The following is a 108,853-nucleotide window of genomic DNA, read 5'->3' as shown; positions in this document are numbered from 1 at the left end:
TAATGCAACCTCAAAAGGGATTTTTCAGCACACAACTTTTCTCAGAACTATAATTATTGGTGTCTCCACTATTGCTCATTCCTGGTTTATCCACTGTACATTTGGGCAGATAGTAACATGAAAAAACAAGCTCAGTTCAAAACTAAAGTAGGGTTTGGATCTTCCCCTTGTGTATTTTAAAACCACAGTATTTTTTTAATGCTTAATTAAGGCATAGCCATTTAGCATAGAATTAACAGCCTCAAAAGTCTATACCATTAAAATTCAGCAGGCAAGGAAATTCTGTCTTGAGAAATTGGAATGCTGTTAGTTCATTTATTTCTGCCACTGCTGTGCCCGTGTAATTGAAGAACTTGGTTATTTTTTAATACTGCATTTTTTTAAAAAAAAAATGGCATTAAGGGTGAGGCAGTTAATGAGAAATAGAATTAAGTAGTGGCTTTAACTAGTATAGCTGATTTTAAACTGTAGCACTTGGAGGGTCATGGTACCTATTCCTTAGGAGAAAAATACTGTAGTTCTAATAGGCTATTATGTTATGCTATGTTTTATACATCATATTCTTTACATCTAGGTCCTAGGATAATCAAACTTAATTTTGTTTTGGAAGGCCCAATGCTTTCCCACCAAAATATCCATTAAATCTGTCCACCACTTTTCCCCTGCATAAAAGGCTACATCAGGCTACTTCCCTCTCTTATTTTTCAAGCAACCTGCCCTCCTACCTCTGGTCTTCTTGCTGCGTACTTGGCCATCTGCAACACCACCCCCCAACCATATTTTTCAATCTGTTAGTTCATGAAGATACTGGAGCTGGATACTTTTAAAAACACAATGATAACTTTTATAAACAAACTGCATTGTTACACAACAATTATCCATATTTGGGGATCTCTGCTATGTTTCTGAAAAGGTAAATCAGTTGAATTGTACATATAGTCCCAAAAACCTAAGTCTTTCACCTGCATAAAACATGTGCACACAAAAAAATTGGGGGGGGGAGCAGCACATGTGGGTATTGTAAAAGCATGTTAGTGAGAAAAATGGGAGTGTCTGGAGTTAAATACATTTGCCTGTATTATAAACACACACTATCCAGGCTTATCTGCAATATTTTAACTTCTAAAAATGGAAGGGGTGGGTTGATAAGTTAAAAAAATAGGCACGCCACATTTTGGCTACCAAAGTTTGGCAATTAAATGCAGAAAATACATAAAGTGACTCAAAAGAAAAACATGAATCTTATCTTTCAAAAATATATGAAATTTGAGATATTTACAGCTGAATGAAGCAGCAAGTATTTAACTGGGAAATTGACTTTATCAAGGTTTTTCTCCCTAACATAGGCTCATGTTACTTTTCTACATTTTAACTTCTACTCTCTGTAGTTTCAGGAAGTAGCTTGTTCTTTTTAAATATGTTTTTGCTAAACTTGCCCTCATTTTTATCTTCTGTAAGTTAAGGCCATGTATCGATATAGTTGTGATTTTACACAGCAAGTTCAGTGGATATAAAAAGTCTACCCATTGTTATTAAAATGCCATGTTTTGAGATGTAAAAAAAAATCAGACCAAGATAAATCACATTTCCCCCACTTTTAATATAACATAATGTACAATTAAATTGAACAACAAATATTTTAGGGGGAAAAATAATAAAAAGTTTAATTTGGTTGCATGAAGATGCACACCCTTAAACTAATAACTTTATTGCAACACCTTTTGATTTTATTGACAGCATTTAGTCTTTTGGGTAAGAGCCAGTGGTGGGTTACCCCCGGTTCGCACTGGTTCTATAGAACCGGTAGTAAAACCAATGGGAGTCTCCGTCCACCGACCCCAATGTCACCAAAATAAGCTTGCGCGCGGCCCCACTACGAACCGTCAGTAAAGGTAAGTAGAACCCACCCCTGGTAAGAACCTATCAACATGGCACATCTTGCCTTGGGAATCTTCGACCATTCTTCCTTGCAAAAGCGCTCCCAATCTATCAGATTACGAGAGCATTTCCTGTGCACAAGCCTTCTTCATGTCAGATTTTCAATTGGATTCAGGTCTGGGCTCTGACTGAGCCATTCCAAAATTTCGATCTTCTGGTAAAGTTATTCTTTTGATTTGGAGGCATGCATTTGGTCGTTTGTCGTCTTGAAGTGTATAATTCATCTTCATCTTCTGCAGAGGCCTGAAGATGTGTGTCTTCAGGCCTTTGACAATTTTGTGTCAAAACTGATTGATATTTGGAACTATTCATAATTCCCTCCACCTTGACCAAGGCCCCGTTTCCAGCTGAAGAAAAGCAGCCCAAGGCATAATACTGCCATCACTATGCTTCACTGTGGGGATGGTATACTTTTGATGATGTGCAAGTGTTGTTTTTACACCAAATATAGGTTTTGGAATCATGGCCAGAAAATCCAACTGCATCAGACTAGAGCACATTTTCTCACATGATTTTTGTCATCCTTGATGCAGGTTTTTGCAAAACATAGCCAAGCTCGGATTTTTTTTTTTTCTTTGCAAGAAAAGGCTTCCATCTTGCCACCATACCCCAAGCCTAGACATATGAAGAGTACTGAGAATGTTGTCACATGTAGTAGACAACCAGTACTTGCCAGAAATTCCTGCAGTTCTAATATTGCTATAGGTCTCTTGGCAGCCTCAAGGACTTCTTGTATTCTTCTTGTATTTTTAAATCAGTTTTGGAGGGACATCCAGTTCTTGGTAATGTCACTGCTGTGCCATAGTCTCCCGCCTTGTTGATAACTCTCTTCGCTGTGTTCCGTGGTATATTCAAAGCCTTGGAGATTTTTTTGTTCCTTTTTCCTAACTGATACCTTCCAATGAGATCCCTTTGATGGGCTTGATCAGTCATTTTAATTGATGGCAGGTGCGTACTACTATTTTTAACATCAGTTTGGAATGTGATTGGTTAATTCTGAACACAGGTACATCTCTGCTTATAAGGGGGTGCCCACACTTATGCAATGCTTTATTTCCCTCCCTAAAAGATTTGAGTTTCAATTGAGTTATACAGTTTACTTTAAAAGGTGGAGAAACATCTGAAGTGATTTATCTTGGTCTGATTTTTTTTCCCCATTTCAAAAACCTGGCATTTTTAGAGGAATTTGTATACATTATAGCCACTCTAGGCACCTGTTTACATACCATACTCTGCCATTTATGTCTGTGCCCACAAAAAGTTGCCGACAAGAATAGAAGCAGCATTAAGCCAAACTATACATGTTGAGTGTGCAATTGTATGCAGATTCCCAAACAATGGTTTGAAACGCACAGCTCCAGCAGACCATAAAATACTGGCAGGAAACAGAGAGGAAAGTATTACAATGGCTTTCGCAGCTCCCAGACTTGAATTTTATTGAAAACCTGTGGGCAGATCTCAAGCATTCAGTCAATGGAAGGAAACCCAAAAATATTTCTGAGCTAGAAGAGTGGAGGAAAATTAGAGAGGCTTTTAGCTGGCTACAGGAAATGCTGGAAAATTTATTTCTGTCAAAAAGAGGTGAAGTGGGATCAAGGTGGTGCCTTGATCCTGAATATGGCTAATAGACCAAGTTGGCAGAAAAGTAGATTTACCACTGCAACATCCAGGGATTGGATTAGCTTCTGTTCACTTAGAGATTTATTGAAAAAAAAAATGATCCCAGGTACCTAAACATTTGCATACAATTGTAAAACGTATTGCATGGAAAGGATTTCAGACTAACTTTTACATGGCAGCTGTATTATACAGGGGTCTCAAAACGTTTTCAAGCTGGGGAACCTGCCCATGGAAATGTACAACCATTATTGCCCACCAACAGACAATTATCTAAAAATATTCCATGAAGTATCCTGATCAGGTTTCTGTTCTTTCTCACAGAGCTGTGCATTTAAGAGTGGAATTCATCATTTTTGTCATATATTTGTCAGGTGGCTTTCCTGCTGCTGTGGCTGACTGAGTTTAGGCTGAACTTGGTAGTGAAACCCGAGTTTCTAGTTGGAAATCAACATTATCGTTTATGGTTCCCCATCTGGTGAGGAAGAAAGCAAAGATTTTGCTGCCATTCAATGAGAAGACTGGGAATTTTGCAGTTGTCACATGAATGATACAACTCTGGCCTTTGCAGAAAGTGTCACAGTCGAACTATTATCTTACTACAGAATAAACCTGGAAACATGAACATTGTGCTGACAAACGTTTCATTTTACGATTTCCAAGAAAATGTTTAAACACAACTATACCTGCAAGCAATGTTCCAACAGTTTCCAATCTTTCCTTGAAGTGTCAGTTTGTCTACAGTGTGGTTATAGTGGATTGTCCCATGGCTAAATTGTCACAACCCAAACTCTTGTTAAACCAAACCCACAAGATGAGCAGGAACGGATCACACTTGGACTGCCATCCCTCCGGCGATGGCATCTGGCAAAATAGTTTAGCTCACCTTTGCCCGAAAACTGAGCATACCAGGGGACAGACTGGCAACTTGCCAAACATTCCCAGAGAGCAAGTAAAGAATCCACACGCAGCAATTTGTTCCAAAGTCTGACTGTTATTACAACCATGTAAAACACAGCTCTTCAACATCCTGTACAATCCTTTCGGATTTTTTTAAAAATATTTTTGCTTTATCTTCCCCCAAGCACAGACATAAAAGAGAATGACAGGAAGACTACATCACACAGAATTACCAAGGAAGCTCTCTGAGGTGTCAAGAGTAGCTGTTAACGTGGGACATTTTAGGGCGACGGTGGCAGCAGACTCTCAAAGAGCCCAAATGGGGCCATCTACTGAACCACAGGGTGTTCCAACTTTCAGCAGTGGGAAAGTATCCAGAATCCAGAGCTGAATCCCTGCCTCGTGCCTGCGCTATTCTGATCCAAAAGTTGGAGCTGGTCCGTCAAGATAACATTAGATTTTAAAATGAAATACATCTTAGCTCTACTTAGGGAATCGGGGATTCCCTGATGTTTTCCTGAGTTTCTGAAGGAATACTGTTTCTCCTACTAAGGAACATTTAGTTCTAGAACTGGTCAAAGCTTGCTTCCATGCAGGAGCTCAGCTGGCTTTGCTCCAAGAGCTTGCTACACCTCCTCAAAGTGGAGATGATGCCTTCCCCATCTTAATAGTGTAATAGCCTGGGGGATAACAGCATCAAATCCAAACCTCAACAGGATTATTCTGATCCAAACCAAACCAGGCATTACTGAAGTCTAGACAGAAATCCATGAAACTCCTTTAATATAGTAACCTAGTTTGTGGAAGGATATTACGGAAGTAAAAGGCTTCCACATCTTTTATGCTGCCAGAATACCTTTTCTATCCCAACTAGCCTCTAGCAATGAAAATCCCTAAAGTAGGACCTGCATATTAAACCTTGTGATCTCACTGGAGTGCCTGGGTTGGTTCTTAACATCCTAATCAGAGTGTTTAATCCTCAGTCTTAGGCACTCCAGCTGAATTCCTTAGCACAAGAGCACACTTGAGATTTACTGAACATTTCCCTGGGATGTTTGACTGTGTTGTGGTGAAACACTTTCAAGATTTGCTCTATCCTGTAACCCACAAGTTAAAAGATGGTTCGAAAACTACGAAGTTCGACTGCTCCCCTCATATCACTTGGAATATCACCCCAGCTTTGGATACGGTTCCAATGTTGTTCTCGTGGGACATGCTTGTTGGTTTAAAGTGACATAAACATGGCATTAGGTCCAGTAATGCTTTTTTTCCCCTTTTGCAAAGACTGCTTTCAAATTATCTTTGAAACAAATGGAGAAATGAGAAGGAGGAAGAAGAGGAGATGAAAGAGCAATAAATGGAATGGGCATTCTGAGGATTTAGAAAATAACTAGGCATTACTCTTGATTTCCAAAACACTTCAGATTTCCATTTCATTCATAGAAAGGAAATTTTTGGCCCAGAAATTATACTGGGAAGCCTTAAGCACTAGCTTCCAGTTCTACTTTGGTGGCTGCACTACTAAAAAAGCTACATCTTAAAGCACATCTAAAACTATAGTTTATTCAGATTTTAAACTGTAATCATATGAATATCTCAACTGTAATCATATGAATATCTTTTCATAATACAGTATGCAGCGTGATACATGCCTACATGTAAAGCTATATTTGAATTGCTAACATAAATAAGACAGGTACAATTTTAAATAATATGCACATGGATGAGTAACCTGTCTCATCCTCTAGGCAGTAACTACTTTCATTTAGGAAACAAATTTTCTTCTGTAACTTTACACAAGATTAATACTATTACACAAGATTAACCTCTGCATGGCCAAATAGGTTTGTGTGTATGTGTGTTGTTCTCTGGATTCAAAGTATTGTCTTCCCTAATATTAAAGAGGATACATTAATGCCTTGAGAATAAGGATGTTCCTTTCTTGGACTTTATTCCACTTAAAAGACATGCTGATGAAATTAAATTTTGTGGGTAAATTGTTTTGGCATCTGGATTGGCTTCAAAGAGACTACTCAATCAAAAAATGCTTTATCTTTTGGAGGTACATAAGCAGATTATTTGTCTTCCGGTCATAGTCCATGCTTTCAAAGAATAGGAGCTTCTGGATCTCTTTCAGCTACAGTTCAACATTTTAGTAGGGTGCTTCACCCTGGAGTTTCAAGTCTTTGGTCTCTTTTGCAAACAAAAACAAACAAACAAAAAAAAAACCCTCAAAAACAAAAGACATCCAGCCAGAAATATGTGGAAGCTTTTGTTTTTGTGTTCTGAAGGACATCAATATTTTCCTATGAAGTAGCATTTGGAGAAGAGCTGATTTTTCTGACCATTAAATACTCCTTTTTGTACTTGGGAAAATATAGCTCTAATTAGCCAATGAGTCAGCCAGTACTAAGGCAACTATGCAGAATGGGAAGTGTGTTAACATTGCAGCTATATGTTGAATAAGGCCTGTGATATGGATGGTGATGGGCAGTTTTGTTTTTTAAACAGCACAATTTCCTATCAGATGCCTCTCTACTGGAGACGCAAGCTTTGCCCCTGGCCCCACAATTCAGCAACAGTCTTGCTCAAGTACAGTGGGGAGTGGCGCCAATGTCCTTCTCCTATGTCTGTGGGAAGAAAATTAGGAGACTATAGCAACTGAAGGGCCATAAGAAGGCCCTTAAAAGTGAATCTCCACCAGTCTGGGGCTGAAAAAGGTAATCAGTTTCTATTTGGGAGCAAGTGAAAAAGGTCCAGAATGCAAAGCTACCTTCCTGTGTTTCTCTGGTATAAAATTTGCTTATGGACAAAAGTGAGAGGCCACCAAGGCAGCTGGCAAGCAAAGGGTGACAGAAGTGAATTGCTCGATTGCCAGATATGAAGTACTGAGGTGCATCTCCTCTCCTTCTGCAACAGACAGACAGACACAGAACAGCATAAGGGAAAAGGCCCAACCAAATGGGCGTTGCTGCTTTAAAAGAAGACACTTGGGTGTCTTCTACACAGAGGAATGCAACTTGCCCTTTCTGCAATTCTAAACCTCATCCTGTTCCAGAAATTGGGCATCAGGTTACGAGTGTGACATTTGAGCCCGTTGGGAAATCTAGACCAACATTTCTTTAACTTGGACATCAGCTAAGCTAAAAAAAAAAAGCAACAACTAAAAAACCAAAAAGAAAAAATAACCTCAGCAAAGAACATTTTCTAGTCTGGTGCTGCCTGGGTAGGGCAGAACACAAGATAGGGCAGGATAGGGCAGAACACAAGATAAAATATATGCATAAATTAAAAATATTCAATTGTCCAAGCTCAAATGGAGGAAGGTCTGCTCCTTCCCCTAGATAACATTGTACTCTTTACATGTTCTTGAAGTACATTTCCCATCATCCGAAACCTAAGGACATGCAAATTGGAGCCCAGAATCTGGATGGGCATGGAATTGCCACCTCTCTTTACAATAAACACTAGGCTCCCTTTCTTGGCATCTTAAAGTAACACTACACCTTGCTTATTAGAATTCCTTGAATTGTCCATTAGTTATTCTTGCAGTGGGAAACGTGCGTCACAGATTTAAGGCATGAAGGTATTTAATGTGCATCTGATGCTGCAAAACGTAACTGATGTAAAAAAAAAAAAAAAAGCATGCACTGCAGAATTACAATAGTCTGAATGTGTTATCACACCTTATTAAAAACAAAAGGAAGCATAATTATAGGAAAACTGAAAACCCGGAGTACAAAATATTTCTCATCAAAGGGAAATAAACAAAAACAAAGAGAATCCCATCTTTTGCTTCTGTTAAATTTAACGGCTACCAATGCAGCCATGAATTTTGCATGCTCTGAGGAAAATCTCAACTGGATTAGGTCAAATAAAAGCTTTGAATCTTTACCCTTGTGAAAATAATGCATCTCTGTTTCTCCAGGATGTAGTTCCATTTGGAACTGCATCCCAGAGAAACGGAGATGTATTACTTTCACAACTGTGTAGCAGCTAGGAAAGTTATAAACTTGATCAAAGACCACTTTGAGGAACTGTCTTAGCTACCAATATTTTTCTTCTTCTAATATCAGGGCAAGAACTGTTTATTAATCAACACAATACTCACCTAAAGTAAAAGAGTATTTCCAAAGGGATGGCAATGGCATGAGGGCAAGTAAAATGTCACAACTTCCTTAGGATGTGAAAGTTGCATTGTAGTGCAATCAGAACACTTCTTGCATTCCAAACTAATACTTCCTGTTATGGATCCTTAGAGCAGGGGTCTCCTACCTTGGCAACTTGTGGACTTCAACTCCCAGAATTCCTCAGCCAGCAAAGCTGAATTCTGGGATTGAAGTCCATAAGTCTTAAAGTTGCCAAGGTTGGAGACCCCTACCTTAGAGGATCCATGCTCATAAACAAGTTGAGAATTGAGCAAACTTAAAACACTGGATAGCATATTGCAAACCATCTACCTCACTATCTGGATTCTCTCTGAAGCTACACATGTGTCTGTAACATATTGAAAAGTTCAACTGAACGGAGTGCTGGAGATCTCCTTCCTCTTTAATAAATGTCATCACTGTACACAAGGAGGTATGGTGGAACGAGAGGAAACAAAGCTTTAAAAAGGCATGTCAAATTGTCTGATTTCAGTGAAAGGACACACATATGATGTGTGCTTGATATGCATAGATGCTATGAAAATTAACTTCCCTGGCATATACAGTATGCACAGGCTCATATGTAATAGTATATTAGCTACAGTACTAAATTGAAACAAAAACAACATTACTATTGCTACTGGGGGGGGGGAGTATTACTGGCCCAAATTTGGAACTGACTGGTTTCTTCTTCCTAAAGTAACTCCATTTGGACTCGCTGCTCTTCTGAATTATCTTTCATTTGTCAGCTACAAGGGTTTGGAAACACTGATGTTTTTAGAAAGTTAAATCTGTTAAAAAAGTTTACCTAGCGAGGAAATAATGAGACATATAATTCAAATACTTTGGAAAACACCCCAAATCTTGTCAGAAGCTCTCTGCAGCCTTTAGCTGCCAGCCTAGCCTGGCCTGTGAACTTTAACCTGAATTCCTGAATACATTTTGATGAACGAAGTGATCACCTTCCTAATTTTGCTTCAGGCTGCCTTCCTTTCCAAACTCTTATGGAAAACATTATGTGACCCAAATTTCTGCTTTCTCGGTAATTCTAGAATGTGACTGATTTAGACATCTGCCCCATGGGGGAACAGCTTGAAGAGAACGTATTCTCTGAATGTGCTTTGAAAATCTTGGGTGGTACTTTTGGTTTCTGAAATGCAGGTGAACCACCTAGAACATTTTTCAACTTCTGAACACAATCACCGGCTACCTCAGCTTCCCCAGGGACAAAGTTGTATTTTTTGCCATCTGCTGTATGACAGTGGCTGGTTTCTGGCAAAGGGAGAGCCACTTGCTTTTTGCTCAAGCAGTCTTGCTCCGTGGCGTAAGCCAAATGAAGAGGGGTGGTGGTTTTAATAATTCTGAAGGGGCTGTGCTGATCCTGCAACACAGGAGACGAAGTAGGCCGGGCTTGGAGGCTTCCAGGCAGCAAGAGGGCATCACAGCCAGGCTCAGAAAGGACCGGCACGCTGCCTCCCCCAGACAATTGTTTGGAATGTGGCAGCATGGGGAATGAGGTGAGCTGGCCATCAATTTTTGGCAGTTCTGCCAAATCTGTCACTTCTTCGGTTTGCCTTTGGAGATTGTCTATCTCCCCAAGTGAGGCAGACTTGGGTATAGAAGACTTTAATACTGGTGTGCAGAGTTCAGTTTGTGGTATTGAATCTGCCAATTTCTTAGAAGCGGGCACCTGTTTTTCTTCCTCTTCATTTTCAGACAGGTTATCGTACTGAGATACGTTAGAAGGCCGTCGCTGGCCATCTTGGAAGGGAGGAGAGAGAGCAGCAGCTGTCCTCTCTCTACATGGTACTACTAGATTTCCTGGCACGCCGTGCGGTATAAAGAGGCCATGTCCTGCTGCAGAAGATGCCTCTATACATGGGGGATGCTGTAAATCATCTTTAAGCAAGGCAGCATCTTCAGATGCTAAATCTTCAGAGGAGCAGGTTGTGCTCTCTTGCTCAAGAGCAGCTGCATTTTGCACAGAGGGTGCTGAGTCCAAGTGATGCAGTGACTCCGATCTTGTTAACCAAGTTGTACTGTCGTGGCTGATAGACAGGTCAGCTTCCAAGGGTTGACCCTGCAAGTCAGACTCCCAGGCAGAATTGTTTGTTGTCTGAGCTTGTAGCACAGGGGGAATAATGTGGTCCCTGTCATCTAAAGGAATGTGTTTGTTTTCCTGTAAGCTGCACTTCTCAGAGTTACTGCTTTTTAATGAATTATCTTTCCCACTGTCTGAAGCCACATGTTGATCTCCCACCACTGTCTGAATGTTATCAAGTATTATAGGATTCTCCACTGAAGATATTTTATCAGCACTTTCTTCCCTTTGGTACTCCTCAGTTTCAAAGATTTCATTTGGTGGAAGTCTTTGGAAAGGATTGTTATGCATATCCGCCAGTTTGTTCTGCAAGGCTGTTCCATTGTGCTCTGGAGAAGCTCTTTCCTGCATTGCCATATTTGAGTTATCAATTCCTTCATTCAGGCAATGAGGATTTTTATCTGGAGAAGATTGTATTATGACATCTTTATCATTGTTGAAGTCACTGACAACCGTTTTCTGACCATTATTGGCTATGCTGGATTTCATTGAGAGTAGATTTAGAGAAAGTTCCATCCCCAGGGGTGTTTTTGGGAATTCTTCAGATTTTGCTGCAACAAAAAGGTACAAAGGTACAGACATGCATTAGTCTAAATCCAAGGACAAACATGAAATGTAGTGACCTGGATTTTATTTTGTTCAAGTAATGAAAAGCAAATTAAGCAGCATTAGCAATTTTCTAGGGACAACAACCACTGGGATTAGGAAGAGGAATATGAAAATTGTCTCAAGTTTTCTTGAACACTTAAAAAGGTATCATACATAGGACTCCTGGAGAAGAAATGGCAGAGCTGATGAGTGTGACTAAGAACAAGAAACTGATAAGTAGATTGGCTCCTTCAACCCTCTTTGGAGAGGATGCAAGATTTTTTTAATTTTTTAAAATCTCGCTTTTATTATTATTTTTATATAAATAACTCGAGGTGACCAACATATTCATTACTCCTTCCTCCTCCTATTTTTCCCCACAACACAGATTACATTAGGTTGGGCTAAGAAGGAGTGACTGGCTCAAATTTACTGAATGCCTAAGACATTGTTCATGTTCTCCCTACAGTTGCTCCTCACAAGGAATTTGCAAGATAGAAGAGCTGGGAGATGGGGGAATTTGCCATTCTTGCTCCAGCCACAGTGGAGCCTTCAAAGGACTCTAAATTTGCACTTTTTTTTTTTGTTAACCACCTTTTGAAATTGCCTATTAAGTCCTTTAAAGAAATTAGACATCTTCAAAATCATAACGCTGGAAACACTGGGTGAGTGCTTAATCCTTAATATAAGAGAATGAAATCATATTTTTATAAGTTTTAAGAATTCAAAATAAACAGCAAAAAACACAATAAGGTTTTGGCTGTAGAAAATTTTAAATGAATTAAGGGTTCAGAACAAGTGGGAATATGATTTTGAATATTAAGACTTTGAAATTAATTTTAAAAAATAAATGTATTTTTGTAGGATAAACAAAATATTTTCAATTTTGGAGACGTAACAATCTAAGCAACTTATAACGGCATTCAGAGATATTGTTGAGGTATGGCAATGGGATTTTGAATAAATACTGTCAGCTATGTTGTTTTTATGAATACCCTGTTCCCAGAAAAAAAAAAGAACATGCTATTAAAACTTATCTGACATGATTATGGAGAACAACATGAACAAATATTTATCACTGGATATAAAAAAAAATTGAATGAGGGTATGAAAATTAAGAAGAAAATAAAAATGTCAAATCAAGAGGGTAATTGGAATAGTTTCTTCCTGCACACAGACCAGCTGCAGCTGCATATGTAAATCACAAGACAGTGTGTGAAGGTCAATCAATCAATCTCAACAAGGAAACCTCACCAAGAAAGCATATATGCTAATGTCCCGTCAGTGCTCACGCTCTTTTCCATTTCTGACAGGTAGATTTTCAGTGCAATTGTCTTCAGCATTAACTTTTAATTTTCTCTTTATTGATTACTGCTGTTTTATGGTGTTTGGCCTGGACAGTTTTAATTGTAATGGAAAAGAAACCACTCACAAACTAAGCCACATAGTTTAGTATAATCTATATCCTAACTGGCAGAAGAAGCACAAGAATTTAGACTAAAGTTTCCATCTGCTCTGAACCTGGGATCTTCAAAATGGAACACAGGTATTTCACTCTTGAGTATGATCCCACCTGTAAGAAATCCAGCTCTCGTTTTCCTCCAACAGGGGGATTGTGAAAATGTAGCTTTTGAAAAGGTGCTGTATTTAGCAAAGAATTTTTGAGTGCAAATTCATAATGTTGCAAAAGATATTGTGGATTAATATTTTGATGAAACTGGAATTTTTGTTGGGTTTTATGGACAAGGAACTAGAAAATAAATATGGGAAACATATTGTATGTGCGACAAGATTATTGCAGACACAAAGATGGAAAAATAATGGAATATCCACAGAAGATTGGATTGTAAAAATTGATGGAGCTTGTGGAAATGATGAAGCTGACCAGTTTAGTCAAGGAAAAAACTATACAGACTTTTCAGAAAGACTGGAAGCCTTAACTGGATTTTTTGGTGAAAGAAGAAAAGACTGAATTTTTGATTTATGGATGTAGAAATTAAAAAGAATGAAAGAAGGGAAAAGAACAAGGTGGCAACACCTCAACAGAAAGAAGGGTGGAAGCATAATTCTATGTTTTCTTTTTTTCATTTTCTTATTTTCTATATATTTATTTTTCCTTGCTCTTTTAGGGCTTTTAATTTTATTCACTTTTATTGTTCTGAAAAACTATAATAAAAAAGAAGGAAAGAATGCTGTACTTGTGATCATAGTTCCCTACTCAGCTAAACTAATTTTGTGAATGCTGCTCTGTTAGACATGGCATTCAAGCAAGTTAAGCTGCTCTCTATTTATCTTAACAGGAATTAACCTGTTAATTATCTCGAGGATTATCTTGACCCCTACCAGTCAGGAATCAGGCCTGGATTTGGGACAGAAACGGCATTGGTTGTACTTTTGGATAATCTCTGGCAGGAGTGGGATGGGGGTAGTGCATTCATCCTTGCTCTATTTGACCTCTCGGCGGCTTTCGATACCATTGACCATGGTATTCTCCTGGAGCGGCTTCGGGAGATGGGAGTGGGAGGCCTTGTGCTATCCTGGCTCACTTCCTTCCTCTGCGGCCACTCTCAGTCAGTGCTGATAGGAGAGATCCAGCTCTTGCCCACTGCTATGTGTGGTGCCACAGGGCTCAGTACTCTCTCCACTCCTGTTCAACATTTATATGAAGCCACTGGGTGAGATCATCCGTCACCATGGACTGAGGTATCATCAATATGCTAATGATACTCAGCTGTATATCTCAGCCCGTGGTGAGTTAAGTGATGCTGTGTCCTCCCTCTCGCAGTGCCTGGAGGCTGTTAGGGGTTGGATGGGGAGCAATGGGTTGAAACTAAACCCTGGCAAGACTGAGTGGCTCTGGGTTGGGGTTCGTTGGCTCAGGGAGACTTGCCATCTTTGGTCTTGGATGGGGTGGCACCACCCCAAACAGGCCCTGTATGTAATCTGGGGGTTCTCCGGGACCCCTGCTCAAAGAGCAGATGACGGTTGCGGCCAGGAAGACCTTCATGCAACTGCAAGTTGTGTGCCAGTTACGCCCTTTCTTGGACAGGCAATCCCTACTCACAGTCACTCATGCCTTAGTCACTTCCTATCTTGACTATTGCAATGCACTCTATATGGAGCTGCCCTTGAAGAGCATCCGGAAGCTCCAGTTGGTGCAAAATGCAGCAGTCTGAACGTTTTTGTGCAGTCCCCGGTGTGCCCATATATCACTTCTCCTGCGGGAGCTGCACTGGCTGCCAATTTGCTTCCGGGTGCAATTCAAGGTGCTGGTTGCCACCTTTAAAGCCCTTCATGGCTTAGGACCAAGTTATCTGAGGGACCGTCTCTTGCCGGTCACATCTACTTGACCCATTAGAGCGGGGAGGCAGGGAATGCTGCGGGTCCCATCCCCGAGGGAGATCACACCTGGTGAAACTCAGAAGAAGGGCCTTCTCTGTGGTGGCTCCCAGTCCCTGGAACATCATTCCCCCAGAGATTAGAACAGCCCCCACCCTAATTCTCTTCCGGAAGGTGCTGAAGACCTGGTTCTGCCAGCGGCCCTGGGGAACCCAGAATGGGATGGAGCCCATTAAATGGCTCGTGTGATCGGCTGTCGCTGGGGCGGGAGGTGGGGATCAGGGGTGATTTTATTACATTAATTTATTTGATTTTTTATGAGTTTTACTTTTTTTTAAATGTGGTTTTTTATATTCTGTAAGCCGCCTTGAATCGCCATGGACGAATAAGCGGCAATATAAAATTAATAAACAAACAAACATACAAACAAACCTTCTATTCATAACAATGCTTTTTTTTAAAAAAAAAAAAGCACAATTGTTCAACTTTGACTTACCTGGAGGTGGAAGATCAAATTTCATTTTACGCAGTTCTGCCATGGATGCTTGTAAATGCTCAATTACAATATCATCTTCAAACTGCAGAGAAGCAGCAATTTTTTCTTGCAGAAATTCCCGCAGATCTTCGAGGCTCATTTTCAACAAGCGTTCTAAGCAGGTAACAGAAACATCAGCTCGATAAAGACGCTACCATTATCCTGATACAATTTCTACTGAATGACTTACTCAGTGCAACAGGTGAAAGATGTTGTTTAAATGAAGTAAATTTATGATTATCTGTTTATATACTCATTTTCTGCCTTTGTGATCAAATGAATGTCTTCACATCCATCCTGGCAAGAATGTACAGATGTGTAACTTCAAGACTGTGAACTTTATATCAATTAAATCCTTTTACATGAATTACCAGCATTTCCAATTAAATACAGGATGATTCTAATGTTCTACCACAAGGGGGAGTAAAGCTACATTCTGCAACTTGATGCAATCTTCAGTGAAGTTCAACTACAGATAGTCCTCGACTTACAGTTGTTAAGTGAATTTTGCCCCATTTTACGGCCTTTCTTGCCACAGTTGTTAAGTGAATTACTGCAGTTGTTAAGTTAGTAACACGGTTGTTAAATGAATCTGGCTTCTCCATGGACTTTGCTTGTCAGAAGGGTGCAAAAGAGGATCATGTGACTCTGGGATACTGCAACCGTCATAAATGTGAGTCAGTTGTCAAGCATCTTAATTCTGATCACGTGGCCATGGGGATGCTGTAACAATTGTAAGTGTGAAAAACAGTCATAAATCACTTTTTTCAGTGCTGCTATAACTTCGAATAGTTATTAGACGAACTGTTGTAAATTGAGGACTACCTGTACTTGCAAGGCAATTTGGCCAAGCACATCTTCATGATTTAAAGAAGACTATTTTGCATTCAAAAATGTGTGAGTTAAACAAATCTTGATTTTAGATTTCATCTCTCAGGAATATTCTGTATGCAGTGATCTGTTACGTTTTACAAAATAGAGATTTGGGATTATACGTTTGTTATACACAGTTATAGGAAGGCTACATATAAACACTGATTACTAGTATATGTTTTATTTCACAAGGTCCAAGTATCCTTGGGCTAATGGCCTATTTTCACTTCTGAAATTTTCTAATCTATCTTTACAAGAACATAGGCTGGATTCTGGTCTGTTATATGCAACTTTCTGGGGGGCAGGCGGGTGGAAGTCATACATTTGTTTTAAAAAAAGGCAACTGAGGCTACAGTGAATAGGTGGGTTGCACAAGTAGGCAGGATTTGTATTTCTGGTTTAGGAGTTCTATGTTTTATTTAGAGGGTATGACCACACTTATGTTGTTTTTTTTTACAAAATACAGTACAGGCATAAATTATGTCTGTCTCAAGAAGTTTTGATCTGCAATAAAAGATTTTGAGAGGGAGAGGTGATCACATTTGCAATGCCAAGAGAGGTTTGCCTGCCCTTTAGATATAGAAAGCTGCCAATCTGAAGTTCAAAAAGTAAACTGCAAATGTTTCAGATGCTATGAGACTCATTCTTCTGTTTTGTAATATCAGATTAAGATGGTTTCTCTCGCTGGAATTTGTCAGAAAGGCCTATCTAGCATTTGTCCCTTTTCTAGCTTCTTCAACCCCCACAAAGCCCACCAATAAACAAAAAAGAGGCACAAGCTGAACCTGTCTTTTATAACTCCCCTCAGGAAGATTTAGTTTTCCATACAAAGTTGCCTCTTGACCTATGGGAATAATAAGTGTGTGAATCTTAAAGCAGACTTTTTTTTTGTTATACGTATATTGTGTACTGTATTCATTTGTGGAGACCATTTGATAATTTTTACTGATTATCTAGACCCGTGATGGTGAACCTATGGCACAGGTGGCACGCCTAGCCGTATCAATGGGCACGTCAGCTCAGCTCTGGCGTGCATGTGCGCACCTGCCAGCTGATTTTCGGGCTTTCTGGGCCCACCAGAAGTAGGGAAACAGGCTGTTTCCTGCCTCCGGAGGGCCTGTGGGGTGGGGAATGCCCAAGAGAAGCAAGAGTACACTGTCTCCAGAACAATTCCAGTTTTGCTAAAATTCTATTGTAATAGCAAGGACCCACGTGAGTAGATTTCAGTTGTCATGCAGGCAAACAAAATAAAATCCGAACTCTGCCATCCTGTATATGGGACAATGAAAGCAGAGTTTTCTGAACACTTCTGCAGCAGCCTTGTCTTTAAAAGATGCTTCTCCTTTATAAATGTTGTATCAAGTGGTGTTTTTTTTTAAAAAAACAACAACATTGAATAATCAAACCAACTTCTTACTTTTATGCAGTTTGAGAATGGTATATGCCATAGCTGTAAGAACCCGCTCTCCTTCCAGAATGTAAATATCCCACAGCCGCAGAGTTAGCGTAAACGGAGTCTGAGTAGTGTTAAAAAATAAAAAGTGTGACATACTGGCAATATGCAAACCACAATGTATCTATAGAGCAGCAGGTCTCATCAAAATAACGTTTTCAAGCTAAACTCAAGACTAAAACTCAAGTTCATTTTGTGACATATTTTTATAAAAATTCAATAAGGGAAGGTAAATAACAGTAGTCTCCATCTGGGGATATAATCTTAAAAATCAAATCAGACCAATCAGAAATCCCATATAATATGGAATTGTTTATCAGTCAGAAATTAGACTAGATTTTAATACTAAAATAACAGATTGCATTAATTTTACATTAATATTATATAGAAATTTTCTTTTTTCCTTGGTTTCTTTACCCCTTAGTTTATTTTAATCACTGTAATGCATGTAGTTTGTTTTTTTACTGTTTCTTATACCTTACTAATAAAATTATCATTCTATATCAAATGAAAATAATTACAAGCAGAAAGACACAATGTAAATTAGTATTGTAATGACATTGGAGGAAGCATCTGAAATGTTTGCTCCCCCAATCCCGTACCCGGTCAATGAAGCACTGTAAGAACCACTTAGTTGTATAAATTCCTGTCAACATCTGCTCCTTATCCTAAAATGGAAGGAGGGAGGGAGGGAGAGACAGAGAGAGAAAGAGAGAGAGAGAGAGAGACCATATTTTTTAAAAAATCTCATTTTATAAGACAAGCAAATTAGAGATCTGTGAACTGTAATTCACATGCTTTCCGGCTCTCAAGATCATCTCCTCATAGATACTGGTGGTTTTCTTTCCTAAATTAAACTAACTACCATGCAATAAGCAGCATTTTATTTCACTGGTTACTCATTCGAATTCTCTTCCATATCTATTTTCTCAGTGGATAACTATTATAGTTCCCTTTCGCTCTTTTTTTCAGTACAATTGTGAGCATATTAAGGAGGTTCATTCAAGATGTCTTTGTAATTGTGGCAGAGTGTATATTTTATCCTTTGTCATGGAGTGTTTTGCATGTATTACCTAAAGAACATTGAGGTTGTTAATTATTATTTAAAAAACCCACTTATCTTGATCTCCTTTCTCAAAGGGATGGGGGGGGGGAGTGGGGGAGACTGCTATCCCTGGAGATACAACTCAGATACAAGGATCAGGAGGTAGTGCCACGGAATGTATTTCTCCAGACTATTTGCCACAAGGCAAAGGGGGTTAAGAGATCCTTGTCTGTCTCATGCACAGGATTAATGAGCACACAGTTGATGGCAAGTGAGCAAGAAGCTCCTGGGAGAAGTGGTATGATTTTCAGGCTACAAATTTATCCCTGCTGCTACAAATATATTTCTAATAATATACCGTATTTTTCGGAGTATAAGATGCACCTTTTTATCCCAAAAAAGAGGGTGAAAATCTGGGTCCGTCTTATAGTCCGAATGTAGCCCCGCCCACCTGCTGGCCCCCACCCTTTGGACATTTTTGGCCTCCGTGCATCGCATTTTCGGGCGTTTCCAGGGATCTGGGTCAGGCCCAGCCTGAGGAACAAGCCTCTTCGGGGTGGTCTGGGAGGGAGAAATCTGCTTGGCGGCTTCGGCAAACAAGCCAGGCCCCACGGTTCATGGCTGGTCCTCCCTCTGGCTGCCCAGCTGGCAGCTCAGGGCAGACAATGGCCACAATGACTTCACTCCCCAGCAATGTGAGGAGCTGCTGCTGCTGCCACCACCTAAGCCCTCTCTGCATCTGGGAGCCCCTAAAGCAAAACGTTCTAGCATAGCAAGGAATGGGGGTGGGAGGTTGATCGGTCGTTTGAAGGGGAGGGGGAAGATGCACCCAGATAAATTCTCCACCGTCAAGCGGGTCTCGGAGGATGTGGCTGACTACTTCTACAAGAGATATGGGGGAGGACCCAGTCTGACAGGTGTGGGCGGGCGCTTTCCTGGATGAGGCCAGCTTTGGCCCTGGCTTCCTCCTTGGTGTGATCCCCTCTGTTTTGGAGGTGGGGGGGAGGACCAAGGAAGGAAAGGCGAAGGAATACCAGGCAGTTGGAACTGCTTACAGTATGCTCTTGCAGAGAAGGGAGGGAGCCTTCCAGCTCTGCAGAAGGTGTGATCTCTCACACTGTCGCAAAATTGGTGTTGCACCTCACTGGTGTGTTGCCACATTTGTCAGTTTCCTCCCCACCCCCCACCCCGTTGCACTTCCCCAGCACTGTTTTCGGAGCTGCCTCTGGAGAGGCGAGGTGCGACCCCAGGAATCCACACTGGCAAAAGTGGCGCCCGCCCCTAAAAGCTCAGGGAGATTGCCTTTTGCCTTCCTTCCCAGGGTGGGAGCTCTTTGCTGGGCCTCCTCCACAGGGTTAGGGCAGTGGGATGGCAGAAGCTCCCCTCTTGCCGAACAGCCAAAGAGGGGGCCCTGCCACTGCCTTTCAGCCTCCCGGTGTCCTTCCCTTTCCTCAGTGAAAGCTCTCTGCAAGGACTGCATGGTGGAGAGGTGCCGGGTGCTGCAGCTGAAGAGCCGGCTTAGCGAATACTACAAAGCCGTCTGCAACCTCCTCAAAACAGCTTGATGGTGGAGATCTTATCCGGGGCAGCCTGAGGGGAGGGGCAGAGGACCAGACCATCAGCACACCCAGCTCTTCCGCCTCTCCTCCTCCAACACCGACCATAGCATGTGCAAAGTTAAAACTGTGCATCTTCCCACCCCCCTTCAAACGACCGATCAACCCCACCACCCCCATTCCCTGCTATGCTATGCAAAGCGCTTTCCTCCCCGAATCCAAAAGCACGGTGTGCCACCTAAAAATGCTTTCCTCCCTGGTTCCCCGAAGCACATTAGAGGGCAACCAGCTGCCACCTGAAACATGGCTCTGCAAATTGCATTGGGCCAACAGGTAGCGGTGGCTTGAAAGGAGGGATGTTTTGCTTTAGGGGCTCCCAGGCGCGGAGAGGGCTTAGGCAGTGGCGGCAGCTCCTCACATTGCTGGGGAGTGAAGTCATTGTGGCCATTGTCTGCCCTGAGCTGCCACGAACCATGGGGCCCGCCTTGTTCACCGAAGCCACCCAGCAGATTCCTCCCCAGACCACCCTGAAGAGGCTCGTTCCTGTGCCCCAACCCTCCCCTGCAGAGCATGCAAGGGTCTCTTCGGGGAAAGTGAGTAGTCCCTGTGGATTGCAGGAGCACCCCGATAAGTTTTCCGGAAAAGAACTTCTCAGTAATCGGCGCCCTCTTTCCCAGCCGAGTCTCTAAGGCACCTCTCGCTTGCAGGAGGAGGAGGAGGGCAGCGTAAAGCAGCACCACCTTAAATGCTTGTAGGCAGAGGTAGAATTCTTTTTTTCTCATTTTCCTCCCCCAAAATTAAAGTGTGACTTATACTCCAGTGCATTTTATACTCCAAAAAATACGATATTTAGAGATGACACCTTTTCTGGTATTTGATGCAATGAAAACTCTAAAAAAAAAGTAATGCATGGCAAACAAAAAAAATATTTCAAAAATGTATGGGCAGAAACCAACACATCCTGATATTACTGCTGTTCCCTTGACAAAAGAAAGCATTACCAAGTGTTTCTTCAACTTTGGGAAAAGCTTGTTTAGGATTGCTTCGTGGTGAGCTTGGAATCTCTGCAACTTTGGAAACCCAGGAATGAAAAATCCTTTAGCAAAAAGGAAACAAAAGTACTAACAATGTATTAAAGAAATACAGCAGAGCGTCTTACATCATTGCATAAGTAGTACTTGAATTTCCTAAGACTTCCAAGGAACTCTAGCCTGTTTGTGAAAATGCATTTTTATATTTATATTTATATTATATCTTCATTTGTGAGTTTTGCATTTGGACAAGATCAGGAATTTATGTGTACATAGATCTGTGTATACAGTTGTCCTCTGTATTATACACAGTCAAAGCAACCTTGCCTAACTTATTGATGATAGTATGGAAACCTGGGAGGGATTTACCTAATGCATAAAAAACAACTTTTCATTCCATCAGGCAAACTCAGGAATCGTTCTTGAAGTTTGCCTGATGCGTGGAGAAAAAGGTGTTTTGTGTACATCAGAATCCCTATCCCCTTCTGGTATTCATATTTAAAATACAGCCTCTGACTGGCACTACAGCACTATGAAATTGCAAAACAGCATTGAAGTTCAAAGGTTAATTGACTCCAAGAAGAGCTTATTTGTACATCATGCTTAAACTCAACAGTAATAAATGCAGACATGAAGAAGACTACAAGAAGCACATAAAAAGGAAGGATCTAGACTTTCAACCAGACTGAACCCAAATATGAGATCATTTAAAACACAATAAAAAAACAAGCGAATAAATGAAGGTGTTTGCCACTGAAACCTTACCATGCATTGCATGCCGCTGGTTGGTAAGCAGTTGTGCCAGGGCCCAAAAGGCATCCTCTTCATTCAAATACATCAACAAGATAGCTGCAATCTGACTCATGCCCTGGCAGTAACTCACTTCCTGGATGATTACACAAGATGAGCAATTTACAGGGTACAGTGTATTGCACATACAAGCACAAAATGAAAGTTCCCTAAGTTCACAACATAACACTAGCATTTTACTTCATTTTTTTCAGACAAAAGCATGATTTGTTGACTCACAGAAAATTTCATTTTAATGGCAAAGTTCACTTATAGACAATGGGTGTGGCCTGGAAGAGGATATAGGAAAGATGCCTTTAAGAAATAGGGCTGGGTGACTTGGTTTAACTCAATCAGTGGTTATGATGATGCACTTACAAATTCTTGTAAGATTTTTATGCATCTGAACCAAAGCTGCTAGGAAGAGTCCATTTCAGCCATTCAGTGCAATTTCTCCACTTCCACTTTTGGGTTGGAGCTCTTCAACCCAGAAGTGTTTCCTGCCTCACTCTCTGTCCAGCAACTTGTCAATGTTCAAGCACTCCTCTTTGCCTTTCTCTTTAATAATACTTATTGCTACTTTAAGAGGTTCCCCCAAATTCTCTGGAAGGCTCAAAGAATCCTGAATAATTTTATCACATTATTTTCAATCCAAAGCACCTTTTAGAAGTATAGGTAGAACCAAATATATACCGAAAAAGAGAGGGCAAAGAAAACACTGTCCCTTTAGTCACATCCCGGGGACTTCATAGTGTCAGAAGGAAGAGGCCAGATGTTGTCTTTCCTAAAATCTGAATCTACAGATGATATATGGAAAGAACCATTCGGGTTAAAGAGTAGCTGGTTCTTGTCTTCCCTCACCTTCAGTACGGCAAAGTAACAATTGGATGAATCCTAGGAGGCCCTAGGATTTAAAACACTCCTTTTGGGAAAACATTTTCAAAGGTCTGAAGAGTTTTTGTAACCCCTGGAAATGGGCTCCTCCTCCCTTTTTCATTGGGTGAAAGGTAGGAAAACTTTGGAGAGAGATTTCTTCAAAATGCTAGGGAAAGATCTGAGGAAAGCACCTGGATGTGTTTGTTTTCCAGCAAGGGACAGAATTAGCTGGGACTCAAGGCTAAATGTGAAATTATTCATCCTTGATGCAGAAATTCAGTCTGAAATATTTTGTAAACATTTCGACATCTACATGAGGGAAACAATGCTATATTTAGATCCTAGGGGAGTCTGTAATATAAAATTAGCCTTAAAACATAAAAAGAACTATTGTCACTTCTTACATTTTCATGAACTGAATGAAATTATGTAACATGACATTGCATTGCAACATAAAATAAGGAAAAAGCTCAAAAAAGCCAGTCTAATTTTTTTGTATAGGAAGAAACACCATCTCGGTAAAAACATTAAAAAATGTGTTTCCTGTTCCTTGGATCACCTAGATTAATATAATTAATTAATTCCATTAATTAAATTAAGTAATTCCTGTTGGCACATCGAGCCAGTGAATTCTATATGTAATTTAAAGACACTATCATTTCTGTGCCCTTTGACTAGAAATAAGACAAGGGACTATAACAAATTGGAGTCCTGGACCATGAGGTTATCACTGAACAAAGTAAAAAAGACCATGCAGAGAATTTAACCAACATACTCATCTGACTAAAGTCACAACTATTTAGAAAGAATTATACCATTCCTTTGCATAAATAAACAGAGGTTATATAAATGATTGCAATTTTAAGAGATCTCATCTTCATTAATTAGTCTGTACCAGAAGTGATTCCTTTTCTTATTTTTAGACCAAGCATCATAATAATAATAATAATAATAATAATAATTTTATTTCTATACCGCCCTTCTCCCGAAGGACTCAGGGCGGTGTACAGCCAGTTTAAAACACAAGACACAACAATAATTAAAAATTAAAATAATTAAATAGATTTGGCTGCTTTAAAAACTCTAAAATTTAAAATACCCCAATTTAAAATTATTATATTGACAGCCCTGCCTGGCGGAACAACAAGGTCTTCAAAGCGCAGCGGAACACCCGGAGGTCAGAGATCTTGCGTATTTCCGGGGGCAGTTCATTCCACAGGGCTGGGGCTCCCACAGAGAAGGCCCTCCCCCTGGGTGTCGCCAGCCGACATAACTTGGCTGATGGCACCCTGAGGAGACCCTCTCTGTGGGAACGGACTGGTCGGTGGGAGGCTATTGGTGGCAGAAGACGGTCTTGAAGGTACCCGGGTCCTGTGCCATGGAGCGCTTTAAAGGTGGTAACCAACACCTTGAATCGCACCCGGAAGACCACCGGAAGCCAGTGCAGCTCGCGCAGGAGGGGTGTCACGCGGGCACAGCGGGTTGCGCCCATAACCACCCGCGCGGCCGCATTCTGGACCAGTTGGAGCCTCCGAGTGCTCTTCAAGGGGAGCCCCATGTAGAGAGCATTACAATAGTCCAGCCGGGAGGTGACAAGGGCATGAGTGACCGTGCGCAAGGCATCCCGGTCCAGAAAGGGCTGCAACTGGCGGATCAGGCGAACCTGATAAAAGGCCCCCCTGGCCACGGCCGTCATATGCTCTTCTAAAGACAGCCGTGCGTCCAGGAGGACACCCAGATTGCGAGCCCTCTCTGTGGGGGGCAGGGATTCACCCCCAATAGTCAGCGATGGCACCTGCTGACTATATCGGGACGCCGGCAACCACAGCCACTCGGTCTTGGATGGGTTGAGTCTGAGCCTGTTCCTCCCCATCCAGGCCCGTACGGCCTCCAGGCAGCGAGACATCACATCAAGGGCATCGTTGGGGTGGTCTGGGGTGGAGATGTACAGCTGAGTATCATCAGCGTACAGGTGACACTTCACCCCAAAACCACGGATGATCTCACCCAGCGGCTTCACATAAATGTTGAACAGAAGAGGCGAGAGGACCGACCCTTGTGGCACTCCCCATGCGAGATGCCTCGAGGTCGACCTCTGCCCCCCTGCCAACACAAACTGCGAGCGGCCGGAGAGGAAGGAAGAGAACCACCGCAAAACGGTGCCCCCTACTCCTAACCCTCTCAACCGCTGCAGCATGATACCATGGTCGATGGTATCAAAAGCCGCTGAGAGATCTAATAGGACTAGGACAGAGGAGCAACCCCTGTCCCGAGCCCTCCAGAGATCATCCACCAACGCGACCAATGCCGTTTCTGTGCTGTGCCCCTGCCTGAAGCCCGACTGGTACGGGTCTAGATAGATAGCTTCATCCAGGTGCCTGGGCAGCTGTCGTGCCACCACACTCTCAACAACCTTCGCCACAAAACGAAGGTTGGAGACCGGACGGTAGTTGGCTAATTCAGCCGGGTCCAGGGAAGGCTTCTTGAGGAGGGGCCTCACCACCGCCTCTTTCAAGGCGGCGGGAAAGGCACCCTCACTCAGAGAAGCAGTTATAATCCCCTGGAGCCAGCCTCGTGTAACCTCCCGGGAGGCCAGTACCAACCAGGAGGGACACGGGTCCAATAAACATGTGGCGGCACTAATCCTACCCAGAACCCTGTCCACATCCTCGGGAGCCACAGGATCAAACTCCTCCCAGATAATATTCTCAAGACCTACCCTCGTCTCCTCCCCCGGACTCGCCCAGTCGGAGTCCAAGCCTTCCCGAATCCGAGCGACTTTATCGTGCAGGAATTGCACAAAATCCTCAGCTCGACCCTGCAAGGGATCCTCCCGCACTCCCCCCCGAAGAAGGGATTGGGTCACCCTAAACAGGGCGGCTGGGCGGTTCTCTGCAGATGCGATAAGAGTGGAAAAATGGTTAGATTTCGCCGCTTTTATCGCCACTAGGTAGGTCTTGATATAAGACCTCACCTGTGTCCGGTCGGAATCGGATTGACTAGTCCTCCAAATGCTCTCTAGGCGTCTTTTCCGACGCTTCATCTCTCTCAGCTCCTCAGAGAACCAAGGAGCCAATTGAGATCGGCATCGGGTCAGAGGCCGCAAAGGCACGACACGATCCAAAGCTCCGGCGGCTGCACTCTCCCAGGCGGCCACCAGCTCTTCAGTCGAGTCGTGTGTCAGGGTCTCAGGGAATGGCCCAAGCTCCGTCAGGAACCTTTCTGGATCCATCAGGCGCCTGGGACGGAACCATTTAGTCGGTTCCGTCTCCCCGCGGCGGGGGCAAGCGGTAGGAAAGTCCAAGTGAAGGAGCGAATGATCTGTCCATGACAAGGGTTTAATGTCTAAGTCCCCTCTACCAAGATCATTCAGCCACTGACCAGAGATAAAAATCAAGTCCAGAGTGTGTCCTCCTATGAGGAGATAATCATGGATTATCTACACAGTAGTTGGAACAAAGGTGGGAATGATTTTGTGCGTCTGTGTCTTTCATAAAAGTGTACATTGGTTTTAGATAAGATTCTTTTTTATATATATTTAATCTGCTTAATATCATTGTGAAAGTCTGCTTTGCCCTCTTAATCTAATCTTAACCTTTATTGTCAAATAAAAAAACATGTCAGATTCTTGTAATGTTCAATTTCTTACCGTGTTGTAAACAGAATAAGCTGACAGGACATGGAACAAAGCTTGCTGTCTATATTAAAAAAAACACAAGAATATCAAGAGGGTGTCTTAACATTAGTTTTTTGGCACCTTTATAAACCAGCTAATCTGTTCTCTACTAAAAGCACTTCAGAAATATCTTAGGATTTTAGAATAAAATAAGAACCAATATTTCCTCCTCAATTGATAGATTTATCAAATATAGGTCTGGTGCTCTTAAGAATCCTTCAGCAAAGAAAAGGACTCTGTGTTATCACCCGTTAACGCCAAACACTATAAAGAGGATGATGTGATCTGCCAGTTTCTGCCTTCCATCCTCTGATGAAATTAGGAAATCAATATCCTAAACTGACCAAGAAAATTCTCTGTTCCACAGATAGAAGTTTCACCAGCCACAAAAGATTAAATGGAGATAAACCAACATTTATTTTCTACAAATACAAAACAAACAAACAGAAACAATCAGAGATAAATAAATGAGATCCCTATATGAGAAGCTTACTTTACTCCATAGCGGTCCCGAAACATGATGTGGTTTCGAAAAGTGCGATTGACATCCAGATCTATTTGTTTGATTTCTGATGAGAAGCTTCTGGCTTGTTCTTTCATTTTCTGGGCAAATCAGGATGAATTATAGTATTAGAACTTTAAAATCAGAAGTGAAAAACTTTTCCGGCCCTTGGGCTAGATTGCTTCTGGAGCAACTTTTCAAAACCTTTCTATTTGCTTGCATGGAGGACCTTCATTCTCCAAAACCACAGATATATGACTCTACAAGGTTCAGCTTCCCATAGTAAGAGAGTGTGGTCAGTACTTTTTTTTTTTTTTTTTGTAATTAGAGAGAGAGACACAGAGAGACCTGGCCTTGGAAAAAGACTTCTGTCTCCAGTGCTCTGAACTAGAGAGAATTCAGGAATTGGTCACTAAACCTAGCACTTCATGTCTTTATGTTTTCATGTGTTTTTCTACATTATTATTATTATTCATTAGGCTGTTTTTATAAGGATTATTAATGATTATGTATGTCACATTACATTGTAAGCAAGTATATGGCTATATAAAAAGGAAAGGAAAGGAAAGGAAAGGAAAGGAAAGGAAAGGAAGGAAGGAAGGAAGGAAGGAAGGAAGGAAGGAAGGAAGGAAGGAAGGAAGTTCTTTATTATTCAATTGTAAAAAGCTATAGATAAAATAGGTTTTAGTTGCAATAAAATAAATTTTACAATCCAGCAAGAAAATTTGCTGACATAGTCTTTTTTGTTTGTAAGCTGGTTAACAAAATTCTGATTTATAAATAGATAATTGGATAGAGTGTTCTCTTGCCCTATGTGGCAGGCATGATTTAAATACATTTATACACATGCAAAACGCACAGATGATTAATATATCCAAAGTAATATGCACATAAGGCTAGAGACCTGTGGCCTTACTAAATTACTTCTATACTCAAAAGTAAATGGAGATGTTTTCAGCATATGCTACTAATTAAATAACTAACTGAAGTAAATTGGTTGAGAAAGCCTCATCTCAAAAAGCAATTTAAGTAGAGGTGGTAGATTTCTGGGCATAAAGCGACTTTAAACCAGTCAACAAACAAGAGAGAAAGGGAAAAGATAATCATCTTCCTCCCCATTACAACATGCTTCTGGGGAATTCTGGGATATATATAAATATATTTGCCATAAAACATACAAGACACTTTTCCTTTTAATACTTCAGATCACACGAACACCAAACATTTTGTATTACTGAACACCAAAATTGTGTTACAATAACAGTATTTTAATGGCTAATTAATTCCTGATTATCTACACTCAAGAAAAAGGTGAATTATATAGAAGTCAATATTTCTGGAGGCCAGACATGATCCTGATTCCCAACATACCTGCTTTTTTTCCTCTTAGCTGACCACAGATTTTAAAAAAAGATATTTCACTGCTGGAAATACCAAGCAGATACTCTGACTGGAAAAACTGTACAGGTAGTCCTCAACTTACAATCATTCATTTAGCGATCTTTCAAAGTTACAATAGCACTGAAAAAAGTAAGTTATGACCAGTTTTCACAGGACCATTACAGCTGCATTGTCCTGGGCTCATGCGATCACCATTTCTAACCTTCCCAGCTAGCTTCTGACAAGCCAAGTCAATGGGGAAAGCCAGATTTGCTTAACAACTGCGCAATTCACTTAACAAGTGCATTGAGTCACTTCACAGGTGTGGCAAAAGTGGTAAAATGGGGTGCAACTCACTTAACAATGGAAATTTTGAGCTCACTTGTGGTCGTAAATTGAAGACTACCTGTAATCAAGGAATACTCGAGTTCCCAAAAGGGTTGCCAAGAGAAAAGAAATGAACAATAAAATGTAGAAAGGCCCACTGATTTCAAAGAAAGCCTATGTTCTATGTTCCCCTAAACAAAAAGCTTTTCTCTAACTCCAACTTTGTTCCATATAAATATCAAGTGACAAAAAGGATAGGAAGGATTATGAATAGCCGATTCTCAGGATTTATGTTCATCTACAGTCTATTATACTATAAGTCCTTTAGTTATTGCAGATTCCCCAGGAGCTTAGTTCAACAGCTTGTGACTTCTATTTATTCTGCTCGCTTGCTATGAGACATGGCCAAATAGTAACATCCTGTAAGGAGGTTGCAATGGCCAAGATAAATAGAGAGAAACAGGTTCTTAATCTGTGTCACTATCTGGTTTAATCTATCCCACTTCCTTTAACTTGTCACACCATGCTGAATTGGCTACGTTTTACAAAGAATCAAGCCATTTACTTAATTTTAAAATGTCAGTGTATCATCCTTCCAAACCTGGTTAGCGTGAATGTTAAGGGCATGAGAATTACCTTTATTTTCAATAGCAGTATAACTATTAAAAATAATATAGGGTTGCAAAATATGATTAAATTGGCACTCCACTGAAGGATCATTTCTTTTTATCCCTTCATTGGCATGGCAGCTCTGACCCAATCCAGGGGAATGCACTGTCCAAACTGGACTAATAAAATGCCAGTTACATGGGGCTGTCTTTGATTAAGAATCTTAATCCCCAGTTCATTAGCCAGGCAAATCCTATTACACCACTTGTGTTAAAAATGCATCAATTGTGTTTCTGAATCCAATTCAAATAGCTGATTTTGACTTTTAAAGTCAAATCTTAAAAGACTTTTAAAGATGTAAATGTTTGCCTATACCCTTATACTCTAGACCCGTGATGGCAAACCTATGGCACACGTGGCAGAGGTGGCACACAGAGCCGTCTCTGTGGGCACGCGCACTGTTGCCAGCTGTTCTTCCAGGTTCTGGCGCGCACATACTGAAGTGCCGAAACTGGAGCATGTGTGCCGGAACCCCAAAGAGAGCAGCTGGCTGGTGCGCATGCATGCTGGACCAGTTATCCGGCATGCATGCACACGACGGAACCCAGAAGAGCAGCTGGCTGCCACATACGTGCGCACCAGCCAGCTGCTCTTTTCCAAATCCTGGCGTGCACGCACGCATACACGCATGAGCTACAGTTTCAGCACGATGCTGAAAAGGTTAGCCATCACTGCTCTGGACCATGTCAAAATTACTGATTTTTTTTTTTTAAAGGACTAATTTACTTGGCTTTTAGCGGAAAATATTTATTATATATACCGTACTGCCTTTGCTGATAATCCATTCCTTCATTGTTTAAAGTTAACTATTTATATTGATGCGGAACTGTATGCTTTATAATTGAAAGGTATTTTGGAAAGATGGCAACCTTGAAAACTAGTCATGTATATTTATTAAAGAAACCAATCAATAAATAATGCAATCTCATTAAGTGTAGCTTTTAAAGTCAATTCCTGTTATCTGTGCTGGTGTATCTACTCAAGCAGATTTGTAAGTGGTTCCTGAAGGCTTGCGGTAAACACAAACTCTTAAACTTCAGATTCTATTCCAGATTACCACCGCCATGCCTAAATCAATATTGATTACAGGTCTATTTTAATTTATTTTATGAGTTGACTCTGTTTGTGTTCCTAAAGAAATGGTTCGTTTTTTTCAAGTACAGACCTGCAAATGGTGACTTTAGTTTTGAAGGAAGAACTCTTGTTACTTTTAGTTAACAAAGAAAGCAAGAGTGCTCAAATATATCCCAACAGACAGGAAATTTGAATGATCCTCTTGCATCCCTGTCTGTCTTACACAGTGGCAAAAAGAATCAGAACACAAAATACAAGCTGAGTTGACACAGCCTTGTAGATGACCCTCACTCTGTCAAGGACCTTGGAGTACTGGTATCTAATGATCTAAGTGCCAAAGCCCACTGTAACATCGCCAAAAAGGAATTAAGAGTTGTAAACCTAATCTTGCATGCTTCTTCTACTAACCAGAGCATGCAAAACATTTGCTAGACCAATTCTCGAATACAGCTCATCTGTCTGGAACCTGCACTGCATATCAGACATTAATACAATTGAGCGTGTCCAGAAGAGTCCTCCACTCCTCTGCTCACAACAAAATACCTTATGCCACCAGACTTGAAATTCTAGGCTTAGAAAACTTAGAACTAAACCGCCTTCGGTATGACCTAAGCGTAGCTCATAAAATTATCTGCTACAATGTCCTACCTATCAATGACTACTTCAGCTTCAATACACAAGCACACAATAGATACAAACTTAAAGTGAACCACTCCAAACTTGATGGCAGTTTCATCCCAAAACCCCCAAAATTTTAACCTAAAACTGTCTACTGTTGACCTCACCCCATTCCTAAGAGGTCTGTAAGGGGTGTGTATAAGAGCATCAGCGTGCCTACCATCCCTGTCCTAATGTTCCCTTTATTTGTATTCATTTTATGTATTCAATTCATGCTTATACTTATATATATTATCTAATACGTACTTGACAAATAAATAAATAAATCCCTGATCTGCCTGCTTTCATAACAAAATCTTTTAGTGGTGGTGTGGGTATTTCTATCATAGCTGGATTTTGACAGTTCCGCAGGATTTGCAAAAGGACTGCTCATCAAAGTATTTGATATTCCAAGCAGAAACCTAGAGTAGCAATGGATACTGATTAGGAAGCAGAGCAAAAGCTTCTTCGGGGAGACAGGTGTTCAGTGATAGGTGATAGGCAATCAAAGTTCTCCACAGAGAAATCCTGAAAGGGCAGATATCAATCTAATGCTTCTAAAAGCTACACACTGCAAAAAATGTTACTATTTGTCTGACATGTGAAATTGAAATGGACACGGTTTTTTTTTTCTCCCTCAATATAAATGCTTATAAATACTGAAAAGCAGAGTTAAGAGGAATATGTCTCTAGGCTTCCAGACAAAGGAGAATATTTTTTATGGTGAGGTTATCTATTGGTCATCAATAGTTCACCACTGTAACAAATAAATTGTTAATTGACTTCATCCTTAGATAAAGCTTGACTTTCTCATTAGATTGTGGCATGGGGGCTCCTGCAGTAAGGTTAACAAGACTATTTGTAAACCACTAGGTTATCAAGTTGTAATTCTACACCCCATTTCAGCCACAGAATTACATTTGTGAAGAGTGGCAGAACTGAGATATTAACATGTAATTGACTAAAGTTACTGCTGTCAATTACCTTTAATGGCCAAAGGTTTTCCCACATGCTCTAATGGGAATCAGAACTATTCCTAGCAGGAAGCATGGCTTCTGTCCCTTTGAAATTGTGTTAAACTGGCCAATGTAAGGCATAAATTGCCTAATCAACTAAAAAAGAGAGACATCACTAGTCTGATAAGTGACTTCAATCTATTTCTACAGAAGTGAAAGTGTCATTCTAGCCTTCTACATTGTAGATGCCATACTCTGAAGCTTACTGAACACGCCCCTATCTGCGAATACCAGAGAAAGGATTACCTGCCACCTCACTGAATGAGAATATACCAAATATTGCTGACAAACAACAACACTGTGAAGTGCAAGCATCAGACTGCTGGGACAAACTTATTGCACTACTGGAGAAGTTCTCTCCCAGAGGATTTGCTGCCTGGCCTCACTTGACCCAGCAAGAATCTGATTAATTTGTCCTTGGACTATTTGAAGTATGGCTACGGCACTCTGTTCCAGCATGGTATTGTTCTGCATTGCAAAACTTTTAAACATGTTAAATTACTTACCCAAACTTATCTGTATGTGTGTTTTGGGGGACGTGGGGGAGATACTTCGGTTAAGAGATTAATAGAAGAACTCATTTATCAACTAGAATGTAACTGCAACATTTCCCTTTTCTCCCCATCCTTTGATCTAAAATCCTCTTGGACTACAGTAGTTTTAACAGATATAATCTCCAGCATCAGCAGTCTATGGATTACTGAAATGAATACATAAAAGTCCCTGGCTGCTTCTTTCTTTGTAGAAATAAAACACACTAAATCTTACTTCGGGGTGGAAGGTGACTTGTAGAGTTAGATGGTTATAGTCAGTGGTGAGTTGCCCCCGGTTCGGACCGGTTCGCAAGAACCGGTAGTAAAACCGGCAAGAGGCTCTGTCCACGGACCCGGACGTCATCAGGAAGCTTCTGCGCATGCGGCCTCATTGCGAACAGGTAGTAAAGGTAAGTAGAACCCATCCCTGGTTATAGTCCAATGTCTTCCTAGTCCAGGAACTCATCTCAGAGCAAATTCTTAATTTGGATAGTTTTGCCTATTGGGCACAGAGAGCCACTTCCATCCTTTACAACATTTCCAAACTAGAAACTTGAAATTCTGGATTCTACTTGAAACTTGAAATTCAATCTTCCCCAGGTTGGGCATTTGAGAAATCTAACAGCCTTTTCATAATTTTATAATTTTAATTTTTGCTAATTGTGAACTTGTTTGTAAGGCCACCACTGATTCCACAGAAAGCCTTTGGGGTGAAGTCTCTCCTTTATCTCATTTTAGAAAGCCCTAGGTTTGTTCATGGCTGCCAAGGGCGGTGACTGAGCTACTCTTCAAGAACAATGTTGCTGTTATGTGAACAGAAATTCCTGTCCTGTTCACATTGGCGGTACCGTTTCTTTAAGGCACTTCTGGTTTGAAAGGATTAGCTACTGACATCACTTCTGCCCAGGAGACACGGGGGAGGGGGGGAGTGTATGTCCATGTCAAGGAGCTGGAATAAATGATGGGAGCTCACCTCGCCACACAGCAGCACTTGCACTCGGGTCTTGAATGCAGGCTTGCTAACCTCCAACCCAGTGTCCTAACTACATGAGCCACCACATTCCCATGTGAACAAGAATGGGAATGTAGAACACAATGCTTAAACGTTGAAGGACGTTTACGTTTTTCCATGAGGCAATAACATAATTACAAATAGTTTGCGGGGAGGTTTATGGCTAAAAACACTTTCCCCTAATCTTGGGGAAAGGGAAAAAATAAATACTGGTTTATCATATGTGCAGGTAACCTGAGGCTGGATATTTATTTGGTGTACTTTATATTGCTATAATGGATTATAAAATACTTTACCTCATACTTCCCTTCATTCTCCATCTTAATCTTTTCAATATCCAGTAAGAGTGACCAGACTTGACCTCGTACTTGGAGGGGAATCCCTTTATAAACTCTGCGGAACATCTATAAATATATATATATATAAAAAAGTGTGATCATGGTCCAATCATCAAGAGCTAACCAAAAACTACTTTCTTCTGAATTTCCTTTGGCAGATGCAACCCGGCATGATTAACATATTATGCATAGAAAAAAAATCTGTGTCTTAACATTTGAAGCACAGATTAACAGACATTTTCACTTCAAATATTCTGAGTAGTTTATCAGATGACTCAAAGTTTGGGTGGAAATCCTGTCCAAAAGATGAGAGTTTCAGGCAATACGTATGTTTATTTACATTTAATTAATGTAATTTGGGTATAGTTTGTCACAAAGTACATCTTGATGAGTCATTGGCAACAGAAGCTAGTGTTGATACAATATGAAAGCACCTGCTGATGCATCAGAGACTCCCCCAATCCCAAAACCGAACATAAAGATTTATTTCATTCACTTTCAAAGAGAAATTTGTCATTTAAACCAATGGCTAAGATCCTAACTTCACCTCTTAGAATTAACATATAGAATTCAAGGTTGTTTTATCATTCATTGATCCTAGGCAGTATTTTATACTTGGAATAATTAAATAATTTTCTCTTTATGAATTGAAATATAATCCACATTGATCTACATCTTCCCATCTGCAGATTAAACTGCATCCTTAAAATAAGCTTTTAAATCTGATAATTTTTAAATTTTATTTTGTGAGGGAGCAAATGCAAACACACACAGCCTGGAAATGGATTGATTTACCCCTGCACAGTTATTGAAAAGGATATTTTACTTTATATTAGTCAATACTGATAGGTTGCCATGCATTAATTTTTGAACTGGTCTTTATCAATAGAGTGGAATATGCACTGAGAATCAATATGATTTTCTATGGGCAAGGTTCCATTGTTGTTTTAAATACTGAGTCATTAATGAGATCTTTTTTATTGTTTTCTTACCTACACACACACACACACACACATACATATACATACATATACATACACACATACATATACTGGTACATACATACATACACATAAACACACACACACACACACACACACATATCTCATATAATATATTACCATTGTGTTTGTTTTCATTGCTTTATTTTTTTTTCTTTTTCAAAATATATATGTATTTTATATTTTTCTTGTTTTATAATCTACCGTAATATAATTTTAAAGATCATTTTATTTTCTGATTCAGGCATCAAGATATCTAAAACTTATCTTGCAGACTTTGTACCTTGTCTGCAACGTCTCTGTCACTTGAAGAAAATGCAGTAAAACAAAGGGGAGTCCAACTTCCATTAGCAAAATTAAAAAATAATATACAAAGTGTTGTTCTAAATTGGAATAGCTGGATTAGCTTTTGAGTTATTCACTAATAATTCAGTGCTTTTGGGGGGGGGGAGAGAACTGCACATAATGTAGAATTTAAAGCTAAAATGCCTTATCTTGTTTGTCCACATAGAAACAATGAGGAATCAAATTTTCAACAGATGTGGTTATCTGACTTTGATATATTGAATGTTGAATGTAGAAGAATGAAGTTGGACTGAGCAAGGAATGGAACAGGCAAAATATAGCCAAAGAGCAGTGAATAAGCTCATAAACTCATTGATCAAATTGTCAACTTTCCAAGGAGTTTAATAAATTGGAACAAGTTCAGAAAAAAATTAACTCAATCACTTCATTCTGCACACTAGGACATTTTCTCGGATGGACATTTACAACAAATGATTGAAATTTAATTACGGCACAAAATTAATTGGTGGAATACAGAGGGGGGAGGGAGGGAGGGAGAGGGAGGAAGGGACGAGAACAAAGAAGAAGAAGGAGGAGGAGGAGGAGGAGGAGGAGGAGGAGGAGAAGAAAGGGAGCGAGGGAGGGAGGGACAAACATAGAGAGTAATAATATACAATGCATACATCTCTGTTTTTATGTGGATTCTTTTAATCAGATTTCCACTTCAGGCTTGAGAAGGTCAGGTAGGAGACCAAACACACTGTGCATATATATATTTTCACTATAAAGTACACAATTATTATAAAATGTTCAGACTATTACAGTTTAACTATGAAGTAACAGTAAATGTAGAAATTATAGAATACAATATAAGAAACTGTGACCACAAAAAGAAAAGGAAGAAAAAACTGAAGCATCCTAGACTTCCTTGAGAAACAAGTACAAAATCTAGACTGCAACTCAAATACAGTAAGTGAAGTATAATGAACTTTTCTAATGTTCTCCTAGTCGAGAAAGCTGGCACTTCTCTATTATACAGAAAGTAACCTCTCTGATATTTACTTTCGTTCAGAAGAACAATTGCTTCTCTTGTAATGATTGTCTTTCCCACTTCTTCATCTGTACCATCATATTTGAATGTTCAGATGATTCCAGAAAAACAGAACAATATACCTACAACTTGGAAATAATTCTCAATATGTAATTATGTTAAATTGCATATATTTCTTCTCCATCATTACAATAGGCTTGGCTTAGTCTTATTTTATTCTAATTCATTTCAGTGTCCTAAATTTCTTGAAAGAAACATCTTAAATACAGTTCACATTTTAACTAAAACCTCCTGTTCTGATCCTTCCATGTGGATTTCTTTTAGCTGAGATTTCTATTGTGTACCTGCTTATCTCACTCATAAGATTTTGGTATAAATAAGTCTATTTTTAATTCTGTTTTCCCATATATTTCTTCAAGATCTTTTCACGGAGAGTAAATGAAAGAGCTGCACCAGCCTTTTCATTAGTAGTTCTAGGAGTTGTTCAACAAGAACTTTCAATATTCCTTGAAATAAAGGAACAAGAAAAAAAAAAAGTAATATTATTAAAATGTGTCACTGTTTTTACCTTTTCACTGTTTCTGTATTTTCCCCACTTTCTTAACATCTTCAGCCATTTGTCCACTCTTTCAATCTCCTGAGCTTTTTGCTATAAAAGTGTTTTTAAAATGAAGGAGAATTTAGGAAGAAAAGAAAGATGGAAATATAATATCCAGGTTAATAAGACTATGAACTCATATGGTGTTTACAAGATAAACAAACAGTAGTTTTATACTGAACATCTAAGGAATTATTTAATTTCATTTATGTGACGAAATGGGGTTGAGGGGTACCCCGGACTGTGAACCAGCTCATGAGTAAACACACTGAGACTGAAATGATTCTGACAAAGGCGTCTTGTGTAAAAATATAATTTACTTTAAAACATTTAAAAAGCACTATATCTTTAAGAAAACACATTAAAAACAAAGTCTTATCTGGGTATGTGAAGCAAGGCTATCTCCCTAGATCCCTCTCCACAATACCGAAACAGTTCACAAAAGAATAAAGCTAGCATGAAGGTAAGCAGCTTCGGCGTCGATACATCATCAAGGCCATCATAATGGGAGCAGCACGAGCTTCACAGCTGAAAGTCACCTGAAGTAAAAACAGTTCAAACAGCAAACATTTCTTGAAGCTTGTGGGAGGAAGAAGGTCCAGCAACAGCAGTCCCGATGATAGCTTGCGTGCTACAAAACAGCAAAAGGCAAGCATCTGTGGGAGTCTCTCTGTAACGACGTCTGGAGTCCTTATCTGCATTCTTCTCCCATCTGCAGCATTGCACCAAGCTTCCTGCAGGAGCCGTGCATTTAGGCCTAGAAGACTAGGCCCGAGTAGCAAGCAAAAGGTCCTTGCTTATATAGGGAGTTAACCTGCAATTAACTAGGGCGGGGAAGGCTTGCAGGTAATTGGCAACAGTAGATGGCTTGATTAAAACCATACTGTTTGTAAGTAGGCAGATAGCCACAGCAATCCTGGAAACACTCGTGACAATTTATTCTCTGTTCTTAAAAAAAAGTAGTAATTTAGTTTATAGTCTTTACTGGTTCATTATCTTGAGCCTTTTCCTAAATGACAACTGTACACTGTTGATCAACTAGGAAGCACCATATTATTGGGGTCTGAAACCAGAGCTCTGAGGAGCAAAAATGTTACCCTAACAGCTAAATGAGATGCGACAGTAATGCATGAGGCATATAGACCAGTCGTTTCCATCAATTATTTTACAGAATATAAAGCTTGTAAAACTTGCCTTTTCTTCCAGAGCACTATGAATTGGTAGCTCATGCTCACTGAAAAAGTAAAAGAAAGAGTCAGATTGAATTAATGTGTGATATAAGAATGCATAAGGAAAGGCAGAGATCTTAAATTATGCCCAAAAGAGATGGTCAATGATTAACTAATATATTAGCTGATATTTTTTCATTAACTTGGGTCTTTAATTAAAATTCGGAACAAACACCTAACTGAGTTACATATGAAAGAAGCAATATATAATATATTATAATAATACAACATAAGACATTAGAGATCTAGTCTGATGTAGGGGTTAAGGTGCCTGCCTAGAAACCAGGAATCTCTTGAGTTCTAGCCTTGCCTTAGACATGAAAGCCACCTAGCTGACTTTGGGCCAATCACTCTTTCTCTCAGCCCAACTCAAGCCAGAGGGTTGCTGTGGGAATGGAAGGCAGGAATATTATATACTCTGTTTCCCTCAAAATAAGACATCCCTGATAATAAGCCCAATTGGACTTCTGAGCACATGGCAATAATGCCAAGCGCTTATATTAGGGTTCAATAAAATATAAGACAGAGTCTTATTTTCGGGAAAACACGGTATTTAAAAAAGGAAGGTTAAAACAACATGTCTTCTGTTTCCAATGGTAAAAATATTGAAGTCTGCTCAAGCAGCAAACATTTACTTCCTCTCCAAAATCTTCAAAGTATGTGCTCTAGTGGCTCAATCAGGGGATACATGAAGTTTGTGGAGCAAGGGGAAAGAGATAATACACATGCTGTTTTGCTGACACAAGCAGTTCTGCCAGAAAGAGAGCTAAACTGGATTATACTCTATAACAGTATAATTTCTACAACAGGGATCACCAAATGAAAAGATTGGGATATTTCCAAATGCAAAAACCCACATCTTTGGATTGCCAGAGAAATCTGGAACTTTTCTGAATGCCCTTAAAGGGTTTTTCATGGTTTCAGGAATTCTGATTATGCCAGCAGTTTTTGACATTTCTGCATGCTTAATTCTGAAAGATCAAGCTTTGTCAGAACTTTTTTAGGATATGATGGCTGAAACTCTTATATACAAGATTACAACTGACTTGCTCATGTAGTAGTAAGTACATTCATGACAATGATAAGTGAAGACCGATCTAAGGCATGGAGGAGCCTCAAAACAACCATGTCAATAAAACATACTTCGTTTTAGCAAAGTATTAAGGGGATCACAAAAAACTTACTGCAAAAACCCAAATCTGTCTGTAACTTTGTAAAGAGCAAAGTCAGCATCTTCCCATGGATCAATCTGAGTTCCATCTTGCCTTCCCTGTAAAAAAAGGAAAGTGGCACAATGAAGCTCCCTGTAAAAGAGCCTAACAATATGAAGTTTTGTCATAGTGGTATTATTTTAAAAAGCTATATATGGTAATATGAATATTATGAATATGAATAGTATGAATGTATGTGTGTATATTTATGTGTTCACACACACGTGTGTGTGTATGTTTATGTACTAATATGTATATACGTTTATACTGTATATATAAAAATAAAACCAGTTCTGATGGATTTTAACTCATGTAAAATTGATAGACAGATAGATAGATAGATAGATAGATAGATAGATAGATAGATAGATAGAGTTAGATAGATAGATTTGTACATGATCAGATGATATCTGATATCACTTATTTTTGCATAGTGGCATTACTGTATCATGGATGAGTGCACTACATAAAATGCCTTCTGGTCACGTGCCTGCAGATTTGCAACATGCAATCCTTCACCAGTACCTTTCACTATAAAGCTGGGAATGATCTTTTAAATTTAAATCTTTTAAAGTTACACTTTCATGCTTCCATATATAGACAGCCCCCAAATAAATCATATTTTGCAAACTGGCTTTTTCAACAGACTGCCACTAATAAAACATTGCCTCAATGGAGAGAAACAGCTGTCATAAAAGCAGTTTCAAGGAATGATCCATATTGTCATTGCATTGTCAATTACATTCTTATGAACAGCTGGAGGGGTAGCTAAATACTGAGAATCCTGCTTGGGACATATGGTCAAGCTCCCTGAAATTCTTTATTAGCAAATTAATGGACAAAATAAATTCTATACCTTCTCATACTTAGCAATGATTTCTGCCCTTTCTTCTGCTATTAAAGCATCTATATCTTTCTTCATGTCAAAAGCTGCAAGAAAAACAAATATTGAGCAAAATGTAGACAATATATATAGCAAACAATTGGGTTTGTTTGGGAGGTGGTAGGTTGTTGGGTTATTTTGTAAAAATAATCATATAAAAACCATAGTATAAATCAGTGTTTTTGAATCTTTGTTGGAATGCACAATTAACATTGGAAATACCAATTCAATTGAAACAATTTTATCTTAATTATTTCAATTTTTTTAAAACTATAGGAATATGCTAATTTTGCTACACAGTGTATCATTCCAGATTAGTTCTGGGCCGCAATTCACAGTGGATGTTAGAATTTTGTTAACCTAAGCCTCTATTTATGCTCAGGGGGGCTTGCTTTCAAGTAAAAAGTTAGCAGAAAATTAAAAATAGCCTCAATGTAAAATGTCTAACAGGTATCTTGTTTCAAGGCTTTTCAGAAAAGCCTGGGGTAAGTTTGTTAAAATCCTTCCTGTGGAGATCTAGGCTTAAAGAACCTCTTCTAAATGCCAACTTTCTTAGACTACATAAAATCTTTCTAATTTGATAGGCTTCTAGAGAATTATTCCTATTTCCAATTTTATACTGCATGTTACTGATGCATTTTAAATGGATATATTCTATACTGAATTTAATTGTTTCTAAACTGTTTCAAGAACCTGAAAAAGGCCATGAGAATACAAGCCATCTTGACCTCATGTGCAAACAATCATAGAGGAAGGGGGTTCCCACAGAAAATAGAAAATTTCCCACAGTTTTGCTCTATGTTGGGCTCAGAAGATAAGCAGAGTGATCCTTCATCAGTACTTGAATAGGAGACCTCCAGAGAATATCAAGGCAATAAGCTAAACTAGAAAATTGAAAAATCATTCTGCAAGAAAGTAATAGCAAACAATTTCCATATTACAGCCAAAAGACCCTAAGCGGACATAGTTACTCAAATTCAGTTTGAAGACTTAATCTTACCACAGGCCAGGAGGATCACAGTCTAGCTTAATAATTATCCCCTACTTGTCAGTCGCATTTATTTTGTTCTGTCCAAGCATAATTTTACATCAAATACAGAAAATAAAATAAATGAACTTTGCACACCAAAAGATGATAGCTCTTACCTAAGATGGCTGGTATGTCTTACACTGCACCTGTTGAGGCTCTGGATGGCCTCTCCCTCTTGATGCTACCAACAGGAAACATTCCAAATGCACAACATGTGCCTGCAAAACTGCTCCTCCGTTTGCTGCTGATGGTTTCAAGCAGTCTTTAGTTTGGTCATTCTCACTCTTTATCATACATTCCACAGTCTTGAAATCTTATCTTCATTTGGTTTCTCTACAACAGGGTAAGACATTGGTCATTTGAAAGAAATACTTCTGGGGAGTCCTCCAAAAATGACATGCTGAGCGGCAAGGCATCTTTTTTCTCCTGACAACGAACAGATGAATTTGCTGCCAAAGCCAACTTTTTGGTGGAGCACTCCCCAGATTCAAACAGGAGCAATTAAGAATTACCTAAGACGACTCTCTGATGATCATGGACTTGTATGGGAACAGGACCTTGATGGATGCAATTCCTGGTAGGAGTGGCCAGAGAATTGGGTCCCCATCTTTTCCTTTTGGCTGCTTGCTATTCTTAAACATGCCTCAGTTTTAGCTACATGTTTTCAAAGCTTTAACTATACTTTTTCTTTTATCTTGATTCTTAATTTTAAATATTGATTGACCAGTCAAATGCTGAACTATTTTAACCCTTTGTTGAATTTTAACATGATTTTTTTTATCATTTTACTACTTTATTTTGTTATTGCAGAGCAATTTCACTTTCTTCATATGGACGTTGATGGCAATTTCCTGGGTAGTAAAAGTGATCTAATTTGATTTACATTTTCATCCAACTTTTACCACACATATTCTACCTTTTATTAATTTGTACAAGCCCCGGTCATTTTTTAAATTTTTTTTGGATGGAATCTTCCCTTTTTTCCCATCCATTTTTATTGTGGGAAACATCATCTTAACATTTAAAAGTAAAAATTCCTAGTAGCTCCTGTTTGAGTCTGGGAAGCGTGCTGCCAAAGAGCCAGCCTTGGAGGCAATATCAACTGTTTGTCGGCAGAGAAGAAAAACCACTGTGCTGCTCAGCATGCCATCCTTAGAGGACTCAAATTAATTTGTTTATTAAATTAAATATATTTATTTTGCTGATTTTCTGCAACTCTGGAAACAATCAGTTAGAATTCAGAAAGTACTGGTAGTTATCTTTCCACAATATGGAATGACAAATCATTATTTAGCACCAATTCTTTTTGCCCACAATAGAATCACAAATATAGAAATCGGAGGATACTATACGATGGAATTGCATGCTATGATAGTCAGACAAATCAGGAAGTAGAAATGTAATTCAGAAAAAGAAGAGTATAGGACAAAAAAGTTGACCATAACTATATCCTTTGTTAGACAATTTTCTCTCTAGCTTATATTTCAGTAGTAAAACTGAAGTCAGCTAAAAGAAGGACAATTGGATGAGCAGCTCTAAATTCAAGTCACTTTTTTTTTTCATTTTTACTTGCACCAACTCACCCACCAGTGAACTTTTAGTTGGCAATGCAATGCTTAACTGGTTGTGAAAAAATGTAATAGGAGTTGGATCTAATTAGTTCTCAAATGGGAAACCCACAGAAAATCCCAAGGCTACAGAATGAATGGAGGAGTTGAAGAAATAGCTAGTAAGAATGTGGCAGCAAATAAGTTCAATGTTGTTGCCGAGAAAACGACATGGTCACACCTGTGAAGTAACCAGAACTCAAAGGCAACACAAAGGAGCTTTTATGGATACACACAAGATTAAGTTTTAATAACTCACAATATTCTGATTACAATTTATATAATCTCTTTCCAATTTAGCACCTTCCATTTGTATCAGACTAGATGTTCCACAAGACCTATGTAGCCTAGCTAGCAATGATAGAAGCATTAAGCGGACAAATGACTGGACAAAGCTGATTTATATTATAGGTCTATAAAAAAGTTTTGCTCCCTTATAGATTTTCTGAAATTCTGCCTATCTGAATATTATCAGAGCTGCATAGAGACCCTATTTTGGTGTTACTTGTTTGCTACTAATATCAGTAGGATATATTCAGAAAATCCAAATGGGAAACATACATTTTCAAAAAACAGGGGGGGGGGGGAAGCATCACCCAATTCTTTTCTGCTGGAGATTGCTCAGAGCAATTTTCTAATCATGAGCCTGGCATCAAGAGAAAGCCAATGTTCAACTCTTAAAATGGAAAGTTTGGGTGAAAAGTTATTAACTATTCACCTTAATATACTTTGAATAGTATATTCACCATCTGTACCGAATTGTTCATCCCAAGGATTTATTAGGCTTGAAAATCCTGAACCAGCATCCCCTCACGTACTGCTTGTAAAAGAATAAAACCATTCTACGGCTTAAAGAAAGAAGCAATTGCACGTTATTGTTGGAACGATGGAATGCCTACAGTGTTCTCTTGTCAAATATTAAAGTGGCATCTAAATTTAATAAAATAAAAAAAAACATGGAAGGGACCATGAAGGTCTTCTAGTCCAACTCCCTGCTCAGGCAGGAAACCCCATACCATTTCAGACAAATGGCTGTCTAAAGTCCTCCACAACTTCTGTTAGCGCTATTAATGAATAGCATTAACAGCTGCAACAGCTAAAACTACTATCATCAGCCTAGACTGCACTGAAGACAGATAGCTCTCCTCCAGACATTCTTACAACCTGAGTTGGAAGCTTTAGGATCAATATGATATTTAGCATAAGCTTTAACATACACACACAAATACACACACTGCCCCCAAAAGCTATGAAAGCACTCATCTCTCTCTCCCTCCCTCCCTCCCTCCCTCCCTCTCTCTCTCACTCTCTTTTTGCAGTTTTACAATCAGCTGTAATTAGCACTGCATCTGAGACCTACAGTACTGTACGTAAGAAAATAACCTGAAGATATTTTGAATTTAAAGAACATTGGAAGAGTTAGGTGAGGTATTTAGTTCAGTCCTAAAACAGGCAGTAGGGATGACCTCTGGAATTGCTACCACAAGGAGAACACCAAGGAGTTTATTTTTTCAGTTGTTTGTTTAGGAAGTAACAAGGGCAAGGGTGCTCTGTCTTTTTCCAGGGTATTATGATAAGAAGATATTCAAACCTCATGAAATTTAAATTTATTAGGTTATCCATTGGACCATTTAATAATAGTCATGAGGCAGTTCTGAGATATATCTCCTAAGGAAGATTCCTGCATCTGTTTGTTCCACTACTTGTAAATTGGATCCCTGTCAGAAGCTTATTTTATACTATCACTGGATCTGGCTGATTTTAACAACTGCTGGGCATTGTTGACGTGCCTGAGGGAGCTACGTTGACAGCTCTGCTCCTCCATCCTGGGTGCTACCAGAAGATGCTACTGTACTTGAGAGACTTTTATTTGATTATTAGGAATTATATTGTGGGGGTCCTGCAAGGTGTCAAACTTGATTTCATTGAGGGCAGCATCAGGGTTGTGTCTGAACTCGGGGGGCTGGGGTGGGCGTGGCCAGAGTGGCCATGGCCAGCTTGACATCACTCATGTCAGGGGCACCTCCTGAATTCAGGAGGGCCCTCCTGAGCTCCATTTTCACTGGGAGAGGGTTGTAGGAGGCCGTGGCAACCGAAAACAGAGCTTAGGAGCCCATTTTCGCTAGCATAAGCACCGTCAGCTGGTCCTTCGCTGTTTCCAGGACGGCCCTGCGCCCAGTTCTAAGTACCCCGCAGGCTGGATCCAGCCCCCAGGCCTTGAGTTTGACACCCCTGTTCTAAAGCATATATTATATTACTAAGGAAAATTTATCATTTGCCTATGTACAACTATAGATATGGATATGCTGATGATATTCAGGTATACTTCTCTTTCAGAGGAATTCAAGATTGGATATCTCTATAATGTCTGCTCTGAGAAACGGTTTGTCAGAGAATAAAATGAAACTTAACATGGATAAGATGGAAAATGTTTTACTACAGGAAGTATACTGGTTCAAAAAATCCTAGTCTCTTATTGTAACTCCCTCTTCCATGAGCAAAAGATTCCAAAATATTTTTGGAAATGTTGTTATCAGCCATAAGTTGACAGATAAACTGGAGGATATTTTAGTAGTGAGCTGTCCAAGGATATGAAGAGTGGATATTCCCTTTGCTGTTTGTTGACTACAGTAGCTTCCATAAAAACTGTATGCAGTTTAAAATAGAGATATGAGAAGTTGAAAAGCTACTAGAGAGATAAGCTACCTTAAAAAGCAACTACACTTCTCAGTGTTGACTTAATTTTCTTCTACAACATCTGCTATTTTTAGACTTTACAGGGCATAATTAAGACAAACAACATTTGTTTTGTTTTAACTTGGAATTCATCTGCCAGATAATGGAAGCACAAGTCATTTTTTTTCTTTCCTCGACTTAGATAAAAACAACTCAAAAATATTTTTATTTAATTTGCACTAATCTACACAAACCACACTGCAAAAAGCAGAAAAGTAAAGGAATATTTTTGAATCCCACAACTATTTTTTTAAACTTTTCTCTTAAAATTTTAAGTCAATTAAATATAAGGTCAATATGAGATTCCCCAATTAATATTATCGGTAATACATTTTAATTACACTTTGCTAATATGCAGTAATACAATTTGTTGTTGGTTTTGTTTGGTTCTACTTAAATGGCCTGAATGCCCTAAGTGTAAGATATTTTGTTCCTTGCTGATTATCTAATATTGTGTCATTTCTAAACGGCTGTTATATGTTATTAGTTACATTTTTTTTCTTCCATTCAATAACATCCGATACTCAGAGGCTGCCTGGACAAGTCCTGCAGTTTTCTTGGCAAGCTTTTTCAGAAGTAGTTTACCATTGCTCCCTACAATATGTAATAGCACGTTATGACTACAAGGAGAAAATTCCTTCCTCAGTTAGACTAAGTATATATTTGCCTAAACCAGAATACAACCCTCTTTTCAACAAGCCCAATCATGTATATAATATAAAAGCATAATTGATTTAGCTTCCAAAATTAAATAAAGAACATAGCCAGCTTCAATTCAAACTCCAAGACAAATGCATCTGAAATCCCTGCAGATGCTATCCAATGTATTATAGAGGGATTAAAGTGTTTGATTTGGATCAAGGAAACCAAATTCAAGTCCCTGAGAATTCTAGTGCTCACTGGAGGTCTTTAGCCTATTCACTTTCTTTCAACACAAGATTGTTGAAGTGGGGTGGATCCCATAGATGAGGTCTTAAGTCTGAGCAAATTAAACAACTTTGCAATCTTTTGATATCTGAAAGTCCACATCTCTGTGAGATTAAGGGCCAATTTCTAAAATTCTGTTTTCACTTTGTCATTATAGTGTACTGAATATAGATTAATGAAAGAAAAAATGAATTTCATCAACTACAGATGCAGGCTGCAGCATAACAAAATTGACAAAAGTGAAGCGGGTCTGAATACTTTCTGAATGCACTGTGTGTGTGTACGTGTGTGTGTGTGTACACATACATACATACAGATACACATACATATATACACATATATATTAACCACAGTCCATTTTGCATACATAGCAGAAAAAAAGAGTCTTGAGAGTTAACAAGGTTGATACTATATCAAGGATCATAGGAAAAGTCGCTGAGTAAGATGCTGTTTTATTCAGCTCATGCCAATTGGCCAGGGAAGAAGGTAAGTTGAATAAATAAAATGTTAATATATTTTAAAGTAGTTCCTTCTGTTTTGAAACAGTGGATGACTACCTCTCTTTCTCTTCATATTATTATCAGACTACAAGCCAGGTTCTATTGTCTTCATCTCATTTTGAAAGAAACACTGATAAGGACAGAATGCCAGATGGAAGAACAGAACAATAGAGGTGGATACAATATACCACTCAGACAGGCAACAATCCAGGTCACACATAGCCAGCAGATGAGACAGATCAATCAAAATAGAGACAGCACCATGCCCAACAATCGATTAATTGATACTTCCCAGGAAGCATTCATATTCGTCCATTCACCAATCAGTATTCTTGAATTCAAATTTTATACAGACTACAAATAGTTGCAAGGCAATTCCCATTTCTGAACCAATGCAATCAGGAAGCCTCGCTGGGTTATAGAAAAAAACATCTTCAGAAAATCTGAAACCTAGAATATAAGTAAAGACAAAACTGTATAACCAACTTGGGCTATTCTACAGTGTTCCAAGAAATCCATAGTGCTTACTTTTTTCACTTAAACAATCTTACCAGAAATATGGATGGAAAGCACTATATGCAATGTCAAAGCTGATGCAGTAAGGTTGTAAATCAAGTAGGACTTATTGTTTATGTTAAACATTTTATGGCAAATCTCAATTTTCTCAGTGGGTCAATGTAATACATACTGTAATACTTGGAGAAAACTGCTCAAATTAAAAGGGTCAGAAGGGTTCCAGCTTCTTGACCACTGTTGTTATACAAAGCAGGGGGAATAATAGTTTGGCCAAAGAGGAATTTAATCAACTGTCCTCCCACCTTTTCCTTTATAATTAAGCACACAGAAAAATACAATCTTCATAAAAAGAAATTCCGATTTTGAAACATGGGGAAAACATGCATCTTACAGTCTGGAAACCAAGCAACATTCTTCCTGATCACAATTTAAGTTAAATTTCACTCCCACCCTCCTCTGTTTTACTAATCAAATAAAATTAGCCCCTTTCAACCTAGAAGGCAATTGTTTGTAATGTACTAAAACTATCTGAATGCCCATCCCAGCTGCACCCAAGACATTATTCTTAAATTAAACATGAAAATACATTTTTTAGTTGAAGAGAGTAACTAAAAGTGCTGTCCATTTCAGAAGAAGGAAAAGGAAAGTAAATTGCTTTTCTCTTTGCTTTTCTCCTGAACTACTTTAGAAAGATTATTTATTGAAGAATTTCCAGGGGCAGAATAATCACCTGGCTTAAAGCTGTAACAATGACATTAATTAGTATTTCTAACTTGGATAATTCTAAGTGCTGCCAACCTTCAAGAACTTCTGTTTCTAAATAAATTGTAGCAATGAGGCTTACTGATTTTGCCATGTATCTCAAGACAGATCTAGAACCATCTGCCTCTACTCTGGGAGCCACCTAACTCACGTATCCACAGAGAGATATCTTATGGGCCTTGTTTAAGGTGACATGGCCCTCCTGGGAAAGGAGGACTTGGAGGTTTATTTTCAAGGCCATAAAGAAGAATTTGCAGGGCATCTGATGGACAAAACTGCTCAGATTCATTTCAAACTTGATTCTAGCTTTAATACAGGTCCTGTAGAAGTGGCCTGGGTATAGTCTTGCTTTATTATCTGGGAAAAGTTTGATCCAATTGGACCTGAGGAAGTGGACAAAGTCCTAGGGTCTGTAAACTCAGATTCCCTGAAGTTTTTGAGAAAAACAATTTTATTTTATTTTATTTTATTTGCATTTCTTCTTAAGGAGAAACTGACCAAACAGTTCATCAGCTTAGTTTTTCAAATCCCAATGCAAGATCCACAATATGGCCATGACACACATTTAGGGAAGAATCATTAATACAGTTCCATAAATGCTTTTTTAAAGTCAATGTAGAGTTACGTTTAAGAGAGGTTTCAGAACACTACGAAAGTCTCTACAATGTAACTGTTTCTAATCTGTCTTTATCATAACTTCTGTAGACATTAGGATGCTAAGAGCATACAGGCCACCATACAAGGAACATTATCAGTCAGTTGGTGTAACCACCACCAACTGGCTAACAGTGCAAAAACTAATTAAATCAGTGTCTCACTCTCCAGGGTCATCATGAGTATCAGAGCAAAAAAATCCACTTAGCCTCACTTTTACCAAAGTAAAATAAAGTGAACTATGTATTTGATGGAAACACTGAGATTTGGAGCTTGTTGTGAAAGGGTCCAAAAAGCCTCTGTGAAACTACTATCAGAAGATGTTTTTTAAAAAATGTCTTTACATCTGTAGCACACAAGTGAAGCCAGAGCTATAATCTGGTACAGTTGCTGCCCCAGCTGTTCTATTTGGCTATTCTGTTTCTGTCTATTGGGACTAAATGAGGAGCCTATAATTGCAGGGTGTTTTCCCTTTTTTAGGAGATGGTATTTGATGCTGCAGGAATCCAGAGAGCTCTGCCTTCACTCCTTCCCCTTCTCTGTTTCTTTCTGTTCCATCTGCAGCTTCAGTTTCGTAGTCACATGGATACGTAAGGAATTTCAATCCTTAATATGAGCACCAGGAAGCAGCAGAGTAGCGTGACACACCTTAGCAGACAATTACTCTATTGCCATTTAACATCAATTAAATCAATTTCCACATCAATCTTGTGGAAGTATGTTAGGCTGCAAATAGCGTCTGGCCCAAGTTCACCCAATGAAGCTCACATTGGAGCAGAGCTCTGAAACCACAGGTTTCACCCTCTGACCTTCTTACCACTATCAACCTTAGACTCTCCCGTTCACTACCTTCTGAACTTCTTTTCCGTCTAATTTTGGTGCTCACAATCCTATGTATATTTACACACTATGTGGTCCTTCAAGCATCTGATGCAGTGGGATTCTTCTCCCAAAACATTTATACATGTTTCCTTTAAGATATTGCAAGAATATTTGCTTATTTGAGATATTTATCTGTTGTAACATGTTCATCACATGAAAAATAAAAACGCTAAGAACTTTGTTAATTCAGAACTGAAAACAGCTTTTTTAAAAATTAAGTCGCCATGTATGTACTGTAGTTCAAATATATGAACCACAACTGCAGAACCAAGGTACTCAAAACACTATTTGTGAACCTATTTCTAAATTTACTTTCACTACAGAGATCTGGGCTGCTGTAGCTTCCCCTCATTTGTCCTCTATCCAACAATCAACCCCCACCCTTAGACTGCCATGATGTATGTCACAGCGTACTTTTCCCATTTCACATACAACTATTTCCTGTAACCCACAAATATAAGAATAGGACTCACTTATTAGAAACAAAGTATTATTAGAAATTTTTGAGTTAAAAATACACACTGTGAAGTTCATATTAAGCTCTAAAAATTATTTGGGCTCCTGGAAAAGGCTTGAGCATGCAAACAAAGTTTGTAACTTTCCTTCCCACTGAATGGCAAAATTGTAAGTTGCCAACATTCAAACTCTTTTATTTCAGAAACCATCTGACCCTAAAGAGTCCAAAAACAGCAATACTTCTTCAAGCTATTTTCAGTCACAATATTGCAAGCCCCAGGAGACTGACCTGCAGTTTCTTCTGCCATAAGTTGCACAATGGTGCAGGCTGTAAGAAGCTGTTCAGTCTGAAGGTCTTTAGTGCAAGTAGTACAGTAATTCTTAAGACTCCATGGGCTTGCAAAATTAAATAGTTCTTGGAATCCTAATTATTGATCGTAAATTTGTAACACAAAAATAAGCCACCTCTTAAGCAAACCATATCTGCCTGGTGGCACAGTGGACTAAACTACTGTTAAAGTAGTATTTAGCTGCCAGCAATTACTGCGAGTTCAATTCTCACCAGGCTCAAGGTTGACTCAGCCTTCCATCCTTCCGAGGTAGGTAAAATGAGGACCCGGTTTGTGGGGGCAGTAAGCTGACTTTGTATAAAATAGAACACCGCTTGGGGGGGGGGGCAAAAAAAGCCCTACTAAGCAGGTGTATACAAAAGTATGAAGGCTATTGCTTAAAAGCATTGTAAGCCGCCCTGTATGTCCGGAGAAGGGCAGCACTCTTCTGTAGCTACTATTCAATCGTGAGATGAAGTTTAAAGGTTTTTGGAAATAATACCTAAATAGAAAATAATTGTGTTTTCTTTTTGAGATATTGCTTTGCTCAATAAAATGTTTTTCTGAAGCAACGTAAAAATAAAATTCTGAACATAGTATCAAAACAATTCTAAGGGGAAAACCTTTTTACGATTTTAAGTTATTGATACTAAATTATTTCTGTCTTGCTTACAAATTTTTGCCAAGAGTGTAGATTTTTAACTGAAGATGGGATAGATGTGGAAAGTAATCATTTTAAAGCAGATTTAATGGAAGTAGTTTTAAGCTACTATAAAAACCTCTATTTCTCTTTTAGCTTATCATTCATATTAACCAGCATAAAAATTCTTATAATGATGGTGAATGGAACAACCACTGGAGTAGAGAAGCCATTCTTGCAGCCAAGTGAATCATGCTGCAGTAATGTGGGTGGAAAAAATCCCAGGCTTAACATCTAAAGACATGCAGCCTTTTATGGTATTTTTAGAGTAAAAGCTGATCAAGTAAGTTTAGCCCTCAGCTGATTACTGTACCAATGTAAACACAGAATTATAAAAATGGGTACACTGGAAGGGTTTTTTTTTTTTTTTGGTCTCTAAAAGTTAGAAATAATTTGGGAAGATTTCCAACAACTAGAGGGAGGCTTTCTTCCCTATAGATCTACATAATATTTTTTCTTCATTTACATAGACCTAGAATTTGGGCACAAGTTTGATTAGTAGGTTAGATTTATATCCAACCTTTTTCTCCTTCCTCCAATCTCTTTTTTCTATGAAGTAAGTCACAGCTAAAGGCTCACAATGAAGAATGATCTTGGCTATTGCTGGAGAGACATAGCTTCAATATTTTACCTATCAGAGCCCCCAATGTGGTATCTCTGCCATACACTGAAACATAAGCAGAAGTAGAATGTATGTAAATGATCAGCCATCTCCAATGTTTTGAGCGGGAAAAAATGTTTGTCAACTCCCAGAGATATATCATGAAAAATCATGATTTTAGGATTTTAGGATATCCCAGAGTACCTAAATCCTGCTGAGAACATTTTCCTGCTGGTGGAGGCTTATCATTAACTTCAAAGTAGGATATTTGGATCATTGCTAGTTCTGTTGTAAACATTTCATGGAACCACAGCTCATAACCAAGTTCAAGAACAGAGAGTAAATGCAGTTGCCTTCAACACAGGAGAATATTGGTGCACATTCTATTAGAGGAAGATTGTTTTGTTTTTCCCAAACTTCAAATTTTTCTTTTCTTTTAAAAATAACTTTTATAAAGATTTTTACAGAAGTAAAAGATAAACCCAAAACAATATAAGGTAACATTAAAGAAAAGAAACAGAAAGTGTGAAAACAAAAGAAATTTAAAAAAATAACTTATGACTTTTATAGCAGTTACAAACAAACTTATTCTCTGTTCTCCCTCTTTAAAGTTATATCATAATTCCCATATTCAACCCTTTTTTTTAAAGAAAATACGGAACTACTTGTTCATTTTTTCCATTTTCTGCAAAAAGTCCATAAGAGGTTTCCAGTTGTAAAACTACTTGTTATCTCATCCCAGACCATGCATGTCAATTTTGCCATTTCTGCAAATTCTATCCTCTTCACAATCCTCTATTGTGGGTATTTCAGTATTTTTCCATCTTTGTTCTTATAATTTGTTGCAGTTGCCATTTACAAATCCACAGTTCTTTTCTAATTGATTATGCATGAATCCCAGTTTAAAAAAAAGTTCTGGTTTCATCTTAATATTGATCTTTTAAAAATTTTGAATCATAATAGGTATTTGTGTCCAATATTATTTTGCTTTTTTGCAAGACCATCATTGTATGTATGATCCTTCGTATTTTCCACATTTCCAACATTGATTAGAAGTACCTTTATGCATATTCAGTGCCCTCTGGGCAGAAAAATAGGATACAAATCACATACATGAGTATACAGCTGTTTTAAACAAAAAAACTGAAATCAATTATTACAGGTCAGTGGGGGCATTGAATCTGGATGGTGGCAAGGGAAATACAGCCAGGCATTTTTGCACGTATGGACATCATTTGGCGGACCAACAGTATGTTATCGAAATACAGTACAATTCCAAACTACTAAACAAATGTGCTCTATAAAAAAAATCTAAAATAGTGACAACAGAATAATAATGCATTACAGATACTCTCAGCATTTATCTAGTAGCCTGCTGCTCAAGGCTATCGAAATATGTTGCTTTGGACAATAGACTGGAACCTTTCCATCTAGAGACAGACTGTTGATATCCAGAGGCAATGTCTTTCTATAATTATGGGATGGTGGAAGAGTCACTGACAATCAATACAGAGGCAGTATATAGATACTGAATAAAGGTAACTGACTTGAATTGTGAATTCATTACTGGAATTTCAGAGGAGAAATTTGTTCTACTTTTTACCAAATACGATGTAGTTTAATTTGAACTTTTTTGCAGCCAGTTCTTCACTATTACCTTTATTTTGTAATGTCAAATGTTCCCAATGACAACCATGGAACTTTTCTTTATCTATTAAAAGCACAAACAAAACAGAGCATGAATTAACTAGCCAATTATGGCTATAAATATTTGTAAGTGTAAATATCAAACCTGACTTGAATATAGAACAGCAATAACCAGTGACAATTAGTTTAATGTATTGAGTTTCAGTCCAAAATAAGAATATAAAAATTATATAGATAGTCCTCGACTTACAACCATTCATTTAGTGACCTTTCGAAATTACAGTGGCACTGAAAAAAGTGACTTATGCCAGTTTTCACACTGGCAACCAGGGTGGATTTGATTTAAATCAAACTGATTTAAATCAAGATTTAAATCACTAGTCAGTAAGGCTTGATTTAAATCATAGTTTTCTACATAAAGACTAATTCTTGCTGGTATAACTTTAATATGCAAGTAGATGAAGATTTTTAGAATAACAACTTTTCATATTAGTTTTTTTAATCCCCAGTTTAATAGGTTAATCATTCATATTTGGACAACTTTTCTGTTGTACTTAGGAAGGAGAAAAATAATCATTACCTTAATAATAACAATTTAAATAGATTTATTCAACTGAAACAATAACATTACAGCATATGTTATTTGCTTAAACAAACATCCATGTTTGTTAACTAATTTGGCTAAACAAAATATATATATTTTAAGAAACTTAGACTGTCAGCCCAGCCTACACATGAAAAACTTAAATACTGTCCTCTGTAGCTCACTCGTCATCTTCACCTTCTTCTTTGTTCATAATCTGGAAAAGAAAAACAAGCTTTCCTGCTTTATCGGATCCCAAACGATTTCTCAATTTAGAATGAATGAGTCCAAAGGAAGAGAATATTCTTTCAACGCCTGCAGAAGAAGCTACTGCTGTTAAAAGTGAATTCATTACTTGAACAGTCTCTAAATCCAAGTGCTTAAGTGACTTCCACCAGTTCACTGGTGTGACTTTCTTTAAAATATCTTCAGCAAACATATATTTCTTGAATGGTTCCCCCTTAGCTTTGAAGTTTATTATAGTTGGCATTACAGATGGATGATTGCTGGATACCCATGTCATAGCTAACTCCTCTTCCTCAGCACTTAAGTTTTGACCCTGATACTGGATATTGACAATATTTGCCAAAAAATGAGCTGGAGACAGTACTTGTCCCATTCATTTTTTTAATGCTTGTAATTTAATTCTGTCCATGTGTAGTTCTGTTTTTAAGTGTTCACTCAGTTCCTTCCAAATTTCAACAGCATCAGCAATAAAACAGCTATTTTTCTGTATTTTGTTTAACGCTTCAGAGATGGGTTTCAGGATGCTCAGCATATGTTCAACATTGCTCTTAAGCCCAATGTTGAGGATTTTGGCCGTGACAGTGCCATCTATTTTATCTCGATTTTCTTCACAAACTGTCATCAGAATAGGCCAGTTCTTGATATACTGCTCAAAACAGTCCACCACAGAGTTCCATCTAACATCTTGTGGAAGCATTAGCTTGGTTCCACCCATCCTTTTCAGAGCTGCTGCAGCAAAATGATTGTTGCGGAAGTATTTAGCAATTTCAACATTAGTCTTTATTTCTGGAACACTTAAGTCTTTGGCTAAGAGGTGCAGCAAATGAGCACTGCAACCATATGTTATTAGCTTTGTATTCCCTTCCTGCTCTTCTAAATTTCTTCTCATCTTGGATACATTTGCAGCATTGTCTGTGACCAAACTGCGTACTAGACATTTGAATTTTTGTTCACGTTATTATATCTTTTACTGCCACTTCTTGTAAGTATTCTGCTGTGTGTGCATTTCCTGACGTATCAATTGTTTGTGCAAGGAAGACTTTCCCTTCTTCTGTTGTTATACAAGCACATACAATAGGATCATTGTGGACATTACTCCACCCATCAATACTTAGGTTAACAATTCTACCCTCCAGAGCTGTTGCACATTGCTCCATTTCTCTGTCATACACTTTATCCAGCAGTTTCCCTGCAACATCTGCTCTGCTGGGTGGACTGTATCCTGGTCTCAGTGACTGAACCATATTAATGAAATGTGGGTTCTCAGTCAGACGGAAAGAAGAGTTCGTTGCATAAACAAACTGGGCATTTTTTTCATCAATTAACTCTTTTTCTAATCTGCTAGTTTTTATCACAAATTTATCTATGGTGGTTCCAGGAGGGAAGGGTTTTTTCTTTCTTTTAAGTGATAGTGATATGTGGCTGTGGGTGTCTGATGATGATGATGCTAATGAAGCACTATCCTGGATGGATAACTCTGAAACTGTAGAACAGGAGGATGGTGATCTTGAAGGTGGATAGTTTCCAGAATCCATGAATTCCCCTAAACAAAAAAGTCAATGCTGTTATTTTATTGTTTATACAATTTCTGCTTATTGTACACAGCACTGCCCCAAAAGGAATATTTGCTTTTCTTCATAACTGTACCAAATGACAGTAACATGCAGTAATAATAAGAAATATAATTTTGCTCAAACATGACAGTTCAAGGCAGCCTTTAGAAATATGATTCAATAAAAATGTTTACCAACCTGAAGATCCTGCCTGTTCAAATGTGTTTCTTTGGTCATCTTCATCACAGCACTTCTCATGATGTTGCCTCATTCGGGCCACCAGGCCTTGCATTTCTTTGTTGCAGTGTTTGCAGGTTGCACGCATGCCTGCCTTACCGATAGGTAAAGGAACTTCATAAAAATATTCCCAAACTGGGTCTCTTTTACGGCCTGCTGCCATTATAGGTTTTTTCCTCCAAGGAAAGAATGTGATAAACCTCAGGTCATACACACAAAAGATCCAAAGACTTGTCTGTCTGTGGCTGTGCAGTATTGTGTTCAGAAAGTTTCACTTTCATTTTGTACTGTTTGTCTGCTTGCCCCTTCCTCCTCACACTTAGTTTCACTTTCTTCTTGTGCAGATCTATTCCACTCCAAACAATCAGAAAAATATTGTTTCTATTCTATTCACTGAACTTCTTGAAATTTAGCACTGAAGGGGTTGATTCTGTATTCATAGGTTTGTAGAACAATAGGATTAAGGTCTTTTTCTCAACTCTGTTCATGTTATAACATTTTTGCTGTGAAGAAGAGGCATGTGATCTCTGCTGAGTCAAATTCAGTTTTGAGAACTGCAAAAGTAAACCAAGCGTCTGTGATAATATCTTGTAGGCAGAGAAACTGCCCGATAATCTTACAAAAACCTCTGGAAGAGCATGACATTGTGAATGGATTAATGGAATTTATTTACCAAAAAAATTAAACATATACAGCCTTATTCTACATAATTAAAAAACTAATCTTTATTTCATGATGGAATAACCTTTGGATGGTAATATATTTTCCTCAAAAAGCATTTTATTTAAAAAAATCCGATTTAAATCAAAAAAATCTGATTTAAATCAAAAAAATCTGATTTTTTTTATTTTTTTAAAAAAATCATTGATTTTTATCCACTCTGCTGGCAACCAAGCATCTACATGTCATATGATCAAAATTCAGGCACTTGGCAACTAGCATGTATTTATGACAGTTGCACTGTCCCAGGGTCATGTGATCACCATTTGTAACCTTCTCAGCTGGCTTCCAACAAGCAAAGTCAACGGGGAAATCTAGATTTGCTTAATGATTACAGTGCCCGCAATGATTCACTTAAAAACATTGTAAAATGGGGCAAAACTATCTTAACAACTGTCTTGCTTAGCAACTGAAATTTTGGGCTCAATTGTGGTCATAAGCTAAGGACTACTTGTATATTTCTATTGCTACTATATAGCATTTCATTACCTTTTCTACTTGCAATTTAAATGCATTGAGGAAAACATTTAAAAAGTCAGAGAAGCAACTGAATTTGGGACTCACCATTTCCCTCAAATATTATTTACTTATATATTTTAATTAGCTTCCAATAATACATAGATGTGCTATCTTAGCAGATACATACTGACCCTTAGCTGAATTTTTTTTTTCAGGAAACCATTCACGAAGTCCATGAAGTGAAGTGATCTGAAGTGATCATAAAAGCCCTGAAAGGCCAATGGTATCAGCAAACACAAAACAAAGATGACTCAGACACAGATGACAGTTGTACAATATTGTTTCCAACAATTCTGAATCTTCACTTTGCCTTCAGTACATGAGCAAAGATCAGAAGCTGCTGAATAAATAGCTGGCAAGTTAATTTAAGATAATTTCTGATATTGTGTCATATTATCTGGTTCATGGAGGAAGGGTAAGAAAAGAGGCATGGTATAATCAACAGTATCAAAGCTGGCAACCTGGTAATTAGGCTGTCTTAAATAAAAAACAAAGCTAAAAAGTGATCTCAAGAACCATATTTTAGATGGCTTAAAATGAAGAAGCGTAGGTCTACATTGTGCACGTCTTCCCAATCTGCTTCTTCAAAATACTGTAAACAGCACTGCAAAATAATTTAACGAAAACATTTTGTCGCTATAAGAGGCTACTGACTATCTGCATAAACACTAAGCCATAGCATTGCAGTCAATTTACAGATGTCAAATTTATGCACTCAGACACAGCTAATGATCCATAGGCATTTCCTTCAGTTTTCAATTACAATATTGATACATATAAACCTAAACTCCATTTTTGAAATAAAATAAACTTGGTTAATGATTAATCATCCTGACTTATCCCAATAAACCATTTGGACCACAGCTTAAGGCAAATGGGTGATTAGTTAGAAATGGAAGCAGGAAGTTCTAAACCTAGGATATCTCATCTTCCCAGCTGGCTGGGAAATTCTGGGAATTGAAGTCAGAAATCTTAAAGTTGCCAAGGTTGAACGCTGACATTCTAAATTATTCATCATGGTTTCTCCACAGTAGGAAAGCGGAGAGGATGAACACAAAAGTCCAAGTGCAGAGTATTGTGATTTAGTGTTAAGTATGAATCAGGCAAACTGCAGAAACAACCTTATTTGTAAAAGGTAACATTAACTTTGAGATGGATAATATTTTAGACTATCTCCTTGCCTTCATAGTCTTCCATAACTGAAAAAAACAGTAGCAGGATGGGATGGAACCTACGCAACCCTGCGGCTGTAGAGAAACACAGACAGAAAAGCTCTGTTTCTGGCCTTGCTATTTACAGTCATGCTTACTGTTGACCAAGGACCTCTCTAGTTTCCTGTGGGAACTTAGCCCTGTGTTATACTGGCTGGATTTTCCACGATGTCATCACTTCGCCTAATAGTCAATACCATAAAAAGCTAATCACAGACTGTATAAGCAGATAACTTAGTGATTCAGAAGCCCAGACAACTACTAAGGCAAGAAAGGTTTATGATAATTACCCGAATTAAACATGTTAGAATTTTATTTATAATTCTGTCTCTATAAAATGACTGAGTTATCTATTATATTATCTTTTCAATTTTTCCATTTTCAAAAAGGATATAAGCAAAGTTCTGAAATTAGATGCTAATTTGGTAATTTATTTTTCAGTATAGCTAATTAAATAGGGCAACTATTCTAACACAGAAACCATGCCTATCCAAAACTCAGTGAAGTAGTTGCAAAAATCTCTGCACAATAACTCTCATAATTCACTACCACTCGTTATGCTGACTAAGATTAACATGAGGGGATGTCCATGCCAACAAAGAGTGGCAATTTAAGACACCCTTAAGAAGCACATCCTATTACACTGCAAATAAACTCAGTGCTGAAGTTTTGGTCCTCCTTCTCCTGGAAGATTTCCAAAATAGTTAACATACTCCAGTTTAAACATGTGTTTGTGATAAATCAGATACCTATGCACACTCACCAATCTTCTCAACTATTAACACTGTGCACACAAGAAAGTCAGCCTCTATGCAATTACTGTAAGCCAATGCCAATGTTCATTTCAAACCCTTTGGTTGCTTGATGTTGTCTCATGAATAGTCCTAGGTTCCTTTGTTTAGTGGAACACTTTCACTCCACTTCTCACATTTCAATATATGTACAGGGTGGAAAGTAAAAAATCTGGGAGGAAGGTTAGAATAATTCATTTATCTCACAGTGACTCCCCCTCTTCCTCAAACTCCCTTTGGGTGTGTGACAATAAGTTATATTTAACTTATTCAGGGAAATTCTCTCTAGCAGAATGTGCTTTATTCTGTGTATTTATAGTTCCTGTTGTATGTGGCTTTTAAGATGTTGATTGGGATGTGTTGATGGCTGGCTTTTAAGTCGTTGGCTGCTGTTTGTTTATACCGCCCAGCCCTTGCTTTCCAAGTATGGTACTTGATAGGCTGGTAAATCAGCACTCCTGACTTATCAAGAACTAAAGGAGGAATGCAAATCCATGGCTTTAACCCGCAAATGGTCCTAGATCCTAGATAATATGGAAGAAAATTTAAAATATGCTAAAATTTAAACACAAGATGTCTAAAAGGTTAGGTAGACTAAATACATGAAATTACAGTAAATGAAACAAATGCAAACCACTCCACACAGCAGCATGAACCGTTTGGTCTTACTCAGAGGCTCAATATGCAAAGCATCTTGTGCTCCGGGGCAGACAGATCTTCCATCTGAAACTTTTAAAACCAGGACATCCTGTTAGTGGGGTCTATTTATTCATAGTCTCTGAGCTGTGAGAAAAATGAGAGCTGACAGAAGAGCAATACAAGCAGTTTGTGTGCTGCATGCTAGAACTGCATGTGCCGGCTTTATACCATAATTGAGAGATCAAAGGAATTTTCTTCCTAAAGAATATTACAGTTTTGGAACATACTTAACGCACTTGAGTTGTCGTTCCCTCTTTTTCTCATTTGTTATATGCCAATAATATGGAAAACACACACATACAAATATTTTCCCTATTACTCTGTTTTAATTATGTCTAAATGTTGAGCTTGTAATCCAAAGGCAAGAGATTCCCACCCCCGCCTGCTTGACTACAAAAGATGATAGTATCCAGCTGTAATGCTGGCAAATCAGTTTCAGAACCTATGGCTGATTTCAGAACAGCCAGTTCAAACTATTTCAGCTGTTATATATAGCAAGCACAAAGAGAGCAACAGGACAACTAAAATAACAGTAGTTCTATGACAGGAAGGTACATTTCTGTTTGATATAGCCAAGCTACAAGTTCCTACAAGTTGTCGTCTAAATGAATATAAGTCTGCATAATACTAAATAAATAAACTGAAGTGCCATTTTCACACTAACTTTCTCTAAGTAATAATTATATTTGTGACATTTACCTTGATTCTTGGCCCTGATTTGTCAAGAGGCCCAAAGGATCTTTTGAATGTGTTCTTTCAAAAAAGGATACTCCTTTGCTAAAGAGACGAGGGCCTGAGTGTGAATAAGAATCAGAAATCATTCATTGGAGAAAGTATACTTTAAAGTATCCTTTAAAAATCCGATTAATTAAACATTATTTAATCTAATTAATTGTTTTCATTGTTTTATTTTTTTTTAAATTTTAACTGCAATATATATATTTTGAATTGTGAGCCGTTTGCTAAGATGGACAGCTACAGAACTCAAATAAAAAAATAGACAAGACAGACAGACAAAATATAGGGGTAAATATGTGAAAACATCAAATCAGAGTCAAGGCAATGTTCATAATGCAAATAAATAAATAAGCAAAGAAAACTTCAGTTTAGGGCAGGGGTGTTAAACTCAAGGCCTGGGGGCCGAATCTGGCCCGCAGGGCCACCCTGGAAACAGCGAAAGACTGACCTGCGCTGCCTCTGCCAGTGAAAACGGCTGAGGCAGGAGGCCGTCAAGCCATAAACGGAGCTCACGAGGGCCGTGGGCGGCTCTCCTGAGCTCTGTTTTCACTGGCAGAGGGTTACAGGAAGCCATCGTGGCCGAAAATGGAGCTCGGGACCCATTTTCTCTCACAGAGCGCTAGGGCCACCATAGATGCCCCTGACACGAGTGACGTCGAGCTCGCCATGCCCATCCTGGCCACACCCATTCTGGCCCCCAAGGTCAGACACAACCCTGATGCAGCCCTCAATGAAATCATTGACATATGAAATTGAATTAAGAATAGAGGTAATTATAATATAAATAAGGGTGTAATTTAAGATAGAGATATATAGAATTTGAACTTTTGTAAATATGTTTGTTATGATAGAGATACTGATATAGAAAAGCTGTTACTGTATTAGTGGAAAATTTTTGTTACGTTGTTTTTCTATGTTTTTTTTCTTTTTTCTCTGTGTTGTACTTTTGTACTGTATTTTAAATGTTGAAATTTCAATAAATACTATTTTAATAAAAGAAAAAAGAAAAAAACAAATCAAGTTTGACACCCCTCCATTCTTAAATCCTTTAGCCTGATAGAGTCAAGTGTGGAAGTAAAACCAGTCTGTGAAAACCCCAAACATTATTATAAGATTCCACTTTGAGACTACTAAAAATTATGAAGTGTTTTTTTTAGTAAATCTTAATGGATAATAATGTAAATCAATTTTTTTTTAAAAGCAACTAAAATGACAAATCGGAAACCATAAAATATCCCGACCACTAAGAGATTTTACTTGCTTTTTAAACGCATGGTAATTATTTATCCTAATGAATATAGTAGATAAAATGATCTCCACCCAACAAATACTAAAAATATAATTTTTAAATCACTGCTGTACATTTGATATATTCCCCTCTTGCACCATCCTCTTTAATAAACATAAATTTATTTAATATGAAAGAATATTGCAAATCCAATAATCTGTAAGTGCATATTTATAAATGTTCTCATATTCCATATTTTTATTTAACTAAATACATAGATCTCTAGTTTAAGCATATTTGTGTAGCAAGTTTCATTTCCAGGTGTTAAATGCTTTAAATAAATCTTTCAGATTACACAATCTGTTTTGAATCTTAGCATTCCCATTATTGAGAGACTTTGTAGAATCTATTCTAGAATGTTTACAACACTTTAAGTAAAATGTGCTTTATTTATAGGGTTGACTTAGACAAACATATATCAGTTACAACAATTCTATAAAGGTACTGGTTTTGAATAATTAACAAAGAACCATCAAAGCTGATAGAGATAAGATAAGCAGAGAACAATTCCCTACCAAAGGCTGTTATTTCCTTAAGAGAGGTGATTGAAACCAAACAAAATGGGATTTGATGGGGGGCAGAATGGTTTGTAGATAGTATTCACAGGCCACATTTTATTTCTAACCCAAGATTACATCAAACAAATAATGAATCAAGTAGAACATACAATCACCTAAGTGGAGAAATTTACTAAAAGGCATCCTGGTTTGATAACATTTTTTAAAAATAACTACTTGTTTTTACTGGTTCAAGGTATGGCTGTCATTTATTTATTCTTAACAAATAACTGGACTGGATCTTTATTTGTAGTTACTATACCAGAGATCATCTGATATAGATTTTTTTTAATTACTATCTTCCATATAATTATAAAAGCAAAAAGATGAAATGGTATCAGAGATGCCATGGAAGCAAATGTGTATGTGTTGTTATAAAAACCCTCCCAACGAAGACTTACTTAACAGAATAACAGACAAAGGTCACTCTTTCAAAGATGGCAAAGTCCACATTTTGGATAGAGAGGATAACTGGTTTGAAAGCAGGGTAAAAGAGGCCATTTATGCTAACATTGAGCAGCCCTCTCTCAACAGAGAGGGAGAGATAAGACACCACCTACCTTCAGTCTACGTTCCAAGAAGATTCCACAACCAATTGCACTCTGATTCAGGTGCTCCTAAGAGGAAAGATAAGCTCCCAACTGGCGTCAAGAGCTCGCAGGGAGAGTGCTAACGACCAAGGAAACAACCAAAGAAATACAATCCATCCTTTCTCCCCCTCCCAACTATCTAGTGAGAACCTATCCTTCCAATCCTTCCATTCCCCACCACCATCATAACTGATGAAGTTTCTTGAATGAGAAATGAAATGTTTTGTTCTTCTTCCTCAAGGAAAAAACAGTCCTCTTGCCTTTTGAAAAATGACCTTTGAGATAACTATGACCTGGATGACTGAGAATCTCCACAATTACTTCACATGATCTTGATTTTATCCTCTGTTAATTTTATCCTCTGTTAGGACTGTGTTGGCTTTTTGGGCTGCTGCAGCACATTCCTGGCTCATATTTATGTGATTGTCCATTAAGGATCTTGATCCTTTGAAGGGATGGTTCCATGTGAGCGGCGGACATTTATACAGGCAACAAGTGCGCACAACTTCTGTTCATATAATCGTGCGCTCGTGCATGTGCCCACCACTTGCATAAGTGGAGCTGCACACATGTGCTTGCTGACCTGCTGCTTGCACTGCCCAGTTCCAAAAGGGCCATGACACAGTACCAAATCACAGCCAAGGAGTTGGAGACCACGGATGTAGAGAAAAGTAAGGTTTTACATTTAGGAAAGAAAAGCCAAGTGTGGAATAGGTGATACCTGGCCCAACAGTAGTAACTTATTAATGATCTTAATGGCGCTATTAATTAATATTAATGGCTCAACAGTAGTAACTTATTAATGATCTTATATCAAAACATAGAATTCATTTATTGGATTTGTGTGCTACCAGTTTTATTGAACTGATGGCAGTTTATAACAATTAAACCATTAAACCAACATCCAGTGACTATAAGAAACCTAAAATATTTCCACATCTCTCTCTTGTACAGAATTTAACTGAATACACATCTAGGTAGTCAACCAAGGCTGTGGCATATTAGTCAATAATCAAACTATTTACTTTATAGCTCTTGATAATGTTTCTTATATTTTCTTCTCCACAAATAGTATCTGCATAACACATGTCTTCCATGAGTCAAGCACTGGATCCCTTTGTTCTTAATGGCTAGCAGACTGTTCTGTTAGCAGAAGGATATTTTCTCACATCCTCGGGGAGGCCAAAAAAGATAACCATTTCTGTTTGACTTAATACCAGCCCTTCACAAATAGATTGTCTCTGCAATTTTTTCCCCTAAAATTCATTGGATCAAAGAGCTGTTCATTCTATACAAGTCATATTGTAATCATCATAGCAAATCTAGAAAGCTATATCTTCATTAAACACTTTGACCATTAATCACAAATATTTATTATACCACTTCATATACTTCCCTGTAAAAAAAGTCAGGGAAAGTGGACCTTAAGCCTAGGAACCATATACAATTTTGTAATTCCTATCAATTAGGTTCTAAAGCGTTTTTGTTCAGCCAGCCATGAGGAAGTCTCTAAGAGACATGGACAGAGCATGATATATAGTAAGGTATTTTACTACATAAAACTTATAGCACCAAAAAACAAACTGATGTCTTGGTTGGAAGTCATTGCACTTAATTAATTTCTATCTGACTTAACTAGACAAAATGTTAAAAATGATTGTGTTTTTTCTGCTTTCAGGGCCATTTATTATGTAAACAAAACTCTAGCCACAGTAAATAAATTACAAATTATACAAAATTAATCAGTTCTGCTTTTTTTTAAAAAGGGAGGCATAATGCAGCCTACCAAGACTAATAAATCCAAAAGTCAACTATGGGTAGGTGAGACAGTGCAGAAAAGTTCCATTTTACTTAATTCAGTAAGGTTTTTCATCTCTTTACCATAGTACTGAAAAGTACAATCATGCTCATAGGACATTATCCAGATATCATAGGAAGTTATCCAAGTAAAAGATAAAAATTCTGAAAGTTTATTTTCTCTGTTGTTATTAGAACACAGTTAGTGTTCTTACACAGGTAGAACTAGCAGTGAACTAAAATCCAATTTATGACCCCAAAATACATGGATTGCTTTTGTACTGAATGCAGTATAATTAAAGACGATCTTTATAGAAACATGCATTATCAAGAGAAACAGGACGAAATAACAAAGTAGAGATACTACTTTTTGCACCACTCTGTTTTTAAAATAAAATAAATAATAATGTATTTGTCATAATTCATAAATATAAACATATGTATATAACAAATCTAAGGAAATACAGAACTGAGTTAAAAATAAAAATTAGAATTAAAGTTTAAAAATTTTACCAATATCTTCTCTATATTAGGATATGTTTGAGTTTTCCAACCTCCAAACAATTTTAGACAATCTCTAGAAAATAAACATGTATATTTGGATAAGCTATTACTTATTCCAAATTTCACAGCCTAGCATGGTTCCACCCATTTGGTCTCTTTCTTGCTCTCTCTGTTTTTCAAATCACATGTGGGCAGAAAGTAATCTTCAATTCTGTGCAGAAAACATACAGTTGTGAATGCTAAACTATACAATCATAAGTATTTATTATTGTTTTATTAAATTTATTACAAATGCCCACTCCAAAGATTCCGAATAGCTTATAATATCCAGAGATACAATTAAAACAGTTAAAATCATGAAACAAACCATGGCAGCCCAGACCAAAAAAGTACCCGTATCATCAAACAAACATGACAAGAGGCAAATGTATTAGTACTACAAAGCCAGGTCTTAACGGACTTCTGGAACTCCAGGGAATGGGAATCTCTGAGGGGACTGTTTTGGAAGACAAGTCAGTGACAGAAGGCATGCTTTCATCAGTGACAAGATGACATTTAATTGAATGGACCTGGAGCGGACCCATTCTACCTAAATGTACCAAGTGGGCAAAAACAGTTGGTTATCAGTTCCTCAGATAACCATGCCCTATGCCCGTGATGACGAACCTATGGCAGGTGTGCCAGAGGTGACACGCAGCGTCTTCTCTAATGGCATGCGAGCCGTCGCCCCAGTTCAGCTCTGCTGCATATGCACGCATGCCTCCTGCCGGCCAGTTGGTCTTTGGGTCTGCCATGCATGCAGTGGGGCACATGGGGGGGCCAGGAACATGGGGGGGCACACGCACATGCATGGGTGTGCGTGCGTCCATGGGGTGGGGACATGCGCACATGCGCAGGGGCATGCGGGGTATCATGCACACATGCGTGGGAGTGGGACGCATGCAGGGGGCTGCATGCACAAGGGCAGGGCACATGCACAGGGGGGGTGCATGCATTGCATTTTGGGGGTTCGGGCATGCTTTGGGCACTTGGTCCAGAAAAGGTTAGCTATCACTGTTCTATGCCATGAAAGGCTTTACAGATAACATCCAGCACCTTGAAATGCACCCAGAGGCCAACTAACAGTCAATGTAGCTTACATAGCAGCAATGACACAAGTATAATGAGGTGCCCATTACTGCTCATGCTGCTGCATTCTGAACCAGCTGTAGCTTCTGGATGGTCTTCAAGGGCAGCCCCATGTTGAGCATATTGCAGTAGTCCAAATGTTAGGTGACCAGGGTGTGACTGATCATGTGAAAGACCTCTCTGCTAAGGAAAGAGCACAACTAGTGCACAAGATGAATCTCTGTAAAGGTCCTGGCCACTGCTACCACCTGCTCATCAAGAAACAGTTGTGAATCCAGTAGGATCCCCAAGTTGGGCACCAGTCTCAAATGGGAAATTGAAATTCCACCCAATAAAAAGGTGAAAACGTTGACCAAAATGTGCTTTTTTTCAAGAGGCAACTGGACTTTCTGTTTTTTCTTTGAAGGCACTTCACTTCTCATCCAAGAGCTGAAAAAGCTTCTTGGATGAGAAGCAAAATGTCTATAAAGAAAAAACGAGAATATCCAGTTGTCTCTTGAAAAAAGCACATTTGGGACAACCATGACCTGGATGACTGAGAATCTCCATAAACATGTAAAAATGTTGAGGCAAAAAGTCACAGCTACTCAAATCTTTTCAGAATTGAGCTGCACTTTGTTCCCCCAAAGCTGTACTTGGAAATGGAAGTGGATGAGCAATATAATCTTTCTTCACCTGTTTTAATCAGATTTACGCAGCGATCAAAATCAAATGAACTATTTTCAACAAATGGACTAGACTTAGTCAATTCATTATATCCATCTAAATCCTTCAAGTTGTTGCTTTCAATTATTTTTATAGCTACACAATGAGTGAAGACAACTGGAACATTACATACAGTACAAGGGAACAATGAGGATCAATTTCAGACATTAATCCCAGGGATCTATCATAAGGTCAATCACACAGCCACTTCACTTTTGGATAAACAACTGTAGGGGCTGATTTTTTTTTTTTTTTTTTTGATAATGCTTAGAAAATCTTTCATTCTCATGTGTACACATTTATTTGTATGCATGTGCCCAGCTGTCTTTTCCACTGTTTTTATAAAACTAGACAGATGACATTTCATGCAAATAATACATACATTCACATTTTGAAAATCAGGCAGCCATTCTAATGGTCCACAGATGAAAGGTTATTAAAAAAAAGAGTTTGTTTGTGCTATCAGAGCCCAATGAAAAATATTATCTAAATTTAACCATTTATATTTACAAAGTTATATCACTTACTGGTATTTTTTCTTATAACTATCAAACTCTGTGATGATTTCAGTATTGAAAAATCAATAGAAAAATTACATACACTCACGATCTGTGCACTATACAATCAGGGTCTTAAATTAGAATTAGACAAATAATCCTTTTTCTTGTTCTATATGGTAGCTTTCTTTAAACTAATGTCTGCCAGAAGCAGTAGATCACAATACTTATTTTATTTATTTATTTATTTATTTTATTTTATTTCTATACCGCCCTTCTCCTGCGGGACTCAGGGTGGTGTACAGCCGAGATAAAACATTGCATATAAAATTTAAAAACAGTTTAAAAAACAATTAAATAATTTCGGCCCAAGATTTAAAACAACCCAATTAAAACCGAACTCAATTAAAACTGAGAGGATGGGATCAAGCCAGCCCGGCTAGATGGAATAAGTGTGTTTTCAGGGCCCGACGAAAAATCCGGAGGTCTGATATCGTGCGTATCTCAGGGGGTAGGTCATTCCAGAGGGCAGGTGCTGCCACAGAGAAGGCTCTCCTCCTGGGGGTCGCCAGCCAGCACTGTCTGGCTGACGGCACCCTGAGGAGGCCCTCTCTGTGCGAGCAAACCAGTCGGTGGGAGGCTATTGGCAGCAGAAGGTGGTCTCGCAGATACCCCGGCCCTAAGTCATGGAGCGCTTTAAAGGTGGTCACCAACACCTTGAAGCGCACCCGGAAGACCACAGGAAGCCAGTGCAGCTCGCGCAGGAGAGGTATCATATGTGAGCGCCCCGTCGCTCCCATAATCCCCCGCGCGGCCACATTCTGGACTAACTGCAGCCTCCGGGTGCACCCCAAGGGGAGCCCCATGTAGAGAGCATTGCAGTAGTCCAGGCGGGAAGTGACGAACGCTTGAGTGACCGTGCGTAGGGAGTCCCGATCCAGAAAGGGGCGCAACTGGCGTATCAGGCGAACCTGATAAAAAGCCCCCCTGGCCACGGCCATCATGTGCTCTTCTAAAGACAGCCGTGTATCCAGGAGGATGCCCAAGTTGCGAGCCCTTTCCGTGGGGGCCAGTGATTTGCCCCAATAGCCAGCGATGGCACCAGCTGGCTATATCGGGACGCCGGAAGCCACAGCCACTCGGTCTTGGAAGGGTTGAGTCGGAGCCTGTTTCTCCCCATCCAGGCCCGCCGGCCTCCAGGCACTGGGACATCACTTCAAGGGCATTGTTGGGGTGGCCTGGGGTGAAGATGTACAGCTGAGTGTCGTCAGCGTACTGATGGAACTCCACCCCAAAGCCACGGATGATCTCACCCAGCAGCTTTACATAAATGTTGAACAAAAGGGGTGAGAGGACCAACCCTTGTGGCACCCCACAAGCAAGGCGCCTCGGGGTCGACCGCTGCCCCCCTGTCAACACAGATTGCGACCAGTCAGAGAGGTAGGAGGAGAACCACCGCAGAACAGTGCCCCCCACCCCCAGCCCCTTCAACCGGTGCAACATGATACCATGGTCGATGGTATCAAAAGCCGCTGAGAGATCTAACAGGACCAGGATAGAGGAACAACCCCTATCCCGAGCCCTCCAGAGATCATCCACCAACGCGACCAATGCCGTTTCCGTGCTGTGCCCAGGCCGGAAGCCGGACTGGAGCGGGTCTAGATAGATAGCTTCATCCAGGTACTGGGGAAGCTGCCGCTCCACCACACTCTCAATAACCTTCGCAACGAAGCGAAGGTTGGAGACTGGACGATAGTTAGCCAAAACAGCCGGATCCAGAGAGGGCTTCTTGAGGAGGGGCCTCACCACCTCTTCTTTCAAAGTAGCCGGCAGGACCCCCTCACTCAGAGAAGTGTTAACAATCCTCTGGAGCCAGCCTCATGTAACCTCCCAGGAAGCCAGTACCAACCAGGAGAGACATGGGTCCAATAAACATGTGGTCACATTCAGCCGTCCCAGGATCCTGTCCACGTCCTCGGGAGCCACAGGATCAAACTCCTCCCAGATAACACTCTCAAGACCTGCCTCAGTCACCCTGTCCGGACTTACCCAGTCAGAGGCCAGGCCTTCCCGAATCTGAGCGATCTTGTCATACAGATACTGCACAAAATCCTCAGCTCGACCCTGCAAGGGATCATCCCATGCTTCCAGATGGAGGAGGGAGTGGGTCACCCTAAACAGGGCGGCTGGGCGATTATCTGATGACACAATAAGAGCAGCAAAATAGCTGGATTTCGCCGCCTTTATCGTCACTAGGTAGGTCTTAATATGAGACCTCACCAGTGTTCGGTCGGATTCGGAGCGGCTGGTCCTCCAACTACTCTCCAGCCGCCTTTTCCGGCGCTTCATCTCCCTCAGCTCCTTATGACAGCTGGTTTAGAATGTGCCTATAAATCTGCCTCAATCATTCTGAGTTGGGTGACAGGAGTTAGGACAATACAACATTCATGTATTGAAAAACATTTGGAGGAACATACTAACATGTATATAAAGAATGGGCCTCTATTAGTTGTGAACAAATTATTTATATTTAAATTATTTTGAGCTCAGAATGTGCCATTTCAGGCTTGGAATACTTCTATTTTGAGTTCAAAACATTTTGAATTTAATTTATACACACCTCTTTTCTGTCTACTTACAGTGAACTGTAGTACCTGAGAATATGGAACAATTCTTCTTAAAGATTTCACAATTTATTTCCAACAGCAAAGTGTATAAGAGTCTATAGCAACTTCCTGCTACCTAGTCTCATAAATATGAAATACAAACTAAAGTGTTTGCAAAACTATTTGTAAAAACTTTTTATTGGCATCCTAAATATTATATTTTTCCTCCGGATCTTTTGAAGCATGATAAGCAAGCTATCACTAATAGGAATCTAGTGCTATCTAGTGATATTATTCAGCTATGAATATATATGGTTAAAGGGCTTATTGGGAAGATTTTGAGAGAGAGTCTTGCATTTTTCTGTCCATTTTGTCTGTTCAGTACTGTACTTAATAGGTGGTAATATAATATAAATATCCTCTGAAGTCTGTGTCTGTCTTGTTGAATTGCAAAACCAAACCAGTTATAGAGGTACAGATGACAGACTCAATAATTCCTCTGTAGAACTGGATCAGCAGCTCCTTGGGCAGTTTGAGCTTCCTGAGTTGGTGCAGAAAGAACATTCTTTGTTGTGCTTTTTTGATGACGTTTTTGATGTTAGGTGTCCATTTTAGGTCTTGAGCTATGATAGAACCTAGAAATTTGAAGATCTCTACTCTTGATACTGTGTTGTCTAGTATTGTAAGAGGTGGTAGTATGGGAGGGTTTCTCCTAAAGTCTACCACCATTTCTACGATTTTGAGTGTGTTCAGTTCCAGATTGTTCCGGTCGCACCACAAGGCTAGTTGTTTAACCTCCCATCTGTATGCGGATTCATCATTGTCTCGAATGAGACCAATCACTGTTGTATCTTCTGCAAACTTCAGTAGTTTAACAAATGGATCGTTTGAGATGCAGTCATTGGTATATAGAGAGAAGTGGAGAGAGCACACATCCTTGGGGGGCCCTGTGCTAATTGTACACGTATCTGATGTGATTCTGCTCCACCTGCTGCTTCCTGAGAAGCATGAGAATGAACTATAGAGAATGAACTATAGAGAATGAACTATATTATTAGCCTCTTTATTCTTGTAATAGCTCTCTTAATATTCAACTCTTTTCTAAACTCACTTTTAAACTCTTTTGTTTCCTAACTGCCATTATTTCCAGTTTTCTTCCTAAAGACAGTGGGAAACATCTAGAAACATTTATTATCAAACTATGGTATTAAAGCCTCAAGGGGATCCAGAAGAATTAATATTCTTACTTTCATGCTTGCTCCTATAACAAATCATTCCCCAGAGCAATCAAAGCAATTCAAAACCAAAGGTGAAATCCTGGCTGAAATGGTTTTGAAACAGAATCTGTGCTAGAATATACATTTTTTAAAAGGAAACCACCATATAAAGAATTCTCTTTTCCCAAACCCAAACATATTAATAATGGTGTATTATTCCATATTCAGTAGAAATACTTTCACTTCTTCTATTTAAAGTTTGACGGTAGTGAGTTTTGGCCTGCTCAGCACAAAAAATAAAGTCAAATACTTAAACATTCCAGTTGTCATGCCAATAACTATGGAGAACATGCCTCAGTTTAAAGACCTCATTTTCCTGGCGGCAACGAAGGAAAAATGTTGGCTTGGAACTAGATTAGCAGACCTTGTTTCAAAAGAACATGCACACAACTCTTAGAACTCTTTCACAAGTTGAACAATTTGCATGAACTCAGAAATCTGGCTTCATTTCACAGGAAGAAACCTGGCAGATGAAAACATCACTTGCTTAAGGCTTCATTCTGTGCCTTTTCACAGGTATTACTAATTCTCGTTAAACCTATCTCATTGCCTGTAACCCACTCAGGCCAAAGCCAACAGGTGTACTTGGACATAATCAATGCTAAGCCTGTTGAATAGCTTAGTAGAGAATTTGGGAGGAATTGGGAGTATGTGAGGTATGCAGAGATAAATTCTACTTTCCTAAAGTTGTACATTCCAAAAGCTAACCTAAATATTTACAGGTTGTCATATACAATACAATGACAATCACAAATGGATCAGTGGTGGATTGCCCCTGGTTCGCACCAGTTCTATAGATCCGGTAGTAAAACTGGCGGGAGGCCCCGCCCACCGACCCCGACATCATCAAAACGCTTCTGCGCATACACAGAAGAGCGTGTGCGCGCATGGCCCCGCTGCGAACTGGTAGTAAAGGTAAGTAGAACCCACCCCAGAAATGTATGCAATATAGAGGAAAAAGAATAAGTATTCTTTTCCCATAAGATCTACTTACATTGTCTCAGGAAATCTTTCTAGTTATTTATTTTCATACAACTCCATAACTGCAGTTGCCTGTAAAGATTCCTCACTACTTCTAAATATCTTAAGAAGTTTCTAGGAAATAGAAATGTTTTTCCCAATCTAGGAGAGAATACCAACTGAGTTCTTCCCTTGGCAGAATTCCGTATGCTATGGAAACATTCAGATTCCCTACCCTGATCTAACCACTCCCTTAGCTGATTGTTCAAAAACTGCAGTTGGTCCAAGAGTATTATCTATATAAGCCAGCAACTGGTTCCAATGATAATTTGTCATGTTAGTCTTTGCTACTTGAAAGAGGGATAGGAATTGGGCTATAATCAGCGGAATAAAAAAGTGACACCATTATTTTTAGTGTGCTATCTCGCTTCTCAAACATCTATTGGGATATAAAAGCAGATTTACAATGCTGCAACAATGTAAATTCCAAGGGAAAATATGAGAAAACTCCTACCATGAGCTTTTTCAGACTAGAAGGTGTGGGCAGCAAGACTTGTATTGCAGTAAACAGCACTAGCAACACTTCCATTTCGTTTTTGAAAATATTTTTTTTTTTTGAAAAATAAAGTCCAAAAATATCACCCAGAAAAATCTGAAAGAAATGTTCAAGCATACTGACAATAAATTAAAAGATCAGGGAGATTATATGCTAATACTAAGGTTTATTCATTATGATAACGCTAATGGTTTTGCTGCTGTTTTTTCTTCATTTTCCACACAAAGTAGCTGGGCTGGCACCACACTTCAATGCCATCTCTGCTTAGTACCAAATGTGATTGAAAACAGGGAAATGAATTAATGTCTGCTTGCCAGCAGTGGAGGCGGATCCTCTTTTTTTGGCTGAGCTGATGGTCTCAACAATACTCTCTCTTAGCAATATGGTAACCAAACTTAAATCTCTTCGCAAAGGGCAATCTCCAAAATAATATTGCAAATTTATTCCTAGAATATAAGTATGAGGAAAGTTCTCAACTCAACCAAGAGAGAGATAAGGATCCAAAATCACCCTGTGGACATTGACCACGGAACACCATGATTTGTGGATTTAATTCACAAAATGAAAGAGAATTAACCTGGCTTCAAGGAGGTGGGGAGAGAATGTTCCATAAGCCAAATACCACAACAAAGAAGACCCACCAAATGTAATTCCCTAGCAGACAGATGTATGAAAGCTGATGGCTGCACCAGAATCTTTACAATGAACAAGACATTAACCATGCAAATTAAATTTAGAAAAATAGAGTGGTTCAGAAATTGAAGCGAGTGAATTAAGGATGTATACTGTTTCTATATCTGTTTTAACCTTGCTAATTAGCAATAGCACTCAGACTTATATACCACTTCATAGTGCTTTACAGCCCTCTCTAAGCAGATTACACAGTCAGTTTATTGGCCCCAACAATCTGGGTCCTCATTTTACCAACCTCGGAAGGATGGAAGGCTGAGTCAACCTTGAGCTGGCCAGGATCAAACTGCCGAACTTCTGGCAGTCGGCAGAATTAGCCTGCAACACCACATTCTAACCAAGATTGGAATAGATGACAGCTGGAATCAAAACTGGAAATCAAAAACACTATTTGTGATGACATCACTTTGTTATATGAAATTTTATTTTAAAAAAGAGGAAAAATTCATTATCAAAATAAAACTGGAAAGTGAAAAAAAATCTGGGTTAACATTAAATATTAAGAACTAAAAGCTAATTTCACTAATGTGATTAATTCTGGTGAGGCAATGTTACAAAGGGTAAAGATACTTCTGCAACAGGAGTATCGTTAAAACAATAGTTTTTCCAATAATAAAGTAGGGTTATGAAAGCTGGACATTAAAAACAAGAAAAAGAAAATAAGTGCTTTTGAATTAGTAGATAGAAATACTATAAGAGTTTCATGAACTATAGGAAGACCTAGTCAAAATCAGATCAACCAGAAACTCAAATATTTGGGGCATGTGATGTCTGTTGATGGGGAACTAGAAAAACTCTGCTTGACTTAGAAGAGGAAAACAAAAAGGATAAGGTATATAAACTGATTTTTAAAAATTGCTAAAATGTCCCTGGAAGAGCTAGAATATATACCAAAAATTGTTGAGACCAGTATTTCTTCATACATGACATGAATGGGACCTAATATACTATTTAATCTTAAACATATTAGTGTTATATTTTATAATCTGCATCCTGATTTTTTTTTTCAGTAAATGGCACATACTTCTTAACTGGTGGGATATAGGCCACAGCATGTTGGTTGGCAAGGCAGTCTCTAAATTAGAGATCCAAGCTTGCCCAGAACAGTACAAGCATGATTTGGGGAAAAATTGAGCTTTCACTGTGCTTTTGATTTATTGGGCAATGGCATGACTGCATGAAGCCTAGATACAAATAAGGTTGATAACTTCGCCTACTCCTTTTTTTGTGTCAAGCCATAGCAGCTCTTTCCAACAAAAAGGCTAGATTCTCACAAAGTTCTACTTAACTAGATTTGCTGGGCTAAATCTAAAAGGGGGCTTAGGTGACAGAGTCTTGGGAGCTGGATATATATATCTCAACAGCTCATTTCTAATAAGTTAAAACATAGATTGCTTGATTCTCTTGTAGGCCGGGTCTTGAAGCAATGAGGACATTGGTTGTCCCAAAGGTGCTTTTTTCAAGAGACAACTAGACTGTCTTGTTTTTCTTTGAAGATATTTTGCTTCTCATCCAAGAAGCTTCTTCAACTTTGACTGGATGGTGGGGAATGGAAATATTGGAATCCTAACCCTGACCCTGACCCATTAACCGAAGCCTTCCATTCCCCCACCATCCAGTCAGAGCTAAAGAAGCTTCTTGGATGAAAAGAAAAACGTCTTCAAAGAAAAATAAGAAAGTCCAGTTGGCTCTTGAAAAAGCACCTTTGGGACAACCATGACCTGGATGATTGAGAATCTCCATAGACATTTGTGGAAGTTGGTGTTTGTTTCCTTGATATAGAAGAAGTATATAGAAGTTTTGACTTGTAATATTTTGCTAACCATAATCCTCTTTCCCAGGTTCTGAGAAGTCTATTGCATTTCTCAAACGAAGATGGTTTTAATGCTACATGGAAAGCTCTGATGGATAGTAGAGACAAATATGTATGATTCATCTGGAGGTACCCATGTATATTGAAGATTGCAACCTGGAATGTAGAAACAAATAAAGAAATGATTCAACAAATAAATAAATAAAAAAAGAATACTGTATACCTTTGACAATAAAAAGAATAACAGATTTGAAAGAAAGTGGGCTGATCTTATGGAGTCTAATGAATACATGTAGTAAATATGGTAAAGAATGGACAATGAGAAAATTAAAAAAGCATTTTATTCTCAAAGCAAAGTGGGAAAATTCTCATTAAGAACTATTCCTACTTCTTTAAAATCCTCATTTCCCTTATTTCAAATTAAGAAAGCTGCTCTTACCTCTGCATAATGAAATTGTTCAACTTTAAAAAAACACAGTAATATAGATACAATAAAGACTTAGTTGGAGCTTAAATCCTGGCAAATACAGGAATACATCCATGTACAGATTCTTGGCAACAACATAGAAATGGCTTTCCATTCTGCCTTTGGGATTTTTTTCTACTTCTTAGTCTAGTCTAACCAAAGATTTCCAGGTAGTCTCCCAACCAAGTACTAATCAGAACCAACCCTGTTTAACTTTCTTAAGATCTAGTCAGACCAGTTAGTTACCTGCTGCTACCAGTGTTGTAAGTGTAATTAGGGTGCACATTTTCCAAGAGGCAACTATCAACTGCCAAAAGGTTTGAACAGTAATAGTTCTTCAGAGGAATTTGAACTATCTGTTTTCATCAAGTCACTGACCTAGAGTGGAGGAGAGAGGAAACAGGTGCCCTCGATCAACTCAGCAAGATGACCAGCAGTATTTAGTGCCATTAAAAATAAACAGTTCTGCTCTAGCTCGGTGGTATACCAGCTTGAAATTGGTAAATGTTCTATACAAAGATATTTTTCACAGAAATATTTCTCCTATTCATTTAATTTCTTGCAGATCCAGGATCAAGAATCCAAGACAAGGTTTCTGAAGTTTAGTTTTCTGATCCTATTCCCATAAATAATAAATTCAACAAATTCAAATAATAGTTTATTTTACATCCGGTTGTGAGAAAGGAATTTAAATGTGGAAGAAAATGGCTCAGTAGCATTGTCAGGGACACACATATGACCCACTTGTAACTAATTGTAAACCTTACATAAGGTAACAGAGTTATCAAGAACCAAACTACATGCCAAATTCTATCATATAATTCTTGATATGGTTTATATATAATAAAACTAAGATAAATGAGGTAATTTAGTCCAGACTTAAGCATAAATAAATCTGGAACCAACAAAATATAATTTTCTGCATCAGCAATCACTGAAGGCAGTAGAAAGTTTTGTTTTCATGCCTGTTCTCTTTCTAACACAGAAGAGAAAGAAGCTTGGAGCTATTTTGGGACAAAAAACTGTCAACTGAGCAATAGGAAAAGGAAATTCCCCAGCTGGCTGGACTGCACACCTTGTCCATTCCTGACTAGAGCTTCCAGATCCTTTTTTTATTACTAAAAAAAAGAATTGGTAGAAATTGGTATATAGGATATCTTTGAGTAAAAAGAGTACAGTACAAATGTAATACAGTAAATATTGAACATCTAATAAAGGACTTTGTTTTTTTCTATTAAATTCTCATTTCAATTGATGCTTCAGACACCCCAGATTATTTATCTGTTGAATGTGTATACTTACAAATCCAAACAGAGTTATAAAGGCTTACAATTAAAGTAAACATAACAGCAGCATTTATAAGAAGCATACAATTTATGATAAATATTAAAATAGAAACTGCTATACTGAAAATTATAAAGATTTTAATTTACACATTTATTGGTTCAATTCATATGCTGCCCTTTTCCGGAGACTCAGGGTGGCTTACAATACGTTAAGCAATAGCCTTCATACTTTTGTATATACCTGCTTAGAGGGCTTTCGCCCCCCCCCCCCCAAGCGGTGTTCTTTTTTATACAAAGTCAGCTTATTGCCCTCACAAACCAGGTCCTCATTTTACCTACCTCGATAAAAATATAAGCAGCGAAATAATCCATCAATGAATAATAATAAATGTTTCCTATTCAAAAATTCAGTATCTCCATCAATATGATCATCAACCCTTAAAGGCCCTTCAGAACAATTCTATTTTCACGGCTTCTGAAAAGATCTGTACTGTGGGGGAAAGTTTAATATCTAACAAAAAACATTTTGTAAAGGTAGTGCCATTGCAGAAAATTATCACATTATTTCATCCCTTACGAAAATACAGAGCAACCAGAAGCCTCTCCATACTTGTTCGTAATAGACAGATCAATTAATGAAGAAGATGGATATGGAAAACTGGGTTCCAAACCACAAACGGCTTTCTATGTCTAAACAACCGCTCTGAATTGTATTTACTAACCTTTTGATAGCCAGTAGACCACAGGGATGATCGACTGTTATTAATATTTATCAGCAAACAGGCCATAGCATTCTGGAACAACTGAACCTTCTGAATGTCTTTGAAGGTAGCACCACATAAAACACATTTTAATAGTCCAGGAATTTGATAGTAAGAGTTTGAGTTATTATAGTGAAGTTCTTTCATTCCATAAAAGGATACAACTGGGGCAATGATCAGGATTGAGCAACAATACACTGCTCCTTCCACTGGCTATAGATTCTATTTTTCTTTTCAGCAGGAACCTTAAGTCCAGGAACCTTGAGTCCAGTCTTCTATAATGAACCTGCTCTGTGAGGTTTAATGCCTTCCTCTCAGGAGATAATACTGGAGCAGAGTTCCTAGATAACAAACAATGACTTCCTCCTTCTTGAGGTCAGTTTCTGCTTGTTTTGTCCCATCCTAATCCTGATGGCCTTCAGACACTGGAATAATATGTGGATGACGCCTAATTTTACCAGAGTGGCAGTGTACAGCTAGATATGATCTGTATGCATGTAGTCCTCCATTTAAAATAGTTCATTTAGTGACAGTTGAAAGTTATAACAGTACTGAAAAAAGTGACGTATCACCATTGTTCACACTTATGACCTTTGTAGCAGCCCCATGACCATGTTATCAAAATTTAGATGTTTGACAACTGGTTCATAGCTGTGACTGTTGCTGTGTCCCAAGGACATGTGATTACCTTTTGCAAGTTTTTGACAAGCAAAATCAATAAGGAAGCCACATTCACTTAACCGCCGTGTTATTAACTTATCAACTGTAGTGATTCACTTAACAACTGTGGCAAGAAAGGTCATAAAATGAGGCAAAACTCACTTAACAAATGTTTCACTTAACAATAGAAATTTTGGGCTCAATAGTGGTCCTAAATTGAGGACTACCTGTATTGATAGTGCCTCATCTTGAACTGATGCACGATCTCAACAATTTTATATAGATGTTAAATAACATGGGAGAAGACTGAAATCTATGCATCCCACAAGTAAGTGATCACTGGAACACCCTCTCCACCCCCTAATCAATGAATGAAATCATCTCCTAATAAAAGAAAGGAAACACTGTAATACAGTGCCTCCATCTCCACTCTTTGCAATTAATCAAAAAATATATTTTGATCAATCTCACAGAAATGCAGCTGAAAGATCCAAAAGAACCAGGAAACAGCTGCTAGACTCATTCAAACCCTAAACAGAAGTAATCCACTAGTGCAATCTTGACCAAGTCTGAATCCTGAAAACCCACTTTTTATAAACTTGAAACTTTATAAAACTTAAACTTAAACTTTTTATAAAAACTTAAACTTTTATAAGACTTTTTTATATGTCTTCATATTAACCTCTTAACGGTTTTCCACAAGAATGGGAAGTTAGACATTAGGAGATAGTTGTCATAACTGAACAGATCGAAGGAGAAACTTGTAAGGGGTGCATACTGCAACTTTCTTCAAGCTGAAGGCATCAACTCTTCTCACAATGATACATTATCCATTTTCTTAATCCAACCAATGACATTCCAGGTAAAGTCACTAGCTTCTCAACATGAAAATGAACTTACTTTATGTCTTCCAAGACAAATATGAGATCATGCATGACCACTGGATAAGCCAAGGCCATGATCCCTTCGGATTGTTTTGATACAGAAGAGAATTATGAGGTATCATCAAAGACTAAAAATTATATCACGAGACAAGATGTATTCATATACAGATGCCAAATAAATAGTAGTAAAGGATTGGCTCAGTGAGTCCTGTACATATTTTTATAATCAGTGATTTACATATTACACCACCTCACCAATTTCCTGTGACAAATATATTTTGGTAGTAATATATTTCATGTAATTATGTAAGTGTTAGCATCAGGTTGATGTAAAAACTAACACCTTATATAAAAGTTAAACAAGCATGCTTGTTTACTTAATATAGCAATTGTGTAAGCCTAACATTAAATTATGTCTCAGTAGCAGATAAAGCTTGAGCAGTTACCTTGTTTTTGTCATGTGTGATTGTCAGAATATACACTAAATTCAATATTTGACTGGCCGGGATTGATTATTTAATTAATGATCTAATTATATTATTGTTGTTCAAGACTACAATACTAGATTCTAGAAATAAATACCAGTATTTATTCTTTTGCAGCAATTGAGACTTAGTGGCTTTTTACCCATCAGATTAGCATAATTTGAACAACATGCTTTTAAATGCATAGCCATGAGAAATAGAATACTTCTGATTATAAGGAGTATCTTACAGAACAGTAATAGTAAGCAAAATAAGCAGATATTCTGAAAGAGAAAGAAGCCAGCCCAAATTCACAGGTCCTTAAAAGTCCTATTTCCTATCCTTTTTATAAACAACTTTCTGACAAACTACAAATGTCTTACAAGGTAAAAAGTTAGGTAAAAAGAGTGAATGTATTAAGTACAGTTCTAGATAGTTTTTTTTAAAAATGTATACTAATATACATCTGTCTTCCCTAACTTAAAAATCTTCATATGCTGGATTTCAACTCCCCAAATCATCAGTATAAAGTGAGAATTCTGGAAATTCAATAAACGTATATCAGGGTAGGGGAGGCTACTACTGATATTCATTCAGATATCAGTCTCATTGAGCTGAATAGCCTCTCTCTTAAGCATACAGTTTTCGATCACATGGCTTTGTTTTTAGAAGAGATGCAGTTTCACAACAAAATACTTATAAATTCAAATTAAATGTTAAATTCTTCTCCCTACATTTCAGTAGAAATCATTTTCTTTCTCCAAAAATTCTGAATCTGTCCAATGAAGCACATTATTTCTATTCACAGGAAGGCGATATTATGTTACATAAGATGTGAAAAAAGTAAAAACTGATAAATTCACAGTAATATCAACAGGTGCATAAAATATATCATTTAGGCTTTTTAATTTCCCCCTCCATTATTATTCACACCCAAACCCACCTCAAACATATCCCAAGATAGGCTACTTTCCTTCTTTCTCCAATTTTTCAGGCTTGCCAATGCAGTATACAGAAGTATTGACCGAAACTGTTGTACAATTCCAGCATTTTCTGTGCTCAACATCTGAGTCCCAAGCTTATTATAGGATTGAGAGGATACTGAACCACATCAAATAGTAACTAGGAACAACCACACCCTTCTTATATCTCGCCGCAACAAAACAAACATCAGTACCCTATCCCATTTCCAGCCAAACAGGTTCACAAGTAACGTTGCTTCATGTAATCATTATCAGCAACAGCAACACCATCAATCTTTATGGAACGTTAATATAACATTTTTTTAAAAATCCCACACTATAAAACAAATTCTCTTCCATGTGAAATGAGGAACCTTATATTGAAGCCTATCAATTGAATTCATTCATTTTAAACACTAAAGAAGTGAGAAGAATAAACAGGTATTCTCCATTTCACAACATATTTGCTGGAAGCTTACTGACTGTATCAAATCAGAGGGATATGGCCCTGAGGACAAACCTTATAATAGCCCTTCCTAAGGAACACCCTGCCTTAGGGGATTGGCCCAGCACTCTTCTTTCTAATTGGTGTTTCAAAGATGGTAAAGACTATATTATTTAATCGGGTGCTTGGTGGTTGACTTTAGAGTATTTAAAAAGATTTATAGCAATTTTACAGCTCTTGCTTTGGTGGCATATAATTATTGTGCTGGAGTTCACTGCCTTTGATGTGGTGGTGCCTGTTTTTAATTTTGTAAAATCCCTGAAGACGTATGAGCTGGGTGGTATATACATTTTTGTAAGTAAATAAATACACATATTGTTAAGGATTTCTCAAGCTGGTATAGTCACAGATACAGCAGTCCTCGACTTATGACTATAATTAAGTCTAGAATTAGGATAGTTGTTGCAACTGTTAAGCTGGTCACTATGTGATCTCACCTGATTTTATGACTTTTGCAGTGGTCATTAAGTGAACACCATGTTCATTAAGTGAATCCATTTTATCCAATGGGCGTTTTTGCTGGAAATCAAAAGTAAATGCAGGAAACCAGCAAAAACCACAAAACATCACAATTAAGCGACTGCAGGACCCTACAAATGGCCATAAAGGTGAGCCAGTTGCCAAGTACCCCAATTGTGTCCATGTGACTGCAGGGCATGTGTGTGTGCAGCCATCGTAAGTTTGAAATTGGGTCATAAGTAGCTTTTGGGGAATCCATCAAAACTTTGAAGAGTTGCTACCTGTATAAAGACTTGGGTTTTTTGCCCCAGTGCTAAATGTTGTTTTTCTATGCAAAAGTGTTTGCAATTACCCTGCTTCTGTCACTCTTAAGCTAACTTTTTCTATTTACTATAATTCTTACAAAACTTCCATCTTATTTAATTTATGAATTTGTATCTCTACATTCTACCTTTTATTATTCCTATAGCCCTTAGTTGTATTGGGGCTATTTTCTAGGTCTTCTGGATGTTACTTATTTCCATATTTCAGACATTATTCAATTTACAAATTTTCATGTTGCAAACATTTGCCAATATGAACAAAGCTCCAACCTAGAAGGTGAGAGAAGGAAGGAGAAGGCAGGAAAGGCTTAGTTTACAACATGCTGCATATGTTCACTTGGCAGCACCATCACACACACCTCTTTATAAGGATGGCTGCACCCCACACTCAAGGGTGTGGGACTGCTAGAACACTCAAAAGAGGATCCAAGCAGTACGGAAGGGCAGAGGGTCACCAAAGTGGGGAGTACACTCCACCTGACTGCCAACTCAGGATGGCTAGCCAACAGTGTCTGTAATCAATCAGGCCAAAAAAAAAAAAAAGTCAAGTCTCACACAGGACCACCCAGAAGAATGGTCCACACCCACATCTCTCCTCTGGAGAGCTCACGGCGGGGAAATGGGGTGGCATGAGAATGGCCATCAGGACCTGGATCAAGTATTTTCTTTTTTTCTAATTTTACCTCTTCATTCTTGACTCAGAATCCTATACATTAACAAGCCCTATGGTGTTCCAAAGGCTGTTTTCTCCTTTGACTCCTTGTCGATATTTCAATACCATTTTGGGAGATCTAATGTTGATATATATTTGGCTCTACTTATTTGATCTACCAACTCATCTCTCTCACCTATAGAGTAGCTGTCAAAATTTTGCTAGTTTATTTACCTACTTCATAACAGTAAAAACTTATCTCACCATTAGGTTTAAAAAACAATGAAAGAATACAGTTCCCTGTATGTAGCTCTATAATTCCTACGTTCAACATTTTATCTCTCTCCCCTTTCACATCTGCTCTCATATTTTTGCCATTCTACATAGTACTTATTATTGCTGAGCTCTTCTTGGAATTTCTGGTGTTCAATAAAATTAGTACCGTAGTACAGTACTAATTTTAGTTTTGATTTTTTGGTAAATACTTCTTGAAAGATCTGAGTTATTCTTCCATATACACATATTGTACATGTTATGGAAAAATAAATACAATTTTATAGCAAGCATACTACATGTAATTAAAAGTGTTACTGGAAAGCAGAAATTGAGTCAATCTCTACACTGTTCCCACATTCCCTGAAGGATTTTTTCTTTGTTTTTGGACTGCTATTTAAGAGAGTTACTCTGATAAGACCTCTACCAGGGATCATCTATGTTGGGATTTTTTAAACTTTGTCCTTTGGGTTCCTAAGACTCTACAAAGGCTCGAGTGGGGTCTTCAAGAGACTTAAGACATTCATGCTGGTATGAGCAGCACTCCAAAGTCATGGCTTTGCTGATGGTTTTGCACTCAGCTTCAGAGAACCTGGGATAATTTTTGGATTTTCAGTAATCAACATGGAAGGACATTTTAGTCACTTGCTAAATAATTTCCTACCACCACCCAATACAGCAACTTTGATACCTGCTTAGTCCCCTGACATTAAGTTGTACTCAGTCGGCATGCTTTGTCTATAAAAGCTTGTTCTATTTGTGCGCAGTTTCAAGCTTCACCTGATGCTGCATCAGTTCAGTTGCAACATCCTGTTCAGAAACACACAAAACCACAGATGTTCGTAGGCAGAAAGCAAAGAGTCAAGCAAAATGCATATTAGGGAACATTTCTTGACAGACTCCAGTGTTTTGAATGAGGACACAATTATTGGCGGATTGGAAAAACTGCTTACTAAATAAAACAAAGGGCAACTTCAAACATATGAACACCTGCAAAAATGTATGCATACAAAATTCAGCAGCAAATTTCTATCTATACACTACCCATTATTTATTCAAAATATTGTGTGTGTGTCCCCCCTATAGGAAATATATTCAAGAATAGGAGCATATAAATCTATATTTTGATATGTATGCCTATGTGAGTTTTACACTAATAAAGCACAGATCTCACATTCTGTATGTAATAGATCTATCACATATGATCTATTCAGATATGATCAGATTTCACAATTACACAATTAGACTAGATATCTGGTTATGTACTGCTCTGGATTTGTACATTGTCATAGTTAATATTAACAGTGCAATCTTCTATATGTTGATTCAGAACTGAATCTGAATTCAATAACATTTACCGTATTTTTCGGTGTATAAGACACACTTCCCCCCCCCCCCAAAAAAAGTGGGTGGAAATGTCTATGCATCTTATACAGCGAACGTTGCTGAAGCCCCGCCGGCCCCCTCTGCACGACCCATTTTCAGCCTCCGCGCGTCTCATTTTTGGCCCATTCCAGGCGGCAGTGATAGGCGGCAGCGGCATGACCAATGTTTCCTGGTAGTTTACAAAAATAAAAAGCACAAAAACAAGTAACAAACCAAGAATACTAAAATACTAAAAAACTTCAATAATTAAAACCCTATTGCAATAATGTAGATATTTGTTAAAGCTTTCTAAAAGCCAACCAAAATATTAGATTTCTTTTTATATATATATATATATATATATAATTTTTATTAATATATTCTATACACTAATACACAAATAAAATATACAATCCTGCCACCATGGTATAATATGATTACATTGTCCATAAGTATAAAATCATTCCTTTATACATACATATTTGCCATCATATATATACATCATCATATGTCTATTCTATCCCACCTTTTCTGGACCCAATCGTACCATACTTTCCAACTGTTATAAAATTCTGAATCTTTTTTACCATTAATCAATCTAGTTAGTCTATCTGATTCCGCACACTCATTAATTTTATATATTATTTTCAAATCTATCGGTAAGTATTGATTTTTCCACTGCTGCGCATACGCTAATCTTGCTGCAGTGATAATGTGAATCAACAAGAACCATATATCTGATTTAACATTCAAAGGTTTTGCCCCCAATAGGAAAATCTCAGGTCTTAATTCCAAATTAATCTGTGTAATTTCCAAAATCCATTGCTGTATTTTTTTCCAATATTTAACCGCCTGCGGGCAGGTCCACCATTGGTGAAAATAGGTTCCATTGCTGTAACCACACTTCCAACAGCAGGCAGATGTCCCGGGAAACATTTTAGCTAATCTCGTCAGGGGTAGATGCCACCGGTAGATCATTTTATATATGTTTTCTTTATATGAGGAGGCCATGGTTAATTTCATATTTTTCAACCAAATCTGTTCCCATTGCTGGAAGTCAAGGGGATATCCAAAATTTCGCCCCCATGCTATCATACAATCCTTCACTACATCCTGTCCTATCTGCAGAGACAATAAATATGCATAATATTTAGATAATATCCCTTTCCCTCCTTCTAATAAGATCTTATCCAATTCTTGTCTTTTACGGTAGATTCCTTCACTATGTAAATCTTTTTTATACCTGGAGTGCACTTGCGAATAAGACCACCACCAAACTTCAATAATTAAAACCCTATTGCAATAATGTAGATATTTGTTAAAGCTTTTTAAAAGCCAACCAAAATATTAGATTTCTTAATTCATTAAGAAATGGACATCTACACAGAAGACTCAACCTCAATTTGGCATGGGGCAATCTTGTGGTAATTATTAGTGGAGTGGATAATTATTATTATGAGTGGAGTGGGGAGAGAATCACCAAGGATTTCTCAGGTGATCTGGGCTTTGAAGGTAATATACAGCACTTTGTATCAAGTCCAGAAAGTGGCATTAAGTATGTGTTCAGCACAGATGTCACCATGCATTTCCTCTAAGGTCCTGATCAACTTGAGAGAGAAAAAAGATTGATTCAGAATGAGAAACTCATTAAGATATATCTATTTCAGGGTGGCTTCATCTTATAACATTTGATGAAAAGCAGGTTTACTTTTCTACCAGCTTGCATGACTTCAGAAAAGGGGTTGGACTCATGCTTCATGGGAATCAATGGCTATCAACATTGATGGCAATATTGAAGGCCACTGTTGATAGGCTTCTAGGGGGTTTCCTTGCACAGTTGGTTGGCCACTATGAGAACAGACTTTTGAGCTAGATGGGACAGGGGTTTGATCCAGCAAGGCACTGCCTGTGTTCTTATGTACATTCAGATATGTCATAGCAGTAAGCAAGGGTGTCAAATTCAACTTAGGGTGCCTAGATTGGGCCCATGGGGTCGCCCTGGAAACAGCGAAGGGCCAGCCCACAGTGCCTCTGCCAGCAAAAGTGGAGTATGGGAGGCTCTGCTCTTTTCTCTGCCAGAGAAAACGGAACTCAGGGGGACATACATGGCCCCACCGAGCTTCATTTTTGCTGGCAGAGGGCTGCAGGAGGCTGTCGTGGCCAAAAGCGGAGCTTGGGAGCCCATTTTCGCTGTCAGAACACTCAGGCCACCACAGGCACCACAGACACAAGTGACATCAAGCTGGCCACGCCCACCCCAGCCCCCCAAGGTCAAACGCAACCCTGATGTGGCCCTCAATGAAATTTAGTTTAACACCCCTGCAGTACAGTATATATAATTGTCCTAACATCAGAGCTCATATGAGTTAAGCATCTCAATTTTGATCATGTGAACGTGGAGATCCAGCAATGGTCATAAAGTATGAAAAACGGTCATAAGTCACTTTTTTCAGTGATGTTGTAACTTTGAACGGTCACTAAATGAACTGTTGTAAGTCAAGGACTACCTGTAGTTGCTTTAAGAACAGCAGTGTAATACTGTGTCCTCATGAGGTCTAAAACATTTTTTAAAATAATTTTTAAGCCAGTACAAACAAGTCAGTGAAGCCTTCAAAATTACTATAGAATTTAAGTAATTTTTAACTTTATAAATGATCTGAATTATGGATAAATAAGGAAATGGTGAAGGTTGTTGACAATAAACATTTATCTGAAGTTGTTTTTAAAAGAGATTGTGAAAAACTCCAAAATGAGTCTTCCAAACTATGTAGCTCAGTGTAAGCAAATATAAAGCAATGCAGACTGAGACAAACGTATTTGCTAATATGATTTGACAAAACACTTTCCAATTAGGATAAGAATCTTGGAGCATAGAAAAAAGCTAAAGGATAAGTCTGAAATTATAGAGATCTTCTGTACAGAAGGCAAATTTCATGTGTGGGAAGCTTAGGAGATGACGTAAAAATAAAACTGTAGTTTCAGAATGACTACAATATGTTGTACGTTTTCATCAGAATACCATGCACAAGTTATCACAGCTTAAAAATAGAGATGTTAAAACTGAAAAAAGACAGAAGTAACCAAACAAAGCAATGCACTATGAAAGCTCTTCTATGAGGGGAGATCATAAGGCCTGCAGTTTCTGATCTGAGGGAAAAGAGGTGCTCAAAGAGGGAAGTATAATTTAAGTTTATAAACTGATATGCCTATTTTTACATGTTGTAGACATAAAAGTATATCAACAGACAATTTTGACAAAGAATTGAAATAAGCATTCTTATTCCCCAAATAAAATCATTTGGTCCTATTTGGACATTCTGTAGTCTGCTCAAATTAGGCAATAAATGGATAGCTTCTTTATCTACAAGTTTGGATATCACAACACCGTAAAGTTAATTTAGCCTGACCCAAAAGATAAAATCTGATTTTATAGTATGTGCTTCAGCATGCCATTCTTTCCTAGTGGCTAATACAGTAGGACAGGAAGCCCATACTTACAAAAATAATTGGACTTTAAGAAGGAAGTAATTATGCTGACATCAGACAGCCCATGAGAGCAAATTTACAGCTAGCGAAAGTTGCCATTGACCACCCCCCAAAAGGGGGAAAAAAATCACAGAAATTAGAATCTACATTTCTAACCAGAAGTTGAAAATTGAGTCAGAGTTACTCTAAATAAATCACTGAAATAGTGCATTACTTTTCTGAAAATATGTTTTAGCAAATACAAAAGAATAACATTTATTGTATCAAGGCCCCAGCAAAGTTTCTAAAATATTAATTTTCCTGTAAGCATTCAATTCAGTATGTTTTTTTATCTAAAGGCTACCTTTATATAGATCAATTTCTAGATTACTTGCAGCTCTAATGTATGAAAATCTTAAGTTACCTCCTTTCAAATAAACATACATTATATTAGAGAGTATGATCATAAATTACACATACACTGAAAATTTATTTTATTTATTTATTTTATTTATTTATTTATTTTATTAAATTTCTATACCACCCTTCTCCCGAAGGACTCAGAGCGGTGAACAGCCACAAGATAAAACACATAAATACAAAAAATTTAAAATAAATTAAAAACGAATTAAATAATTTGGCTGAATTTAAAATACCCCATAATTTAAAACAAATTAAAATTTACATTTAAAAAGGGGAGAAGATTTAGGCCAGGCCAGCTTGATGAAATAAAAAAGTCTTAAGCGCGCGACGGAAGGTGCGCAGATCCGGGATCCTCCGTATCTCCGGGGGGAGCTCGTTCCAGATCGTAGGTGCCCCCACAGAGAAGGCTCTCCTATTAGGGGCCGCCAGTCGACATTGTTTGGCCGACGGCACCCGGAGGTGTCCCTCTCTATGGGAGTGTACTGGCTGGTGGGAGGCTATTGGTGGTAGCAGGCGGTCCTGTAGATAACCAGGTCCTAAGCCATGGAGCGCTTTAAAGGTGATAACCAGAACCTTGAAGCGCATTCGGAAGACCACCGGGAGCCAGTGCAGCTCGCGCAGGAGAGGTGTTACATGGGAACTCCACGTTGCTCCCATAACCACCCGCACGGCCGCACTCTGCACCAGTTGGAGCCTCCGAGTGCACCTCAAGGGGAGCCCCATGTAGAGAGCGTTACAATAGTCCAGACGAGAGGTGACGAGGGCATGAGTGACTGTGTGTAGAGAGTCCCAATCTAGAAAGGGACGCAACTGGCGAATCAGGCGAACCTGATGAAAAATCCTCCCGGTCACGGCCATCAAGTGCTCTTCTAAAGACAGCCGTGAATCCAGGATGCCCAAGTTGCGAGCCCTTTCCGTGGGGGCCAATGATTCACCCCCAATAGTCAGCGATGGCGCCAGCTGACTATATCAGGACGTCGGAAACCACAGCCACTCGGTCTTGGATGGGTTGAGCCTGAGCCTGTTTCTCCCCATCCAGATTGAAGACATTTGCTCTTTTTATATTCATTGTTGTTAGCTCTGAGAACAGGTTTCATTTGTCAGTGTAAAGAGAATAGGAATTAATTAATTACACTTGAAAAAATGGCTTAGATGGGATGAGCACCCATAAAAATCAAATTAATCAATAAATATGATAGCAATAGCGCTTAGACTTATATACCACTTCATAGAGCTTTACAACCCTGCCTAAATGGTTTAGAGAGTCAGCATACTGCCTCCAATAATCTGGATCCTCATTTTACTGACTTCAGAAGGATGGAAGGCTGAGTCAACCTTGAGCCAGTCAGAATTGAACTACTAGCAGTAAGCAGAGTTAGCCTGCAATACTGCATTCTAACTGCTGCACCACCACGATTTAATATATTTTATTAGTATTCCCTGTAAAAATGGTCAAATCATTACTTTAACAGAATATTAATCACCTCAGATATTTGCCTATTTAGATTATGTGGGCCCAAATATTTGCAATCTGTAACAACAGAAGCACTTTTGACTCTTTCAGCATTACAAAGATAATTCCACAACTTTTTCCAGTTTCAGCAGATGAATCACTTAGAAAATTCATAAATTTATCAATTTATGTTAATGATTTCTGCTGCCAAATACACAGCACTTCTCTAATTTTAACGAAATACCTAATAAAAATAATTTTACATCAACCTACCAATGTCTTTGTTTATATACCTGCTCTATGTGCTTTTAAATGGAGGTGAGAGGGAAACAAAGCAATTTCAAATGATTAGAGGTAAACCAGTAACACTCTCTATCCAACCTCCTGCACAGAGTTCTCCAAAATTAATCTCTAAAAATTAATCTAGACGACTTGGCCTCCGTTCTCAATGATAAGAAAATTAAGAGTGCCTTAGTGCTCTTGCTAATATTGTAGGATTTATTGGTTTAATTGTTTTACACTGTCATTTTCATTTTAAAGATTTAGCAGAAAGAGTTCTTTGGGGGGAAAATATCTCAGGATGCAATGTATTTTTAAACAAGAAAACAGGGAATTAACTACATTTAATATGGTTAACAAGAGAAATTAAAAACATCCACAATACTTTCAATATCAGATTTTTCTACTTTCTAGAGCTTCTTTAATATGAAACATAAAACTTGAAATTTAGTGTATCAAATGAATCTTTGCAGGAATCAACAATTTTTAAGCAGTCATCTTTTAAACACTAATATAAAGGGATTATAGCAGTATCTCAAATGATTTGACTTTACTGTAAACCAATCATGTAGGACTGAAGGATATGTTATATGTTCATCACTTTTTCCATTCTATACATACCATCATAATTTGGCCATCCATAATTCATACCTCTGAAATTTGAACTAAGGATTTATAGTCAAAACGAACATCAAACCCACTTATGGCTACCATAAGCATATTAAATATTCAAGGTTCCTGAAGAAATGGAGACTATTACTTTGAGATCCACTGTAAGAAGAAAATCATAATAATCTCTTTTACTGACTAAGTATATTAAGAGGGTATTCTTAACTAATCAGAGACAATAGTAATTTTTTAAAGAAAGAAAATATCAAGTCATCTATTGTCCTGCTAACTAGTTCTAGAGTTTCATTCAAACATGTATTTTATTCTGATAATAAAATGAGAAAATGAGTTTGTTTATGAATGTGTGTAACTGTAGATCAGTGAGACAAATTCATTTAATCAAAGAACCATGAGACAATCAATGCAGATAAACTTTAAACTCCTGGAAATCTCAATTAAATTCACTAGAATTCCTATATTTGAGCATAAATCACCTGTGATAGAATGATTAATAATTGCATTTCTCCACTTTATCAGCAAATCTCTGAATAGACTGCATACAATATTTACCTGGTACAACTGAAGAAATGAGTTTTACACATTTATTTTTATATTAAACCTGAAATCCTAAAAATCCAAATGTATGGAATATTTTTTTATGCTATCATCTTAACAGGTTATTAGAACTAGCAATATTTAGCAAATTCAACTCATCAGCTTTCTAATTATTCAATTCTGCCATCTCTTATACCAACTGAAAGACAGAGCAAGTGGACCATTAGTTCAACGACTGACATAAGTCTATCTCAACAATCCTAATTGTTCTGTTTCTCTGCAATGTTCTAAAGAATAGCTTCACAATATTAAGTACAAAAAGAAAAAAAGGTAGATTTAGTGGTTTGGTGGTTTGGGAGTCAGGAATTTTCCATGGGAAAAAATATTTAAAAAGCACCAAAGGGAGCAAAAAAAACCCACAAAACCACAGGTTATATAAGAGCAGATTTAGTAGTAAATAAACTATAATAGAATCAGAAATGAGCCCAACAAAATTGGCCTGATTTTTACCATACAGAACCCCTAATCAATCCTTTCATGCTTTGGTATTCCATATACAACTATCATGTAGAGAATAATTTCATCTTTCATATACATATTTGCTGGGTCTCTTGCGCTGGATACCACATGCCTCATAGACATTTTTCCTGGTATAAAGCCAAGAAACTTCTAAAACAAGGGAAGTCTGTATGTGCTAAAGGGAATAACTGTTCAACAGAGGGTAGTACTGTGATTTCATACACACACAATACACACACTTCACTATATTCAGGTATTTACTTTGAATTAACATGTAATATTAATGGTTCTAAAAGACCTAGAAGGAAGATTTTCAGTGATTCCGTTCAAGAGTAAAAGCCTTCCTTTCTGCTCTTATTTCTAGCAGTGAGCCAGTGTTTTGTATCTTAATCTTCCTTTCTTTTTACAAAATCATCAACTGTGACAAATAATTACTAATTACTACTGAAACAGTAGTGCTACTGGAGCAAGGAAAAATTCATAACTCTGACTCTTGTTTCTTATGGATAAATTCAAAGAAAAAAATATCATGATTATTAATTCAACTGAAGCACACCATTGCCCTCCCATTGTAATGAACTGTATTGGATTGGATCACAACTTACATATTTCAGACAATAAAATAATGTAAACCATCTGATCTCGTTAGCAGCACAATATATCAAAGACACATGGTTTAAAGAACCTATCAATTCAATGGGGTCTTATATTGTATTACATCATATTTTAGTTTAGTGTGGTCCAACCATTGTGAAAAGTAAGCATAGTTTAGTATAATTAATGCAACAGGCCACTATGTGGGGTTTTTTTTCAAAACATTGGTAAAATAAATGGCTAAATGGAATATGTTAATCTATACTTTATTTAAGCTATCTCCCTTAACACATAATAGACATTAGCCAATGTATACTTCCTATACCTTGGAATTTAGAAATAGTCAAATTTTCACACTACTAAATTGGGACAATTATAAATTCTTAAATTGCTTTTAGTAATAGATGTAAAACAGCTTCTTTTTACAGCTAATGCTTATACTAAAAGTTGAACTTATACAGATTCTACTTGCTGAAAAGAGCTTTAAGCAATTTGTTTCTTAACATCAAAACATAAAAAGGCAAATAATCTCCATTTGAATTTGAGCCTAGCTTCACTTGGGAAGTATTATCACATTGCTCAAACAGAACTAGCAAGCACTTTTGGGTGTTTAATTAGGACTTCATTGGTGTCTTATAGAATATTACCAATCTTCTCATATTCATTCACTTAATTGTTTCTTGTTCTTGTAACACAAGCTGTTAAATGAGTTAAGAATAAAGAAAACAAAACAAATATGTCCAGGAGTACCCATTTAGGAATTTACAGTTGCCATGAAAAATTATCTCCCCATCTAATTTAGTACCTACACAATAGGATGGACAGTATGATGATAAACAGTGGCAAATCAGAAAGCTATATCATACCAATAGTAGAAACTAAAACTTTTTATCTTTACTAAAAAATTGTTTGCTGAGGAAGAGCCAGACTGGACTTATATGAGAAAGGACTCAAGAGAAGGCCAGACTGGACTTATATGAGAAAGGACATGAGCTTGATGCAGTTACAGATCACAAATTCCTAGGCTAACCTCTCTGTTGTTTTTCTCCATCATCCTGAACTATTTTTTGGCATTTGCTTCATTGCAGGCCTTGGGGGTTTTATTAAAAAAACGAAGTAGAACACTCTAGCCAGAGTCTGCCTACAACTGCAATGCACTGCAGACAGAATCGTTTTAGATTTGAAATGATTTTACAATTGTGCTGGCCATTGGAAAATGTATTTATCAGGAGCTCTCCTAAAATTAATAGATATGCAACTGTAAAGCTGCAATAACAATATATGTTTTTGCTTTCCCAAAATGTGAGAAAACGTTTAATCATCATTTATATTTACAGTATAAAGAGAGAGTGTTCCAGTAATGCAACAGAAACAAGATTAATTTGGTCTAATTACAGAGCAAGAAACTTGCATAACATCTTTGGAAGATCTTAAAGGTTGGTTTAAGTCCTGAAATGTAAAAAAACAAATCTGGGGGTGGGGGTGGGGGGCCACACAAAATCATGTTTCATGCATGTAAAACTGCAAAGAGGTTATAATTTTAACATCACTATTAATTTCATTCGACAGAGTAATAAAGTCAGTGTGAAAGTATTCTTAAGTGTGTCTCCTATTTTACAAAAACAATTTTTAAAAAGTTTGTGCAAAGGTTATTTAAAATCCACAGAAACAATACCACTCTTATGCCAACTAGTATTTTATAATACAATAGTAGCAAACTTCTGAGTTTCTAAAAATTCTTCCTTAGGCAAAACAGTTAAAGCCAGAAGTAAAAAGTAATGGTGAGGAGGGGTTATAATAAAGAAAACTTTCACCAATAATATAAATTCAATAATACAATACCTACTAATAAAATAACTTCTGGTATTGAGAGATGGCTAGCTTTCACTAGCAGGTACGATTCAGAAAGGAATTTCACTGCTTCTATTTCACATGCTTTGCTTCCTAGCATTGCAATCCTTTATTGTGAATAATAATTTTTACTTGTGTGCCCCCATTTACTCATAAAAGTAACCTAGTAAATGATGTCCCGTCACAAATACTTGATTTTGAAGCTTCAAAGCAAAATCAAGACTATACTCTTCTTTGCATATACAGAATTTAGCAGCTTGACTAAAAAGAGAAAAATCCAGTGGTCTAGTTGGAATGTTATTACATCATGTCTGTTTTCTTGCTTATAAAAATTCAAACTTAGTGATGTTAAGAATCACTGCAGTCTCAACTGCCACACATTACATCTTTCTATAAAATATGAATAGCTAGTTTAACAATTCCAGGATTAGTTTACATATGAAGTTATCATTTTTCCTTATATCCTGACTATTGTATATGCAATAATTTTAGTATGAAATAGACTGTACAGAAAAAGTATTCAAGCCATTTCTACAAAGTAACAGTTATATTATAATAATTAGCCTATAATAACTAGCCCAAAGTCATTCAATGAGTTGCTATGACTAAGGGCGCCAGAGCTCCTGAGTCCTAGTCAATACATTGATCATTACATTACACTACACTGTTGCTGTTAGTTGCAAAGTTGTGTCCAACTCATCGCGACCCCATGGACAACGTTCCTCCTTCTTGTCCTCTACCATCCTCTGGAGTCCATTTAAACTCATGTCTACTGCTTCAGTGACTCCATCCAGCCACCTCATTCTCTGTCATCTCCTTCATCTTTTGCCCTCAATATTTCCCAGCATTAGGCTCTTCTCCAGTGAGTCCTTCCTTCTCATTAAGTGGCCAAAATATTTGAGTTTCATCTTCAGGATCTGACCTTCTAAAGAGCAGTCACAGTTGATCTCCTCTAGAATTGATCGCCTTGCAGGCAGGAGCCTTCTCCAGCACCATAGTTCAAAGGCCTCAATTCTTTGGCGCTCAGCCTTTCTTATAGTCCAACTTTCACAGCCATACATTGCAATTGGGAAAACCATAGCCTTGACTATACGCACTTTTGTTGGCAGGGTGATGCCTCTGCTTTTTAGTATGCTGTCTCGATTTGCCATAGCTTTCTTCCCCAGGATCAAGCATCTTTCAATTTCTTGGCTGCAGTCCCCATCTGCGGTGATCTTGGAGCCCAGGAAAATAAAATCTGTCACTACCACTATTTCTTCCCCATCTATTTGCCAGGAATTGAGAGGGCTGGATGACATGATCTTAGTTTTCTTAATGTTGAGTTTCAAGCCAACTTTTGCACTCTCCTTCTTCACCCACATCAAGAGGCTCTTTAGTTCCTCTTCGCTTTCTGCCATTAGAGTGCTATCATCTGCATATCTGAGGTTGTTCATATTTCTCCTGGCAATCTTAACTCCAACTTTTGATTCATCTAGTCTTTCTCATGATGTGCTCTGCATGTAAGTTAAATAGGCAGGGCGACAGTATACACTACACTACGCACACCTATAATATAATATAAAATTATGCAAAAGGCTCTTGATCTAAAGATCATCTCAAAAATATGTAAATTTGATAAAATGTAGCTAATAAGATTTATCCTACACCTTCAAAAAAATTTAACCTGAATCAACATTTCTTAATTGTAGAGGAGATAACTTAATGAAGGAATGCATGGATGGTTAATATGACTTAGACCTGAAAGAGAGGAGGACATGAAAAACCTGAGGTGACTTCACTTTCTTTGGTTAAGAAGGGGAAGGAAATAAACTCTGTCAGACTTTCAAGGTTACAATATGTTATTGTATCCTACAACAATAAACTATAATTCCAGTGGTCCTTATCTGGTTTCTAATCCAATGTGATACTAATGGATGAGAAAACCAAGAAGCCATTGAAAAGATGTCCAACATTCCCTAAATACTATTTAATGTATTATAGTATTTCATTCACACAACTCTTAGATCAGAAATTCATCATTGCTTATTAAATTTCCATGATGTGGGAACACATAAATTGAACCAAAAACACAATAAAAAGAATGTGACTTAGTCTCAATATACAGAAGTTTGCCTACATTTGCACATGTTTTTAGTTTTGAGTCAATTTAGCCCATCCTGCTCTATACAATTGAAATTGTTTTAGAACACAGTATAAATTGCTCTCTGTATTAAAAAAAATACGATTGTTTTTGCTTATCTTTTCTATACTGCTGCTACTACAAAAGAAAAGTAATTGCATCATGCAAGTTCAGTTACATAGCAAGTTCAAATAATCACTTGTAATTCAACCAAACTCAAAGCCTACTATTAGTCAGAGGAAGAACTAAAAAACCCATAAGTATGAGAACAGACAATGAGCTGTTTTAAAGTTTCCACTGTGTGAATGTATGTGTTCATACTGACCGTTTTTGTTTGTTTTTTTGGCACAGAGACAAACACCTGGACCAAGCCCATCTAATAATTGCAAGAGGTTTAGATTACTTAGTGCTACTCATGGTCTCTGTAAAAAAATGACAAACAGCAGTGTTCACGTGTCTGTGAGGTGGCTCTGTGAACTTTGTCAGGATCCTGGGTGTTGCTATTAAATTATTTCCTGGGTCGCTGGAAGGAACATAAATCATTCCTTTTCTTCCCTTCCCTTTATAGTCGGAAAAAGCCTGTTACTCTCAAGATCATGTTTTCTTTCAAGAATCAACATCAGCACTTTGTGATGCTCATTGATTTCCCCTACACAAATCCCAGTACTTCCCATCTCCAAGAAGAAGAGCTCTCTCTTCTAAAGATCTCACATTGCACAAACTTAACTATTGTACTCATAAAAGTTCCTCCAGTTGAGCTTCATGAAGAGATCAGAAATGCAACTCTCCTCGGCATCCTCTCTTTCTGTCTCTCAGTCTCTCTCCCTCTCAGTCTCTCTCTCTCTCTCTCTCTCTCTCTCTCTCTCTCATACATCCGGTGTCCCCAGGCTTGGCATGAATATTCATCTCCACCGGGCTACCTACCATTCCTACTTATTTCCTTTCTCCACTTTCCCGTCTTCCCAGCCCAAACCAAAGGGGACCTGCCCAGAATCCCACAAAGGCTTCCAGAGTCGCTCCCCGTGGCACACACAATGGCAAAGCACACCCTCCCCTTCCCCGACCCAACTGCCACCCACAGCAAACGAATTCCATCCTCCAGCCACTGAACACCACACACGGACACACACACACACACACACCCCTCCTGCCCTCTCCTAGACAGACACGGTCCCCAATTCCGCCTACATCAGGCTCGCAGCCACATACGCCCTTTTCACCGTAACACAAGAGCCTTCCAACTCTTCCCAGCGCCTCAGAGCAGCCCGCCCCCCCACCACCACCCTCAGCCGATTCCCTCAGCCCGCCCGGCCCCGCTCCCTCCTTTCCACACGCGCCACCCAAGAAACGGGTCATCCTGTCTGGGCTTCTCTCTCGCGCTCTCCCTCCGCGTGCGTGTGCGCGCGCGCGGCCAGGCACTTCCATCCCGGCGGGGACCGCAGCTGCGAAGCTGCCCCTCTCGACCCTCCTCCGGCACAGCTTCCTCCCGAGCCCCCTGCGGAACGCCACAAACGCTTTTCCCCGAGCCTCTCAGACAGGGAAGGAGGCTACCTCTGTCTTTTTCCCGGGCGGCCGCCGCCGCCGCCGCACCGACCCTCCACCGGCGCCGGCTCTCCCCCTCCTCAGGCTCACCTCAGACCGAGAGAGGGGTCCGCGCTGCTCCGTCTGCCGTGCCTTCCTCCTCCTCCTCCTCCTCTTCGCCGCTCTTCCATCCTCCGCCGCCGCCGAGGTCGCCAGAAGAAGAGTAATGAACGGCGCCAACCGCCGCCGCCTCGCCCAATGCAAAGCGAGCCCCGATCAGGAGCAACCCGCTGCTGTCCGCGGCGCTTCGAGTTTCTCCTCCCGGAGGCGCGCTTGGCAAGACCGCGCCACGCATGCGCTGTTGAAGGGTCATGGGAAGTGTAGTTTCCCCCTATCCCGCTTTCTGGCGAGGCTGCGTTCCCAGCCCTTTTTCTTCCCTCCTTTGCTCGCTTTATAGTTGGGGAAGCGAAATTTGGGGCAACCATTCACTGAACTCGGGAACAGGTCGAGGAGACAGCATCAGCCATGATTTGGATAAGTTCTTCAGTATTGCTATATAGGGCCAGAGAAAAAGAGCCGAAACAAGGAAGGGGAATTAGCTCAAATGGTAGAGCGCTCGCTTAGCATGCGAGAGGTAGCGGGATCGATGCCCGCATTCTCCAATATTTTTCCCCCCTATTTTTTTATCAACATTACAACTAATGTTAAACTAAATTCTGTTAAACGATCCAATATTTTAAACGATTCTAAATTTCACAAGTCGCATTCATTTAATGGAAAGAAATCTTAATGTGGTACTCCTCATAATGCCTGTGGGTTTAGAGAACTGGTATTCCGATTTGTCTTTTTCCTTCACAATAAAATACAAGTTCTTGTAACTTTTTCTTATTACTTTACTCCCTTCATGTGCATTAATTATTACTTCACCAGATGGGATCCTCGACATTTACATACAAAAATGTTCTGTTTAATAAACCAATAAGCAAGTATTACATTCAGGTTGATTGCAGAGAACAAGTAACCCGAAAATGAAAAAAAAATTGTATAAGAAGACAAAAATAATAGTTTCCTCTTTAATATTTTAACTAATCAGTTCTAACTAAAATTATAACGGACCCTAAATTAGCTGTTTCTTAACAGCAAGGATGTAATCATCCGACAAACTATTATTATTGGGTCTAGATAATAAGATCAATTAAATATTAAGTTAGAGAAATATGCGTTGCATTCAAGAATGAAAATGTAATATTTTCTTCAACTGCCAATAGCTCTAAGCCCAACGTTCCTTTTTTATTTCCTAAAATAATTATTCCTCCTTACACAGAGGTCGGTTATGATTTCTCAAGCCCCTCAGATGTGCATAGGCTGCCCCCTAGCGGGTAGCATAAAATCGTTTTAGGAAAAATGGATGAGGGGGGTGCACACGTACAAAACAAAACCGCTTCACCACCTTGGTTTATAGGACGTGCTGCAGAGTCAGACCTTGTGGAAATCAGTGAGGCCACATAACGCAAACAGGTAGACAAACCTCTCTTGTAATGAAACACAAGGGTTTCACTCTGCTGCATTGTTCAAGCAAATGTCGGATCTCTAATGGCGCACAATAACGCCAGATAATTCTTTTTGGAGTAGTGAATCAAAGAGGTTTATCCATGCAAAGAAGACCCTGAGGACAAAGATAAACCTCCAAGTGCTTCAGCCACCCTTTAAAAGGATGCAAATGACCAGCTGTCTGCAAGGAATATAAATCCTTCCATTCCCCATTATCCTGTCAGAGCTGAAGAAGCTTCTTGGATGAGGAGCCAAACGTCCTCAAAGAAAAAATAAGTCCAGTTGCCTCCAGAAAAAGCACCTTGGGACAACCATGACTTGGATGACTGAGAATCTCTACAGACTTTCATGCAAAAAAGACGTAATTGCAATCTTTCTTAGCACATTCACCCTGGAGTTATACTTCATGGATATGCAGACCCTAAAGCATGCAATAATATAGGCGGGGAGAGGCCGAAGGTAGGAAGGATTTATAGTATTCTCAGAGGAAGGACTGTAAGGATGTGTAAGGATTTCTGATGTTCAGTGGACCAGTAGAAGTGGTAACATAACTATTCTCCCTCCCCCCAACTTATTCTAATATTCCTTCCTTCCTTTCTTTTCTTTCTTTCTTCCTCGCTCCTTTCTTCCCTCGCTCCCTTCCTGATCTTGCATTGGCATATAGGTATTTTCTTACTATTTCCCCACTTATTTTCCATAATCAAGACTCATGATATTTGTTGATAAATGATCTTGGAATTAGGGTACGTCCCCTGAAACAAGTCATCATGTCAGTGAATTTATTCAACTGATAATGTGGAGGGTCCAGTATTGTGTTCAATATGAATAAAGAAACACAATCCAAGACCCTTAGCAGTCTGCATCCTCTTAAAAACTTCGAGTGTACTTCCCAGGGATTTTAAAAAGTTATTAGCAAATTATAATATTTGACATAAAAGAAAAAAAATGTTAGAAATAGGATTGGAGAGTATATATAAGAATTGCACTGAGATTTGAGATGAAATAAATCCAAATTAGCTTTTGTTCTGGCCCCACCCACTACATTTTTGATGCCTGTCACAAGGTTGTCATGTTTTTAGCATCTTTTGCCTGGAATTGGATGGATAGAACTCTGTCTTTGATTCTATATTGTATGCAGTTTTAACTGCATAGGACATATGACAATTTGACTAGTCCACTATTTACATGATGGATCAATGCAACGCATGTCAAAAAATTAAATGCTAAATTAATTTTTGACAAAATGGATAAAGAAAAATTCTTCCTCAGTATCAAACCCACAATATTTTATTTGTAAGTTGAGGGAAACTAGTCTGATTTTTTTAAAAAAAGGTGAGATTCATCACTTTATTATTTAACTACAGGTCAAAGGAGAATATATAATGCATGCTCACATGCTTAATATTTTCTGTGGCATTCAAATAATAATGATTTATTAAATTTAGCCCCAATTAGATGTACTCAAATGAAATTCTTATTGTAAAAAGGGCTGTGATATTTCATGAAATAATCAGATAGGACTGCCATCAGTCAACAAGCATCTCCATAAATATTGGCATATTAATATGTAAATTTGGTTAAATTATTTTTACATAATTTGAATGACTTCTGTCACTTGGCTCCAACATTTTACTCTACTTTTAGTTGGGTTTTTAGAGCTTTCAGTTGTGTATATGACTTTTTTAAAACACAAAATCCTTTACCCTACCTTACATAGAAAAAATAAAAACACTTAAAATTGCCATCTAAAAGTAAGTAAAGAGCTCAAAACACGTGGACAAAAATATATCAGATTAAAAATAGAACAAATAGCTACAGAACTGCAATATTTCATATGGATAATACCCTATGTACTATAGAAAAGTGCAAAACCACACTTTAAAAAAAAGTAATTTTCTATTTCTTCCTGCTTTGGTGTATATATTTCTTATTGCAGAAAAACCTTCTAATTGAGTTGGATTGTTCAGCAAATAGCATGGAAGTCTATGCAAAAGAAGTGGATTTTCTTGTGTTTTGTTGTACAGTATCGATTTCCATTATGTTATTTTATATTTTGAGAATTCTGGAACATGTTCACACTCGTACTTTCGTTCTAATTATTGCTGTGGAGTAGGAAAGGAGAGTGAAGAGGAAAAAAATCAGAGAGAAAAACTACTTGTCAAAATGAGGATGAATCTTTCTCTGGCACTATTACCTTCCTAGTCCTGTCACATTACATACTAGTCCTGTCACATTAATAAACTTCTAACTAGCTCAGTAATCCTGAACTTTCTTCTGCATATTGCTTTCCTACTATGCCAGCAAGTTTAATAAACCTCAGTATAATAACATCCTGAGCCCTACACCTAATAAAATATGTGCCTGCTTCCCCATTCTGTTTTTCATTTTGGCTAGCTCACAAAAATGTGTGATTTGAAAGTGTTTAGCTCAGCAGATTCTTTGACCCAGTTTAGCCCTATGGAATCTAATCTCAAATTATCTTCCCATAAACTGTAGACCAGAGCCAAACTTCACAGAGTCATAGACATAATCCACCTTCTTTGCTGTTCAGCATTGCCATTATCCATCAGGCTTGTAACAATGCAGGTAAATATAGAATGTGTACATTGAAGATACACACTTGGTATAATTCCAGAAATTCCTTGGCCAAATGCCTACATTCTCAAAAAAATATGTATGTGTATGGTAATTCATATTTTTATTATGATCAATAGTTTGTATTTCTGTAGGGAAAAAAGCAATACTCCAGATAAAATACAAATATTCAGTGAAATACAAGGGAAATAATATGTATCCCTTCTCTTAAAGTCCCACTACATTTTCTGTTGTCTTTTTTTGCCTTCAGACCGAGGTACCAAGCTGCTATATTGGTGATGCAATGAGAGGCTGACTGATACACTTCTGGTACAGCCATGCTGCTGTAGGCAAGTGCCTATACCACTATCTGTGGAAAAGCCCCCCCAAATCACTTTGATTTTTGATGTTCACAGTATTTCTGAAAGCTTTCAGAATTTCAAAATCATAGACCTGCTTGGTCTTTTAGGCTCCTAGTAGGCTTATAGTTATCCGAATCCTTTAAAAACTTGCAATTAATTTAAAAGGTGCTCCTGATTAACTAGATAACTTTAAAATATTTGTTTTAATTCATTAAATATTAATGTGGATTTTAAAAAATACTATATGTCTCTGTGCTGGTTATGCCACCCTCTTATATTCAAACTTCCCTTTAATGATAATGGTCAGAAGAGGAATCCTCTATTTTACAGAGAGTTGTGAGTACTAAAGGCTTAAATAAGACTTAAAACTGTTTTTATTCATCCACAAAAATAGTTTGTGTGTGTGTGTGTGTGTGTGTGTGTGTGTGTGTGTGTGTGTGTATGTGTGTGTGTGTGTATTCACTTAAGTATAAGGTGACCAGATTTTAACATTGGTAAAGAGGGACATTGTGGGCGTGGCTTATTTTGTGGGCGTGGCTAGCTGGTCATGTGACTGGGTGGGCGTGGCTAGCTGGTCATGTGACCGGGTGGCCATGGCTATGTGTATAGGGTAAGGTGAACAGATTTTAACATTGGTAAGAAGGACACCATTGTGGGCGTGACTTATTGTGTGGCCGTGGCTTGGAGGCCATGTGACTGGGTGGGCGTGGCTAGCTGGTCATGTGACCGGGTGGCCATGGCTATATGTATAGGGACTACTCAGAGGGCTGAAAAGTCATTTCTGACAGGTCCTCACACTTTTGACTGGTCCTCACACTTATGACCATCCTCACATTTATGCCCGTGCAGTATTCTTAACAACCATGTCACTCATTTCACAACTGCTTCTCTTCACCATGGTGACAAGATAGGGCAAAAACGTAAAATGTGAGGACAGTCGTAAGTTCGAGGACTGGTCAAAAGTGTGAGGACCAGTCAAAAATAACTTTTTCAGCCCTCTGAGTAGTCCATATGCACAAAAGGACTAACCAGAGGGCTGAAAAAAGTCATTTCTGACAGGTCCTCGCACTTTTGACTGGTCCTCACACTTATGACCATCCTCACATTTATGCCCATGCAGCATCCTTAACAACCATGTCACTCATTTCACAACTGCTTCTCTTCACCATGGTGATAAGATAGGGCAAAAATGTAAAATGTGAGGACAGTCGTAAGTTTGATGACTGGACAAAAGTGCGAGGATCAATCAAAAATAACTTTTTCAGCCCTCTGAGTAGTCCATATGCACAAAAGGACTAACCAGAGGGCTGAAAAAAGTCATTTCTGACAGGTCCTCGCACTTTTGACTGGTCCTCACACTTATGACCATCCTCACATTTATGCCCATGCAGCATCCTTAACAACCATGTCACTCATTTCACAACTGCTTCTCTTCACCATGGTGATAAGATAGGGCAAAAAACATAAAATGTGAAGACAGTCGTAAGTTCGATGACTGGTCAAAAGTGCGAGGACCAGTCAAAAATAACTTTTTCAGCCCTCTGAGTAGTCCATATGCATAAAAGGATACAGCAATAGAGAGGGATGAAGGAAGGGAAGGGAAATTAGAGTAGGAGTGAGGGTAAGAGGGGGAGGAAGAGAGGAGAAGGAGAAAGGAAGAGGAAGTAGGGAGGAGAAGAAGAGGGGGGGAAGAGAAAGTAAGAAGGAAAGAAAAGAGAGAGGTGGTAGGTTTGAGGAGAAAGATTGCTGTACAATAAAAAAGATGAAAGGGAAGAAAGCCAACCCCAAACAAATATAAAGATATTAAGATAAAGAATGAATGGTTAAACTTTAAAGAATAAAAGAGAACAAATATGAATAAATAGCAGTAATTAGAAACACACATACAAACATACAATTTATTTTCTTTGAACAGAGTATTTGGCCGGTTCACAAATTTAAACAGTGTTTAGTCACTTCAATTAAATTTACAATTTCTATATTTCCTTTTTGCCATATTTATTCCTCATCTATTTTTTTTAAAAAACCAATATTACCCTTCATCCAAATCTCTAATCTTAATCAAATTCAATTTTTCCCTTCTATTCTATATTATACCCCTTTCCGTTGTCATCTATTTTTATATCCATCCTCACATTGTTTAATTATGTAATTATGTAATACAGTTGTTTAATACAAATTCAACATTTTAATATAAATCAATTAGTTATAAAACTATCTTTTTTGTATATTAATCAATATGAACATGAATATTCCAATTATTTCCATGCAATCCAATTTCTTACAAATCAATTAATTATATTTACCAATAATAATAAACCAAATAATTTCTCCCATATATTCCTCTGAACCACAACTTAACCATTTCTGCTTTCAACACAATATACAATTAATAGTATCTCAATTATTACAATCCCCTAGTTAAATACAGCTTTTTTTTCTTTTGTGTTTTAAAATCTTGAACTCTCCTCCTAAATTTCCCATTGTTCGCAGTTTTTCACCTACCTTTTTTGGGGAGGAAAAATAAAAATAAAAATAAATCTCTCTCTGCCTCATTTTGTCACGTTCCACCAAAGATCCTGGTTTCGGTTTCGTTTCTGCAGCTTAGCTAGGGGAAAAAAAAACTGCTTCGGGAACTCTTTACACTGATTGCCTGTAGGGCGGCCCTTTGAAGCCCCGGGCAAGAGTTTAAACAGTTTTTTTTTCTTCTAGCCATCAGCTGGGGCTCAAGAGGCAGCGGGACTGAGGAGGCAGAATGAAAAATCGGGACTTTTTTGAAACGCCGCGGGATGCGGGACAAATTGCTAAAAAGCGGGACTGTCCCGCCAAAAGCGGGACGTCTGGTCACCTTACTTAAGTATATTCACTTCCAGGTGGACTTTATCTGTAGTTTTAATTACCTAATCCTAGAAAGAAAGGCCACCTGAGAGCCCTAAAATTAATTATTAATACAACCCTCCATTTTACTGAATTAACCTCCAGTAATCTGAATATCTATTCTTTAAAGTAAATCATGTTTTTGAGCACTTTTGCAATAACAAAAGTCATACTAAGTTTTATTTGGAGTGAATTTTTGAAATTTGCACCTTAAGTGCCAGAAACCTCTGACTTGCTTACATTTTTAGTAGAATGCAACCTTTTATTTTATCAATTTTTGAAAAAAATTGAAAAGCCCTAGAACAAAGAATTCCAACCAGGTTGGTTTTTGGTGTTTATCTTATGTAAATATTTTGTGGAAAAGAAGAAACATTCTGACAAGATTTCCTCAGCTGTTTGTATTTTGAACCCAAAGTACAGCCACGAGTCAAGAGACCACCCTCAGAAATGTTTAATGCATCCACAACTATTCAAAACACGCTCCCTAGTTCTGCAATAGCATTTTGCAATGTATTAATCATAATTTATTTATTTTATTTATTTATTTGTCAAGTATGTATAATAAATATAATATAATATAATATAATATAATATAATATAATATAATATAATATAATATAATATAATATAATATAATATAAAACAATATAATATACATATATATATATATATATATATATATAGAGAGAGAGAGAGAGAGAGAGAGAGAGAGAGAGAGAGAGAGAGAGAGAGAGAGAGAGAAGAGGCAATAGACATCACGATCTCCGGAACGTTTAAAAGTTTAAAAATTTTTATTTTAAAACTTGTGCTAAGCTTTCGTCGGCCCCCACCGACTTCGTCAGAGTATAAAATCCCCATTGAGGAGCTGCTTGCTTTTATGTGATGCTGATCAATTTAGTAATTACGCGTGTAACAGGCCCACACCCTTGCCTTCCCCCTGTAATTATCTTTTTTTCTGCCTTAGTCATGCTGACCCGATGATGATGCACTTTCCCCTGCCTCCTTCCCCATTGTGTGTTGCCTCTTTCTCTCCCTGGGGGGTAACGCAGTGTTATCAGGCATTGCTTTGAAGGTATTTCTCCCGGCTCTCTCTCCCTCATTGTTATGCCTTTTCCTTTTAGGCATACACGTTGCCTCCTCTAAACCTATTTGTTTTGCCCATGGTCTTGTGAAGGGTCTGCATTGTTCTTCCTTACCCCCCTATCTTCCTCATTCTGCTGTTTCCCTAACCTACTCTCTTGCCCTCTATCAGGGTTTATCACACCTTCATTGAGCCACTCTCCATGCCTAAAGGAGGAAATTTGTCCCCGATCTCCATTCAGTCTTAATGATCGGTCCTCCTTAAGTCTTTCCTGGTGCCGTAAAGCCTGGTATGCCGGTGGTATGTCAATATGTCTATTGAGGGAGTTGTTGTTAGAGAACCAGGCTTCTTTCAAGAGGCGCCCTCCTTTTGTTTCGTCGTGGGCAATGACTTCGGTCTCTTGGAAGTTGAACTCGTGACCATGCTCCTCCATATGCATCCAAATCTGGGAGCGCTGTTCCTTACGTCTGACTGCTAGTTTGTGCTCATGCACCCTCATTTTCAGTCGTTTTGATGTTTCTCCTATGTAATGACCTGCGCAATTGCTGCAGTTAATACGATAGATTATTGAGGAAGTCTCCTCCTTCGGCAAAGCTTCTTTTGGGTGCATTACTCTCTTCCTCAGTGTTTGGTCAGGTCTGTGTGCCACTCTAACCCCATGTGGTGCAAGGATGCGTGCCGCAGTTTCGGACACCCCCTGTATGTATGGGAGCACCCTCCACGTTGTTGTTCCGCATGCGCCCTCCATGGGCTGCCGGGCCCTGGGTGTAATACATCGATGGATAAAATCCCTCGGATAACCATTGAGAGCGGTAAAGATGCGCACGTTCTTTTGTTTTGGCTGCCCGTGTGCAGCAATGGGTATCTATCCTGCCAAATAATGTCCGAATGCAGCTAACTTTGTGCGCATTAGGGTGTGCACGCGCAATGACTAAATTGATCAGCATCACATAAAAGCAAGCAGCTCCTCAATGGGGATTTTATACTCTGACGAAGTCGGTGAGGGCCGACGAAAGCTTAGCACAAGTTTTAAAATAAAAAATTTTAAACTTTTAAATGTTCCGGAGATCGTGATGTCTATCGCCTCTTCTATAACTATACCTGGAACTCGCATCTTTAGGACAATTCTTAATATATATAGAATACGAAAACAAATATACACACACATACACACATATATACATATGTATATACATACATACATACATACATACATACATACATACATACATACAAAAGTATAAGCATGAACTGAATACATAAAATGAATAAAATTAAAGAGAACATTAGGACAGGGACAGTAGGCATACTGGTGCTCTTATGCTAATAAGGCTAATCTTTGGATATGCTAGAATTGATTGCCACTCATTCAACTGAGATTGTTTTTGCTGTTGTAGAAATCAGACATGGATTATTTAATGACAAGAATATGTGTTTTTCTTTCGCTATAAACATGGCCTTAGCTGAATGTTAAAATCAAACATGCCACTGTCAAGTTTCAAATTATATTCAGTAACAGGGGTGTAATCTACTTACCTTCCCAACTGGTTCGGAAGTGCACACGCCGCCCGCGTGTGTCACATGCACGCACGGATCCTCTGCGCATGTGCAAACCCTTCTGCGCATGCGCAGACGGTAAAAAACAGGTTGCTTTCTGGTTAAAACTAGGAAGTAACGACGACCGGGTGGGTGGGCGGAGCCTCACCCCGCCATCACTACTGGTTCTCTGAACCACCAGCCGCAATCGCTACTGGTTGGCTGAATCGGTCCAAACCAGGAACATTTCACCCCTGCTCAGCAAGTTGCAAGTACAGTATTATGTTCTAATACTTTACAGTGATTATATGGGCCAGTTAATAGAACAGGCATGAAGTAAACTGTGCATTTAGCTTCCATCTTTCTCCCAATTAGAAAACATTTCCATGTAGTCTTTAATATCTATTGTAGTGTTTCTCAATCTTAGCAACTTTTAAGACATGTAGCTTTCAACTCACCGAATTCCCTAGCCAGTATGCAGAGATAGATACAGATATGTTAGTATGAATATATAATAACCCTGGAATGAGAAAGAATGGTGATTTAATGAGATGATGGGAAGAAGTTTATTTCAGAATTAG

General features: G+C 38.3%; 1 protein-coding gene and 1 non-coding gene across 3 annotated transcripts; one reads left to right on the top strand and one right to left on the bottom strand.

The window, feature by feature from the left end:
* Window positions 1–6,097: 6,097 nt before the first annotated feature.
* LOC139308744 (USP6 N-terminal-like protein) lies at window positions 6,098–98,447 on the bottom strand. 2 transcript variants are annotated; one of them, XM_070932556.1, is made up of 15 exons: window positions 98,403–98,447; window positions 41,378–41,594; window positions 40,205–40,278; window positions 39,322–39,407; window positions 38,103–38,142; window positions 36,879–36,959; window positions 33,932–34,039; window positions 26,959–27,068; window positions 26,439–26,487; window positions 21,890–22,010; window positions 21,095–21,189; window positions 18,095–18,160; window positions 17,457–17,556; window positions 15,128–15,280; window positions 6,098–11,255 (listed from the first exon to the last, which is right to left on the bottom strand). In XM_070932556.1, exons 3-15 carry the CDS (start codon window positions 40,268–40,270, stop codon window positions 9,652–9,654), a joined length of 2,679 nt encoding a protein of 892 aa, XP_070788657.1. In that variant the 5' UTR covers window positions 40,271–40,278; window positions 41,378–41,594; window positions 98,403–98,447; the 3' UTR covers window positions 6,098–9,651. The 2 variants fall into 2 exon arrangements, with proteins under 2 accessions (XP_070788657.1, XP_070788649.1); XM_070932548.1 differs by lacking the exon at window positions 98,403–98,447 and adding an exon at window positions 97,695–98,011.
* A 433-nt stretch (window positions 98,448–98,880) lies between these two features.
* TRNAA-AGC (transfer RNA alanine (anticodon AGC)) lies at window positions 98,881–98,953 on the top strand. The gene has a single exon. It is a non-coding gene; the product is annotated as a tRNA-Ala (tRNA).
* Window positions 98,954–108,853: the final 9,900 nt, after the last annotated feature.

Source organism: Pituophis catenifer, unplaced genomic scaffold, assembly GCF_029215685.1.
Source record: "Pituophis catenifer annectens isolate HBS135680 unplaced genomic scaffold, rPitCat1.0.hap2 SCAF_1, whole genome shotgun sequence".
NCBI lineage: Eukaryota > Metazoa > Chordata > Lepidosauria > Squamata > Colubridae > Pituophis > Pituophis catenifer.
This window is presented reverse-complemented; position numbering and strand designations above follow the sequence as displayed.

Bases quoted from the DNA above. Each gene is read 5' to 3' on its own strand.
- LOC139308744 (XM_070932556.1), bottom strand. From the start codon at position 40,270: ATGAAGAAAGATATAGATGCTTTAATAGCAGAAGAAAGGGCAGAAATC. The intron at 38,143-39,321 runs GTAAGTTTTTTG...TTACTTTTTCAG, and splicing joins GACAGATTTGGGTTTTTGCA to TGAGCATGAGCTACCAATTC. The intron at 15,281-17,456 runs GTAAGAAGTTGG...TTACCTGCTTAG, and splicing joins CATTCTCAAACTGCATAAAA to AACGCTTGTTGAAAATGAGC.